The 103,041-nt window shown below is 31.5% G+C and overlaps 5 protein-coding genes across 12 annotated transcripts in view; 3 read left to right on the top strand and 2 right to left on the bottom strand.

Moving 5' to 3' along the window:
* Positions 1-9,804: 9,804 nt before the first annotated feature.
* LOC139517384 (ras-related protein Rab-32B-like) lies at positions 9,805-18,730 on the top strand. The gene is made up of 9 exons (XM_071308368.1): positions 9,805-9,925; positions 11,230-11,262; positions 11,877-11,973; positions 12,182-12,238; positions 12,986-13,018; positions 13,533-13,560; positions 14,382-14,456; positions 16,243-16,351; positions 18,362-18,730. The coding sequence occupies exons 1-9, from the start codon at positions 9,811-9,813 to the stop codon at positions 18,523-18,525; spliced, it is 711 nt and encodes a 236-aa protein (XP_071164469.1). The 5' UTR covers positions 9,805-9,810; the 3' UTR covers positions 18,526-18,730.
* Positions 18,731-20,592: 1,862 nt separating this feature from the next.
* LOC139517366 (uncharacterized) lies at positions 20,593-43,854 on the bottom strand. Of its 2 annotated transcripts, XM_071308333.1 has the most exons (15): positions 43,673-43,854; positions 40,809-40,853; positions 39,996-40,283; positions 39,223-39,348; positions 36,384-36,497; positions 35,545-35,658; positions 34,854-34,970; positions 33,382-33,489; positions 32,064-32,177; positions 29,659-29,775; positions 25,468-25,663; positions 24,355-24,614; positions 23,904-24,055; positions 23,403-23,487; positions 20,593-22,971 (listed from the first exon to the last, which is right to left on the bottom strand). In XM_071308333.1, the coding sequence occupies exons 1-15, from the start codon at positions 43,740-43,742 to the stop codon at positions 22,895-22,897; spliced, it is 1,983 nt and encodes a 660-aa protein (XP_071164434.1). In that variant the 5' UTR covers positions 43,743-43,854; the 3' UTR covers positions 20,593-22,894. The 2 variants fall into 2 exon arrangements, with proteins under 2 accessions (XP_071164434.1, XP_071164435.1); XM_071308334.1 differs by lacking the exon at positions 40,809-40,853 and having other exon boundaries at positions 43,673-43,821.
* Positions 43,855-45,374: 1,520 nt separating this feature from the next.
* On the top strand, positions 45,375-65,480 carry LOC139517370 (suppressor of tumorigenicity 14 protein-like). 5 transcript variants are annotated; one of them, XM_071308342.1, is made up of 11 exons: positions 45,375-45,506; positions 49,867-50,154; positions 51,967-52,074; positions 54,009-54,131; positions 54,732-54,851; positions 55,641-55,769; positions 57,420-57,651; positions 59,666-59,925; positions 61,512-61,657; positions 64,909-64,993; positions 65,386-65,480. In XM_071308342.1, the coding sequence occupies exons 1-11, from the start codon at positions 45,377-45,379 to the stop codon at positions 65,457-65,459; spliced, it is 1,695 nt and encodes a 564-aa protein (XP_071164443.1). In that variant the 5' UTR covers positions 45,375-45,376; the 3' UTR covers positions 65,460-65,480. The 5 variants fall into 5 exon arrangements, with proteins under 5 accessions (XP_071164443.1, XP_071164448.1, XP_071164447.1 ...); XM_071308344.1 differs by lacking the exon at positions 45,375-45,506 and adding an exon at positions 48,105-48,411 and having other exon boundaries at positions 57,423-57,651; XM_071308343.1 differs by lacking the exon at positions 45,375-45,506 and adding an exon at positions 48,248-48,411.
* A 23,075-nt stretch (positions 65,481-88,555) lies between these two features.
* Positions 88,556-90,907, top strand: LOC139517390 (transmembrane protease serine 5-like). Its single transcript, XM_071308374.1, has 4 exons — positions 88,556-88,689; positions 89,450-89,601; positions 90,271-90,355; positions 90,771-90,907. The coding sequence occupies exons 1-4, from the start codon at positions 88,593-88,595 to the stop codon at positions 90,845-90,847; spliced, it is 411 nt and encodes a 136-aa protein (XP_071164475.1). The 5' UTR covers positions 88,556-88,592; the 3' UTR covers positions 90,848-90,907.
* Positions 90,908-93,972: 3,065 nt separating this feature from the next.
* LOC139517365 (suppressor of tumorigenicity 14 protein-like) overlaps positions 93,973-103,041 on the bottom strand; it is a 14,423-nt gene continuing 5,354 nt past the window's right edge. For all 3 annotated transcript variants that reach the window (XM_071308329.1, XM_071308332.1, XM_071308330.1), the window contains 10 exons: positions 102,260-102,370; positions 101,337-101,447; positions 100,830-100,940; positions 99,874-99,984; positions 99,519-99,629; positions 98,982-99,198; positions 97,959-98,218; positions 96,001-96,146; positions 95,094-95,178; positions 93,973-94,166 (listed from right to left, as the gene is read on the bottom strand). In XM_071308329.1, the coding sequence (XP_071164430.1) occupies positions 94,093-94,166; positions 95,094-95,178; positions 96,001-96,146; positions 97,959-98,218; positions 98,982-99,198; positions 99,519-99,629; positions 99,874-99,984; positions 100,830-100,940; positions 101,337-101,447; positions 102,260-102,370 (1,337 nt within the window). In that variant the 3' untranslated portion in view covers positions 93,973-94,092. The remainder of the gene's footprint in view (positions 94,167-95,093; positions 95,179-96,000; positions 96,147-97,958; positions 98,219-98,981; positions 99,199-99,518; positions 99,630-99,873; positions 99,985-100,829; positions 100,941-101,336; positions 101,448-102,259; positions 102,371-103,041) is intronic.

Here is a 103,041-nt window from a genome sequence, read left to right as displayed (position 1 = left end):
TTGTCTGATGCTTGGTCCGTTTCTGTGTGTGTTAGTTACATTGTAGTGTTGTGTCGTTGTTCTCCTCTTATATTTATGCGTTTCCGTCAGCTTTAGTTTGTTACCCCGATTTTGTTTTTTTTCCATGGATTTATGAGTTTGAACAGCGGTATACTACTGTTGCCTTTATTTACCAAATATAACTTATATATATATAAAGTAGCTCTTAATCATAAACTCATCATAGATCCCAAGACTCGAATTTTGTAAGCAAGCCGTGTCATTTGTCTACGAAAAACTCATTAGTGGCGCCCTTTTGAAAAAGTTAAAAGACGAAATAATGTACAAAGTTAACGAAAATTAAGGACCCAAAATTCAAAAAAAAAATAAAAAAATCAAATACAGATAAGTCATGAAAGCCAATCCATAAACATTCGACTGTGTCTTATTTATTTTTATTGCGTGTGTATGACGATCATATTTTGAAATTTAAAACTTGTAATAGTCGGTCTACAATGAACCACATTGAAAGGCAGATCAAGTCCATTAAATAAATTTAAATGAATGAGAAACCGGCTATTAATTTTTTTATGGAAATTGAAACCTAAAATATCTGTGTGGCTCACCTGAGCACATTTATATATCCACGTAGGACATTTCTGGAATAATTGCTGTTAGCTCCATTGACATGAACATCATAGTAATTTTAAGTAAAAAAAATATTTCATGTTCTAGCATCAAAACAAACATAAAATTTCTTGTAAAAACAAATAAATAATGGAACACAGCATTGCCAGTGTGCGCCAGACGCAGTCCGATGAATCTAAAAAAAAAATTATTTTTTTTTCCAACTGTACAGTAATGATTATAATATATGATTATTTGATAATTGTTCAATTTCTAGTTTACATAAGGGAACTATGCAACTTATTTTTGCTAGCCGAAACTTTTGTTAACAATATAAACGTACAATACCTATACTGCTCTCTATATCTGTTTTCTCATGCTGACACCACGGCATTGAGCGTCTGTGACATTGAGAACTTAGAGTTTGCATTATGGCGGGCACAGTATACTGAAAATTGGCATTACAGCGGTTATAATGAATATTGGAACATTAAACACATAAAAATACTCGACATTTTTTCGATTAGACCAGTGATAATTGTCAGGCAACTCGGGGGTGTGCATAAGAAGAGATTTGAAATTTGTTTTATCTTAATTTGTAAAATTTTTTCATAAAGCCGAAGCCATTTCTTGAATTTAAAAAAAAAGAAAGCCCCAACTAACAAGCAACAATAATGTTCTCAATGGCATGGTATAGAGTGAATAAGTGTTTAATGACTGCGCTGAAGAACATGTTATGCCAGACGGTGTCAAAGAAAGTGATCACCACGTGAGGAAATTGTATGGAGAAGGCCTTTTATAATTACATGACTGTATAATGTATTCATATTTTGAAGAACTTGCATTTTAGCACAGGGAACACTGCATTGCTTTCCATACGGTTACGTTTTCATCTGAAAGGATATTATTGTAGCACAAGGAACATCGTATTGCTTTCCATGCGGTTCCGTTTTCATCTGAAAGGATATTATTGTAGCACAAGGAACATCGTATTGCTTTCCATGCGGTTCCGTTTTCATCTGAAAGGATATTATTGTAGCACAAGGAACGTTGTATTGCTTTCCATGCGGTTACGTTTTCATCTGAAAGGATATTATTGTAGCACAAGGAACATTGTATTGCTTTCCATGTGGGTACGTTTTCATCTGAAAGGATATTATTGTAACACAAGGAACATCGTATTGCTTTCCATGCGGTTACGTTTTCATCTGAAAGGATATTATTGTAATATGAAGTGTCAGAAAAATGATTTATTTTTATTGTCCTTTTTTGTAGAACAAACAAATCATAAAACTTAGACACCTGACTCTGTTATATAATTTTGTTTGTAAAATTGAAATACGACCCATGAAGCTTTTATGTTTTGTTTGCCTCTTAACGTTTTTTGTATGCCGATTTAATAGGTACCATAAATAACACTATATACATCATTTCATGTTTATAATCCCTTAAAACAAACAAGTTCCTTAGTTATATAACCAGTCTGGTTCCACTTGGATAGAATAGTTTAAACATATGTATGCATAGTGGATTGGCAAACAAGTTATTGCAACTTACATTAATCCTTGTCCACTTCGCGGGTGCGAGTGCTGCCTTGTAGCGGCATTAGCCTACTCTTTTTGAATTCTACAAAGGCTTTTTTTACGTGCAAGAGATGCGTCTCTCTCTTAACACGGGTAAATAGTGGAGCGGCGGAGAGGACAATTCTAGAAATTTAAATTACCTAAATACCTCATGGGATTTTAATAGCTCATTGGAAAGCTGAAATCCTGTACTTTTTGAAAATATGTGTCGTAAATTTAAAATCTGGTACAATTATACCGAAAATCAAGGTCAAAGGTCATCATTTAAAAAAATCCTTCTTTCATCTAGAGAAACAATACCATTGCTATTTTTCAAAATTAATAAGCTATTCAAATTATATGAGTAGTATTATGTAGAAATGCGTTAGGTTTCATATTTGCACATGACGTCAGAACATTTTATTTAACTTTTTTTTAAGGTAGGCCGTGGTATACAAATTTTAATGCCTAATGAAAAACAGTAACATAATAACCTTGATATTTGACCTCGACAAATAGCATTTCTTGAATACTTTTCAGAGTTAAAAAGTTGTTCATCTGTGTCATCAGCTATGTCGGCTTATACTGCCTGGACATTGTAACAACTATCTACATTTTGACAAAAACATAAATCAGTGCAAGGAAGACCCTGCTCCTTGCAAGCACTTACTGCCTGGCATGTTTTTTCCCCTTACAGGAACAAATTATATATTGTAGAAAGTCTGATGCCATTTGTTCCTCAAAGAAAACTGGCTCTAACTTGTCATTTTGCGCAGTTTTCCAATAAAGGCACATGGGGAGCAATTATTTAGGTTGGCTAGATTTGCCGACAACCAAACTTTGCATTGCCACATTGTACGTAGTACGTGTTGCTTAAATACGGATTCACATGGCGGAAGCTTTATAAGACTTTTATCTTTATTGATAGCAAACTGATGTCTCAGCAAATTTAAATCGTTGAGATATTTCTAAAATTTGTATTTCGAGTCGTATAAAGCAACATCAAGCACTCTAGCAGCAACTACAGCACTATCAACATCATCGTGCGTTAAGACTACAATAATACCGACACGGCTTGTTTTTTTTCTAAAGAGGTTGAATACCGACTCTTAACCGATTCCGAAAAAAATTGGAGTGGAGTCATACCCACCAAAAGCATGAACGACCGGCATAATATATACTACTAAATGGAGTAATTATGTAATTACAATTTAACACCAGGCACTCTGCGAGAGCAGCACATTTTCTCCGAATGTCATGCGAAATATTCATTGATACTGAAGAAAATGTTTAAAAAGACTTTGTCAAGAAGCCAAGTAACAAAACTTATCAAACAGGTTGGCTACATTGCTTCTGATATTTCCAACGATACTTGGTTATTTGCAGGATAATAATCTCCAGATATATAAACAGTTTCCATTTTTTGTCTTAATATTGAGGCTGCTTCATAAAGTACATGCATACCGATTTGTTCGTTGGTTTTGGTGGAGCTACATTTACTTAAGTCGGCTTTTATCTCAAGCATTGATAATTCTGCTAAGATGTGATTCGTTGTCTTAACAGCGTCTCCAATGGAAATATCGCTAGCAAATACAATGCTTGATTTACCTTGTCCTTGTTGAGCAAAAAATTCAATATACCTCTCAAGTTTAGCCTTAAGTTTAGAGAAATTACAGTATGTCTTAAAATTGAGAATCGAAATGGGGAATGTGTCAAAGAGACAACAACCCGACCATAGATAAAACAACAGCAGAAGGTCACTAACAGGTCTTCAATGTAGCGAGACATTCCCGCACCCGGAGGCGTCCTTCAGCTGGCCCCTAAACAAATATATACTAGTTCAGTGATAATGAACGCCATACTAATTTCCGAATTGTACACAAGAAACTAAAATTTAAAAAATACAAGACTAACAAAGGCCAGAGGCTCCTGACTTGGGACAGGCGCAAAAATGCGGCGGGGTTAAACATGTTTATGAGATCTCAACCCTCCTCCTATACCTCTAGCCAATGTAGAAAAGTAAATGCATAACAATACGCACATTTAAAATTCAATTCAAGAGAAGTCCGAGTCTGATGTCAGAAGATGTAACCAAAGAAAATAAACAAAATGACAATAATACATAAATAACAACAGACTACTAGCAGTTAACTGACATGCCAGCTCCAGACTTCAATTAAACTGATTGAAACTTACTTACTTTATCAGGTAAAAAAGACTGATACATTGTCAAAAGTGATGACAAAACAAGAGACTTTTTGTCACGAATATGCTATAATTTAAACTACTGCTAAATGCCAAATCATACGCAGATTGATCAATGGATTTTGGTATATATGCCAAGTATGTGGTCAGACATGCTGCGTGATACACTGCGTTATTGAGCAAATTATCTTGCTCTATTCGATTAATCATTTCATCGTCGCATGCTCTAAAAGCAGCATCTTTAAGATTGACTAAGTTGTATGTAATGTTTTCACCCTTTTATGAGACATTATTTTTGCAAATTATACACTTTGATGTATCGTGATCATTATTTTCAGGCACCAAACAATTAGATAAATCGGAAATAAAATCTGGTGATTCCTTTTCAGCTGAAGAACATGATACTGATTTTAAATTCTGATTGCTTGTATAGCTTTTATAACATGACCTATGGTACCTAAAAACGGGTAATTCACTTGCTGTTTCATTGCAGAATTCATTCAAATAACTGAACAAATCATCACGTCTCTTTGCTGCAGCATTTATCAGACTTTTTCTTTCAGATTCTGTTGTTGTTATTGATATTTCATCAATAACAGAATCGTAGATAATGCATTTGTCAACACAAACTTCCACTTTCCTTTTTTTGGCATCTGGCGGGACCAGTTTTAACGAGATTGTTAAATTGTCCATTTGATTGAATAAAAACAAATCAAACACACATGAAAAACAAACGAACCCTACAATGAAATTCACTTTCCCAGTTAAATTCAACAAAAACGAATAAACAACAATACCAAACAACATAAATTAATCACAAGGCTTCGGAAATTATAAAATGAACAAGAAATATGCTTGAAAATGACTACAAATGACCTTCGCTAAATCGCTGAATTTGGGACTATAACTAGAAACCACAACAATGTCGGTAAATCTGTGACAAATATTCGGACTTGAAATCTGGATAAAAGCAGATATTTAGCCAATACTTATCTTATCAGGAATAAACCAAAAAGTAAATCGGGTGACGGTCGATTGAAGTATTATACGGCGGCTTCACGGTTGTGCCTTTAAAATACACCTATACTGCACGTGCAAATGATGCTAGATGAAAAACGCTGATTTTTAGTGTTATTTTCAACCATTATCAGATGCATTAAGCATTATATCTAGGACTATTTGGAAATGCCCTTACATTGTATAAAGTTTGAGAACAACTGTATTTACCAATTTCATTCACAAATTATTTTTTAAAACGGGTTTGTTGTGAAATTTGACTACCGAATCAGCAGTGGGGTATAATTCGATGCAAGTTAGGTAACGTCAGTAAAGGCTATTTTTAACGTCATTTGTACCACATTGGATATTTGCGACAAATACTTTTCTAAAGCTGAATAATCGATAAACAATTTAAGACCTTAACATTCCATGAGGTATTTAGGTAATTTAAAATCGTTAACTAAGCGACTTTTTCAACATTCATCGCTCCACTAAAACTATGTATCGTCCCTTCATATAAACTATCATCGTTTCTCAAGACCATACTCGCAAATGGTGTCAAGGGAGAGCCCCTGAAATTTTCTCCCTGGAACGGGGATCGAACTAGGAATCTCTGTGTTAGTAGTCCGTTACGCTAACCACTCAACCACGGCTCTCCACTTTGAGGGATTCAGCAGTAATTCACATAGTACATATATTTCAAATTATTTTCGTATAACAATGGATAGAGATAATATTCTTTGATTTCTGTGAGATAAGCAATGCATTCAATAGAGTGTGGTTCTTCGTTTCAAATTATTACTAGCAATGATAGCTAGTTAATTCTGAAATGATTTGATTGATTAATGGTTATTTCGTGTATGTCAGTGTTTATTGATGGAGAAAGCCGGAGTGTCTGGAGAGAACCATCGACCTTTGGTATAGAAAAACTGTCATTCCTCGTCAATTAAGATTGGATTCGAACGCCTTTGCTACGTATGGGTTTCTAAATCACAACCACGGAGAAGACTAGTGATACAGTACATGAACCCCATAGACCACTCACTACCGAGAACACAAGAATCTTATTTATTAGGAAGAACTCAAAGTGTGGTAATGAATTGTACAAGTTCTATACTAGTAAATTCAGTGGTACTCTGCCGTTTTTCAGTCTTTATGAATTGCATTGTTGTGACTACACAAGCCGACATTACGGTATTTGATGATGACACTATTTGTACTCACCACGAACCACTGACCTAGATTAAATATATAATGGATCCCAGAAATGGATTATGATAACAATGCCTAATAACAATTTCTTGGAAATACTTAAGCTTTTCAAATACCCTAAGATGACAACTAAATAAAACAATGGATAGAAATATAAGACAGAGGCTGAATGTTCTCATATCTTCATGTATGGTTGTAGCATAAAGATGTAATTATAAGAATGTAACGCTTCTTTTTAGTAATTGTATATACAGTTGTAAATACAAGAAATGAATTTATGTGCGGTATGCGGCAGGTATTTGAAAGATTGCGCATTAATTTTATAAGGGAGATTTTGTATAAGTTGTATACTATTGCCGTTAACCGGTTTGGCGGTCAGTATAAAAGTAAATTGCACGGGTTTTTAGTTATCGAGGACTGGGTAGTGACCACATACGCGCACGTCATATATATATAGGTAGAAGTTTATTTTCATTTTTTTTTGTTGTATACAAAATATTTGTATTTAAGTTTTATGTAGAACAGTATTTAAATGTGTTGTATTTATTTTGTAGATTATTTTGTTGCAGAACATATTGTCCAAGATTCTGACATCTTGTGTTTTTGATGGGACTTTTATTATTTTAGTTTGATAGACTAAATATGCAGATCAGATACACTTTGTATAAGAAATAAAATTTTAGAGGTGGTCACTGCGCCATTCAGTATCCAAACTTGTGTTTGTTTTATTGACTTTAGAAAGTAAAGGCTAATGTTGAAGTGTAAATAATTGGATGTGCTCAGTTATTTACACATATGTTCAAAATAGATGGAGCATTTTAGCACATAAATACTTTATGTTTGGTTAAACAACGTGCATTAAAACATAAAGCGTTGAACATGCATCAGTGCATAAACGTAATTGGATCAGCTGTGAAAATATTCAATGAACTGAAGAAAAGGTAAACATATATAGAAATCTTATTTAAAAGATTGTAATGTGAAAGGATGTAAGTATCATTCGTAGGCGGCTTTTGAGAGAAGGTTGACTTATTCAACTTACAGAATGTTTGGGGGAAACGCCCTACTATTTTGATATCCTAAGCAGCAAGCCAGAACGACTCACAAATACTAACTCTTTCATGTGATAGATATCTGTAGTCACGTTTTCATTCTGTTGACACTTTCGTCCAGGTATTTTATCAAACATGTAAATATTTCATAAATATGTTATTATAGAAATAAGAAGAAATTAGATAAAATCATAAACCCGTGTTGCAGTACAATATGTACAAAACAAAATTATTGATTCCCACAGTCGTTGATTTCATTCAGGATGCCATGCTACTTTGACTTTTACGACTGCTTATCAAGTGAACAACCATATCTACTGCTTAAACAAAAACAACACTTATGATCATATATAAAATTTTAATAATACTGAGTTTTGGTTCAACCATTGTATTGTATAATATTGTTGTTTTGTATATGAATTATTCTTCGTTATAATCACACACACTTGGGGATAATTGTCTTACCATTAACTTATAATTTACAAGTATATGTGTACAGTTTGTGACAGTGTGCTGAAATTTAATAGAAGTTTAAAGGTTTTTTTTTGGCTTATCCCTGTTGTGCATGCAACTTTAGTGAGTAGGAGTAAAAATTTGATCAACTCAGAGTCAGATTACAAGTCAGATAATGTCATCCGTTGAACTATTTCCCAGAAAACTGATATGTAGAAATTATACTTGGGTCTTTATCATGTTTATGGCGTTCTACGTTAATGCCAATCTTAACAGTTCATCAAGTTATGGTTGCTTGAGGACAGGATCCTGGTATGAGCCTGTTTACTATCAACGTGAAACTCGACTATATCTTCTAGCGTTCTATACTCAGTGTAGTATCGTTTGAATTTATATGGTTTACAAAAGAGTAATTCAAAAATTCAATTGCATTCTCAGCTTGTTTAAAGTACTATTCATTCATCATTCATTTGTATTGACTGTTTATACGAGAAAAGCTATTTAAAACCGCTATGCTTCGCAGGCTATTTATGGTCGAGAGAATATAAGGTCGATCCACGGTGGGTTAAATGATCTTAAATATTAAGAATAGAAAGTGCGAATAAGTTACTGTTTTAAATTTAGCCTGCACAAGGCAAATTTTATGATAACCGTGTAAGCCAACTGTAGCATAAAACGAACACTTGAAAAAATACCAGTGTGGTATAATGTTCAAACCAAATTTATTGTTAACGTCCGAGTATGCCGAAGTAAAAAATATCAAAGAACGGAACTCCAAGGTCCACCGAGTTGCACATATTTTATCTGTCAAGGGACAATTAAAACTAAAAATGTAGACCAGAACGTTTTCAATGCAATGATATTCCATATATAATTATTATTTCTATGGGGAATAATCAGTCTTTTTAATAAAATACTATATGGTTGATCGGATCTGGTTTTCGAACACGCGGCTTGTCTTTTTGTCCAAGACCATGCCGGATTGCTGCAATTAAATAACTAGTATATTAAGTAGAACAAAAAAATAATTTAAACCATTCAGGTTACGGTCCTTATTTGAAGTTTAAGGACAAGGAGAATATATAGCACTAAATGATATTGATGGGTTGAAGCAGAGACATATCTGGTTTAGGTATATATATAAATTTTGATTAAAGACATAACGCCAGGGACAGTCCCTGGTTACGATACTAAACAAAAAAATGTTTCATCGGTGCAAAAAGGTACCGGTTAAAAAAAACATTTACAAAAACCCTCAGCTATACTAATTATTATTTGTACATTTTAGTTTGCATCTTGTACACAACATGTCGGATTTTACGGTAATTTTATTTGAAAAAAAATATCGTCTATATGAAACCTAAACCGCATAATAAACTATAAAAGACCAAAACCAGAAAACTTACGGTTTGTCAGATTTGTGTAAAAAAAAAACCAATCATATCCAATATCGGAACGAAATATGTGTATGCAGCAACTCCATACCCATAACGGCTGTCGCTATATTATGTTCCAACCATAAAGAATAGAATATCAGGACTTTATAAATCTGATATATGAAACAGGTGGGATACGATATGTTTTGTTATATATCTCGCACCTGTCTGATATATGCAGACTGGGAATATGTAATATGCACATTTATCTAGACAGGCGAACCAGTCTATGATATATACATGTACCAGCTAGGCATATATATGGGACAGTTGTGTTTCCGTATTATGACTTTATCAAATCATGTGATTTATTTCGTATCACATGAGGATAAAATGGCGGCGCCCACTGCCGCGAAGGAGCATTTGTACAAAATTCTTGTTATTGGAGAATTTGGTGTTGGTAAACGAATTTTGTTGGAAATCATACAGACTTAATCTAGTATCTATTTTACTGATTCCTTTCGAATTCATAAGTTTAATCTATTGGTCACAGGTTTCATTGTAAATTTTCCTAATATCATGAAATTAAAAAAAACCCCAAACAAACCCAATCAACAGATCAAATGGCAAAGAAACATGGACCCTTGGTTGGTTAGTCAAACTGATGAAAGGCAGTCCTTAATCTTAAGCTGCAGTGTTCTCTACCAGTTGATTTCATAATAGTCTACTATGAACGATGTTGGGGGGGAATGTCTATGTTGGAGGAATGACCGCCTTGAGGACAGGATATATTGGACTTGATACCCCTTGATAGCTTTAACACTTTAAAACTACTAACGATCATAATTTTTCTCCAATAATTTAATATAAATAATAAGTACTCAGAATCTAACTTATGCCACCTGTTAATAACATACTGCTAAGTACATCAGATTTACTGGTAAGAATCAAAAGGTGTACAATGGGAGGTAACTCTCATTCAACTTAATTGAAAAACATCTTGTATAAGATTGTCTCCCCTTGATACTTCACCAGGGTTTTGATAAACATGTGGTTTTAAGCAAGATAACATGTTCCAGACACTTTTCATACTTTATAAGTTATCTTCTTAAGCATGTTTTAAGTATGTTAAGTTTAAAAGATATTTTATAAACATTTTTTATATAATCATGATGATCGTGATTATATGTCTTATATACTTTATAAGGTATCTTACATACTTTATAAGAAATCTTATATACTTTATAAGGAATTTTATATACTTTATAATGTATCTTGTATATTTTATAAGAGTAGTTCATTTAGTTTATAAGATATCTCATATAATTTTTTAAATATCCCTCTAAAGAAAATTATGTGTTGCCAGTAAAACTGCATTTGCAACCATCAAACTGCCGATTGATGTTGGGAACTCTTCAACTACAGTACTGTTTTTCCTTAAATCTATTAAAGAACGAAAAATAACATTAATGCCAATTGTGTGTATGAACATTTAAATGCATAATTAATTTAGATTAAAAAAAATGATTTTGAAAATTCACTGTAAAATATTTATTAATGAGACGTACAGCAACCTCACATGAAGTATATACCATTTTGGAAGGATTTAACAAAGACTACAACAGATCAAAACACCAGTTTGTATTTAAAACTTATCTATTTAAAAGAAAACTGTATTTCATTTATGCAAATTATCAACATAAATTGAGGTTTAACATTTTAAAACTAACTTGGCAAAAGTTTGATATTTATATTTTTTTATAGGGAAGACATCAGTCATCAGAAGATACACTGAAGGTAAACTATATATGATTCTAACATGACTTCCTTCAAACGCTTTGAGTACACTACTGTGGTAAAATATAAATATATGGTATTGGCAGTTCCGAATGTACTCCCACATCATATATTTTTTTATGAATGAGCTACCAAACGTCATAGAACGTTGACGTTTGAATATAAGCATTTTACGGGAAAATACACGCTTCTGAAACCAAAAATCATCACAACAAGGAAACGTAAACAAACGATGCTAAAATGTGTTTGCAAGTCTTTTTTTTTTGTATACATACAAGACATTTAAGTAAACTTATCTTTTAAATTCAACTAAATCTATTTTAATGCGTTATTGTTAATGATTTAAGCATGTCACTAATTCAGTTTAATCTGTTCTTTTATGTCAATAGAATAGTGCATTTATATTTTGGAACGGCAAATATTTGCCTTCACCTAGAGTGCTTCAATCCAAAAGAATTGCTGTTTTTGACCTATTAGAATCGAAATAATTGACCACGATTGTAATACATTGTATCTGATCAACATCAACCAAATATAAAGATATGTTGAAGGTAATCTGTACATGATTGTAATACATTGTATCTCATTAGTATATGCATTTTTTTTATATGTAGGTGTTTTTTCTCCAAATTATAAATTAACAATTGGAGTGGATTTTGCCCTGAAAACAGTGAACTGGGATGACAGCACAAAGATCAACCTTCAGTTATGGTAAGAAAGTATAAAATTTTGTAGAAATGATTTAATGTGCTTTTGTGGTCTAAATGATTAAAAATGTTAAATGTAGAACCATCACAAAGAGCAGTTAGTAGATTGACTACAACTATTGGACAGCTGCATATTAATCTTTTATCAAAAGTATGTTATAATTTTAGTACATGTATTGTGTCATGCTGAAATCTATTTTGTCACTTTTTAGGGACATTGCTGGACATGAAAGATTTGGCCAGATGACAAGAGTTTATTACAAATATGCGTAAGTTTTCAGACTTCACTTACAGATAATATTAAACACACTTGGTTACTTCTTTTTATTTTTTTATTTAACCATAAAGCTATAAAAGGAATGTTGAAATGTATTGGATTTTAGTAGATATTTAAGATATATATCATATAAAAAAGAAGACATAGTATGATTGCCAATTAGACAACTGTCCACAAGAGACCAAATGACACAGACATTAACAACTATAGGTCACCGTACGGCCTTCAACAATGAGCAAAGCCCATACCGCATAGTCAGCTATAAAAGGCCCCGATAAGTTCATTTATAGGTTTCTGAGAGAATGGAATATTTTTGATAGATAACTTAGTTAAGTACAAAAATGTATATACTTTACATTTGATATTATACATGTTATAAATAAAAATGCTGTATTTACTATACTAAAATAGAATTCAATGTCTAGATGAATTTTATTGAAAACTCACCACACTATTCTCTCTTTCTCTCTCTATTTTCTCTCCCTCTCTCCCCAGTGTTCAAGCTGCTTTACTCTCAGCTCATATTTGTATATTTGAAAAAGAAAAATATTGCTTCCTAATTGAAAGATGTATTGATTAGATAATATCTATAGATTTATATATTATATATTGCTATTATTTTTGTGTATATTATGTTGTAAATTGGAAGTTATAGATAATAACAAATTTAAAAAAAAAGTTCATTTATAGGTACAGAATAACTTTATTTAACTCTAAAACATCCTTTATTTTTTTTCAGAATAGCAGCTATTATAGTTTTTGATCTCACAAGGTAAAGTTTATATTCTTATTAAATTACAGTTTAGTGATAACAGATATCAACAAGTCTTTTAGCAGACTATATGCTGTATGGGCTTTGCCCAGTGTTGATATGGTGACCTATAATTGATCATTTCTGTGTCATTTGGTCTCTTGTGGAGGGTTGTCTCATTGGCAATCATACCTAATCTTCTTTTTTGTATTTCCAAAACAATGAATAAATGAGAAAACATAGAAGTTCACGAAGCTCACAGAATGTCTTTGACAGATTTGATTTTAAGATTGTTTGAAAATGAATTTTGATTGAAAAAAAGCAGAGGATGCAGGGTGTGCATTAACAAAACATAAACACAAAAGACTTTCAGAGTGTTGTTTGAAAAAAAACTGTTTAGATTTAACAGATGCAGAATGTATACTATAGGATTATTAGTAGGTGGATGTTTAACCTTTAAGTGTTGTAACTGATCACTTACATTTGACCTTTGACCTAAACATATTATTTATCTCACTTACACTTCTAATTTCAGACCAGCCACATTTGAATCTGTATTGAAGGTAAGCATTTTCTTAGTTTGTGAAATTGATAAACATTAAGAAAACATTAGTGTTGAAAATTATCATTGGAGTATAGTAACCAAAGGAAAATCTAAAGCATACATGTAGTTACCATAGGCAGTGTATATGGGAAATCTCAAATGGCAAAAGTCTTAAAAAAAATCCCCTAATGTAGAAATGTATTCCTTCGTCTTTTAAGCCAAAATAGCGGACAGAGGGGAAAGAAATCAAACATTTAAAAAAAATATTTAAGTCATGAAATTTTAATAAATCTAAATTTGGTCTGCAAATTGTCCAAAAATCATGACAGTTTTGCAGCTAAACTCAAATTAGATTGTCCCTAAATTAATACAGTATATTGTAGAAATCTTATGTAGAAAACACTAGTGGAACTTTTTAATTTGCATTTATTTCACTAAATTGATGCACTACAACAATATTGTTAATAAATTTAAAAAAAAAGTATTTAATATCAGATCAAAGGAGATAACTAAAAGTTATTTAAAAATAATTTCAGAATAATTTTGTCTGAGATGTTAGGTTGCAGTAAAGACTCCACTGCAATTATTGATTATTATATGTTTTTAATTGATTATAAGTTAAAAGACTTAAAATAATATTGTTTCATTTAAGTTATAAGATATTCAAGCAGCCTTTCATCATTTAAATTTAATAGTTGGATATAGAAATAGCAGTTTAAACTAAAAAAAATGTTATAAAAGTCTAAAAACATTACATGTATTTTGAATATAATCTTAATTTATTTATATATAAAGCTTTTACATGATTATTATTTCCCATTTTCCCTACTTTTTTTGCAGTGGCTAAATGATGTTCATTCCAAAGTAATGTTGGCCAATCAGGAACCAGTGCCAGTGGTTTTATTAGCCAATAAAGTATGATTATGTTAAATAGTTACCAATAACCATACTATTAAGTGTCTTTCAATGTTAATCTTTTAGATGCATTTTTTAAATAATAACATTGTTTGATGATGAAGGTTTCATCTATACGGTACCATCATGTACACTGGTATTCAATTTTTTTATTTTTTTGTTAAACATTCATTTAGTTTGACAAGATATTCTGTGACTACCTCAGTTGTCTCATGATAGTGTGCTCTCCAAAGAATGGAGACTTCATCTGTATAATTTCTTATTGGAGTCATCAAATCTGTTTCTAACTTTGTGTTCATCAGGGCTCACACTACTTCAGAATTATAGGGAGAAGTGACTTCTCTTTTTGAAACTGATAGGGAGAAGTGGTGAGATTTGAAAGAGAAGTGCTCATTTGCACGGTGCGATACAATGTTTGGATTTTACAATAGTATAAAGGGCCATATGTAAATAATGTTCTTTTTATATTGTTCAATTCATATCTGAGTAAAACAAATTACAATTAAAGTAACATTTGAAATTAAAAGTTGTTTAAGTTTTACTAAGGTTCTTGTGAGAAACTACCAACTAAATATCTAGCACTAACAAAAAAAAAAATATTTTAAAAAATGTAAAGAAATTATAATATATCAATAACAATTTAATTAAAAATTATATTGTGTATGACATTCAGTGTTTCTCATAAAAAAAATATAAAAGTTATTAAGCTGGGCCAGAATATATTGATATTAGTATAATAGTCTCAGAGTTAAGCAACTTTAATCAATAGTTTGAAACAATCCATAAAAAATATAGGGAATTATATACACCAATCAATTAGATGTTACAAAAAATCTCTTAATGCGTGTGGAATGCGTAATTTTCCCCTTTGGGATCAATATTCTTCTGTCAGCTGTTCCATCCGTGCGTCCGTAGTAATTATTGTAAAAGTACGGATTTCGGTCATAGCTGGTCCGGTTCAGATCCGGAGTTTAGAAATCGGTCAATGGCGGACGAATGCAAGAAAATTTTCAAAAATAAACGATGTTTGACAAATTATTTGGAAAGGAACATGACATTTTTAATGCAATAAATGGATTAAAAATTTACTGGAGGCAACTTTTATCACGTTTAAATGAAGTAACAAACTTATGTTGCCGCTGAATTTGAGTTTGATGTACGTTTTCGAGTAACAAGCACCGGAACTTGCAGAAAAATTTATGCACGAAGTGATAAAAAGTTGTATTTTTATCAAATAACCTGCTACACACTACGAAGACAATGCTTCAACCTCTTTTTTAAAGATAATGAATCGTTTATGTCTGAATTTCTTTAATTATCAATAAAAAAATTGATGTTTCATCAACTTGGTAAAAATTGAAAATGTCCGATGACGGAAGCGACTGAAAGCGACTACCGTCAAGAACAGGGCGACTTGTTTTCGCTTTTGGGGGTCGGGGAAAGCGAAGTGACGGTCGGGAAGGCGACTTCTTCGCCCAAGTCGCCTGGTAGCGTGAGCCCTGAAGTTCATGCCTAAATGCCAATTATAAGTGTGATAACCTAACCTGACTATTTTGAAAAAAAATGGCTTTTCATTTAATGAGTTTTTTTTGTATCTCCTTTTATTTATATCTATAATCGTACAATGGAAACAGCTTTTAATATTTCTATGCAAAAGCTTATTGCTTAAGAGCATTTTCATAATAAAAAACCCAAAATTGTAGTCTAATAAAGGTTGGCCAGGACAAAAAAAAAAGAGAGAAATACATAGGTAGTATGTTTAAAGTTTTGATTGGTTTATTTTCAGTGTGATATGGAGAATGCTACTGTAGATTCCAGAGTACTGTCACAATTCTGTCAAAGTAATAACATTGTAAACTGGTTTGAAACATCAGCAAAAAATAATATTAACATAGGTAAATATAAATAAGAGTTCAAAATAGTAGTATTATAGTTAGCTAGACCTTGGTGTTTAAACAAGTTTGAATAACCATATTTACCTCTGATAAGCTAATTTGAATCAACTGCAAACTTAAAAATCTTATAAGAAATTTAAAGATTTTCTTTCTATCAAATTAAATTCAGCAGCAGCAAAATATTGGACCTCCCTTTTCTTTGATTTCACAGTGGCGCTATTGACAAGTGTGCAAAATTCAAGAAATGTTATTTTTAAAAATAGGTTTCAAATGCACACAAATCTAACCCTTTACCTATTTAGACTTTTTGTTGTATAAATAAAATGCATAAAGAAAAAGCTGCCCAGTACAGTTACCAACAAGATGACTGCTTACTTGACAAAGAAAAGAATAAATGTTTCATAATTTGGGAAGTTGAGTCAACAGTTATCAAAGGTACCAGGATTATTATTTAGTACGCCAGACGCACGTTTTGTCTACATGTGCAAGATACCATATAAAGCTATCTATGGTATGTCCATAAATTTAATTTGACATATAATTGATGGTCTTTGATAAACAAGGCCTGACTCAGCTTTTTTGCTCCTTTAAATTATATCTTTGTTGAAAACTGTCACTACATTATCTGTCTGTCAATCAATCTGTAAATAAAAGTTTCTGAATGATAATAAAATAGATTACTTCTAAATAATGAATTTTTTTTCAGCCCACTATTCATTTCCTTTTTGTTCATATTTATTGTCTTAAGGTGGTACCCAACACATTCACTAAAATTAATTTGGCTCGTTTAATTTTCATAAAATTTTACTTAAGGTGGTACCTAACACTACAGGGAGATAACTCCGTAAAATCAGCTAAACGTTTTAATTACGTTGTGTTGTTAAGGGAATATTAAGCTTCTCAATGATCGAAATAAGTGTTTGTCAAACTGCTATATAACCAGTGTAATTTTTCTGATAAAACAGTTGGTTCAAATTTTTAAGTTGGTTAAATACTTTGTCAAAATTCTAAGAAAATTAAATGACCCAAATTAATTTTAGTTAAAGTGTTGGGTACCACCTTGAACAAAAAATAAAAAAATTTTGAACCAACCGTTTTGTCAGAAAAATTACACTGGTTATATAGCAATTTGACAACCACCAATTTTGATCGTTGAGAAGCTTAATATTCCTTTCACAACACAACGTAATTAAGACTTTTAGCTGACTTTACAGAGTTTTCTCCCTGTAGTGTTAGGTACCACCTTAAACAAAATTTATGTTTGAAATTCAAATCAAATATAGATGAGAAACCTATTTTCTTTGTGATTTGTTTTACAGTATAAAAGAGCTTACTCATGAGGTTTGTTTTTTTGCCAAAAGTAGATTTATATAAAAGTCTGAACTCTATTTACATAGATGCATGTTTGTTATTGAATGTATTTCAAGGAAACTGTTGAATAATCTTCAGTGACTTTAGTTTTTAGAATTATAGCATGATATAAACAGCTTTGTGATTGGCTAACAATTATATCTTATTTTTATACTAGTATTTGATTAACAAAAAATAAAGAAATTAAACAAAACAAAAATTTAATTCATATAGTTTTCTTGTCAACTTTTAAAGTCATCATTACAACAAAGAAATATAAAGTCTTTAGTACGATTTTTAAACCTAAATTGTTTAACATTTGAAAGTATAATAAGATTAGTAATCAACGTATGGGTTATTCGTGTATATAATACGTACATTTCTGTAAATAAATTTTGTGCATGTGCAACGTTCTGGTGGAGGATTTCTTTTCAACATTTTAAATTTGGAATAATTTGTGAATATGTTAACATTTTAAAAACTAGTCCGTTAAGGGAACACATCTAGCACCCAACGCTGGAGGGATCTACATAAAGAAGAAGAATCCTAAATTGGACAAGCTGTTATTTTTGTTATAAGATCTGTACATACAGAAAGCTTACTGTATAAAAAATGATTAGGAGAACTATTGCATCTATTTCTATTTATTTTATTTTTTAGATGATGCTATGAATTTCCTCATTGACTATATCCTAAAGCTTCCAACAGAGAGTCAACAACCAGATGAACATATTAGCTTGTTTAACCAACAAAATCAAAACACCTTTGATGACTCATTCGAAAAGGATAATAAAAAATCAAAGATTAAATCTGATTGCTGTTAAAATGTTTTTGTTGAATATGTGAAACATAGAGGGCTCATTCATTAGACTGTAATGTGATTTATACCAAGGGCTAAGTGCAATGATAGTACATATACTGTGATATTTGATTTATATTTTTATACTTTTATACATTTTTAAATGTTTAATTATAATTTACTATGCATATTGCAAAGCAGCAAAAAAAATAAAACTAATCACAACTGTTTGGTTTGTTTTAATAATTTTCTAAATGATTGGTTATATGAATAATAGGAAAAGTTGGATATGCATCAGCTTCACATATAACAAAAATATATATACAGGGCAACATACAGCCTTTGATAAAGAAGTGTCTGTACAATATATCATAGGTGTAATTTGTTCAGATTCTACAAAATGGTGATTAAGTAAAACAAAACTTTTCAAAAGTAAGTCAATGCCAAATTCTCCAAATAATGAATATATAAGACACCACTGACAATGATATAGACAATGTAACTTTGTGTTGTTTGTTTTATGCCGCCTGAGACCAACGTAGCTGAATGCGAGCCATAAGAATTATTATTATGTTGTCATTGTAAATTATCTGTATAAAGCTTTATATTTCAGTGGGAAGAAGACCCGATAGGTTCATACTTTGTATACAAATACCTTTTTTAGGAAGTTTCGGGTCATATGTTCTTTATACTTGACTTAATTTTTATGGTTCAGCAACTGATTTGAAAAATAAATGCATTGTCAAGTGAATTACTTACCTATTGTGAGTAATAGGATAACTGCATTTGGTATATTGGTAACTTGCTAGGTCCCAATGTCTGTCAGGAACTTGCCATCTATATTTACTGCATGGTTTGATTTTAAGATGTACATGCATGTCTGGTAGGGGATATATTTATGACCGGGACCTCATTTTCATGGTTCATTGGATGTAAAAAAAAAATGTTTTGGTCTTTTTTTTAAATACTATAGTAAATGGTCAACTATAATATTTGGTATATAAAATGACTGTAAGGTGTCCGGTTCATTTGACCATGATATTTAAGGTACATTGGCCAATGTTAAGTTTAAGTGTTTGATCTCATTCTAGGAAATTAAAGCTATGAGCAAGATATTTATATTTTGTAGATGGAATGATTGTATGGTACACATGTCTGTTGGACATCTGACCTTGACTTCATTTTCATGGTCATCAGTCAATGTTAAGTTTCCTAGTTCATTCTTTTTCTCAAATACTGTAAGCAATAGGTCAACTATATATGTTCCATTGAACAATTGTGATGTGTTCATGTCTAACTGGCAGGTTCATCTGAACTTAGCTTCATTATTCATGGATCATTGGTCGATGTTTCCTGGATATGACGAGTAAGAGTTCAACTATAGTTGGTGCATGGAATGATCAAAGGCGTTTTTATTTGTCTAACATTGAATTCATTTTCATGAATCATTGATAATGTTAAGTTTATGTGATACTTGTAGTGAAACCTTTGATTTCAAAGTTACTCTTCAAAATTTTATCAAGTAGGGTCAGTAAAGCAGCTTTGACAATCAGCATGTGCACTCTTTAGTGTTTGCTTGTTTGTTGTAATTCTTTTTTCGGAGGAGTCAGTGTTGGTTTATATCGGTTATTGTATTTTAATTTAGTGATGTCTTAGGGTAAGATAAGAGTCGATTACCAGTCCGCTATTACAAGATGCCTAATCACTTGATATAACTTATCAACATATTTTATATGAGTGACACAACGGTTATCATATGTGGTGTAAGGTCTGCTTACTTTTCCGGAGCACCTTAACCCCCCCCTTCCTTCCTCAATTGGGATTCGAGTTGCTCATTCTTTTATTTGAGTTCTATGAAGTTTTATGTGTACTGCTGTTTGTCCTTTCATCGTTATTTGCCTTGTAATTGTCAGTTTGTTTTCGACTTCTGAGTTTAAATGTTCCTTAGATATCTTTCGCCTCTCTTTTACAATAAACATTTAATATCCAAATCCCAACTTGTTTCCAGAACTTTGTGATTTTGAGCAATTGATCGAAACAAAAAGGGAAACGATTCCTTTTTATCGTACTCAATATATAAAACAAAATATAATAAGATAGTGAAAAAGTTATTTATTGTATTAAAAAATCAACCATACTTCTTTCATATTTGTTTGACCTTATTTGGGAATAACCTATACGATATGATGAAGAAAAAAAACATTGGTCTTCTATCATCAAAAAAGTCATGTCCAGCATTTGTCCATACGGTGGAATAAAACTATGTTTGGTTTTGTAGTTGAACGTCAGGAAAATCCTGCTACCTTTGATATTGTTTGAGTTACTGACCTTATTACGAAAGACCACAAGTATCATTTGAGATTCGACGTTCGATCAGGACCGATTTTTTCAATTTCAATTTCAAAACATGAAATTTTTATGATTTATGTCTTATTTAGATTTTCTTGATTTGAAATGCAATATCAGAATTCGAAATCATTATCTAAGCATTTGGATGAAAGCTATAGACAATGAAATGTCTTGTAACAATTAGATGACTCAGAGTATAGGTCTAAATATAAAAATAAGATACCATTGTCAATGAGACAACTTTCCAACAAAGACTTAATTGCATTGAAGTAACCAGCTGTATGTTCCGTATGGCTTTCAACAATGAGGAAAAACTGTACTGCACAGCAAGCTATAAAAAGCCGTGACATGCATAATGTAAAAAAATTCAACCTAGAAAACTCACGGCCTGATTAATGAAGTAAACAACAGGCAATAATACAAAAGATATACATCAGCAAACGTTAACTATTAAATTACAAGCTTCTGACTTGAAAAAGACATATTGAAGAATGTGTCTGGGTAACATGTTTGCGCAATTTGGAAGAGAGACAAAAGATACTAAAGGGATACTCGTACTTATGAAATCGAAAATAAACTGACAACGCCATGACTAAAAATGAAAAAGACAAACAAACAGACAAATAGCAGTGCAGAAACACAACATATAAAACTAAAGACTGAGCAACACAAACCTAACATTACTGGGATGTTCTCATATGCACATGAAGGGTAAGCAGATCTTGCTCTATATGGAGTAACCATTGTGTTTCTCATCCTAGTACAAACACGATAAAATGTCTCTTTTGAAGGTCACATTCGGGGGAAACAAGATAGGATTGTAGATAGATTTTTTGATTTTTTGTGTTTTAACGCCTATTTTAAGCACCGCATTTAGGCTATTTCGTAGCGGACAGTTTTTATTGGTGGAGGAAGCCGGAGTGCCCGGGGAAAACCACCGACATACGATAGGAAAACTGATAATCCTAATTAATTAAGATTGGGGTTCGAACTCCCAACCTCAGTGTTGACTGGCTAGTGGTTACAGTAGTAACTACTTTGACCACTCGGCCCCTTTTGGCATTATAGATAAGACAATTGGATCGTATCCGTCCTCATCTGTGAAAAACAGATATTTCATAATGGTCAACCAACTCATGATGGCGTCTGTAAAATTAACGAAGGGATGATTTCAATTTCTCCACTTGAACTCTTAGTTTAATAGATTCCTTGTGAGCAGCAACACTCTATCAAGGAAATTAGATAGGAAATGCTAACCCTAAGCTGCTGGAATGTTACTACTTAAAAATGGAAAATGCACGATAGGGAAGAAGAAATTATCTCATTTGTCGTATAAATTTGTTTTAAGCGATTCTCATTGAAACTAGTTACCACGAACAGGACAATAATCACTGTCCCTTGGATTTTCAAGGCTACATTGGATAGAAACAATTGAAATGGCGTTTATGAATTTTGCTCATTGTTGATGGTCATGGCCTATAATTGTATTATTGAAAACATACCACATCTCCATATCACTATAGAGTGTATAACAATAAAAAAAGCAAAACAAAATTTGTCTCCATATTTGTCTAAATTCATGAATATTTTTCCGTCATTATTTGGGCTCTTTATAGCTAGCAGTTCGTGAGCTATGCTCCGTGTTCAAGACCGCACTTTGGCCTATGATGGTTTACTTTTAAACTAAATTATTAATTGAATTGAGAATTGTCTCATTGGTACTGATACCGCATCTTATATCTGTATAATAGATATTCTTAGAGATAAAAGCTATATTAATGATGATATTGAATTTCAAAAATAAAGATGCATACTCGGATATTGAAAAAGAATGAGAATCTTCATATTCCGATCCTATTTGATGGTTGAATTACGAATCTTAAATGATCCTTGAGGGTTTTCACGATAAACAGTATATTCGTCACTTCGTTTTCTCAAAGTTTTTTTTTTTATGAATGCAAGTAAAATTCACCAAACTATGCGAGTTAAAAATATTGCTTCGATGCTAACATCTAACTGTTGGCTTTTTGTACGGAAAACCTTTGTCAATCTAATGCTATGGTACTGGTGATCCATGTGACAAAATTCATCACATTAACAAACACACCAGGCATGTTTTTCTCTGAAATAGAAATCAAAAACAGTGCTTAATTAATCAACATATCTAAACAGTGAAAATGCAATTACATTTACTTTCATCAATGCCTTGTTACGTTGTTTTCCTCTTAAAATTGATTTGTTTCCCTCTGTTTTAGTTTGTAACCCGCATTTTGTTTTCTCTTAATCGATTTATAACTTTTGAACAGCGGTATACTTCTGTTGCCTTTATTTGAACTTAAATGGACACTAGGAATCTTCAAATAATTTTAAAAAAAAAATTATAACAAGTATCGTAAACTCTGCTGAGCTATAACATTGATTATAATTGCTTATATCCACATCATTTGAACATTAGTGAATAGTTGCCTCATTGGCAATGGTTCCACATATATTGTGTATCTCTATATTGTTAATTAGATTATTTTATTACTATTGCTATTAGGCTTTACATACCTGCACAGCCTATACCCCATGAAACAATACCTGAAAGGTACCATTTGTCGGAATATGTGCAGTCAAATGGTCCTCCACTATCACCCTATGAAATTAATATACGCAAAACATAAATATGCAACGATCAAATAAATATTTAAAACAAAAATACCAAACTCCAAGATATTTTCAAATTAGGGAAGTCCATAAAACCTATCGATATCAAATGTTGTCAATAAACTGAACTAGTGAAACAAAAGTGTCATATTCTAGGGCTGGCAGAGATATTTTCAAAGGATAGGCGTGAGTTTAATCTCGTTGGATATCTTACTAAACCTTCCAATTGCATGCCACCTTTTGATATTCTACGTAAATTGTTATTGAAATTGATTCGATTCGCCTATATTTCTTTTCAGTATGTTTTTTTTTCAGTAATACTTTTCTTTGACCATTCAAATAAACTTTCTGGTCAATTAGTAATGATCATTTGAACAGAAGGAAAATTTCTTTAAATCTACCTGCCTGACAAGCGTCATGTCCGCCACCTTGATGACCAGCACAAAACATGTTTTCTGTTATTTGTCCCTTCAAAACTGGATTGATGGTTGTATTACATTTCTTTGTATCCTTAATCGGTAATATAGTCTGTTTCAGTACATTTTCATGGCCAGTACCTGTTAAAATATTGAAATTGACACTATATAGTAGAACAACATTACAGAAATATCATCTTTACACTTATGATAATTAAAATAGGAAAACATGATAATCGAAAACATAGTTCGCATTTTAGTAAGAAAAAAATAACCAGAACAAAAAAATTGGAAACTTTTTTTTATTATCGAATTGCAACGTAATAAGGACTGTATTGATAATTCTGAGGGCAGTATTTCAATTTTGTGAAATAATGGTTCAATTCCCATTAATTTTGCGAAAAATGAGAACTTCTATGCAACTAATGTATACAATGTACCTTGTGTCTCTCCCCAACCTTTGACAAAACATATATCTCCGACTTTTACATCCTTTGTCGGCAGACATATTGGTCGTACATAATTATTATAATGGAATGGCTTGTCAACTTTTACTAAGCTAATGTCCTTGTGAAGAATGTGGTTAGGACTTTTTGCATTGACGATTTTGACAGCTTGTCTTTTTTGTTGTGTTGCTGGTTCTTGTAAAGACTTGTGGGTCTTTCCAGCATAAATTGTCCACTTTGATGCATCATTAACTCTAGAATAATGATAAAAAATACATATCAAAATAATTTTAACCTGTCTATAAAAAATGTTCATCAAAATAAGGAGACGAAGAACACCATGTTTAGGCGACTTTTCTTGAATGATTTCAACTTTTTTATCAATTTTTAGTTGCTGTTAATTTGTAATCATATCTTTTATTGGTTCGTGTTGTTTATTCTTTAGTTTTCTATGTTGTGTCCTGTTTACTATTGTTTTTCTGTTTGTCTTTTTCATTTTTTAGCCATGGCGTTGCCATTTGATTTAGATTTATGAGTTTGACTGTCCCTTTGGTATCTTTCGTCTCTCTTTTATCTAGAATATAAAGAGTAAATGTAATTGATATATCTATATAAGTATTTGAACATGTTTTAACATGTTTAATCCCGCCGTTTAACAAGTCAGGAGCCAGTTATTCAGTGGTGGTCGTTTGTTGATGTGTTACGTATTTGTTTTTCGTTCATTTTTTGTAAATAAATTAGGCCGTTAATTTTCTCGTTTGAATTGTTTTACATTTGTCATTTCGGGGCCTTTTATAGCTGACTATGCGGTATGGGCTTTGCACATTGTTGAAGGTCGTACGGTGACATATAGTTGTCTCACGGCAATCATACCACATCTTCTTTCTTTATATTAAACCTTGTTTCTAATTGTTTTGCATTTCATCATAAAATTCCATGGAGGCTTCAAATAGTCTATTAATAGATATGTATCGATAAACTCTATGTAAATACTGATACCATTACATAAAGTGTAGGTATCCATTGGCACTAACGCGACAGTCTTTGAAATATCACATGATATTCCAATATGTAGTAAAACTGATTCTTATTATTAGATATACATACAATAGAAAACAATGCTTGGCGGTAATAATCCAATTCGGAGCTATAATTGCTCCACCGCATTCATGTTTTTCATTCAGTCGTAGCTGTACTATCCATGGCCAGGTGAAATTTTTCGCACGATATCCACCAACTATTCTCATTCCTAATATAACAGGTTTAAAATATGGTGTTCCACATTCAACTGAATTAGGCCCATCTAAAAAATATTCACAATCCAAAATGACATGAGAACTATTACTGTATGTCATATAATATTCCATGTCAAAGTTTACTTTTACAATTCTTTCCCTAATTTACATGATATGTATAACAAGGATATAACGGAGGCAAATATACAACAATAAAAAAAATCAGACAGCATTATGCGATCATAGTAGATCCACAAAACACTTTATTTAGGCCCTTGCGTTTTGAAATGCCTTTTTTATTTAAAAGATAAACATAGATCCAATATTTACCAGAAACTAAATCTAAAAAGGAATTAAAATTGAAAAGCGGTTCAATATTTCAATTGTAAATGATAATGCCGAAGAAATTCGAAATGTTCTTGCACTCAAAAGAACGATACCAGACAAAAATCTTAAATGAGAAATAGCGTTACCCTTCTATCGATAAGTGTCATGCCAAAAAATGACTTACATGTCCCCGTCTTTCCACCAACAATACGGTAAGGTCCACGTTTAATGGTCGCACATTTTCTTTAAATTTTAAAACTGATATAACTTGAAAAACAAACAGTATTATTTATTTACTCACATGAAACAAACCGGGGTGTGGTATTCAGTACGTAGGAGAAACTGGACGATATTTATCTAAACGCACTCAAGAACATCTGTATCGTTTTAAAAGACCCAATAAATTCAAAAGTATCATTTACCAACACCTTAAGAAGCACAACCATCCTTTTAAATATTTAGCAGTTCAACCTTTAGAAGTAGTAAATAAGCAGCCTGGTGAATCGCATTCAAAGTTTGTACGATCACGGAAAATAATTGAATTAAATTGGATTAAAAAATTACAGACAGTTTACCCTCTCGGTCTAAATGATAATATCATGGGAATTGGTAATATATCTAGAACCAATTCCGTTAACATTTTGGATATAGTTTCTAAAACTGTTCGTAAAAAACGTTCTCACGGTCGTAGAACAAATCGCAATCAAAGAAAATTTCGGGCCAATCATACCAATATTTCGGACCTAATTTCTATTTCAAAAAACAACGGCAGACATTATCTGTTAACAAAACTCTGTTCGTTACCGGTTAATAAGTTAAATAAAATTTTGGAGGATTGCAACACAATTTCATATAGCAGTCTTAAGTATGAAATTGTTCAAATTATTATGGCATATTGTTATTCTAAATTATTTCCCAAAATTGATCGCCCTGGAGATCATAAAAAACATTTTATTAAAATTAAGTATGTCAATAAAGGCTTTGATTTTGTAAATATTGCCGGTATATTTAACGACCATTCTGTTAAAGAACAAATTCCTGGATATTTTGACAATACTGAGCTACCTCTTATTTGTTATACTTACAAGAAATCTACCCGGAAATTTGTGTTTAATTATAGTCAATTGTGTAAAGATGTTAATATCAGTGAAAATACACCTACTTCATGTAATTGCAGTAATTCCGAATATATTTATGGCCCCATTTCCCATGTTATAACAGGAGATCTTAACATCGTTCAAGACCGAGAGTTAAAATCATTCCTCAGTAAAGGACCTAAATATCGTCCCCCGTCAATTATTAATTGGAATGAGTGTCGTAATATCATCCACGACTCACTCCATACTTACTGTATGAAATGGATAAAACGGGAAAAAGCTGACAAAAAATCTTTGGACTCTTTTTTTAATTCAGTAATGAAGATAGTTGATATACGTATTCAACATTTTAAAGAACATTTTACTATAAACAATAACAACAATAAACCTATTTCTCGTATCAAACATAAACTAAAAGAACTAGCCAAGGAATTTGTTTTTGTCCCGGCAGATAAAGGTGCTAATAATATTATTATTGTTTGACGTAAATTTTACATTGAGGTTCTGAAAAAGGAAATCACCAATTCACCAACATTCCAACTGACTCCATTTTCAGAAAACGAAATCTGTAACAAACATAAACTTTTAGGCACCGCTTTACAAGCAGAGCCAAATACAATGAAAGTCCCAACTATGTATTGGCTTCCGAAGTTACACAAAACCCCTTACAAATATAGATTTATTTCGTCTTCAAGCCATTGTTCAACTACTAAATTGTCTATTCTTCTTACCAGCACACTTGGTACAATTAAAAACCTGATAATAAATTGTTCAAATAAGGCCTTCGAAAATAGTGGAATAAATTACTTTTGGAGTGTCAAGAACTCGTTGGAAGTACTTGATAAATTGCATGCTTATATTGGTGATTTTGAATCTGTTCAAAGTTTTGATTTTTCTACCCTGTATACCACATTGCCTCACATTCTCATTAAGAAAAAATTCACACACCTAATTAAATGGGCATTCAAAAAATCAGAATGTGAATATATATGTTCAAACTCTTTTAGGTCATTTTTTAGTAGCAATAAACAAAAAAACTATGGTAATTGGACATGCTTTGATACTATATATGCCCTTGAATTTTTACTAGATAACATTTTTGTTCGCTTTGGGGATTCCGTATATCGTCAGATTATCGGAATTCCAATGTGGACTAACTGTGCACCACTTATTGCGGACCTGTTTTTGTATTGTTATGAGTTACAATTTATGACAAAAATAAGCAAAGACCCATCGAAACAACATCTGATAAACAAATTTAATAATACTTTTAGATATTTGGATGATATTTTGGCTCTCAATAATGACGACTTCAGTATGTATATTAATGAAATTTATCCTGTTGAACTTACTTTAAATAAAGCTAATACTAACAATGACCACTGCCCTTTTCTCGATCTTGATATCTATATCACTAATGGAAAGCTGAATACTAAAATTTATGATAAAAGGGATGATTTTTCATTTCCTATCGTTAATTATCCGTTTTTAGATGGTGACGTTCCCTTGTCACCATCTTACGGTGTTTATATATCTCAACTTGTACGATTCGCTCGTGTATGTAACAATGTTTTAGATTTTAACGAGATAAATTTATGTATTACTGAAAAATTATTACACCAGGGTTTTCGATATCACAAACTAGTCAAAACATTTACTAAATTTTATCATCGGTATAAAGACATCATTCGTAAATATAGCTCAACATGCAGACTTCTAATACGTTCAGGTATTTCACATCCAATTTTTTATGGTAATATTCTTTATAAAGCACAAAGGTGTCAGTATTCACCTCAGAAACTTACAAAACCTTTGAATAGACTTATTAAGAAGGGATATAATTACGATACTGTTGTCAAGTCATTAAAGATTGCATATTTTGGCGTTAATATTGAGTCACTGATAAGGTCTTTGCATCGGAACTAAACACATTTATTCTAAAAACAGTTGTTGGCATGACACGGGTTATGTTCTTCTCATATATGTTATGATGGTATGATACTAAACCCCTAACGGAAAGGATTGTGCCTGATGTTCATATGATGAAATCATAATCTTTCAGTCAGTTTAGTTGAAGTCTGGAGCTGGCATGTCAGTTAACTGCTAGTAGTCTGTTGTTATTTATGTATTATTGTCATTTTGTTTATTTTCTTTGGTTACATCTTCTGACATCAGACTCGGATTTCTCTTGAACTGAATTTTAATGTGCGTATTGTTATGCGTTTACTTTACTACATTGGTTAGAGGTATAGGGGGAGGGTTGAGATCTCACAAACATGTTTATCCCGCCGCATTTTTGCGCCTGTCCCAAGTCAGGAGCCTCTGGCCTTTGTTAGTCTTGTATTATTTTAATTTTAGTTTCTTGTGTACAATTTGGAAATTAGTATGGCGTTCATTATCACTGGACTAGTATATATTTGTTTAGGGGCCAGCTGAAGGACGCCTCCGGGTGCGGGAATTTCTCGCTACATTGAAGACCTGTTGGTGACCCTCTGCTGTTGTTTTTTATTTGGGCGGGTTGTTGTCTCTTTGACACATTCCCCATTTCCATTCTCAATTTCATTTAAATTGCCTCAACTAATAAGACATAATTGTCAGAAAAATATCAAAATTTATATCTTATAGCTGTAACTTATTACCCTTTTTTGCGCATGTTGGTCCACTGTATCCACGCAGACAAACACATTGATAGGCGTTGGCATCATCTTGACATTTGCCGTTATTTAAACAAGGCATAGAGAGACATTCATCTACATCTACAAAACAATCTCAATATTTGCAACAGAAACAGAAGTACATTTTAAGAAAGCGTTTTATAATGTTTATAAATTTTTCTGAATTCCATTTTATTTATTTTATCAAAGACAGAACAGGTGCTTTACATAGTAAAAATAATTAAGTTAGAGTGATGTATTATAAATTGACGTGGGCGCACTAGCCAAAGAAAGTTTAGTCTGAAACGATAATTTGGATCTTAAGAGTTCACAAAAGACTGAACAATTATAAATTAATTATTCATTATCTGGATTTTTTTCAGACTTGTCCACAGCTTTAATCTAACACATTTCAGACAATTTGATTACACTTAATAAAATTTGTTTTAACTATGTTCAGACAATTTGATTACCGATAATAAAATTGGTTTTAACTATGTTCAGACAAATGTATATAAGGTAAACTTTTCCTACGTTATTCATATGCAAAAGACAAGGTACGATAAGGCCTGTTTTTGGCCTCCCTATTTTCTCATTTTTCAAATTCTGTTTTGGAAAGCTAATTATCACGTTAAAATATTCCTTTAGGTTTGAAGTTTGTTTGGCTGAACTTCAAAACCATTAATTTTACAAAATGAGAGAGGTTAGGGGGTTTGAAGGGCACCAAAAACGCCAAAAGAAGGAAAAATAACGATTTTTGGTCATTGTTTCTTAAAATTTAACAGGGTGCGCCTACGTGACCCGGAGAAAATTACGTCGATTTAGACAGCAAAAACAGTGGTGCTAATGGCATTGGAATTAAAAAAATCCTGGGTCACGTTGGCGCAGGCACTTAAAAACTAAAAAAATGTTGTACAAAACACCCGAAATGTGAATAAAAATTACAATATTTGAATAATAACAGAAAGTTCATCCCCCTCACCTCACCCAGTTGCTAAAATTAGTGTTTTTGAAGTTCATCCTAACAAACTCAAGCATTTAGGAATATTTTGACATAATAAGTAGCTTTCAAAAACAGAATTTAAAAAATGAGAAAATGGGGGGTCAAAAACAGGCCTTATCGTACTTTGTCCTTTCCATAAATAAGATTGCTAAAATTTTTTTCTACGCTCTACACTTCTATTCTTCATCATCAATTAAAAATCTAATTTTCTCATCAAACAGTACTTTTTCTACAAGTTCAAATAAGGTCAAATGATATCATCAAAATGCTTTGTGGTCGATTTAAGAAATAATTCCGTCATGCTCTATGCTCATTTTAACATGGGTAGGCATTATATTTGTCGATATTTTACACTGAGCGTTAGCGAGGTGTATAATGTGGTCAAATATAATGCATACCCATGTTAAAATGAGCATAGAGCATGCCATGAAGGAATTATTTTGATTCTAATAGGACAAATACAGTATTTTTATAGGTCGAAGCGTACGAAAATACCGTAAAAATGTTTAGCTGTTTCCTCCCCGAGGAGTCTGTTCATTACATTTCATATTTGATAAGGTTAAAAATACGAGCAGGGTGAATATATGTTGTTCGATATAACATATATTATATGTAAGCTACTTGAATGTATATATTTTATAGGATAACGATGGAAATAACTTTAATATAAACAGTAAATTTGTGCGCATGTGTCAAACATATTTTGTGCTCATTAGAACACGGCTTTGTTTACAAAGCGTAATAAGGACGTCATATTAGAATACATAATTGATGAGTTTAGTGAAATGATATTTCAATAGACAGTCAGTATTCCAATGGATACTAACTTTGCAACCTTATTGGTCGACTTGTTGTTGTACTCACATGAATCAAAATCATATAACTATATTAAAGGGAAAAAGAGGAAAAGTTTGTACAGTTCTTTCATTTCTTTTTCATGTATATAGCTGATGTGCTGTCAACACCGATGATTTATAAGTTTACTGTTATCATTTCTAATTAATAGTTATCAAAGGGACCAAGATTATGAATTAATAAACCAGACGAGCGTTTCGTCTACATAAGATTCATCAGTGAAGCTCAGATCAAAATAGTTATGAAGCCAAACAAGTACTAATTGTGACTGGTGCGAACTCGCAATCGTCCTATTCCAGATTGTTACATTTTGACTAGTATTGGTTCAAACGATAAGTGCTGCATGCATTGAAGTAGATATTTAACCTGTTGATGTACCTGTTAACGTCCAATCGAAGTTTCTTTGATTTACACAATGTCAGTGTTTGTCCTTTAGTTGTATCCTCTTAACAGATTTATTAGAATCGAACTTCGGTAAACTACTTTTGCATTGAATTCATAGTTTAGAATTGCTACTTGTGTGAACACCTACCTATATGACAATTAACACCTGAGTATCCTGGAGTACACCGACAGAGATAACCATCGACCTTGTCTACACATGTTGCTCCATTTTGGCAAGGTGAGGGGGAACATTCGTTTATATCTGAAAAAAAACAAACAAATACTTATTTTTAGTGTTTGACATTTTCTTTAATGACGAAATTTTAAATTTTAAATAAAAATATGTGTCTTATTACGAAAACATAATTAGAATATACCATCCCATACATCAATTCCGTGTTAAATTTCTACAAAGAATCGTTATCAAGATTTAATAGAGAAAAACACAGAAACTACATGATTACCTTCATTACAGTACGAAGAGAAATTAGGATATACTGTATACGAAAAGAAATGAAATTCGCCTTTTCTTTCTTAAAAAAAGTCAAGAACTGCAGTTGTGAATTATATATATATATATATATGAATAATGTGTCCAAAACGTAAATGCGTATATTGCTCTAATTCTGAAAGCATTCAAATCGGTTCTGACGTTACAGTTTGATAAATTCTTATAAACCTTTCGTTGATTTAATTTGTATCGTGTTATTTCCTGTTCAATTCATTCACAAAATGGATCTCAGGAATTCAGATATGTGATTAAGAAGAGAAAGCGAATACAAATGTAAATTATGTAAGCGGTCATGACAAAATTCATGTCTTGCCAAAAATAACCACAAAATGTATTCGAATGAAAAAGGCAAGTTCATGTTTTTTACTGACTGTTTATGACGTCTTTACACGAAGTCCATTGGCTGTTGGATGTGTACGGATTGATAATTAAGTCTTAGATGCATGAATTTTTGATAAGTAGTTAGAGGCTTTAAACTAGCTGTCAGTTAACTGCGAGTACTCTTAGATCTGTACCTTGTGTCTTTTTGTTGTTATTATGTACAAGTACCCGTCCACGTCCACTTGTATGTTTGTCCATCTGATGAATAACGCGTTTTTCAACTGATTTTTATAGTCTTAGGTCAGGAGACTGCAAATCAGTGGTTGTCGTTTGTTTATGTGTTACATATTTGTTTTTTCGTTCAATTTTTGCACATAAAGAAGGACGTTAGTTTTTTCGTTTGAATTATTTTACATCGTCATATCGGGGCCTTTTATAGCTGACTATGCGTTGCTCATTGTTGAAGGCCGTATGGTAACTTATAGTTGTTAATTTCTGTATTATTTTGGTCTCTTGTGTAGAGTTGTCTCATTGACAATCATACCACATATTCTTTTTTTTTTATAAATAAAGAATTAAAGAAGAATTCGTCTGATGACACGAATATCCCGCTTAAGATTTTCTATAACATTACCTGTCTGACAATATTTTCCTTTGTACCCAGGTCGACATGTACATATACATCCATTTGGTATGTCTGTACATTTACCGTTATTCTTGCATGGATTAGAGGCACATGCACCTGGAATAAGAATTGTAAATAGAATACTTATTTCTATATGTGTATATGGTTAGGAACAAGAACAAGGTTACATAAGTACAGCTTACAAAGACTCAAAATTACAAAAATTAAGTCATTGTCTACAACGAAACCTGTTTTGCCGATCAGGAGAAAAATAATACCATTCAACAAGAATACTAATACTTAGGATATATGGCAACTATTTAGGCCAAAACATTTTCTTTCTGATCTTTTTATTTGTCTTTTAAAAAATATAGCTAAAAAAGGCTAAAACAAAAAAACAAAAAAAAAATTGAAATTTTGTTTTAAGTTTTTTTCTCATGTAGGAGGATCCTTATAACGATTCTTATCATTTCAGTATTCATATATTGCCAATTCTGATGTTAATACACTCTCCCTGTTTACTTCTTATGTTCCAAGTAGTTGCATACAACAAAATTGATATAACATTGTTATTTAAGGTCTTAAAGGTTTACTCAATATCTAATACAGTTTAAAGGCTTGTCAGTCGACAGGTTTATCCAACACAATGGATAAAATAATATACCATCAATATGAGTTTAGTTGCAATTCGACTGATAATTTCAAGGAAGAATATTTTTGTGCAAGTAAGCAGACGACAGACAGACAAAGGCCATTTGATGCAGGTGATTTGAAAAAAAAATTATATGGCATGAATAAAAGGATCATTTACTGTTCGGAAAACAGTGAATAATTGACCAACTTTCGGATCAAAATTTAATCAATTTTTAGTCACTTAAAGGTATGGAATAACAATCTACAATAGACACATCAGTGATGCCCTTATCCAAAAGTAAAAAAAGCTAAAAACAATTACAAAGCCTAAGATCCAAAATCCCGAAATGCTTTACAAAATACAAGTAAGATAATCATGAAGGAGAGAAAATCATTAATATTTCGAAAAAGAGGTGAAAGATACAAAAGGCATATTTAAACCCATACGTCGAAAAAAATATATAAATGCTATGACAAGAAACAAAAAACGAAGAAAAGACAAACAGCAGAACACAAAACACAACATAAAAAACCAGAGACTGAGCAACACGAATCCCACCAAAATCCCGGAGTTCCAAAGGTGTAAGCAGATCTAGCTTCACATGTGGCAACCGCTGTGTTGCTATTGTAAATACCAACCATGTGATAAGTCTTATCTGGTAGGTCACATTCGACGAAAATATGATGGGATTGTGGTTACGTCAAATTGGAAAACAAAGGAAATACATTAATGGTTAGACACCTAGCACTGTTTAATAATTATTTATATCTTATATTTCAAAAGCAACTCAGGGACGTTGTTGTTTTACATATGTTAATAACACTTTAAACTCTATACAAGAACTTACGTTTTGTTTGGCATCGATCACCTGTGTAATCAGATTTGCATTTGCACTTGTAACCTAATCCAACTTGCTGGCATACACCATGATTCTTACATGGAGATGATTTGCACGCATTGATTTCTAAAATAAAATTGCTGCTACAATGATAATATGTATTAATCAAACAATTAAATGACATTAATCTCCCATCTATTTTTCATGTGATTTTTTTCTGCTCATCAGTCACCGATATTGACATATTAAATTTTTCTTTCATGTGTAGTGCTAAAATTTTTTTTTTTTGGTTATCCACATATAATAATTTCATATGGCGTTTATTAACGTCAATATTTCTATTCTAACAACTGTTGGGGTTTATTTTCTAAGTGTATGGTTTGCTGCAGTTGATTATAACATCATATCATATCATCTATGCTGTGTCGTTTGCTTATGTTCAATAGATTTTCAGTCTTTTGTGTCTTTTAATCTTGTGTATGGTTAGGTAGGTTTCAAAATTGATGTTTATAGAAGTGAAGTTTAATTATAATCAATTATTATAGTTTCCTTTAAAATCTTGAGTCAAAAATCACCTTAGTAGTTAGAAGGGTAGATTATGGAAATGATGTTTCTATTTTCTAGAAGTTAAAGGATGATTTATTTGTCAACAAAGATGCATATTTTATTAACCATATGTTTTATAAAGCTCGTAATTAACCTGTTTTACAATGAGATCCTGTAAACCCTTGTTTGCAAACACATGTATATCGATTGATCCCATCCACGCAGTTTCCACCATTCTGACAAGGGTTTGATTTGCATTCGTTAATACCTGAAAACAAAATTGTCTATATTTAATAGACAGGCAAAAGATGTCAAAGAAACATTAAAATTCATAAGACGAAAATAAACTGACAACGCCATGGCAAAAAAGAAAATGACAAACAACAGTATACATAACACACATATCAAATCAAAAGACCAAGCAATACGAACCAGATGATTATTTGTAAAATCTTTAAAATGTTTTATCAGTTGTTATAGTTTACATTTTAAATAGATGAACTGGTGACGCCTGTCTCTGTGATATATCTAGAACTTCTTAAATAAAAAAATCAATTCACTCTTTTTTTAACTACAAGGATCTGTGGCAGGACAACTGACAATCCTTTACAATTTGTCAAATCAGACCGAATACACAATAACAGTTATGAACCGAGTAATATTTTGGCAAGCTAAGACTTGAACTATACAAACGTTGTCATTGTTAGACAATCAAAGTTAGTCCAATTTTAAAATTAAAAGCATATCTCCCTCGGTTTTAGTTCGTAATCAAGATTTATTTCTCTCAATCGATTTGTGATTTTTGAACCTCAGTATTCTACTGTTGCCTTTATTTACTACAGACAGGAGTAAGCCCAACCTGATTTCTTACCTCATTTTTAAAACACCTTCTATTGAATTCAATTCAAATTGCACAGTTGATAAGAAAATACACAATTATTCAGATAACCACAAAACACATGTTTCGACAATAAAAAATTAGCAATAACTCACCTACTTCACAGTGACGACCTGTATACCCAGGTTTACATACACATTTATATCTATTTGCCATGTCAACACATCTCCCTTTGTTCTTGCAAGGGTTTGATTTACATTCGTTAGTATCTAAATAAAAAGTAACAAAATGTTAGGTATTTGAATACAATCATATATTTACTTAATATACTAGCAGCGGATGCCATTTTGTACCCTTGTTGAAAAATCCGACAATAAAATAAAGACAATATTCCCCTGCAGTTTTGTATGTTCTTGTAGATCAATTAGATGATAAGGTTATGTATAATTTGTATTCCTATGTGTTGTGAAAAGGGAATTTGATATGAGAACTAATAGGTATGTGTGTATCATAGATATAGGAAGATGTGGTATGAATTAATGCATTTTTAAAAGCTAATGTATATTCTAAGAATTAAGAAATGTTGGAATTATTTTGGAATTGTTATGCTTTAAATGATCAAAATAGGAAGTTCCATATCTGGGGAAAATGGGGAAATTTCCTTGAATCTTTCCATAAAAGCTTAAGTACAACTTTAACATGTGTGTAATCTTCCTGTGCAGTTTTAGACATCTGGGTTGAAAAGTGTATGAGGTGTTGATTACACTCTTTCACCCGATTGCCCGCCAAACATACTTTCGTTTTTTATGCGTTTTTTTATTTGATTTTGCCATGTGATTATGAACTTTCCAAATTGATTTTCCTCTAAGTTCAGTATTTCTGCGATTTTACTTTATACTTTAATTCTAGGGATCATTATCATTGTTTGATAATTAGATAAACTCATAAGTCCATTCGGCCAACGAGGTTCCAACTACATGAATTGAAAACAGAATTCAAACCTTTCAAATCCATCAAAATATAAATAACTATAAATAACAGTAATCTACCTACACAAGTCATCTATCGATCAACGACAGTAGACAATAGCCTATAATATGTTAAGCTATACATCTATACAAGAGTTTGACAAATATGATATGGAATTTATCAAATATCTAACATCACCATCAATATTCTTATAAGTAAAACATCAAGATATAACTTAAGGCAACCTTCGACAAGGAAGTTACGTTAAAGGCATTATTTGACCTTGAGACTTTGTTTTGATACAGATCAAAGAAATTAAAGCTTGTTCAAATCCTTTATATTACCTGTTTGATACACATATAACATAATTATATCTTGTATAAAAAGAATTATAAAATAATTTTCCGATCAGAAGTCACTGCCCTACCTTATGATTTAAGTTAACTAAACACTAAGAGTTTTAAAGTAACTTCGGTGGCGCTATGTTTCCAATTTCACAAAATTTATCTTTTTTTTTCATATTTTTTTCTGCAAAAACCACTAGTTATTATAATATATAAAAGCTTGTGCATTTTCATTTATATGATTGTGATCTAACGATGCAATATGTACACTTTACATTTAGGTTAGTCCCATAAACACCAAAAATAGACCACATTTGATAATAGGTGCTCCGGTAGGATGATCATATAACATTTTAAAGTCTTCAATAAAAGATAATAAGAAGACGTCAAATGATCTCCAATTATAGAGCAGTCTATATTAAATAATTCAAGCGTTGATGCGTTAAGATTACAATAAAGTAATTATTTAAATATGTGGTAATAGTCATGATAGAAGCAGTTTTTGATTCTGCATTTTCATTATAAAATATTCCGTTTAAAAAATATCAAATTTTTAATTTTTAACACTTTTGAGGTGAATGAAACGCTTTTATGGTGCTGCAGCTCTTGTTGTTAAAACAAATCTTATCTGAATGGTATTCTATGGTAAAGGTATTTTTGAAATAGCATTCTTTATTTTGCACAAAAAAAGTTTGATCAGCTCAAGAAGTTTCTCACAATTTCAATTTTCTTTTAAAATGACCAGTTCAGCAAAAAGTGAAATTACTTCTAGTTGTAAAGACTAGACGGCGTCCGTCATCTTTATCAACTTCATTTTAGCGTCAACAGTCTACCGTCAGAGTATTGGTATAAACTGATAAAAGATGTGTATAGTGAAACTAGCTTTTAGACCCTCTTTTTGAAATAAGAAAAACAAGACAAAGTTGACTCGATGCAACATGTGTCCATTTTCAAAAAGGGTTTTGAAAACACAAGGAATGAGCAAAGAATGCGAAGGTTCCAGACGTGTAGAAGAGATAAAACATAAAATATGTCAAAATATACGTCAATACAAGCTAAGGATAAAAAGCTGTCAGATTATACATTTGTTCAAAATGTCTGATCAAATAATGTTTGAAGTGTAATCTATATATCAAGAGTCAGTGAAAATGATGTAGATAGTTTATTTTTTTTTATAGAATTCGACTCTTTAGACTTCGTCCCGGCTTGTGGCTATATGTTTCACAAGTTTTGGTATCTAACATTGAGCGTGGCATTCGTACATGCTCGGATGTTGCCTTTTCTTTTTCTAAATTTGCTTTTTAATTAACCAACCTTTGGTTTTGTTACGATTATAATATTGTATGGTTTCAGGTTGTTAAACTTTTTAATCTGACAGTAAAAGGAGAAAGTTGGGTACTATTTTGCTGTTCAGTTGTAAGTTGATAAATTTATGTGATTGGTCATACATGTAGCGTACACCCTACACGTGAATAAGGTCATTAACGAAGATTTATACCTATGTCTAAATTATAAACCATTATCGGTCTATTCCTTCTAATAAATGCTGATATTACTTAACATTTCATGAATAATGTATATTTCTTACAATGGTGTATTTATACTTATTCTTTATAACCCATTACAAAGCGTAGCGTTTGAAAATAAATACATTGTTATAGATATTTGTTTGTTTACTTACTTATTTCACATTTTTTCCCAGTAAATCCACTTCGACAAATACAGGAAAAAGTGGTACCTGAACTTTTACATACACCTCCATTCTTACAGGGAGACTGTGAACACGCGTTCCGTATGACGGGCTGTCCTAAGGTGAAAAGAATAGATTAGTTTTCGATAATGCATAAATGCACACCCTTATAGTGCTCTTTAACCTAGAATTTATGTTATGGCCTTGACAATAAGGTCATAAAGGTGTCGTATACGAAATGTAATCCGTTTGATGAAATGTTGTAGTCTGCATAACGTCGAAATGGCTTGCATTAAACCAGCTATCTGAATTTTACCTATGACCATAACAAAATAATCAAGCGCAATTTATTTTATGCAATATAGTTTTGTTCTATCTCTTGGTCATCCAAGGCATAGCAAAATGACGTAGAAGTATTTTTGGTTGTAAAGAGTGCCTCTTAATTGTTGTCGATTTTTAATTTTATCTTTCATAAACAATAAGGATTATGAACATTTTACGTCAATCACATTAACATATATACCTTCCAAGTAGTTGCTATTATTTACCATAAAAATAAAGAAAGGTTATCGTCTTGTACAACGAGTTTGTTACATACACTTTATTCACAATACCCTCCATTGCATTGACCTATTTAACTACCATTGTGGCATAAACGGAGGTTACTGTGACTAATAATAAAAGTTTGTTTAAAATATTTAGAAAAAGGGTTAAGAAAAAGGCCATATAAAAAATCAAATATACACAAATTGTTCATTACATACCATTAAGACATTGGTATTTAATTCTCAGATATTTCTCTGTACCAGAACATGGTTTATTAAACACTCGATTTGAAGCATATAATCTGCAAGACTTTTTCTGTTGGCACATGTCTTGAACTTGTCGAAGTACATTAATACGACACATTGTTTGTTTTTTGTTTCGTGGTCTACAAGTCCAAACTTGTGATCTACCATAAACAGCTGATAAAATCTTTAGCGTTTGACCCCAACGACAACTAATTGTGGAACGGCGTTCGTTGCAGACTGTGTTGTGTCGTCTATGGACAACTGAAAAGAAATATGTTGATAAAAATATGTAATCATATATTATTGTTCTTTCTTAAAAACAAACAAACAAAAAAAGTATGTAGATAAAATATTTGCAGTTGAGATAAAAGCGTGGAACTGTCATGTTTTTTTTTTATCTGAAGATGTTATCATCTTGATACCTAACATAACTCACATTAAAAAGAATTACAAGCGCATTGAAGTATTTCCATAATTGCGCTATGCAGACAGCCTTATATTGCCACTCCTAAAAATTGTCATCTAAAATAAAAACACAAAATGATAATTGAAAAACCAAATTTGGAAGTAAGAATATGTGCGTGATAAGTGAATTGGTAGCACTAGTTTCGTTTTGTTCTTTACACCAATAACGTGAGGGTAATGTCGACACAGCTTGCTTTGATTTGAAACGTCAAAATCTTAATTAGCAATTTTAACTTCTAAAAACATATTTCTTGTTATTTTGTGTCAATGCTTATAAAAAAGAATCTACAAAGACACAAACAAATGCAGTAAAAAATTTACCATTATATCTATTATATCTTTTCCATCCGCGACCTCGAAACCATCCTTGAAAATAAAATATTATAAGGTATTAATGGGTTACGTTTTTAAGTAATTTTAGGAAAATTCTAAGTAAAAGCTTTTTTTTTATAGCATTTATGATTAAAAAAAACATAACTTTATTTATGTAATTCAATAATTTGTAGCCTTTGCCTTCAAAAGCTTAATGAAGTACTTAATAAACATAACGTATAATGAATGGTAACAATGGTCGTAAAAAATTGTTCACGTACAACTGAATTGCTCGAGTTTATCTCAGTTTTGATATTATTTTACTTCATTTGTCGAAGAACGGAATATGTAATTTCATGCTTTATATCATAGCGAAGTTTTTACCAAATGAAACTAAACCGTCTATCCAAATTGAAGGGACAAATATTTCTACATGTAAACACTTTTATTGTCTACAAATACATGCACGAGTGAAAGAAGATGGCGGATCAACATCAACGAGACCGCCAACGAATTACACAAATAACCAAAACATCTAACAAAAATGGGCAATATGCAGCCTGTACCAAAACACAATACTATATTGCAAGCTCTAAAAGATTCGAACAGAGTTATCTTAACCAGAAATAATAAGTTATGAAAGATATTTTCAAATGTCAGACATTCCCTTCTTATTTTCAAATAATAATTTCAAAAGGTACATATTGTTCAACAAATTAAAAGACATTTTTATCATATATTTCTTTTTGTTGTTGCACCTATTCTAGACTATCCGATACCTAGTGAATTTGCTTGATAGTAGTTTTATAGTCTATGTAACAGCTAATATGTTGTAAAATGCTTATAAGAAAATTAGGAATATTACGTATCAACCTGTTTTCTTAACCAAAGATTGTTTCAAAGTTTCCTCAATCTGACATATTTAGATTACTTGCGATTTAGAAGAAAAAACTTTCAAACGTCAGAAAAAATCCTTTATTAATTCATCAGAAATAGATTATCTTAATTTATGTGATAAATATTTATTCAAACTCTAAGAACAAATTCACCTACTTCAAACAGGTTTGTTATATTGGAGAAAAATTAGGAAACGTTCACAAGCATGAAATTTAGATCGTTACTATGTTAAGAACAAAACTGTGTCGAAACTTGTTTTATAATATTGCCCTTTATCGAGATGCCGCTTTCGTATCATGCATGCTGCGCCTGGTGTAGCCCTGTATATATCAAGATACTAAAATAAAAGCATAAGAGGTGCTGGCTGCACATGTATCAAGTGTCTGAATATTCAACAACCTAAATTTGAATTTTCTGCACACAAAAACATTTGATTTTGAATGCTATATTTAAGATATCTCGATATTGCTTTCTACGTCTCTCGCTGACCTATTTCGATAAAGTCTCTCGGCAAACATCTGCAACGTGGTTGTGCTCGTTTAAGGCATATTAAATTGTCTGTCCATCCCTTTGTGTTGAATCATGAATTACTTGTTAATCTATATTGAATATTTCATTTTTCAAAATGTTTCAATGTTTGTAAGAATTTCCTCCAGAGAATATTGACTTTTCTTTTTTTATTCGAATGCAACTGATGATTCTTTTGTGGACAAAACATGCGTCTGGTGAAAAAAGTTCTGGTATCTATGATGAGTGTATTGACTTATTTCATCATTTCAGTTCCATCTTATTTCAAAAGTTTTCCGAAGTTTTTGAATCAATCAGCTGTAATTTTATTGTACAAAAGTCACTCCCCGAGAAAATGATATGGTTTCTGTGTAATACTTATATACCCTTAATGAAACATCTCAAAAGAGCCCCATCGACGCATATAGATGTCTCTGTTAAGACAATTCAACAGTTATATTATTTTATTTATTATTTACAGAACATGTGAAGTTTATATCCTGACTGCGTACGAATCTTTATTTACAAAATAAATAAAACTGTTTTATTACAAAAATCTGATATAAACATAACGAAATGACGTAGTTCAGAAATTATCAAGATTCCTATTATTGAGCTAATGATTTGCCTTTTGCTAGTGGATTTTTGTTTGGAATTTTCCTCGGATTTCGAAATATTTTTTTTAACTTTTTATAGTTAAAATCAAGCTATGTATGTAACTTCCTCTTAAACTGTCATCAATAAGAAAAGTTCTGAATCATGATAAAAAAACTGTTCTCCTTTAAATTATTGATTGTAACTGTTTACCATAGAACTAGTCTTCCAGTTCTATCCTAGAACTGATCTTGATTTAAAAACTAACGATAAAGGTATATCTCTTTCTCATTCACACTCTGCTTCAATGTCGACAGTTTTCTGCACTTTACACTTTCGCCATGGTGCTGTCAGTTTGTTTTCGATTTGTGAGTTTAACTGAACCTCTGGTATCTTTCGCTCCTCTTTTACGTCCTTTTTAGTTTATCAGTTCTTCAACGTGTGTATAAGAACTGATATTTTACCTCGAGCATCACTGAACATAATTTAATTATCGAAATGTCCAGTACAGTAAAGTAGAGATAAATTGGTACTGTATATGTATTTTGACTGTTCTACAATAAAACTGATTCAGATACTAGTAGTTCTACCCAATATCTATTACTTTAAGTATATTTCTATGACAGATCGTTCTAAGAGAGGTAAGAAATGATCCAAACTGCATCTAAATGAATTTTTGTAATATCAATTTATCAATTTATCAAGGAAGTGTCCATATAATATTTACGCTTCTGCAATTATTATCCCATGTCGGCAATATACAGTTTATGGTTTCTATATTAAAGTAAAATTCTTAAACAATTCGTATAAGTTTGTATTATGAATACATTTAACTGATAATAATGAAGAAATCGAAGAAATAGACAAAGTCTTACCTTGGGTACCAACTAAAATCAACGAATTAACAAGTATAAAAGAAACTAAAAATTTTGGAAAAATGTCCATTTTGTGTTAATTGTACTTTCATTCCATAGCCCAAAGTAAATAAAGGGAGAAGAAAACAAAAGGATTATGTATTGGAAAATAAGGTAGTTGTTTTTACAGAAAATGTCTTGTTACATTTCTTTACAAGTGTTTGATTAGTTTTCTTTTTGCACATGTTGCACTTCACATATTACTTTTTGGATACCGTAATTTTATTAGAAATGAACTTTTAGCTTATGTTAATATCTTCATTGGTGTGAAAGAATTTGTGTTATCCTGTTAGTAATCTAAAATCTTTAACAAACATATGTTGTAGTGAGTATTAATGAAAGTTTAGAATGACATGCAATGTAGAAATACGGTCGTACATACAGCAGTCACGTTTCAGTAGGAACTCATCATTAAGTAGTTGAGATGCAAATCATATTCGTTCGTTTGTTAAATAGAAACCATGATGAACTCGGAGGTCGATTTTGTTTTAAATATAATCGTGCTAACGCTTATCCATTGTCTCATAGTTGGAATATCGTTCCGATCACTTTCTCAAAATACGGTTCCTTTCTTCTCTATTTGTGAGCCTAATTCTTTACACAGTCACATGATAAGTTTGACAGTAGATGAAACTTTGATAAAAGTTTTGCTAGCTATAAAACCAGGTTCAATCCACTATTTTCTATACAAGAAAGCGTATGTACCAATTTATATGACAATTGTTATTCATTCGTTTGATGTGTTTGAGCTTTTGAATTTTCCATTTGATTAGGACTAATATCTAGAATTGACAATGAGGGTCGATTGAAAACAAAACTTTACAACAAAAGAGATGATTTTAGCTTTCCAATTGTGATTTTTTTCATGGACGTCATCACGAGTTGGTTGACTGTTATAGAATATCCGTTCCACAGATGATATTGGATATGTTCCTCATATCGTAACTACAATCCCCCTTCCCTTTCATGAATGTGATCTACCTAATTAGACTATTTATTAGCTGTGTAATAATATGAGCAACACGACGGATGACACATGTGGAGCAGGATCTGCTTACACTTCCAAAGTACCTTCGATTACCCCCAGTGTTTGGTGGGATTCGTTTTGCGGTTGTACCCCTATTTATGATATTTTTACCCTATTTTGTTGGTTTGTTTTGTTTACCCATCGTTGTCTACATAATGGAATTTGAGGCGACTGTCAAACAAGTGAGAGGTTTAGCTAGCTTTAACACCAGGTTTATTCCACCATTTTCTACATGAAAAAATGTCTTTACCAAGTCAAAAATATGACAGTTGTAATCCATTCGTTTGATGTGTTTGAGCTTTTGGTTTTGCCATTTGATTAGGGACTTTCCGTTTTGAATTTTCTTGGAAGTTCGGTTGTTTGTATTGAAAAAAATATCCATGTTCAAACTCATTTCCAACAAAACATTATGGTACCTAGAAAAAAAAATGTATTTCCGCATTTCAATGTACTCTTCCTATATTTTATATTTGTGCAGTGAAGCTTTAAACATTAACATAGAAACTATCTAATTTTTCATATTAACCATGTTGTCAATATCAATAAATTTTATAATAAGCAAATCGGGATCTTTACCAAGATCTTGCAGCTGCTACTCAGACATTGTAAAACGTCATCAGTGTCTGAGCAGGAGGTTGATGAACCAGGTAATGCCCCAAAAAAAGTCTCGTGTTTTTTCTAAAAAAATGTTCATCGGAAGATACCAAGATCAATATTCCGAATCATGTTTACAAATAATACCGAAGGGTTTTGAAGTATACATTCAAGGTACGTACGTTGTTTATCATCTTAATTACATAGTGTAGTATTCTTTTATTTGTCTAAGTAAATCATTAAGTTTTGCTGTTTTGTTTTTGTAATATCCTTTTGGCGTGCTCGGTACTTTCACATTCCGTCATTATGTAATTGTGTTATTGTTAATTTGTGTATTCTTGTCTTTCATTTTATTTTAACTTTTGCTTATGTGCTATGTTAATATGCCATTTGGTTTTTCTTTGTTGATATATTTGGGTGGTTTTTTTTATAGATTATAACGCAATGTTGACTGATGTACACAGGCACTCATCTTTAATTTGTTTCCTATATATAAAGGTATATAAGAAAAACAATTATGAGCCGAGTGCCTATGCAAATGTACCCATATATTGTTTTGTTCAAATGGTGTCAATATAATATAATTCAATGCGAAAGTTCAGCTATATATAAGATAATGCATGTCCTAGTCAGGAATATGACTGTAAAATCCAATACTATTAATCAGAAAATAAGAAAGAGGACCATTTGCAGAGACGGTCGGGTTTAGATATTACAATTTCAAAACTCGTTTTGTTTTAGGCAAGCACCTCTATTTTTATTTCTGAAACTGTATAAAGATTTTCACTTTCAAAAATCCTAGATAAGTTCGATTGTCGTATATATCTGATATGACGAATCGGTTTGTTTTGAGAAAGACTCATTTTGTTTAAATTTGTTTTGTTACCTCTTCTGACATCGGACTCGGACTTCTCTTGAACTGAATTTTACTGTCCGTATTGCTATACCTTTACTTTTCTACAATGGCTAGAGGTATAGAGGGAGGGTTGAAATCTATAAAAAAAAAACATGTTTAATCCCGCCGCCTTTTGCGCCTGTCCCAAGGCAGGAGCCTCTGGCCTTTGTCAGTCTTGTCTGGTTTTTAATTCTAGTTTCTCGTGTATAATTTGGAGTTTCGTATGACGTCCATTATCACTGAACTAGTATAGATATTTGTTTAGGGGCCAGCTGAAGGACGCCTCTGGGTGCGAGAGTTTCTCGCTGCATTGATGACCTATTGGTGACCTTCTGCTGTTGTCTGTTCTATGGTCGGATTGTTGTCTCTTTGACACATTCTCCATTTCCATTCTCAATTTTATTGTTGACGTTCCAAAATTAATCCTTGTCACATGGATAACACCTTTATTTTGATGAGAATTACCTCTTGTGTCTATGCAGGATTTACCAATCAAAACCTCTAAAGAGTTCGATAACACAGAAACATTTGAATAGGTGACAATTTGTTTTTATGTTAAGGTTAAAATATATCACTATTTATACTTTGTTCCCAATGGAAACTTCTACAAAGGAAAAAAAACAGCTAACAGTTAACTGTAAGCTCTCCATCATTTATTGGGCGGTAAGATCAACATTTCGTGCTTTTACACACAATATTGAATTTAATTATGTGAAATCAAAATAGCTATTTATCCAAGACTAAAAAGGGAGACAAAAGACAAATTCAAAGATTGAAAATAAAACGATAACGCCATGGCTAAAAATAAAAACGACTAACAGACAAGTAATAGTACACAAGACACAACAAAGAAAACTAAAGACTAAGCAACACGAATCCCACCTAAAACTGGGGATGATTTCAGGTACTTCGGAAGAGTAAGCAGATCCTGATCCACATGAAGCACCTATAAATCATTTCTCCCACTTTTAGGTCAAATCTTATTAGTATAAACTATCTAAGGTAGGTCAGGGGTATACAGCAATCTTGAATTGTACAATCACAGTAAATAATCGGTCTAGTTCTTTGCCCTTATCTAATAATGTGGAGACATATTGCAATTTATTGGTTACACTGTTTATTGATATAAAGAAAACTTAGTTATTCATTGCATTATCGAAAAGGTTTTAACAAATAACACACATTTGTGCTTATAGAATTCATTTTTATAATAATCCATTTAAGGGAGATAATTCTTATAGTGCCACCATTTTTTCTTTTTCTTTTCTTAAACTATATTAAAAAACCTATTTTCTCATTTTTTATTTCAAAATTCTGTTACATAGATTTCTTTGTATGCACAAGAAATGTGTTTTTTCATGTACAATCTTAGCAAACTTTGGCCATTTTGAACTCTTACCTTGAAAAATAGCGCGATGGCACATACCTTTTATAATTTTGTTCAAAAAAACAACATGGTAAAATCTTCAATTTGGCAAAGTATAAGAAAATTCTGTATTTTTTTTCTATACCCCTGAACAACCTTAAGCCATCAATCAATCAAACAGTTAGATAAAATGGACATGTTTTTCTGTACGATCATACCGGTGCATGAAAAGTTAACGTGTGCCCGCTGTCATTTCATCTTTGATCATCACACTTTTGACTGCTACCGTTCTTTATGAAGGTAATCCAGAAAGGAAATTAAACAAAAGCAATTCAATATTAAATTAACAAGCAATAATGCCTTTATAAATTTACAATTCAAGATTTAAGTGCATTATATGCATCACATATGAAAAAAAATATATAGATTTTATGAAACCTTTTAATAGTATTATGGTAATATTGTCTTAATAAAAGTGTTCACGGAAATGTCTTATGCAAGCTTAATGTTCACTCATGTTCAATAAAATAGTTAATAATGTGTGTATTAAGGAAAAGAAAATGCATCTTTTGTTAACGGGAAGTAAAAAAAATCATATATACAAGGTGTTAAGTATATATATGATTATTATTAAATTAAATGTACATATTTCCAACAGAATAACGAATATGAATATATTATTCTAAGATATTATTGTAATGTGATATACCTACAGTCTGGTCCTGTTGGATAGTAGATAAGGCGTACCACGGGGATGCATATCTTTATTGTTTTTAGTTTATTCATTGTTTTAACAACTCTTGTGGAAAACATAGAAGGTAAGGTCGAAGATATAAATGTTCCAGAAAAAAAAATGTGAATATTTCAGACAAGCTTATAAACAGAATGAATTCTGTCACTTAATGTTCTCAAGCTCTACCATTCTTTTTTTGTTTGTTTATGAATTGTGAACGAAGATGTTTCTTACAACACATGATACGATTTGTGTTACAGATTATATAACCACCGAAACCTGTGCAAAGTTAATACCAATGATGATGTCAAGATCGAAGTTGTTACTAATAAAACATATCCGGTTTCGATATTGATTGTATGTTAACAGCAACTATATACTATTGTCGTAATACTGTGGATTCAATTATTTTCGTGGGTATCAATTATCGTGGAATACTTAAAACTTGGTTTTTTCGTTGATATTTGATTTCGTGGTTTTGCAAATCCATCCATGAAAAGCCTATCGAAAATTACTTAATCGTTGAGCATTTGGATTCGTGGTACCAACGAAACACACGAAAATTGGTATTCAACTTATAATGAATCCACAGTATTCGAAGTTCATGTCTTCAAGCAAATACTTTATATGCGTTTTGATATGACATACTTGTATATATTGATATCTGAAGAACACTATTCTGTTAATTTCTGGAGATTTTTTCATATCTTGTGTATAGTTGTGTATAAGTTCTTTTTATATGAGAACACCAACATTCAACGTGTGCCTAACATAACCATCTAATAAAAATTACAAAAGTCATATGTAATTTTTTCTTCACAATCGTGATCAAGAAACAAAAACCTATTTTATTAAAATATTGGTTCCCGTTGCAAACCAATATTTAAAACATTTGTTTTGAGTACAATCATTTCATTTAACATGTTCAAAAACAATTTCTTAAAACAATAACACAGTAAGTGTTATTAAATTGCCAACAGTTAGCAAAACTACAAAGAAATGTTTTTGATTTTCCCAAAGATAGCCGAATATGACCTTGTTAGTTTAATATTTTTCTGTTGAGACGAAAAAATCCGAATAAGGTTTGAAAATTAATACGAAATATGTACCATTATCAACCTGATACTTTATTTCGCGTTTATCTCTTTCTAGTCCATTTCAAGATACTCAAGTTAACATATTCACGATGATTTATAATCGCGGTATGTTTCTACTCGTGAAAATAAGTTGGTTTACAGTAATCAAGGAACAAAACATGATTCAGGTCCAAAGAGCCAGACGTGATAAAGACATAATTGTACATACGAAGTATGTGATTTTCAGTTTACAATGAAATTATCGGTACCTGCAAACAAAATACTGACATTTTTTAAGAGTCATTTATTGCACTATGTTGAAAACTAGTCAACAGTGTTTATATTTACATTGGTCCATCCGCTTATGTGGAAGAAGAACATATTCAGGATAAATATAACTCATTCTTTTATATGCAGATATCAATACAATGAAATATCATTATTTATTTTTTTATCTAATAAAGGTAAAAGAGTCGCAATATGTCAAGGAGATAGACAAACAATAAGTTGTAAGAAGAATCGACGTCTTCAAATTATGACTGCAACATACGGACTACGTAGAACCAGGAATAAATGTCGTAATGCCAATGTAGCTGTTTCGTGGTGCGGTAAAACAAATAATGCCAAAACAAAAGTCATCCAATTGTGCCAAAGCAAACAAGACTGCGAACTATTCTCTTCAAACAGAGTATTCAAAGACCCTTGTCCAGGAACGTCTGTTATATTAACGGTAGTATTCAGATGTGTAAGAGGTAAGATTTGGTTATTATTATATTTAATGTTGTTATCTTCATAGGGTTATTGTCTTGACGTTTTGACTGGCCATCCGTGAGAATGTTTTATGTGAGGTGGTTGGAACTAAGATTTTATGAATATCTTAGATCAATTCTTAATTTTGGAATTTCTACTTAAACAAGGCGATTCGGTAGGTCACATTCGTGAAAAGGGGTCGAAATAGTAGTTACGACATAAGTTACATATCCGCTATCATATGCGAAACGGATATTTCATAGCTTTAGAGTCATGTCCTCAAATAAAATGTTATTCACTAGAGAAAAAAATACTTTGACAGAAAAAAAATTCTACTACGTAAGTTTAAAAGTGTAACACGTCTTCCAAGGCAATTTCCAGAACTAAATCTTCTTTACGGAAGCATTTAGCTGTGATTATACACACTATAAGAACGAAAAACTATGTGCTCTATATTTAGATTTGTCACATAAGTTAACATAATTGTGTTTGCTCGCAACTATATGGCAAATGCAAAAACTTGTGAAACTAATGTTCCTAATGTGTGTTTTGCTTAGAGGCAAAATACAAGAAGTTAAAAGACTTTTACATGTCACTAGTTATATTCTTCCGTTTATGTTCCGAAATGCACATTCTACCTACTATTGACCACTATGCTAAAGATTTGAAACTTTTTAACCCTTGGCCCCAGAACTATTGCATTTATATCTGTGTGATATCAATTTTTATGTCTATCATCACTAAGTTAATAATGCCTTCTTTAGTTTTTAACACGAAGGTCGTTGGTAATAGAGCTGATATCACAAAATATTTGACTTAAACTTCATTTATGATAGTCACTTTGTCCGGCACGTATTTTTCTTTTCCTTTCTTCTGTGATTGTTATTTCACATTTTTAACCTTTAAATGGTGCTATTGCATTCATCACTGCTTTCTTAAGATTATCCATTCTTTGTTTTATCATTTGACAAAAATATGAGCTAGTCTAGTTGAAAGATTTAATATAATTGAAATCTTTGTAATTTTGTTCATGGATGCAATATACATGATCTTTACACTGTAATGCTTGTACTAATGAATGACTATCGTCATTTTCAGCATTAAAATAACTAAAGATTTTTTATTCCCCATGAATCTATAACCTAAGTTGTGATTTGCAAACATTTTCGGAAATTTTGGTGCTCTTTAACTTCGTTCCTTATTTGGCTCTTTAGAATATTTCATTCATGCGCCAATGATTAATTTTTGGAAGACAAGTATGACGTTCCGAGTTTTTAGCGTCGTATATATCAACTGAGAGTTGAACTGTATAAGACGAGTTTATTCTCCTTTCTTGACACTTGCTTTTTTTTTTAGAAATATGATTCATCAACAGTTTCTTTTGGATAAATATAATGTTTGAAATTTTTTCAGGAAATTTAATAAGATTGTTTTCACTATTAATAGTATAAAAAAAATGCAAATATTCTGATGAAAAATGATTTACGATGAGTATAAAAAAAATATTTAAGAAAAGATTAAAACTAGCTAACCTCCACAAATAATATTTTTAAGGCTATTAACGAGAGGCGAAAAATATCACAGGAACTCCACTAAAGGCCAAATCAGAACTTTTTGGGCAAATAGAAGGGTACAAAAATAAAAAGATAAAAAACTAAATTTGAAAATATAAACAAATAAGACGTCATTTGTTGCAAGCTCGTCCAAACGATGTTAACTTTTATGGCAGTAAATATCATTTTTATTATAAAACATTATTTTTGTACAATAAACATATGAATAACTATATATCAATGTATACTAATGTCTTGCAGGGTGTAATAAAAAAAAATTCCAGTGCGTCGGTGATCTTAAATGCATACCAAAATCTAAACGCTGTAATGGAAAGAAAGACTGCAAGGATGGTAGCGACGAAGATAATTGTAAGTCTTATTATTCTCTAATAGTACGATGGATATCGTAAGTGAAACTGTTGAACACTTTAAAGTCCCTTATATTTAAAAATCGCAAAAACATTCGATCAGTACTATTTTTCAAAATAGTTTTCTAATGTGAAACATTGATGGAATATGTTAAAGCCTCGGTCACACCTTACCGGATAGCACGAACGGACGCCTAACGGATGAAAATAAAAGTTGTCCGTTGACAAAATTGTTATCCGTTGGGAGTCCGTTGATGTACTGACCGAATAAAACGGACGTGTAACGGATGCATAACGGACACACAACGGATATGCAACGTACGAGAAACGGAAACGTATCGGACAAAACGGATGTCGAACGTACATCCAACGGACGAGTACCGCATAAAACGGACACCTATCGAGAGCGTACCGGATAAAACGGATGAACAAGATATACGGAAAAATCAAAGGCGACAACAATAATACATGTAAATCGCATAAATATTCAAAATGTTTCTGTGTAACTGTTTTTGGTTTGGTCTTCAAAATTACGCCAAAGGGCAGTGTCTGGCCTGAATAAGATATGCTTGATTGTGAAGACGTGCCTATACTCTAAGATCGATTATGAATAATAAGAATTCATGAACCTTAAGAAATCTGACATACTAAAAATTGGCATTTCTGACGTGAAATTTTCAATTGGCATTTATCCGTTTCAGATCCGTTCATCATCCGTTTTATCCGTTATACGTCCGGTATTAGTCCGTTTCTCATCCGTTCAACATCCGTTTTATCCGTTTATTTACTTACGCCATACAAGCCAAGTAGATCCCTCAGGTCGAAAAATAGTATGCTCTTACATCCTCCAAATAACGTTCGAACGAAAATCTACGGTGAGAGGCGTTTTGACAAGGCTGCGCCTACACTCTGGAACAATTTGCCATCGTCTTTACGGAGTGTAAATTCTTTAGATGTTTTTAAAAAGCAACTCAAGACTCATTTATTTCGGACTGCTTTTAAGGATTTCTTGTAGATTTTATATATACTTTTAATTGACTGCATTAGTTTTAGACAGTTTTGTATATATTTAAGGGTACATGCATTTTTCGTTTTTTTTTTGTTTTAAATATAATTTTTTATATGCTTGTTTGCTTCTTTTAAGATAGTGCTTTGTAATTTATGTTTTATGTATTTTTTTGTATTTTATATATTTTTAAATGCGAAGCGCTTAGAGTAATTTTTGTTATTATATAATGCGCTCTATAAATATTGTATTTATGTATTTATTATTTATCGTCCGGTAGAAGTCCGTTGGTGAATTTATCTTCAAGACCTCCAACGGATGTATAACGGACACGTAACGGATTAAAAACGGAAACGAAACGGACGAGTACCGTACAAAACGGACGCCTAACGGACGTTCAACGGACATTTTATCCGTTGGACGTCCGTTCAAAGTTTTGAACATGCTCAAAGTTTTCCACCGGACAGAACGGACGTCGACGGATAAAACGTACGCTTAACGGACATGCAACGGATATGGACGGACGTCTAACGGATGAGAACGGACGTCTAACGGACATGAACGGACGTCTAACGGACATGAACGGATTGAAAAAAGTGTCATGAATGCACCACATTATAACACATATAAGGAATTAAACAGGTACATTGTAAGTCCCATAATTTTTCATATAAATTTAAACCCAAATGTCCCAACTATGTGATATGTTTGTAGCCAGATTAAATCAACAAAATCTGTAAAAAAAACAACATGAGGTACAAAAATTATTTGATTTCAATAGATATTGGCTGTTTGTGGTAAAACTGGCATTTTGTACGCAGAAAGAAATGTTGAAAAATTCATTTACATATAATAAAAAAAGTACGGTATCTATTTAGCTTTGGAGCTATATTATAAAATTAAGTTGCAATTGAAAAAAATTCTTACAGGTACTGCTGTCCAATGTAAATCAAATGAGTTTAAATGCAAAAATGGTGAAAAATGCATTCCGCTTACAAAGAAGTGCGACGGTTATAAAGATTGTTCCGATAACAGTGACGAATTAACCAACTGTAAGTATATAATAATATAATCAAGCATAATTAAAATGATTGAATTGCACAATCTTCACGCTAACACAATATCTGTTGTAATTAAGTCTTTATGCGTGATTTTAGAAATTTGTATATTACCGTATATTATTTTCAAATTCCTGGGGAAAAAAAGAGTTTCAAAGTTTGTATTTGTGTTAATTGTAAGGCGTAATTAATGACTAGTCTTGACTATTTTTTTGCAAAAGTATGAATTATTCGGAATACTAAGAAAAAATAATTCTATTCCCATGCATAGATAACCATAGCCGTATTTGGCACATGTTTTTGCAATTTTGGGTCCTCAATGCTCTTCAACTTCATACTTGTTTCGCTTTCTTACTATTTTTATATTAGCGTCACTGATGAGTCTTATGTAAACGACACGCGCGTCTGGTGAATTAAAATATAAACCTGGTACCTTTGAAAACTATCAATTATTCCAATATTGGCAAGTTTTAAACACAACCAAAGCTTTTTTTGCTTTTGCTATCGATATGGGGAGTTGTCAAATAAAATAAAGTCCTACTGTAAAACAAACTGGTCTATGAAAAGATGTAAATATTATCATATGCTATTCAGGTCCTCTGAGATGTAAATCAAATGAGTTTAAATGCAAGAATGGTGAAAAATGCATTCCGCTTGCAAAGAAGTGTGACGGTTTTAAAGATTGTTCCGATAACAGTGACGAATTAGCTAACTGTTAGTATATTATACTATCAACAAGATTATTGAAATGATTGAATTGCATGATCTTTATTGTTATGGTAATCTAATTTTTGTTATAACTAAGCCTTGATGCGTAATTAAATAAATGTGTGTATTTCCTTATATTGTTGCATTCCTAAAAAAACCATTTCAAAGTTAGTATTTGTGTTGATTGTATAGCATTTTCATAATCTTGTTAAATATTTGAATATGTTTGTCATTGGTATTATTTTTGGTAACTTTGGAATTTTTGATAAAGCATTTGCTTTTTTATCATAAAGATTGTTTGTATAAGACTGTTAAACATTTTGATGACTGATCTGGACTTTAAATAGAAAAGTTCAGGGAGACCAAACATAACTATTTACATTTAGAAATAACTTGTCGAAAGTAAAAGATGATATCAAAGAGATATTAACTGCAGTGTTCTTGTAGTCTTGCATTACCAAAGGAATGTTTACACTTGAACCAGCTATCAGCATAAAATTTAAAAAAAAAACATCGAAGTGAATGGCCTTGGTTTTAGTGCTGCAATGATATTAAGGAACCAGTGGTAGTGTAAACTATAAATTATGAACATTTCAAAATCGCGTGCAGATGAATGTAATATATATGTGAAAGTAAACTTGTTATAAAATCATTCCAATATTGGCTACTTTTAAGGCACAATCAAAGCGTGTGGAGTAATAAAACGTTTATAGCGTCTTTCGTCAAATAAAAGTCCTACTATAAAATAAACTGAAGATAATAAGATGGAAATGATATAATATACTATATATTTAGGTCCTCTGAAATGTACAGCCAATCAGTTTAAATGTAATGATGGTAAGAAATGTATCCCTAACAACAGAAAATGTAATGGCAAAACGGACTGTGCCGATGGAAGTGATGAGGCAAGCGCAATTTGTAAAAGTAAGTTATTATAGAAATCTTGACAACAACAAAAAAGAGTTGTAGTATGAAATTTATAACAATTTTAAATCATTGATAAGTTATGGTTTTTTTTACATCTTTTATGCTTTATTTTTACATCATTATGTAATTGGAGGATACATAAGTCCCATAGACTTTTCCATCCACTCATGTAGTAAATGTTTTCTCAAATATACTTTACTTTATTCTGTAGGGTTGTTGTAAAAAAATTAACTCAAATGCTTAGTGGAATATATAAGTAGTGTACTACATGAAAAAAAAATTATGTCGGTTCCATACCGGATGTATAACAGAAATGTCCATAGAGTAAAACTATTATTTGAATCACATAAACCTTAACAAAGCGAAAACAAGTGTATTTCCTTCATAGATTCAACATCCAAATTTGTTTCCAGTAATCATTAAATAAATTTTTAAAAGATGCTTAAACAACGTCTTTTCAAGATCACTTTTTTATATAAATCTATATAGCTGTAATTATAAATGTCTAAAAACACATGTTAAAAGATCCTTTGGGCAGTGATTCGATTGAAATTTCAATCAAGTTTTTTTCTTCAAATAATGGTTTACGAAGCTTGCTAATGTTTAACATGATGAAGATCTTTTTACAAGAAAAGAGCACTGTGTCCTGTTGTATCATCACATGTTAACCAATGATGGATCTAATTGGTCATATTTATTGATTTATTTGTTTTTTTTAAAGAAGAACAATAATACCGATCTATAAAGCAAATTCAAAACGTTGAAATCCTTAAAACTGATGAATCAAACCCTATCAATCAACACAACTGCCATATTGGTATAGGCATTTTCGCTGGTAAATTATGGGTAAGCCTGGTTTATAGCTAGCTTAAAGTTTTACTTCTATGACAGTTTTTTTTATAGTTCCGTTATATTGACAAAATTAAGTAAATAACCAAAAACAACTAATAATTTCTATGGAATAATTAAGTAAAGGTTGTAAGTAAGTTATGATAACGATATTCCTGACTTACCAGTTTTTCATCAATTACACTTATTTCAATCCGAAACGTCACTCAGGACATTGGCATATCTAATGAAATGGAATATTTAAAACACCAAAGGACGGTGTCAAAGTAACATATGTATACATAAAAAGGAAAAAAACATTTACAATAAGTAAAGAAAATTGTCTTTTTTTATGTAAAATTTTGCTACATTTTGTCATGCAGAACTTGAATAACTAAATCTTGGGATGGACAGCTATTGTTGTTAATATTTGATTATCTCAAGAGCAAATGCTTTTATATAGATTCGGCTGTATATTTAGAGAATTCATGATTATTTTACAAAAACATATGTTTGGATATAAATGTATTAATAGAGATAACAGTATAAACTGTTAACAAACGAGGCAAGGCCAATACCGACAGTACAAGGGCTGTATAGCCAGTCAAGGTCGTTATATACTTTCATTTGTAAAGCCTAAGGCAATGCTCTCTTGACATAATCCTTCATACGTATAAACAAAAATTAGTTTTTGTTGAGTTATTAAATTCTATTTCTTTGGGGGTAAGTAGTAATGACTTATTAGTTGCAATTAATCACATATCTTTAAATTTACATCAGAAATAGAATAATCAATGTGTATGCTTCTTTATATTACAGTAGCAGGAGCATGTGGTGTTCAACAAATTAAACCTAAACTAGAAAGACCAGACTGTCCTAAACTAGAAGCTTTAAGAATAGTCGGAGGATGTGATGTAAGACCTCCTCACTCATGGCCTTGGACGATACAATTGCGTCTTATTGATGACGACACTAAAACGTTCAACCATGAATGTGGGGCTGCTTTACTTTCAGAATCGTTTGCACTTACGGCTTCTCATTGCTTTTTGAGGTAAGTTTTAAAAAACCCAGTTGTTTTGAGATATCTTATCATAGATGAAATGTGCAAGCTGCGTGTTGTCTATAGTAAGATTTAGCATACAGTTGTAATTCTAAAAGATAAAGTATGCGTGAAAATTAAAGTACAAACGAATGGTATTTCTTTATTCTATGATAAATAATTATTATTTGTTTTCATTAATTCCTTTTGAATGTGTAAAATGATACATACGAACTTAGTTTGTCTTTTCTTTTTGCGTCTTAGAAATGGACTGGGACGTAGGGTCCCAATTATCGTCTTTTCATCTCCGTTTCTTATGATTTTTTCATTAATAAGATAGGGTCAGGTAATTAAGAAATGATATAAAAACACAAAGCGTTATTTTATCAGCTTTTTAGAGTGTTTTGCGTTCATTGCAATAGTTATTAAAGGAATATTATTATAAAAACATGAACAGTATAATGTCTTTGAAAACTTTGCTTTGATATTATGTTCGTTTTTCTGTGTGGTGTTTTGTTGATTGTTGGCTGTCTGTTTGACCATGGTGTAATTTTTTTTTAACATGGCGGGTGAGGAAAACATAACACAGGACGTTTACCGTGTCAACGCTACAGGCGGTATATCTATTTGGATATGCAATTTAAGGAATGATGTCTGCTTGCTACTTAAACAATTATCAAAGAGAGTTCAAACGACGAAGACATGAACAATTTAGGTTCATCGGACTGTCTTCAGCAAAGAGTTCAGTGGATTGCCTCAGTTTTACGTCGTAAGCTTGGACATTTTTTCATAATTTATTTACTGGCCTTAGTAATATTAAAATTGATAGATTTTGCGTCTCAAGTTCTATTATTGATTTTCTCTCACCATCAACGCTTAAAATAAACAATAAAAACAGAGATGAGTTAGAGGAGGTACGACCACAAAGGACCTAAACAGGCAGAATGAATAAATCTAAATAAAAAGAAAAATTGCTAAAAACTTTGATGTCTTATAAACACTATTAGTGTATCTGTCAATGAGCATTATGCACCGATTATTTGATAGATGTGTTTGTAGATAAACAAAAACGGGAAAGGGTTACATTTTTAAACATTGCGATATAAGCGGAAGATTTGGATAGCCATAAAATCAGTTTCAAATCATCAAGTTTTCTTAAAAATGTCCTTAACCAAGTCAGAAATATATAAGTCGGTATCAAAAAGTTCGTATCTATGTATGTAGGCGTATGCTTATTGTTGCATTTCCGAGTTTCTTCTGTTCCGGTGTTTTCCTTGTATTGCTGTGTTTATCTCTGTTTTTGTTTGTAACATGGATTTTTTTCTCTCAATCGATCCATGATTTTTAAACAGCGATATTCTACTGGTGCTTTTACATTGTATTTATAATTTCTTATTCAAATATAAAAACTATAAATTAATAATAAAGATCATTTGACATAAACACGTGTTTTTAGGAGCTTTTCCCTGAAAATCAATTCTGTTTAGTTAGAATATGCACAAGCATTACCTATTAATTCGATACCACTTTATACAATGAGACAGAGGGTATGTTTGTGCCGAGAAATGCGGAGTTGCGACTTAAGTTTGCCATTGCAGGTTTTATTGCATCTAACTTTCGTATTATATATGGTTGCAGACTGTTTTGATTCGAGGGCCACTTGTGAGTCTTATGTAGACGAAATGCGCAAGTAGCGTCATAAATATAACTTGTTATATTTTCTCAATGTATCCAGTTTTTCTTGTCATTATCAGGTGCATTTGATTGTTTCTGTGCAGAATATATATATGTTAAAGGTACCTTTCTTAAATTGTCCATTTATTAATTAAGATTTTGTACCTCGGGAAAAAATTAACAAACTTTGGTTTTTTTTTAGTTTTTTTACATAATCGAAATTGTAAAAGGGGAATCTTATTTGTAGGTTATTATTATTGGTAAACCAAATCAACATTCATCTTTAATATATCTTCCAGCAATTTTTATTTGAAAACTGACAACAATTTTATTAAAGCTCGCTTTTTTTCAGTTCAGATAATCCGAAGGATTGGAAAGCTATAGGGGGGCGTCATTTGAAAGACAGAAATGAAGCCAATAATCAGGCTCGTGATGTTATCAAAATAGTGAAGTTTCCAAATAATGGTGACAATATTCTCGACAAAGATGTCGCTATTATCAAATTTGATAAGCCGATGACAATTAACGCGTATGTTACCCCGATTTGTTTACCAGTAAGAGAACCAACAGTAAATGACGAATGTGTTGTAGCTGGATGGGGAGACGTACAAGGTTTGTACTTTCGTCCTTTTACATCTGTAATTCAATCATATATTCATTACAATAGGAAAGTTTGCATGGTCATATCTATATTAAAATGTGTCGATAGAAACAGACTCGTCCAAACTTTCCAGTATGAATTCATTAACGATTGCAATGTGAAAGGGATTTACCCTACATCAATTACGTAATGTAACATATATAAACTACAATATACAAATGTTTGTATTTCCGATTTAGACAAAAGTGTTTATGATAGAAATTTAAAAAAAAATGGGAAAAAAATCAACGCTTCTGTCAAACATTTGAAGGAAAAGAAACGTTACTCACCAACTGCTGGTACATGTTGTTTCTTCAAAACGTTTTAATAGACCACCTTGATCATCCTTGAATCAAGTAGGCTAAAAGTAACGGTCAATGTGGATACGATATATATGCAGCTTCCTTATTAGGTTTTAATAATTGTACGTACTTATTTACTTACTGCCAGGTAATTATAAGACAATGGCATGTAAAGCAGCAACAAAGGTTCTCCTTTTTTGTCTTTTTATTGCCATCTTTTCTACTGTTTCACATGTATTATTCATAGTCTTCAGTTCCCCTTCAACAGTACGTCTCAATATGCTGCGGGTCCTTTTTTCTGATATGTGGTTGAAAGACAAATTTTCTATCTTTTAATAATATCGATTTATTGTGACACGGTGATAGGGGTTCCAGTATTGAAATTAACAGTCTTTTTCTAAAGGGAATATTGAAATAAAAAATATATGACAGAAATCATAGTATGAATGATATATTCAATTAAATTAGAATTATCCCATGGTCAAAATTTATAATTCGTTTTATTTCTATGGCATCAAAGGTTATGTTTTTATTATAAATGGTCGATGGACCGAAATTTGTTGGCTCTATTTGTTATTAAAAATAAACTATTTATCAAACATATCTAAATGTTAACAATCAATGTATCAATACTTTACACAGCAAATTGAAGCTAGTACTGACTTTTGTATTTATTGCAACATTATGTTGAATATGCGTATTTCTCTAGTCCGGTCTGAGCTAGATCATGTCCATAGTTCCATAGTGTATGGTCCGCAAGAAAATCATACAAGCAAATTGTGAATGAAAGATATGTGTCTGATTAATGGTACTGTCTACATTCCACCTATAAAAAATGTGAATTGCCAAAAATAAATGTTTATGATAAAGTGTCTGTTATGAATAAAACAATCCAACTTAAGTACTTCTAAATCGTTGTATAAAATCTTTTGTTTTACGTCTTGGATAGAAATACTTGATCGAGATGTAGATAAAGTCTGTTGCAATAGATGGTTTTTTTTTATATCTTCAACAACTATGTTGACAATATGAACTCATTACTGAAGAATCTACCTAACAAATCTATCGTCATGTGTAAGACTGAACTTATACTTTAACCATTAGTAAATCAAATGTCTTTCTGCTTCGAGTTTCATGAAAGACGGCTTCATAAATGTTTAATGTGTATAATCTGTTATATTCTAGTGGAGGTTGGAATAGTTTAGAAATTTGCTATGTAGTATAAATGTAACCTTTTAGCACATGTTTTTCTTCAGAAACAGGGAATGAAGATAAGTTGAAAAATACTGTAATGCCGATAGTTGATACAAATAAATGTAATGGTACTGAGGACCTAAAGGACCAGATTACACCCTACATGTTTTGTGCCGGATTTCAGCAAGGAAAAAATGACGCGTGTCAGGTATGAAGATAAAGCGCAAATGCGGTTTAGAGCTAATTACAAAAATGAAAAGTGTTCTACCGAGCTTTCACTATCAATTAATTATGTGAAAAACAAAAAAAAAAAGAAAAAAAAAGAAAAAAGATCAAGAACCTATCTTTTAAACTGTTATGTTGGAGCTTTATCGGAAGCAAGACACACGAAAAAAGGAGACGAATTAATTTTGCGAATTCAAATTTCTATAATCGTTGTTTATATGGTTGCAGGTGTTTCTTGAATAAAAACCACTTCTTTCGTTTATTACATGATGTTCTGCTAACTTCGGTTGTGTTTGAAAGCAGCAAAATGTCTGGAACTAAATAAAGTCCTCATTTTTAAATGTTTGCCAAAGGTTATTTTTAGAATTTACCGCCATTTTGGCAATAGTAAACAAAATAAAATAAAAAAAAAACACCGAGATACGTTCAAAACTAATAATTCAATAGAAAAACAGTAAACATAATTGATAATAACGGACAATGACGACAAATGCCTAATGTCATTATTTGCTTGCTGTATGTCATTTTTCTTTTTCCCTTCATATGTCAGTCAGTTGGATTTCACTTTTGATTCTTTGCAATAATATAACACGATATATATTGATTGACAAGAAGATAATTAAATGGATGAAGTTAGCTCTACGAATATTGTTTCCATTAAATATCAGAGGAAGCCGGTGTGCAGGAAATTCAATATATCAATAGCTACATAGTATGCCAGTGAGGCTCGAATCCCCATATCGAATTTACTGAAATATGCATATCGTATTAGGTCACGGAGGGTGGGTTGTGCAATCTTGAAAAATACTCGTGGAATGAAAATTTAGCGGGAGCATGTGCTTATATATGACCAAAGTCTACGAGGCGCTTCAAAGCATATTCTTTCGTATGTTTAAATATATGGTTGTAATTATGTAAATGGCAAAACGTAAATAATGGACTGACGTACGTTTGAAACACAATAAACAACTAAGTGTATTTTTAATGCAATAAATCAATTTATTTATTAGATCATTAAATTTTATTAATATTAAGAACCTACTCCCCTTACAAAAATAGTCTACTTCCATTGATCTATACAAAAACAAATGCCAACAATAAGAATGTGTTAGTTTTTCAATCTTTCGTCATCAATTTTTTCAGACATGTTCAAACCTTTTAGACTTTTCTTCAACACCTTGTTGTTTTTATAAGGGACGTAACACCACTATTTACCGTACATTGAAATAAGCCCTGCCTATAATCCCAATATGAAATATACACGGTATCCGTGTGGTTCCTTTAAACAAATCATCTACCTAAAAATATTTAAGAGGTAAGATAAAGACACATACAAGGATAAACTTATATCCATTTTAGACGAGTTGGTAACTTTTTAGGATTTATTAATTGAAGTGTTGAGTGTAATTGTTGCACGTTTGTCTTTCGAATTGTAAAAAATGAACAGTTAGCCTTCGCTAAATATTGGATGAATTCTGGTTCTTCGCTCATATATGTGATCAAATTTATTGAATATATCGTATAATTCTGCTTTAATTTACAATTTATATTTCAATAGATATATAATACTAAAACACACCCGCTTAATCGCGGGCATATACAGCTTGTGAACTGTTGTAGAATGATTCTTTGTAAAAGATATTATTTATGGATAATTTCACAAAAGGTATCAAAAGCCCTCTCCCTAAAGTCCGATATTTGTTTCCTTTCTGTTAAATTCAATTATTTTCGTGTTTCTGGACTCAGACCACAATTATTCTTTTCCTTTGCTACAAGGCTTCTTTTGGTAAAAGTCAAATTAAATTAAAATTTGCACTGTTCTCAAACATAAAACAAATGTAACTGCTTATATATAGACAATTATTAGTCTAATAAAATATGCTTCTAGAAAATTCAATCGTTGCTTTTTCTTTTGAGAGCCTTATTAACATGCCAATGGTAGGATATGAATCTTGTATAAATGACTAAGACCGACTAAGGCTAATTTGAGGGGTGGTCGGAGGGGTCCTGATCCCGAAATCCCGGGCTTAAAACAATGAAATCCCGAGATGCAGAATTGAAAGAAATTCATATCCCGAAATCGAAAAATATATTCCCGGATCCCGTAAGAATCAATCCCCAAATCCCGAGCTTAAAAACATCAAATCCCGACGCCTCGAAAAAGATCCTGCCTCCCTTTTCTGGGCATTATGTTTCTACTCTGTGCATCCGTGCGTTCGTTCGGTCGGTCGTCCGTCCGTCCACCTCTCCCGCTTCAGGTTAAAGTTTTTGGTCGAGGTCGACTTTCTATACTAACATAGAAAGTCCCTGACAGAATACAGAGAGTCTATATATTAAAGTATTACAATCGTAGTTTACATGTAGATAAACGCGAAAGATAATTGTCCTCTCTAAGGAGGTATAATAGTTGTGGTTCTTGCGATCTAAACACCATGATATGGAACGCGAAAAATAATTGTCCTCTCTAAAGAGGTATAATAGGTAGGATTCTTGCGATCTAAACACCATGATATAAAGAACGCTCTGAATCGCTTATTTATTTTTCATTTTTGTTATCTATCATACGATTGGTTGTACTTGTGCCACATGTTCTACTTATTTTAATAGATATGCATCTGGTATGACCCCTTAAATAGTTAACATTTCAAAGAAAACAGTAGACAAAATACAGAGAGTTTCTTAATATTAAAGTAGTATAATCGTATTTTACATGTAGATAAACGCGAAAAATTATTGTCCTCTATAAGGAGGTATAATAGTTGTGGTTCTTGCGATCTAAACAACATGGTATAGAGAACGCTCTAATTGGCTTATTTATTTTTTATTTTTGTAATCTATCGTATGATTGGTTATATTTGTGTATGTTTCAAACCGGAAGTCTTATCCATGAATAAAATTTAGTCTGATGACGGAATCATATCCGGACTCCTTTTTTTTTCGTTTTTCTCCCAAAATAACTCAATCTGAATAATCATAAGAATGGATGACAAATGCGACTATGCTGCATAATAATGCATGTTACCTATAGGACACATAGGCATGATGATTGATTTATTGTGGAAGGAAGAGAAGCGACACACAAGAATGGATGACAAATGCGACTATGCATGTTACCCATAGGACACAGGAGCATGATGATTGATTTATTGTGGAAAGAAGAGAAGCGACACACAAAATGAGGTCTTCTCGTTTAATAGTATAGATGTGTTTCTAAAAGCACTTGTTTCGTTTTAGGGTGATAGTGGTGGTCCATTGATGTGTAAATATAGAAATTCCTGGTATTTACAGGGACTTGTATCTTGGGGAGTTGATTGCGCACGTAAGACTTAATTCATATGATTCTAATTAGTTATCAAAAGTACCAGGATTATAATTTTATACGCCAGACGCGCGTTTCGTCTACATAAGACTCATCAGTGACGCTCAGATCAAAATAGTTAAAAAGCCAAATCAATACAAAGTTGAAGAGCATCGAGCATCTAAGGTTGACTTTGGTTCAATCTTCTTTTATAGTATTTTTTGAATGCACACATATCGAATTGTTCACTATGTTAAAGTTTTAACAAACTAATTGTATTTATTGCTCCTAGTTTACTAAGTATTCCGATACCAACACGAAGGAAAGGTAATTAGCACTAAATCAAAGCAAACAATGTTATTACTCAATGCATAAACATTATTCATTTCGTAGCTTTTCATTTCAATTTTCAGAACCGATGCTGCCTGGAGTATATGCCAATGTGTTCAAATTTGTGAGCTGGATAAGGAATCAAATGGAACTATAATAAATATGTTATGCTTAAAAACGTGTTGAACATGCCAAGGTTTGCAAACAACCAGACTGTGATTAAAATCCATGTCTATACATTTTACTTAAAAATGATTTTTGCTGTTACTTAATGCGCATGTTCAAGTTTTACTGCAGCATGTATTAAAGTTATATAATACACAATACATACAACCTGATTTGAATGGATCATTCTCAGACGGATCATCATGTTTCCTCCAAGACAAATAATCTTTCAGCTGCCTAATAATAAAACTTTAAAAACTAGCTTCACAAGTTCTGAAGCATTTGTTTGTCAAATATCTTTTTCTTTGCTTTCACCATCGTCAATATGCAATGCAGAAATGCGATAGAAACCTGTTTCAGGAGGATAATTTAAACAAAAGTCTGATAATTTATTCAATCGATTCAAATCAATAACACCTACAGTTTAGAGGTGAAATAGAATGATCATTTCAAAGTAAAAGACCCATTCCGGTATAACACTTCACATAAATATTCGATTTAACGGTATTATACTATTATCAAGAGGGATGGAGTAAAAATGAGTAAAAAGCTATTAGCTGACTTTTCTGTTTCTCTGCAATCAATTTGCATTTGAATTTTTTTTTTCTACAATCATGATTAATAATAAAAATGATCGTCTTCTCCATAGAAAACTGCGCTACCTTCCATTAACAAAAAAATGATCAACCAAAATTTTCAAACTTTAAGGTAAATGTAAAAGGGGAAGTCTATACATCTTTCTCAAACCAAAAGCTCGACTATATTAGCCATCGCAATAACTGGAAACACCTGTTATATTTCTGACCATTACGTCGTTTGTTAATCCTTTTACATCTCCACATTTATTTATTTCTTCGCTTAACATTTGCAGAGTTTGTACTTTTATTGATGCTTCTTTTCATAAAATTGAGAATGGAAATTTGGATCAGGCAAAGAGACAACAACCCAGCCAAAGAGCGAAAAACAGTCGAAAGCAACTAATGGGACATGCAAGTTCCAGACCTCAATTAAACTGATTGACGGATTATGTCTTCATCATATGCATATCAAGTACAATCTCTCCCGTCAGGGGTTTAGTATCATACCATTAAAAAATTATAAGAGAAAAAAGTAAAATCACCGAAAAAAACTGAACTCTGGAGAAATTTCGAAAAAGGAAAGTACATAATCAAAGGACAAAAGCAAAAGCTCAAACGGATAACAACTGTCATATTTCTGACTTGGTACAGGAATTTTTTGATGTAGAAAATGGTGGGTTGAACCTGGTTTTTAATTTTACAAAGAACATTACTGATCATGCCAACAACGGGTTTTAGAATAAATGTGTTAATTTCCGATGCAATTATTAACTTTATTAGGTTACCTATATCGAATCTCGCATTACCGATGGGTCTTTTATAATAATATAAATATTATAAAAAATGTCTTTATTTAAAGAGGGTGACTAAATAAGCAGTCACTTATCTACATTGAGGCCCTCACAAAAAACATACACATTACAGAACATATAACTGAACTTTCATGCGAGATGATTTAACATATGTATAAAAAGTAATATAACAAAAAATAAAGCTCAGAGGAAAATCAAAATAGAACGTCCCTTATCAAATGACAAAATGAAAAGCTAATACTCATCAACTCGAATTGAAAACAGCTTTCATATTCTTGACTTGTTACTCGCATTTTCGTATGAAGAAATTGTGGATTAAACATGTTTAAAAGTGTGAGGTTTAGCTAACCACAAAACCAGGTTCAATCCACCATTTTGTCTTAAAATGTTCTTTAAGTTGTTATCTTATAGTTTGTTTCTCTGTGTGTTGCATTATCGGCTATGATTTGTTCACTGTAGTGTTTCTTTTGTTTCGTTGTTTTCCTCCTATAGTTGATGTGTTTTCCTCGGTTTTAGTTTGTAGCCCGGAATTATTTTTTTTCAATCAATTCATCAATTTCAAACAGTGGTATACTACTGTTTCCTTTATTTATACCTAGCTAAACCTTTTAATTTCATTCTTCCTTTATAAAGTTTCCATCGATGTAGACATGGAACCAATTCTTATACCAAATATACAAGTATATATTTTACAAAGCCCTGTACAATGAATGAATACAAACCCAATAAAAGGGCTTTGTAAAGTGGATGGTCGCAGAACAACGCCGATTCTATGTTTACTGTGAAACAAATATTTTTTAACCTATCAAACAAAACAAAATTTTCACATCTTAAGCTGAATAAACTTAATCAAGAAGTAAAATTTACCAAGAAAATTTCCACTGTTCAGATTGCTAAATTATTACATAGGAATATAAAAGAGCGAAAACAATTTTGGAGCAAAAACCTAATGCTCTATATACCACATATGATAAAAACACCAAGCAGAAATAAATTCTAAACCACTTCCCGTTTAAACGAATGAAATAACATTTATATTGACAACAATGTGTGAACAAAACAATTAGACATGATTGGTATTAATGTCAAATAAAGGCAACAGTTGATAGGGGTACTGCATTTAACATTGTGTAATAATCTTATTCACTATAAAACAAACAAATAATTCAACAAAGAAAAAGAAAAATGCTTTATAGACAAGCACATTAGTCAAAATTATTTTTATCATAACACAATAACACAATCAGGGGATTTATAAGTACCAAACCATGTCAAATAGATATTACCAAAAAAAAAGAACACTATATATAGCACGTTATTAAGATGATAAGCAACGTCAGTCCCTATACTATATACTTGTAATATTTGTGAGATGATACGGAATATCTTTCAACTTCTAGATATCTTTAAATTCTTTTCAAATTGGTGTTGACACTCTTCTGAGAGAAAATAAAAGCAACACAAGTACACCACTGTGCAATAGTCATATGTTGATTAAGGACAAACAAATCCGGGTAACAAACTTAAAACTATAACAGGAAAACAACTAAACAACGCTGACCTTCAACAAAAGCAAACGCTTACAAAAATAGAAAGGGACTGTAGATGACAACTGCTATACTCCAGACTTGGTACAGGACATTTAAGGAAACAATTTTGTGTGTTAAACCTTTCTTTTTAATGTATATTGTGATTGTGTATGCGAAATCAAAATATGCAAATATTGATTGTTTTTTTTTTATTTTACCTCCTATACATTTGTAGGAATATGATTGGTTAAAAGCGTTTGCGTGCAGACCGTGTTAATATAAATATGAAAATAAGATGTGGTATGATTACAAATGAGACAACTCTAGTCTTAATTCAACAAATAAAGATAGTATGTAAGATAAATTCGTTATATTTTGTGCTAGTAACCCATATAAAATTTACTGACCCTGTATATATCGTATTAGGTCCTAAACACACTATATATGTAATAACTAATAATGTCGTTTTCATTTCATTCTGGATTTTATTTATACCTTTTAAGCATCCTCATATCTGTTCTTTTGGATATAATTACGTGTATTGTATTCTACCTTGTAAAGTGTAAGATTTCTGAAAAGATCGACTTGTTTTGCTTCTGCCATAGAGTATATTTTATATATTCAATATCGATTCGAACACCACATGAAGTGTTGGCTATATTGAATATCTCTTGCACGTAATCTACACCCTTGTAGATTGCAAGCTTATCCTGCTAAAATGATGCAATAGCACCAGTAAAGTGGAGAGGGATGAAAATGAGTTGCAATTACTTGTTTCCCAATCCCTTATACATGAATATGTTTAAACTTACAATGTGTAGCAGTTTTGAAGCGAATATTCAAAACAGTTGATAATATAGAATTATATATCTTAAGAATGTAAGCATAAAAAAATGTTGCACACGGAAGAAAAAGCGAATTCTTTATTTTTCGTAACATATTTATACAATACAAATCGCGGATTATATTTAACATAAGTTATAGTTTAAGTAGAAAGAAATCTATGAATTTTTCATACGTACAGATAGAAATTGCAAATAATGGGAACGAATACATTTACAATTCTAACAGTTGTCTATGTTTTATTGTCTGTCACTGATAACACTGAAGGTAAGATAACGATGTAGTTATTGAATTGAATGGATACGACCTTATTGACAGAAATTAATAGGTATATTAAGGTGGTACCTAACACTACAGGGAGATAACTCTGTAAAGTCGGCTAAACGTTTTAATTACGTTGTGTTGTATAGGGAATATTAAGCTTCTTAATGATCAAAATTGGTGTTTGTCAAACTGCTATATAACCAGTGTATTTTTTCTGACAAAACGGTTGGTTCAAAATTTTTGAAATTTTTATATTTTTGTTAAAGGGTCAAAGTAAATACTTTGTCAAAATTTAATTAAAATTAAACGAGCCAAATTAATTTTAGTGAAAGTGTTAGGTACCACCTTAAATTTACTCAAAGAAAAATATCAACTGCGACCAATACTCTACAGGTCTGATAGTATCAAACACATGCATAAGAAGCTGTATATGTTTAAAAGGTAAAGGGGTAAAAGTGACCAACAAACTCAATATTTAGATCGCTTATACATACGGGAAATGTAAAAAAAAAAAAGACAAGTTGCTAACACATACGTCATTTGGTCTTTACTGGATAGTCTCATTGACAATCATTCCATATCTCCAAATTTAAAAACAATACTGACAAGATAAATTACCAAAAAAAATGAAGTATCTCATAGAAGAAGACAAATATTTCGAGAGTCAACGGCTGACATCAGTATCGAGTCTTTAATACAAATAGCAAGTACAAAATGAAAGTTCTTTTTTCTACAAGGTACCCATACCAATTTAAGGTCATTTGAAATTTTAAAGTTCAGTCTCTAATAGACAAAAAATCAAATATTATAACGTATAGAAATATAAAAAATGTTAATAAAAAACACAATCATGTATACCCACACATACACACATTTATACTTTCGATGAAGAATGTCCGACGTGGAGTTGACACATATCTATAAAATAAAAAAACACATTTTAAAATATGAGATGAGTATTTAGCATCGACTGACAAGGATACCTTATGTGCTAGGTATCTATTTACATATATGTAAGTCTGTTTCTTAAAAAATATAAGCAATAGGTTAACTATATTTATTGTTTTGAATTATTTTAAGATGTACATGTATTTCTCATTTTGGTTTATATGACCTTGACCTCCTTTTCTTGGATCATGTTAAGTTAATGTGATAGTTGTAATGAAGCTTTATATTTAGGACCATCAACATAATATCAATGGTTAGTTAAGAAGGCGAGACATTTCAGCGTGTGCACTCTTGTTTATGCCCGTCAGTATACTATTAAATCAGTCTTTTAATAATTGATCATGGAACAGGAAGAAGGAAAACCGTATGTGGCAGAAACAAAGGAACACTCCGATGTATGAAAGAAAACCAAGTTCTAACTATTTCAAAGGCAACATACGGAGGAAGAAACTTATTAACTTGTTATCAGAATGGTAATGTTACAAAACAGTGGTGTGGTCGAACAAATAATGTTCTAGAAAAAGTAAAAACAATGTGTAACAATAAAAGAAAATGTGAAATATTATCACCAAACACAGTATTTCAAGATCCTTGTCCAGGAAGACTGCTTACTTAACAATTCGTTTTAGATGTGTAAAAGGTAAAGTATTAATTCATGCTGCATCATATATCTAAAACAAAGTTAACATAAACGGATAAAGAATTAAAATTTTAAAAAATTTGATTGAAAGTTGTCAATCAGTTTGTCGTAATAATTTCATCATCATTGCGTTGTATTTCAGTCTTCGAATAATTTCATATCTTATAGGTGGTAATTGTTTTCGGCAAACGCAAGTAACAAATCAATTTCAAAATCCACAGTGCTGTTTATAAAAGTTGGTATATGCACTTCTTGGTTCAAATATTCGTTTAATTACAAAATATATTTGCATTTTCGAAGTCATTTGAAACAAGTTTTTCTTAAATTATAATATTATAATTACATTAGATGTATATTTCATTATAATACGTTATTCTGATTTGCTAACTGCAATCTCGCGTTATTTTTTAATCAACTTCATTTCAAAATGAATTGTAACATTTATGTTGACACGTGCTTCTACAATAAAGTGCACAGGTAAATAAAATAAGACTTAATAGTAATCGTGTTTTTATGATCAACCGGAAGTGATCTTGAGTAAACCGGAAGTAGCTATGTTTGCATCTATTTCATTGCAAAGTACCTAGAAACCTTTTTTTAAAAATACATACATAAACCTTGCAATTGTGACCTTCATTTATTTTAACTTAAATGGAAGTACCTAATATCTCCCATATTACAGGCAAAAGTATAAAGAAACCATATTTTTAATCAGTGTAAATAAAGCTATCATATAAGACTGAAAGTGACATTTTTCAATAGGAAGTTGACAATTATCTTCATTATAACAGGCAAACAATATATAGAAACATTTATTCATTGAATCCTACAAAGAAAACCTATGCTTAAACGCCAAAAGTAACTTTGAGTAAACATTAAGTAGCTTCTCGTGAATAATTTATAATTAGTTATCAATAGTACCAGGATTATAATTTTATACGCCAGACGCGCGTTTCGTCTACATAAGACTCATTAGTGACGCTCAGATCAAAATAGTTAAAAAGCCAAAACAAATACAAAGTTGAGGAGCATTGAGGACCCAAAATTCCAAAAAGTTGTGCAAAATACGGCTAAGGTAATCTACTCCTGGGGTAAGAAAATCCTTAGTTTTTCGAAAAATTCAAAGTTTTGTAAACAGAAAATTTATTAAAATGACCATATAATTGATATTCATGTCAACACCGTAGTGCTGACTACTGGGTTGGTGATACCCTCGGGGACGAAACGTCCACCAGCAGTGGCATCGACCCAGTGGTGTAAATAGTTATCTATATAAAATTGATGTGGAAAGACCTTCAATTGTTCATTGTATTTCTTTTGCTGTTATAGAAACAGCACTAGTTCAAAAATTGCGTTGTGGCCTGCAGCAAATCAATCCAAGATCATCAAAACGTTGTACGAGTTTTCAATTCTTTTTCGAATACTGCAATGATGTGCCTCATTCCTGGCCTTGGGTAGTCCAGTTGCGTCTTTCCGATGTCGATACTAAGACGTTCGTACATGAATGCGTAGCTGTTTTGATTTCAAAATCATATGCACTAACAGCTTCACATTGACTTCTATCGTAAGTATTTAGTTAGCAGTATCCATTTGATATGTCAAATGAAGAACATCTTCCCTTGGTCGCAGATAGCGTATGCAGCCATGATATTTCAGTAGTTTGATGTGAGAAGATGTGATACGAGTGCCAATGAGACAACTCTCCATCCAAGTCACAATGTGTAAAAGTAAAACATTATAGGTCAAGGTACGGTCTTCAACATAGTGTTTGGTTTGTTTTATTAATTTTTTAACAGCAAACTGTTTACAAATAGACATAATTTGTTTGGATTTATTACATATTAGTAATTGATAATTGGTGTATATAGGTCGTATTTATGGGTCACATTTAACAATACTACTTCTGTTGTGACAATAACGAACACCAGAAACTAATACAGTTTAATTCATTCTGTGGAATCTCATACAAATTCCAAGCCAATCTGAAATATTTTAAAGTCCTTTCTTCGTTATTAAACTATCTAAGTGTAGTGACTGTGACTGATTGACACTTGATAACGATGATAACAGGTTTTGTTCCTTGAGTCAACCTTTTTTCCATTTCTTCTTATGCTGATATATTGCACCACTTTCCGTCTGTAGATGACTGATCTCTCATAAATCTGTTCAATTCCACCAAATTTTGCGTGCGCCTGTTAATAGAAGACAAGTTTGTAAAAAAATTATAAAAGTACCAAAACTGGATATTTGAAAGCCAAAGATGTTTAAGAACCGGAAGAGTTAAAGAGGTAGGACTCTAAAATTTAGGTCAAATCCACCTACGGTGAACTCTGCTTATTGAAGTTGAAACCTTGATTTTTTTTTATTTCTTAAATAATAAACAGGCAATCAAAGATTTGTTATAGCATGACGTAAAAAGACGAATCAAATAGGACAATAGTGTTGCTTAAAAATTACACCAATCCAGGCCCTTTTGTTTCCCACATGATAAATATCACCAATAAATTACAAGGTCCGGGTCGAATCTGATACCGATCCCAGTAGTATGTGTCCCATGTAGTTTCCGGTTGTAACCTGTTACCATGTTTATATCATGTGAAAAGAAAAAATACAACCAAATAACAAATGACAATTACAAAAAACATATTTTATCAAAGTCACCTTCCAATACAATAATTTTGTCACTCGTCAAAACACTTTCAAATTTATTTTAACACTACCAAAAAAATTATTCTCGTCCGTCTTTGGTTATCAAAATTGACCTCTGGTGTTGCTCTTGTTCTTCCTAACATCATTTTCATCTACAATTAAAAATTAACCCCAATAAAGAAATGCTTCTAACGTTTGATAGACCACGCCACAATACAAGGACCATAAACACCATAAACCTCGTCCTGTGTAAAAGTGCAAATCTAGAACTTACTTCATGAATTACCGGACTACAATAGTTGTTATAATTTTCAAGTTTTTGCGTTGATTTACAAGTTGTTGATTTTTTAAGTCTGATATTATTGCTTGAATATGAATATAATGCAACATTTCGCTTAAGAACTACGATGGATATGGGAATTTAATCAGAGTTAAGGAAACGTTACTGCATGTTATCTGTTAAACAAATCAACCGTTTGTTCGATTCGCACTTTGTTCGTAGTTATTGTTGTATGTAAGAGAGAGGGGTCTTTTTGCAAAAGGAAATCTAGAGACAAAGATATGTTCCGTTTATATGAAAAAAACAACACAAGGGACACCAATACACAAATTAACGAAAATAAAGAGATGACACGACCTTCCAGGAAAATAATCGATAAAAATGATTGATTATCAGATGGTACCGTTTGGGTAAACAATCACATTCTCTTGAAAATTCCGATGAAAACAAATTACAGAATGTAAAATGATTGCACGTTGTTATCTCATCATTTGTTTCTAAAAATTATATATTTGAAATATCTGCGGCCTCAGACCTGTCCAATATTTTACTGAATGGACTGTTATCGGCGGCTTATGTCCTTTACATAAAAAAAATCATTCCGAAGATGAAAGAAATAAAACATTAAACATTGCAGTGCTAGTACCCTTTTTAAGACTGGAAACTTTTTATATATTGGTTTATGTACATCTGTTTTTTTTTCAGCTCCGATAACCCAATGGATTGGAAGGCTATCGGTGGACGTCATTTGAAAGATGTTAAGGAAACCAATAATCAGTACCGAAATATTATCAAAATAATTAAGTTTCCAAATCCTGGAGACAATATTCTCGACAAGGATCTTACTATTGTTAGATTTGATCAGCCTATGAAAATAAACACTTATGTTTCACCAATATGTCTTCCAACAAAAGAACCAGTTGAAGGTGACAAATGTGTTGTGTCTGGATGGGGAGATGACCAAGGTATGTATCGTTTTCTATGGAAAAGGTTTGTATATCCAGACATCTAGTCGCATCATAATTTGAAGTTGTTTATTTGCTCCAATTTTTGTGTTTTGTACCGGTGTGATAAAAAGAGAATACATGAATGCGATACTGTGAAATCTACGACACCTGATAGTATCGTGTGTTTAGTTTTTTTAAGAATAGAAGAACATACTTATAAATAAATATAATTTTTGAAAACAGTCATGGTGTATAGATATCTAAAAAGACAGTTGTCAGACTTAAATGATCAATTTTGACAATAAGTTATGTAAAGGTTTTTGGCATGCTTATCTATCCAAATGTTTTCTTTTTCCTACACTCTATAGTTCTTTCTTGATTATGATGTTCCGTACGTTTTTTATATATTATTTATTTCTCAAGTCATTAGTTTTGAGCGTGTTTCGACTCAAGGATCAGATATGAACGAACTTAATATTTTTATCACGTATAACTTATACGACAGGGATATAGCCATTATAAATTGATTAAAAGTTTAACCAAATTTTATTACAAACATACAGATTTCTTGTTTAGGTAAACTCATCATAGATACCAGGATTGAAATTTTGTATTTGCGCCAGACGCGTGTTTTGTCTGCAAAAGACTGATCAGTGACGGTCGAATAAAAATAAATTAAAAGGGCCAAATGTAGAACGAAGTTGAAGAGCATTGAAAACCAACATTCCTCAAAGTTTTACCTAATACAGCTAAGGTAATCCATTCTTGAGGTTAAACAAATCCTGAGTATTTAAAACAAGTACTGTTTACAGCTGATTTGAAAATATGACCATATCAATACTAGTTCATGTCAACACAGACGTTGTTTAAGATTTCAGAAATTAAATAAATGCAGATGTATTAGCCGCTCTTTAAAAGCTATTTATGAAACAAACCAGTTGTCATTTAAATCTTAATGTTTGATCGATTAAAAAAATTGCAAAGGTATAACCAGGCTTTTTTTTTAATCGCTTCATCGTGTATTTTTGTATGGATATATTTTAGGGTTGGCGGCTTATTTTCTAAAAGAAAAACAATTTTAAACGAGGCTTTCTAAATCGAAACATTATTGGGGTTTTCAGATACAGGACAAAAGGGGTTGAAAGATAATGCAATGCCAATTGTAGATACAGATAAATGTGGTGGCCCTGAGGGTCTGAAGGAAAGAATAACACCTTACATGATGTGTGCTGGTTTTCAGAAGGGACGACATGACGCCTGTCAGGTATTAATCGAAAAGTTTTAGGGTGATACTTAGGGTGGTACGAATAAGGCAAAAAAGTATGTAAGGAAAAGTAAATAATGTACATATCTAATAAAAATACATCTATCAAACCCAACAGCGGCATTTCTAATCACGAAATAAGCATTTCCATGATTGTATTTGCGCCAGACCCACGTTTCGTCTACAAAAGACTCATCAGTGACGTTCGAATATTTTTTTTGTTAAAAGGCCATATAAAATACGAAGTTGAAGAACATTGAGGACCAAAAATTCCTACAAAATTTGCCAAAGCTGACTTAAAGATAAACTGTTAAAATAAGTTGGAAATGCACTGAAATTGTTTTGACTACGTATAATCACCGATAAAGCACATGCGTTCAAGTATTGAAACATCTAATAAACTCGATACAGTAAGACACATTTGATATGAGGGTTATATCGTGGATGCATTTTTAATTTTCCAGGTTAAAAAATTTGAAAACAAAGTTTAAATAAAAATACGAAACTGTTTCGGAAAATACTTCATAATGCCAATTTTATGATAGTGGTTGTTGTTTTCATTGCACTTAAGGTGTAGCGTTAATGCAAGAAGTGGTACAAAAGGTTGTATTAAAAGACATCCAGTGAGTATACTCATGTTCAATAATTAAACTTAATTTTTGAAAAAAGCATCTAGTACGGTTTCTCATTGATATAACATTACTAAACTTCAGCATTTTACTGTTGAACAGATCCTACAAGTGTTATTCAAGTGAAATATGTGAATAAATAACCTTTTTATTGTATGATGTCTCTAAGTCCAATAATTTCATTTAATAGATCGACAGTGGTAGTCCACTAATGTGCAAATTTGGAAATATCTGGTATTTACAAGGATTAGCAACGTTTGGCGTTGATTGCGAAAGTAAGAATAAATTTATGTTTCAAACTAATCATTTTACATTAGCCTGATCAGAAGTGCACAAGTCAGTAGTCTTTTAGAAACTAGAATTAATAAATTTTTTTAAATGTTTTTTTATATTTTCCGTAGTGTTTCAAGCGTCTTGGATTTAATGTAGGCTGCAAATACTACCAAATAATGCTCACTTTTATTGAAAAGTACAAATTACATAATTAATGGCATCAGCAGTATTACGCGTACGCTGTTGTATAGTCATAAATCGGTTAAGCGAAAACAAATCCAGTTAACAAACCAAAGAAAAAGTAAAATCTCAAAAATACTGAACTCCGTGGAAAATTCAAAACGGAAAGTCCCTAATCAAATGGCAAATCGAAAGCTCAAACATATCAAACGAATGAATAACAAATGTTATATTTCTGATTTGGTACAGGCATTTTCTTATGTAGAAAATGGTGGATTGTACCGGGTTTTATAACTAGCTAAACCTCTCAATTGTATGAAAGTCAACATTGTGTTATAAACTTAATCACTTAAAAAACCAACAAATATGTAACAAAAAAACACAAAATGGCATATAGACCAAGCATGTTAGCAAAAATTAAAAACAATAATATACAAATTTACCATAGTACAATAGCACAATGACGTATACGTACAGATCCACGCTATGTGTTTCGAAGTAACACCAAAAGAAATATGGACAAAGCACATTAGCAAAAATGGAAGTCAAGATTACGAGAATATCATAAACAATAATGACAGGAGGTACAAGTACCACAAGTATCTAACTCACAATAAAAACAAACAAATATTCAACAAAGAAACACAAAAAGGCATAAATCAAATTTAACCACCTCATTCATTACTTTTGTATTTTGGAAGTTAAATCCATCTTTGAACGATTGACAGATTTTAAGTATTGGGACCGAATGGTTAGATTAATATTCATTCTAATGTAAAATCGTGCGTTGGACGTCAGAATGTAAACGTCATATATAAGATAACGTTGTCGTTCAAAGTATTAAAAGAAAATAGTCTATCGTTCTTAATGCATATCCTCAGCAGTATGTAAATTAGAAGTTTACCTTTCCTTCTTGTCACTTGTCTATATGCTTATTGTGTATGTCTTCTAAGAAAAGAACCACGTCATTATGTATAAATGAAAAACAAAAGGGCATATAGGCAAAGCATTAGCAAATATGAAAGACCAGAATACATAAAGCAGGACGCTTGCATGCAGAGCCATGTCATATGTATCAATGAAACACAAAAATTCACAAAGACAAAGCAAATATGAAAGATAAAATTGAGAAGGAAATGGGGAATGTGTCAAAGAGACAACAACCCGCCCAAATAAAAAAACAACAGCAGAGGGTCACCAACAGGTCTTCAATGTAGCGAGAAATTCCCGCACCCGGAGGCGTCCTTCAGCTGGCCCCTAAACAAATATATACTAGTCCAGTGATAATGAACGCCATACTAATTTCCAAATTGTACACAAGAAACTAAAATTAAAATAATACAAGACTAACAAAGGCCAGAGGCTCCTGACTTGGGACAGGCGCAAAAATGCGGCGGGGTTAAACATGTTTGTGAGATCTCAACCCTCCCCCTATACCTCAAGACATGCAAACAAAACAATGACGGGTTTCATAAGTACAGAGCCACGTCTAATGGATATAACCAAACACAGACCAAACAGTAAAAGTAATATTAATAAAGACAAATTATACAATAATATAACACACATTTTAAAAGGTTATAAACAATGACAGTACGCAGAATCTATACTTCAAGACCATCATGTATTATTTGTGAAGTTTATACGGAATATTTATTCCGTATCAACGAAAGGGAAAATAAGACGAGATGTTCTTTGACATGCCCCTGGTTCATCAACTTTCGACTCAGTCACTGATAACGTTTTACAAAATATGAGTAGGAGCTGCAGGTCTTGAACACCGAATAAAAATTTTAAAATTAAAATAAATGTAATGCCTCCAATACTGTACATTACTTTTCATTACAAATTGGTAAAATATATAAAATTGAATAATATAGTAAAACATTATAAAAATATAATATTACCAAAAACAAAAGAAAGTATGAGATAAAATTAAAGTATGAGATAAAATTAATTGTAAAACAATTATCAGTTGTTTGTTAATTTGCATTTTCTTGTCAGTGAAAGTATATACAAATCATAAAAAAATAATGGAAAGTTTTCAAATAATTCAATTAGTGAACAAAAATCAGCAAATTAGTCTATTTAAATTTTATGAAATAAGGCACTCAAATGAAACAATTGAATATAATTTGGTGAGTCTATTTCAACGACAGATTAAGGAAGAGTTGATTCTTAATAAAAGAATCCACGGTAAATGAATAGGCTGACGTTACGACAATGGTTTAATTATATGTATTATCTAATAATTACATGAATATTTATCTAATAGTATAAATATTTGTATTTTCAACTATATGGCTTTTGTTGTTATCAAAACTGTGTATAAACGAACAATAATCTGTAACTATATTTGTTTTAAACTAAAAACTATATAATTGAAATAGCTGACAGATTAACTTAAATTTTACAAACATATAGAAAATACAAATAATAAAATGTAATATAAGACAATAGCATATAGGACGAGAAGGTAAACACATTTGAAAACAAACAACATAAAACGTAACCACTGTAGACGAACCACGAGTTATTCAACTATTCTGACAAATAAAGCATAAATAGTAATTACATGTATTTCTATTTGTATCCATCTGATGAGTTAAGCTTTTTTAACTGATTGTTATAGTACGTTTTTATATTGCACGGTAACACCACTGTCCAAGGTTATGTGAGGGTTGGTATCCCGCTCATATGTTAAACCCCGCCACATTATGTATTTACGTGTCTGTCCCAAGTCAGGAGGCTGTCATTTAGAAGTTGTCTTTTGTTGCAGTTACAATTTTTTTTCCCGTTCATTTTTTATACATTTATTAGGCTGTTAGTTTTCTCGTTTGAATTGTTTTACAATTGTCAATTTGGGGCTTTTAATAGCTGACTATGTAGTATGGGCTTTGTCATTGATGAAGGCCGTTGAATTTAAACCGTAAATTTCTGTTATTTGGTCTCATGTAGAAAGTTATTTCGTTAGCAATCATACGATCTCTTCTTCTTTATATTACATATTGGGGTTGTTAATTGACTGTTGATTAATTTAAGAAATTATATCGAAACTACGGTTTCAACTTCCCCGGGACAATGTTGTGATAATTTGGCTACTTTTTTGTTTTTGTCCTATTTATGAAATTAAGAAGATGTGGTATGATTTTAGTATTTTATATCCCATCATTATAGTGATTTCAAATAAACGTGACATCATAAGTGAAGTATTTTCAAAAGTATCGATATTAAACCATCCTATATAAACCCTTGCATAAAATTAACAAATGACTAATTAAAAAATATAGAAACAAGTTGCAGTACACATATAAGCGCTCTTTTACATTCTTGACTAACCGCTGTTTAATACTTTTTTCTCGTTTTAAGAGACATTGTATTATGATTTGTAACCAACAAATATAGAAGAAAAATATCCATTCCAGAACTTATGATTTAAATAGCCGACATGGTTAATTATTTAGGTTATTAAGTGTAGGAAAAAAATAATTTTAATGGTCAAATGAAGGAAAATAAGAAGACAATAAATATAAAAAAAAAATGTTATATCTTATTGTATTTATTTATTTATTTTTCTATTTTTCCAGGACCCCACCTTCCTGGCGTATATGCAAATGTGTTCAAATTTGTCAGTTGGATAACTGATCAAACGACAAAATTATAGATGAGGACTTATTATCTCAAGTGTTTTAGCAAGATTGATAAATTGTGTGTGGTATTGTTACAAATAGGATAACAATTCCAATAATAGTATAATGAATTACATTTAATATGTAGTATTAAAACAGTAGTTTTTGTTCAGATATTGTTCAAATTCAAATCAAGTCTTCTATTAAATGATTGATACAAAATATGTTTCTTTTGGTATTTGTGTATATGCCTTAGTCAAATGTAGTAACACGTGTGAAGAACAGTACTACGTCAAGATGGGAAATATAATTCAATAAAAGTATCATCATGAACATGGTTAACGTAAGACATACAGCAGATATGTTCGAACATGTCTTAAAACTTATTTATATCTTTAAAAAAATAGTTTTACCTTTGAGCTCAATTATATGTTGTAAATATAGTTTATATATACATTACACATTTTTAAACAATATCTTGAAGAATCTATATTAAAATAAGGGGTTAACTTCAATATAAATAGGAAGCAATTCAGATACCAAAATGAAGACCTTCAGTACGCCTATTAGACATTTAAACTTACACGCTCACAAACATGTTTAATCCCGCCGCATATGTATGTGTCTGTCCTAAGTCAGTATCATGTAGTTCGTTGGTTGTTGTTGGTTCTTGTTTGTCATAGTTGTTTTTGGTAAACTGTTTCGTTATAAATTAGGCCGTTAGTTTTCTTAATTGAATTGTTTCATATTTTTCATGTTGGTGCCCTTTATTGCCGACCATACGTATGGGGTTTTCTCATTGTTAAATGCCATATCGTTGCCTACAATTGCTTACATCTACTTCATTACAAGTTTGGTTTAATCAATCAATCTGGAATTTCAGAAATACAAGTGGAACATCTCCGTTGATATGTTAAACACAGGTCTTCCTTAACATAAATAACCAAATAATAAATTTTGGCTTCCGTAAAATTGTTGTCAAGATTGATAGCCCCACTGTGTTATTGATTCATAAAAACCGAAAAGTTCGTGTAAAGTTTAACTATACTCGACCCTCATTACAAATCAATGTCCGAAGTAAATCTAGAAATACGTTTCGGACGCAGCAAATATATTAAGATAATTCTTATTTCTAGCATAAGCTTTCAATAGAAAATAATTCCTACGCTGAATCATCCAATCAGGAGTCCCAGATGACTTTATTCAAGATATAGGCAGATATATGAGACAAAAATAACTGTATCTGGTGTATCCTTTATTTCAGTTTTCAAGATCAACATTGTTGCAAATCTTATGTTCCATTGAAAACGACATTTTGAGACTTAATTCATTTATTTTTGTTAGGTTTTTTTTTTTAGAGAAGTTCGGACTTTTTCGAGTGCGTCAGTTTTTTCCCCCGAGTTACGAAAAACAATGGAGTTTGACCCTAACCTGGGACAGACGTTTCCCAATTATATAAGAAAAAACTGGCATGAAATCTAACACCCCTTCCAAAGTACGCGAAGTTACTGGCAGTAAGTTCAAAGTAAGTTTAAATAATACAAAAATCTAAATTTAACCATTAGACCAAATTATCAACCAGTCCCCACACTATTCAACGGATTTAGTGTAAATAAGTCATTGATAGTAAGAGAAACGTGACCATATGTGCAATGTAAAATTATAGGTATCGATACATTGAAGAACCTAAAAAGTGTACAAAAGTGTATACAATTGGCATGTGAAATTCAGACAATTAAAACAAATCTATTTACATTGTAGAATTGGACACCTGTCTTACTATTGAAAATAACAATTTTGTGTCCGTATTTCTAAAGATACATAGATTCCATATATGCATTTCTTTCGACATTTGCATTAATGTGTGTATAACAATAACTTTTTTTCAGTATTTTGGAATAAAAGTATTGTTAGGCTTATTTTAAACGAAAAATATTATCGAATTAATAATATCTTTTTATATCAATTACTAACATATATTGTGATATATTGTGCTCGCATTTCCTATCATGATTTTCTTGATAGAGGGTTACTGCTCACAAGGAAGCTATTAAACCAAGAGTTCCAAATGGTGAAGTTGAAATCATCCCTTCGTAAATTTTACGGACGCCATCACGAGTTGGTTGACCGTTATGGAATAACCGTTTCACAAATGATATCGGATATGTTCCTTACGTCGTAACTACAATCCCCTTCCCTTTCATGAATGTGACCTACCGAATAAGACTATTTACCGGATTTGTAATCACATAAGCAACACGACGGGTGCCACATGTGGAGCCGGATCTGCTTACCCTTCCGGAGCAACTGAGATCCCCCCTAGTTTTTGGTGGGATTCGTGTTGTTTATTCTTTAGTTTTCTATGTTGTGTCATGTGAACTATTGTTTTTCTGTTTGTCTTTTTCATTTTTAGCCATGGTGTTGTCAGTTTGTTTTAGATTTATGAGTTTGACTGTCCCTTTTGTATCTTTCGTCCCTCTTGTATAACTTTGAATATTCAACTCAACCGTATATATCACGTCTTGTTAGAAAGCAAGTATGTTTCTTTATATTTTTGTTCATGTTCACCCGAAAAAAAGTGGTCCCACTCGAAACAAAATCCCGATCAAATCAATGAAAAAAACACGATTCACGCTATATAGCCAGACACTTTACCTACCGTGCTAGCATTGTTTGTTGATACAAGTGGTTTTAAAAATTGATTTGATTCTGTCTTTTCATTTGAAATATGCCCACAAATTAAAATGCCACGTGTTGGATATGCTTGACACATGTTGGCGGCTTCGGGGCGGAGAATATATATTAATAAATGTATAAAATTTAATTTTTTGGCATCACATAATGTTGTACGCGGAAGAGAAAATCGCATTCTTTAATATTCGTAACAGATTTATACAATTTAAAAGCTGATTATATTTTTACATACATGCTTCAAGCACAATAACCAAAATGAATATTTAATCAAAATATTATATACAAATATAAAACATATGTACAATCTGTTCATACTTTACTTAAACAAATAATGGGAAAGAACATATTTAAACTTTTTGCAGTTGTCTTTGTTTTATTGTCTATTATTGATAAAACTGAAGGTAAGATTACGTTGTAGTATTTGCATTGGTCACTGACGGAAAACGAGAAAGGTAATATAGACAAGTTGCTAACATACTTTTTCGTTTGATGTGTTTGGACTTTTGATTTTGCCTTTTGATTTTGGACTTTCCTTTTTTAATTTTCCTCGGAGTTCAGTGTTTTTGTGTTTTTACTTTATACGTCAGTGGTCTCCACTGGCTAGTTTCTTAATAATCATTCCATACCTTCTTATTTAACGCTAAAATTTTTGAAACTATAATGATAAGATAAATTACAAAACGCGAGTCTTTTATGAGAATAGAATAATAAAAATTATGTTCTTTCCTTCTACAAGGTACTCAAAGATATAAGAAGATGTGGTATGAGTGCCAATTAGACAACTCTCCATCCAAGTCACAATTTGTAAAAGTAAACCGTTAAAGGTCAAAGTCACTGAACATCAGGTTCCAGACTTAGTTCAGGTGTAAATAATGCAGCGGGTTTGATCGTTTAAATAGGTACTAACCTTCATACTTACCTGACACAATAGTATAATATTACAAAATAGAAAGACACACTATAAATTATTAATTGATATGGCTTAAATCAATACCCATTTACGGTCATTTTGAAATTTTGATGTTCAGACTATAGTAGACAAAACAAATGAACGTATGAAAAAAAAACATAAAGAAGAAATCTGCAAGGTATTTCGTCTACTTGGAACCATGCATTATGACTGTCTTACATGTGGCAGTTTGACTTAGTTGGATTTGCATAGCGAGTGATATATACATAAAATGTGGTATAATTACCAATTTATACACCTTGTCACTAGAGATCAAATGACGAAGGTAAGTAGGTCACTATAGGTCACAAAACGGCATTTAAAGTGAGCAAACCTCATATTGTAAAGTTAATTATAAAAGATCCCGATATGATGTTAAGTTAATTAATAGGATTGGTTTTATAACAAAAAGATCATAGAAATTATGTTTGAAAAAAAATCTAAACTTTTTAATACCCAGTGTATTGACAACATATGAAGTTAGTTTTCTCGTTTGAATTGTTTTACATTGTCATTTTGGGGCTTTTACAGATGTCTATGCGGTATGGGCTTTATTCATTGTTGATATATGAAGGCCGTACGGTGACCAATAGTTGATAGTTTCTGTGTCATTGGCAATCATACAACATCTTCTTTTTTATACATACAGCAAAGCTACATGATAACGTTTCAAACAATACTCTGTAGTAAATATTATCATGTTTTTATTTTCTTGTGATTTGTACTCTTGGTTCTTTCAATAGTCTAAAAGACCTAACTATAAATACTATTAAATCACTTATTCAATAATGCTAAATTGAAAAGGAAAAAGAAACACCATATGCAAAAGTAACAAAGGCACACTCCGATGTATGAGAGAAGACCGAGTTCTAAGTATTTCAAAGGCAACATACGGAAGAAGAAACTTATTGACTTGTAATCCAAATGGTAATGTTACAAAAAGATGGTGTGGTCGAACAAATAATGTTCTAGAAAAGATAAAAACAATGTGTAACAGTAAAAGAAAATGTGAAATATGACCATCAAACATAGTATTTCCGGATCCTTGCCCAGGAAAGGCTGCTTACCTAACAGTAAATGTTATATGTGTAAAAGGTAACGTATTACTACATATTGCATCTTAAAACTAATAAGTGAACATTAAAGGGATACAGAATTAGAATAAAACAAAATTTGATTTAAAATTGTTACTCAGCTATTCATAATAATTTCATAGTTTTAAAACATCCGACGAATTACATATTTTGATAGCGATAATTATTTGGGCAAATGCAAGTACCAAATGAATTTTAAAATGAACAGTGCTGCTTTTAAAAGTTTGTATATGCTTTTCTTCATTCAAACATTTGTTAAAAATTGAAAAAACAATCAACACAAATCACTGAGCACGTGAAATATATGTGAGAGGATCAAAATTTATTGGCTTATGTAAAAACCAAAACAACGCTTGTATAATTCACGGAATATAGCGAACTTAGATTAAAACTATTGAACTGTGTATCTATGAATCCCAAATGAAACTAACTCACCAAGTATAGCGATGGTTAGCATTGCGCGATTTTAACTGTACCTTTCCGTTGATTCAATTTGGTACAAGTATTTTTAATCAAAACGCTTTCCCGAGTGTTTCTCTCCTAACAAAACGAGCACTGGTTTTGGTATATGATGGTCATGATCAGTCAACTGAGATCTGTCTAGTGAAACTAGGGAAATCTCAAAAGTCCATTGAAAGGAAAGTCTGGCTTACATTCATAGTCACTACGATGACTGTCAATACGTTTGTGTAATAGACTTTCTAACGCACTTACATACTGTTTATACTGTAGACAATGCAGGTGATAGCTGATGTATCCTTAAAACCAGGTACTTTGTTTTTAGGCACCTGTAAGGCTTGTAGGATTAAACGATGTCGGACTTGCTAAATACTCAAGACTTTTAACAATAACTCAAATGGTACTAAATACACCATATTCTACAATGTTAATTCCAAAATTGCAAATACTGTGTACCTTTAAAAGGGTAAATGTGGTAAAGTGTGTTAGTGAGTCATAATAGCCATTTTACAAAGTATGAAGTTTTTGAAGCGTCCATCTGTTTTACAATACCGAGAAAGAGAAAATATCAAGATGTGACACAGACCTTCTCATAATTGTAATATCCTATATTTCAAAGGTGAAATGAGCAAACGTATTTTTCAAAGACTTATCCAGATTACATTCAGATAACCGCTTTGATTTTAGGCCATAAATAAAGTGTAATTTCAATTGTATTGTCTTTGTCGTTATAGAAACAACACCAGTTCAAACACTGCGTTGTGGTATACAGCAAATTAATCCAAGACCGACAAAACCATGTACGCTTTTAAGATTATTTTATTATTCCTGTAATGCTGTACCTCATTCCTGGCCTTGGGTAGTCCAGTTGCGTCTTTCCGATGTCGACGCTAAGACGTTCATACATGAATGCGTAGCTGTTTTGATTTCAGAATCATATGCACTAACAGCTTCGCATTGTTTCTATCGTAAGTATTTAGTTAGCAGTATCCATTTGTGGTGTCAAATGAAAAACACCTCCCCTTTATAACAGAAACGGTATTCAGCCATGATATTGCAGTAATGTTTTGTCTATTTTACTAATTTTTACAACAGTAAACCAAATTAGTTACAACAAGACAATAATTTACTTCGTGTTATTACATATTAGTAATTGATAATTGGGGTATTTGTAGGTCACATTTAACATAGAAACTGATGGCGTGACTAAAAAGAAAACCGAAAAAAATACAGTTTTATTTAATCTGTGAAATCGCATACAAATTCCAAGCGTACCTGAAATATTCAGTCTATTTCTTTGTACTCATTCTACCTGTTTAAATTCGAATTTTTTTTCTCAGCATATCTTATTAAAGCAACAGTTGGATACCGCTGATCAAAAGTCATAAATCGATTGACAGAAAACAAATCCGGGTTACTTATTAAAACCCAGGAAAACATATCAACTATAAAAGAAAATCATTGACACAACAGTTACACCGAAGTACATTTCGTATATGAAAAGAAAATGGGGATTACTATTTTTAAAGGACTGTTTTATTAAATTAGATATCATCTGTATGATATATTATGTGGAAGTGTGTGGCTGAGAATGTTCGAAAGTCACAAATGTGAACCGAATTAAACGAACCATCAAAAACATATCATGTGTCTACAACACACAAACAGTTGCACGGCCATAACGATCATATTCCAACAGTCATAATTTATCGGACTGTCTGTGGTGTCCATGCAGTGAGTGTGTACTGATTGATACTTGATAACGATAATTACTGGATTTTTGCGAATGCTTTTTTCGTTTTCTTCTTATTTTGATTTATTGCATCATTGATCGAATCATGATAGATTGCTCATAAATCTGAATAATTCGGCCAATTGTGTGTGCGCCTGTCCATTGTTTGGAGCCTGTTATACGGTCGTTGTCGTGTTTCGGTTTCTCTCATATTTGTTTGATTTACTTATATTGTGCTGTTGACAAGACTATGACGAACGTAAACATATTTAACACCGCCTGATTATTTCCAAGTAAAGAACCTGTAAACCAATGATTATTGTAGGTATTTTCCTGCCATGTTTGTTTCCTTAAAAATATGTGTTGTCATTAAAAAAAACATTTGTTTTCTTGTTTGAATGATTTTTTTTGTGTTTTGATTGAATTTGATATCTATACCCTTAACATACTACTAAATATAAACTGATGATACCTTCATTATTAAATGATTCCTTAGATTCTTGTTTAAGGCTAATGGTTTGAAACATAATTGAAACATTTTATTGTTCATGTACAACTGATATTTTCAGCTCAGATAATCCAAAGGATTGGAAAGCTATTGGTGGACGTCATTTGAAAGATGTAAATGAACCCAATAATCAGTACCGAAATATTATCAAAATAGTGAAGTTTCCTAATGATGGTAACAATATTCTTGACAGGGATCTTACTATTATTAAATTTGATCAACCGATGAAAATAAACACTTATGTTTCACCAATATGTCTTCCAACAAAAGAACCAGTTGAAGGTGACAAATGTGTTGTGGCTGGATGGGGATTTGGACGATGTATGTATCGTTGTCCATTGAAACGTTAAATGTTATTTATTTGTCTTAAATATATATAATATAATTGATAACGATTTATTTTTAACATATTAAAGTACGAAAGGTTTGAAAGGATGTATATCTTTTATTTGATTCATTGATTTGAGTGATCAGTTTTGTATCAACGTTAATGAAGGTTTTCCTTTCAAGATACTAAGAGGGTTATTAAATACAAAACTTTCAAAGTCAACTCATTTGCAAAGCATGAAAAGATTATTTTTTATTGACACATCTGAGACCATTGTTGTTTTAAAATTGGTATATAGATATTATGTTAGAAGACCTAAATTATCATTTTTGATAATTAATTATGTATAGGATTTTGGCATTCTTATTGATCCAAATTGTTTCTCATTTCCTACACTCTATATATATATTTTTTTTGATGATGATAGTCTTTCCTTTTTTATGCATTGTTAATTTCGCTAGTCTTTATTTAATGCGTGTTTCCACTAAAACCTCCTGGATGGTAACGAAATTATTTTTTTATCACTTATAGCGAAGACAACATGGATAAAACTATTATAAGTTGATCAAATTTTGTTTTTCTTTTGAATTGATAAAAGGAATGAAACAGTATAACCATACTGTTAATGTTTAATCTTTCGACGTTTATTTTTTATAGTTTTTTATGGTTTGAACCTTTAAATCACTAAATAGCAACAGGGAAAACAGAATACAGCAGTTTTTACCGAATCTTTCTCATTTTATACCTTCTTAGTTTCTTCAGATCCAAGTACAGTTACATTGAAAGATAATGCAAATCCGATAGTAATTACAGATGAATGTGACGGCCGCAAGGTTTTGGAGGGAAGATTTACACCTTACATGTTGTGTGCTGGTTTCCAGACAGGAAAAACGGACTCTTGTTGGGTATTAAACCGAAAAGTATCAAAGGGGGATTTGAATCATTAATGCTTTTATACGAATAATGCAAAAACAATTGTAAAAAGCAAAATAATGTATGCTTATGGTAAATACACACATCTATCAAACACAACAGCATAATTTCCAATTATTACTGTTTCTGAGTACTAGTGCATCATATTTGTTCAATTACTTTTGTGTCTTCAGTTGTTAACCCAAGCTGAAATCAACTGAAATAGTATGGATGACATATACGCACCAATAATACACATGCGTTGTTTTGAATGAAAGTTATGAAACGCGATACAGCAGGACATATTTAACATGGAGGCAAATCAAGGGTTCACATTTAATTTTCTTAGCTAAGAAATCTAAAGACATAGTTCAAAATAGAATAAGAGTTCAGCTTGTTTCCGTGCATTTGTTGGGAAGCCTATATTAATATAAAAAATGTTGTATATTGTGTTAGAGGTGTAGCGTCAATAAATGCAGGGCTACTAATTGATACATTTTAAAGGTTCCAATAGTGAAGCTCAAATGAATATCCTTTCGTGCAATAATCAAACTTTTATATTTGAAAAACGAATTCGATAGTATTATTTTAATGCAATATGTAAATAAATATTATCTTGTTGTACCATGTACCTAAGTGCAAATTAACGTTTCATTTTATAGAAAGATAGTGGTAGTCCATTAATGAGCAAAATTGGGGATGCCTGGTATTTACAAGGATTAGCAACGTTTGGTGTTGATTGCGAAAGTAAGACCAAATCTATGTTTCAAAATATTTTCGAAAATCAAATATGTAATGGATTTACCATTAAACTCATTAGACGTGCACAGGTCAATAGAATGTTAAAAATAAGCATTAATATTTTTAAAATTTTAAGAATTTTATGCTTGAATTTGAAATTGACATAAGATATATTCGCTTACTTGTTCGTCTCATTCATAAGATTAAGAAGATGTGGCATGATTCTGGGTTATATATATAGCCATATGAGCGCCGTTTTTCATACCTCCTTCTCGACTACCGCAGTTTTTTTCCTTTGTTTAAAGGGGGCAACAAAACAAAGTGAAGGAAAATAAATATTTTATGGTGGCATAAAGAAAATTTGTAAGACAAGAAATGTCAAAAACTGTATTCATCGCATACCTTTTTTTCTATTTTTCAGAACCCAGCCTACCAGATGTATATGCCAATGTGTTCAAATTTGTGAGCTGGATAACTGATCAAATGACAAAATTATAGAACACGGAATTGACTATGCCACATCTTGAAGAAAATCTTTTAAACTGGACCTATTATCACAAGTAGAATACTATCATAAATATCATAGATCACTTCTGTATTGTTTTGTTACAAATAAGATATCAATTTCAATAGTGTCAGTGAATAACAGTAGATAAGCTGTTAAACTAATGTTCAACTATTTGAATCAAATTCTCATATTTGATTTGATAACATACTAAAGTGTAACGCATTGGCATTGGCTCGATAATATATATATTCAAGCATGTCGTGTGTAATTTAGTTTATACACAATATAATTAACCAATGGGGTGACCATAAAACACGATATAAACATCCATTTAAATAAATAGATATATAGATAGAATGATACACAGATAACGAACTCATTTAATTGTTTTTCTATGTCTTTGAGATTTCATATTATAGGTTAAAAGTATATTTAGTTCATCGTTTTTACCTGTATAGGAATGCGTTTTGGTAGATCGAATCAGTCAATCAAATAATGTACTATTGTTTTACTTTGATTGTTGACATTCTGTTACTTTTGATAACTGAACACACCTTATCCATGCGTAACCCGTGTGTAGCTTAAGGGTTAAATTGAAGGTCACACGAATAAGAATCGAACGAGGTCGCATTTTTCTCTTGCAAGTGAACAATTTATCAGCGATGTTTCTTAGCTTATTTTAACAAAATTGAACCAAACTGGCTGCTTAAAGCTAGTTACTGTTTCTCTATTCTACTTTCATTAATGATTGAACAAAACGAAATGAATTTTAACTTTTTGTTAGATTTCGAAGCTTATACCTCTTTAATGGGAGATAGTTTTCAAAAGTCAACTCTGTTCAGATAAGATTTCAATTCAAATCTAGGTGTCTATTAATTGACTAATATTACTTACGTTTGTTTTGGTATATGTTGATATGCCGAAGTCATATGCAGTAACACTTGTCAAAATCAGAAATGAAATCAATAAAATTACTATTATGAACATGAAAATGTAAAAGAATAGTTGACATGGAGCTAGTCAAAAAGTATTTACAAAAGTACCAAACTCCAAGCTTAAGGTTAATCCATAAAACCTTACCAAATCAAACGCTCATCTATATCATTCAATTGAAAAATAGAAAACAAATGGAAAATGAATGTCATATGTAGGACTTTTTGAACAAAATATAGGGTTTTAACTATGAGACCTCATACCCTTGAAACGAGATAAGCCTTTTTCCTCCAAAACTGAGCTCGTGACTAAAGAACGCATCTTAACTTCTATTGTGAATATTAGCTCCTATGCAAGTTTTTGTTTGAAATTAATTAATATTACAAGCTTAGAAAACCCGTGGTAATTCTGTCCAGCAATGAGTCGGGAAATTAAGATTATCATTTAACGGGATCACAGAAAATTACGGTCATGACATTAAACATGTGGAGGACAGCAACCGATTGTTTCTTTTTCTTATACAACAAGTTCGCCTTTAAAACCAGGCTTTACCACCTAAATGAGGGACAATACAACTTGAAGAACATACTTACATGGTTCAACAACTAAGGTTATTTTAATATATCAATACATAGTAGTTTCATCATACATAAGATTATTTCTATGCTGTGTACTTTTTCTTCACATGAAGCGCACTCTTATGAATACTCAACAGGTTTTAGCGATACAAAAAATAAACAATTATTCATAACATAAATGCTTCTAGTAGAATAACCAAAATAAATGTCTAATCAAAATGTTATTTGAAGTAAACAAGTAATTACAAAACAATATTTCGTAAGCTTCGTCTGCCGGAATAAAAACATGTGTTTAGTGAAGCAGGAAAAAAGCATTTACAATCTCTTTGATTTTGATTGCATGACCGAACAGCTTTAATCCATTCATATACATTCTCTAGTTTTGATGTATCTATCCTGCCCTTTATCACTATCATGGCATACTTTTTAGCTGCTTATATCAAAACCCTGAATTTCTTCTTACAGTTAATAGGCTTGGCAAGTTGATAAAAGACTTCTCTAAAAAAAATCATTTGTAATGTGGACACTTTCAAATAGAACGCCAAGCGATAAATTGTCAGCGCCAATGAACTGTATGACATCTTGAAACATAATTTTTTTCGCCTAACATATTGATTGGGTTCGTCTTGCTAAAGACTTTATGTGTTTATAAAGTATTTTTTAACTTGTTAAGCCAAACACTGTGTTCCGGTTTTTTTATTTTTTATTTTTTTTTTTGGTAATGGAATTTGATAGTGATGACTACATTATAGTTAATATTTTAAATGTGTATTTATAATAAGATTTTAAACTTAACAACTGTTTAAGAGAGGGTTTACATAAAAATTCTTAAATAGAAAAAAGTGTTGAGTTAATACACACATAATTCCAGGAAAACTGTTTCAAAGCATAAAATGTTTTAAATGATGTTTTCACTAGGTTGATGCTGCTGCTGGCTTACTATCAGACCCCAAAGTTATCATCAACTCAGTATTCTGTTTTTAAATTGTCCGCTTTCAAGTTTGTAAATCATTGAAACAAAACAAAGGTTTAAACTGCGTCATGTAAAAGTTGGCCTTTGATGGATTCAGATATTATTGTGAGGTCCTCTTTTGTCAAATATTTCTCCGACTGTTTCGTTTTTTTATGTACCCTAAGCTTTTAAATACTCTGCTTTGAGCGTTCCTGGTGAAATTATATCATGACCAGCGCTTCCAAAACATCGAATTGTTATAGATGTTTTATAATGTTTTACAGAACTAATGAAATAGATCTTCAAACTTTAAATAGAATGGATAGGTAACAAACGAGTATGATTGACGAAACCGCATTGCAGAATACTTTTTTCTACTCGAACTCATTTTTTAACAATATGTCTAAGGTTGTTTTATATAAACTTATTGAGTGTTGAATTATGACTTGAATTTAAACCGAAAACAGTACATTGCATGTCATCATACAAGCTCCTTAAACTATCGACCTAGGAAAAGTTGGGTTTTCTACATATTAAAATATATTGAAAATTATCAGGAACGAAAACAAACTGTCTTAGCCATAATATTAACGACATCAATAATATTGATCATTGATATATAACGCTTTGAAAGAACACAAACTACTCCAAATGTGTACATAATATAAATAAATATTTAACAAAACAAGTATTTCTTACTAAGCCAATTCAATATTGGTTTGCATGTGTCATTTTAATGCCTTTAAAAAAATGTTTTTTACAAATGTTTTAACTACATTCCTGTAACCACCTTAATCCACTGTAGAACTTTGAACACATCTGCATATACGCCGGGAAGATTTGGTTCTGAAAAAAAACTTCATTATTTATTAACTGTTTTGTATCATCGATAAAATAATATGAGTCAGTTCGATGATTCAACTATTTGCTGAAGGAATAACGCGTGGTTTATGACAGTGATCTTCACGCGTTTATATGTTATAGTTGTCTCGTTGTTCGTCAATATATGTTCACTATTTTGTAGATAGGTTATCTATGTAAATATTCAAACATAATAAATGGGAAGTGTTCAAGGTGTATCCCAAACCTCATATTTTCTGATATTAATGAGTTGATTATATTTAATTGTTGCTTATTCAACTGTATACCATAAGAGATGAACATCAGAGGTACCTTTATTACAAGAAAACGATCATATCAAGTTTTTTTCGCTATTTAAAGAAATTTTCCTTTGATCTTACAAACTAATAACTTCCTTTCTCACAGTAGTGTGATATGAAAGATTATTGCTAGAAACTACGGGCACACGTGCCATTGTCAATGAAATTAACAACGTCATAGGTAGAATAGCAATACATAGATAATCATTGTTCATCTTAACTCGATTGCTTTTCTAACTTTCGCCGTACCGCCTCAAGCGAGAAAATCAATTTAGTTGAGATGACATACGATAATCCATTAGTCACTATAAGAAGAATATAATAAAAAAAATCTGTATTTTTCTGTACAGTATTTTCTGAATTACTTTGTTCGTCGTTTTTATTTTGTCCCAGTGTTGTCTATCATTGTTCAACGATGTATCGTATTGAACCCTTGGTATCTTCTTTCTCTTATCAAAATATGTTCGTCGAGTTTATACATTTCAACATATCTATGTTTATTTATTAAATATTGTTATATATTATCAATATTATTCATAATTTCATAAAGGCACAATTAACTGTTTATAGACAAATAAATTCAAACATTTGAAACAGAATTGTACACACTTACTTGCACAGTCAATGCCCCAAGAAACAATACCCTGAAGTCTGTATTTACCCCCTTCTAGACACATTAATGGACCACCACTGTCTCCCTGAAATATAAAAATCAATTAGAGCATGTAAGCAAACACGTTTCTACATGTCAAGTGATACGTTTCGTCGTATCATTCGAAACACTTCTTCAATTTGGCATATATCACTAAAACAACTTTTAGAATCTTTGCTTTTAAATTATTTCCAACTTTTTAATTGAGGTAGCTTGCAATCTGAGGTTTAAAAAAGGCATTAGTTTTTCCAATTCAAAGTTTTGTAAACAGTTAATTTATAAGTATGATCATATTGATGATCAATGATAATTCAAGTCAACATAGAAGTACTAAGCCATGCATCTCGTTTCTGTGAGCTCTTATTCTCAGTTGGTGTTTTTTTACTAATCGTTAAATCAGCTATTTCATTTTTTTGTATATTCATTGATTTTGGATATGTTATTCTCGAGCATCACTGAGGACATATCAATTGTAGAACTACTCATTTGCAGCATGTGTAGTTCCATTGGTGCCTACTATGCTATTCTAAACAAAATATATAAAATATAATGATTTTTTTCAATTGTGATCAATTTTGATTCGGTTCTATGAGCAGTGTTTATGAATGAACAAGAATGTGTCCATAGAACACGGATGCCCTACTCGCACTATCATTTTCTATATTCAGTAGACCGTGAAATAAGTGTGAAAAATCATATCATAGGGAACATGTGTGCTAAGTTTCAAGTTGATTTGACTTGAACTTCATCAAAAACTACCTTGACCGAAAACTTTAACCTGACGAACGGACGAACAGGCGGACGAACGTAGGCACTGACCAGAAAAACATAACGCCTATAAATGGGGTATAAAAATGTTGTTAGTTACCTGACAGGCATCATTTAGGCCTTCTTTGAAACCTCCACAAAACATATAGTCTGTTATATCTCCTTTCAAGTTTGATGTGTTATTACAGGTGTGGGTGTCTTCTATTGGCATCGGGGTCTGTTTGAGAATGTCAGCATTACCAGTCCCTGTTGAAATTGAAATATGTAATATGGGTTTTTAATTTTTAGCTTTGTATTATAGAGTATTTGATGTAATAACATTATATTTTCCACTTAACTGTTGTAAGATTTATTACTCTCTTGCAGAATTAAATTTGAAGGTCTTCCTGATTACAGTAACGCAAAACATTAGAAGTATTTTGAGGATAATAAAGGACAGTAATTCTTTAAATATTAATAAACGTTTCATCCAGTGTCCTTTCATCACAATATTTATGCGCATCTCAGTACAGCAAATTGTTATAGTCTATCAAGTTTTCGAAATATTTTAAATGTTCATCTCGATTGCACTTGATAGAAATATAAATAGAAAAAATACCTAACTCAGCGGAAAATTCAAAACGGAAAATCTCTAATCAAATTCCGAAATCAAAAACTCAAACGCATCAGACAAAAAAAAATAAAATCACAAAAATACTGAACTTGAAGGAAAATTCAGAACGGAAAGCCCTACTCAAATGGAAAAATCAAAGGCTGAAACAAATCAAACGAATAGATAACAACTGTTATATTCCTGACTTGGTACAGGCATTTTCTTATGTCGAAAATGGTGGATTAAACCGGGTTTTATAGTTAGTTAAACATCTCATATGTATGACAGTCGCATAAAACTACATTATATGAACAACGATGTGTGATTAAAACAACCAGACATAATATGTAAAAATGTAAATAATTGGGGTACAGCAGTCAAAATTGTGTTATAATCTTAATCACAATAAAACAAAGAAACTTGTAACAAAGAAACACAATAATGCATTTAGACAAAGCACATTAGCAAAAATGAAAAACAAAAATACAATAATTTACCACAGCACAAGAACACACTGACAGGAATATAAGAACAGAACCACGTCAAATGTATATCACCAAAAAAACAGACTAAACAGTAAAAGTAATTTTCATGAAGACAAATAAAATATACTACTACACGTTATTAAGATGATAAAGAACGTCAGTACCCAGAATCTTTATTTCAAGACGATCGTGTATTATTTGTGAAGTTGACACGGAATATATATCATCAAGGTCTTGGTACCTTCCGATGAACATTTTTAGATAAAGGACGATTCGTTCTTTGACCTACCCCTGGCTCATCAACTTTTGACATAGACACTGGTATTGATAACAACTGTCATATTCTTGACTTGTAACAGGCGTGTACTTTTTTTCTTTTTGTTAAAAAAAAGGCCTCCAATCGTAACAACTATGTTGTCAATCAAGAGATCAAGCATTTGGACAATGTCAGTTTCAGAGATATTTATTGTTTGAATCAAAGTGATTTTTTTCATGAAGTATGATTTGTCCCTCTCCAAGACAAGATACTTGTATTTACGTTTGCTATTCTTTTTAATGAATCAAGGCGAACCTTAATCTTTTAATTTGTCTTTAAATTTTGAAGAGCTAGAGATAAATGCATACTATTGCACGATTTATGAAGAAATGTCGTTCATCTAATATTGTCGAAAATTTTAATATATAGCAACCATATCTCCTAATGAAAAAACATAAATAAAGGTACAATTTACAGAGTATGGATTATAGGATCAAACGTCTTTTAGAGGAATGTATTGGTTTTTAAACTGGACCAAGTCACTCACAAACATATCATAAAAGTCCTTTGGATTTTTATTCGTTTGTGAGTGAATTTGTTGAGTGTATACATCAATGAATTCCTTTAAAGAGACGTTTAATCCTATAATCCATTTTGGCTAAGTGACTGCAACATCTATCTCGAAATTTGCGAACCACTTCTAGTTAAAATACTGGTGAAATTACCTTGTGTTGAGCCCCATCCAACAACGGCACAATTGTCTCCCTTTCTTGGATGTCGTTCTGGTAAACACACTGGACGGACATATGTATTAAAGACAAATGGAGTATCAACTTCTAGAATTGTAATATCACGATCAAGAATGTTAGTTGTTGGGTTAAATAATGGAGATTTCTTTTTAATCAAACGTATTTGATCACTTCTTTCTGATCTGTCTTTATAATGACTTCCTGCTTTTATTTGCCAATTTCTTATGTCACTTTCACTGAAATATTAACATTGACCTTGTAATGACGTAGTTTGAAAAATATAGTAAAACAAATTAAGATATGGTATGTGTTTTCGACTACGCATTTTTGCCCTTTAGAATATGAAAGGGGAAATTACGAAATTACCCCAACCGTCCACAAAACTATTGATTTAATAGTGTAAACCCATTTAAACTTGAAATCAGTCCTTATCTTTTCTGCAACAATAAAATTAAAAATAAAAAGTATTACATTGCAAATATTTTTATGTTTTTTAGCAATGGTCAATTCGACAAATTTGCATGCATAGAAAGGTATATTTTCAGGTTTAAGCAGTATTGTTTTATGATCGTTTACATGCTCGTCCCTTTCTGCTGCTCTTGATTATAATTCCTGAGATAGCGGTAGTGAATTCTCACTACACTTTTCCTAAGTAAGGAAGTTTTTTTGTTGGTCTAAAGCAGCAATTTAAAAATTCCAATGTGTATCTTGTTCTCACACATCTTTTGCGTTCGCATGTTGTAGCTAGCAGACTTATAAAAACAGAATAGTCTATTTTGTAGAAGCCCAAAATTACAAATTGATGTAAAATGTATACGTGTCGTCTATTGGTATTTTTTATGGTTATTAAACGCATAGATAAAAGTTTGATAAAATAAATTGTAAAACGCTCAGTCATAAAAACAAAATTAAATTAATTTATCCATATCAAAGTAACAATAGCCAACGAAAAAACAACGATTTCTGCCCATACCGATAAATCTTATATATATTTCATACCTCAAAAAGCAGTGGGAAGCAGTTATAACGAATCTCGAATTAAGTATTGCCCCACCACATTCATGAGTGAAGTTGCTATTTTTGTCGTATCTTAAGAGTAATTGTACTGCCCATGGCCAACTATGAGGCTGAGCTCTGCATCCACCAACAATTCTTAGTCGTCGACAATTTGATAATTGTGCAACAACGTTTGGAACACCACACTGCACTTCCGGGCCTAGCAAATATAAGATTTAAAATGACACATATTTTGAAATTAAAAAACCATAATTACTCTACCAAATATTATTCTGTTGGCCATGACCTTTCAAATTTATAATTATATCTTCCATTTTAGCATTAGGGTCATATATTCTAACATTTAGTCGAGATCAGAAAACAGTGCATGACAAACCTCATTTTGTATCTTGTTCTCTTACATCTATTGCTTTTGCATGCTGTAGCAAATCCTGGTATCTATGATGAATTTATTTGATATTTTGTTATTGAATATAGATTAAGATATGAGCAAGTGCTTTACCGAAAAAATATACTTACAGTTCTTCTCATCACTCCCATCCTCACAGTCTTCGTTTTGGTTACACTGCAAGGTGTTTGATATGCATGTCCTACTGGTCTCACATTCAAACTCGTTAGATTTACATCCGCCTAAAAGTTAATCAAATTCAGTAAATAAAAAAAAAAAAATGTTTCAAAGATAGCCATTGATCATGTTCTCAATTTGAACAGGCATATTAACGGCTGGCGCAATCCAACTTTGAGTTGGCAATCCGGTCCTTATATTCTGACAAGTAGAACAACAAAACGTACTGAAAAGGTTTTAATATTTAACACTCAGTAGGGATTTTATTGTCTGAATTGTCATGTACCGTTGATCTCTAGTAAAACTTACAATTTATTTCGTCGCTTCCATCTTTACAATCTTTTTTACCGTTACATTTCTTTGATGAAGGTATGCATAGTGTACTGGTCGTACAACGGAACTCGTCCACCTCACAATTGCCTTCAATTTAGAAAAACGTTATTTAAAAAAATTGCTTTCAAAAAAAATATAATTTAGTTAGTACAGTTTCTTTTAATCTGAAAATATGTCGTTATATCTAAATATTTAAAGTCTGAATTATCATAATCTTACTTATCAAGAAATAAAAATTTAAAAAAAATGAGAAGAGGTATATCACAATTTGTCAGGTTTTTGAACGATTTTGTTTGTTTTTTAGTGATCAAGTTTAAAATACAATTTTGACTGCTCTATCTCTATTTTGACATTTTCACTTTTATGTCTGTTTGTTTTGTTCACACATTGTTATCAATATAATGGAATTTTATGCGACCATAGTAATACAAGTGAGAAGTTAAGCTAGCTATAAAACTTGGTTTAATACACAATTTGCTACATAAGGAAACGCCTGTACAAATTCAAGAATATGACAGTTGTTTCCATTTGTTTGATATTTTTCAGCTTTTGATTTTGCCATTTGATATGGAAATTAGCGATTTGACTTTTACTTGGAGTTTGGTTTTTTTTTTTGTTATTTTACTTTTTGGATATTGTAAAAATAAAGGGAATAGTTAGGGTAAAAAAAATAATTAGACACATGAAACTATAGTACTGCATTGGTTTTTTTTATTTTTATTTACTTTTAGAAAATGGATCCCGCATGCATAATAATTTGCTTCTTTTAGGAATATTGCACTTGTTCTTTTGATTGATAGCGTTTGATTTTGTCAGGTTTTTTCTTTTTTAATTCCTCTTTCTGAATTTTTCTTAGAATTCTAATTTCATATTATGCTTTTTCATATATTATATTTTAGATGAATTTTACACGTGTACTTGTTTTGACTTACAATTTTGTTCATCACTTCCATCCTGGCAGTCTAGTTTACGATTACACTCCAACGTTGCTGGTATGCATTTTCTACTGGTCTTGCATTGAAGCTCATTGGAATCACAACCACCTAAAATCACATAAGTGTTTTTGAAATGCTTTTGAACAGTCGAATACAAGTTCGATTGAAAGATGACTGGATGAATCCTTAACTTCATTATAGCAAATGCCAAATTATAAATAAAAATAAAATTTTATACATTCTATGCTTCCAATACGCTTTTTTTCTTGATTTTCGACCTTCTGATGAACACTCTGTGCCAAATGTCTAAATCTAAATACTGAAACACAAGACTAGCAAACACGAAAACAATAGCTAAATTCATTATAGGCCAAGTTTTCAAGAAGAAGTTGGGGGGTTTCTTTGACAAAAAAATATAGCAACTTTCCCCCCTTTTTTAAAGTTAAATGGTTCCTCCCTTATAACTTGATTTTCAAATAGTCTTGAAAACTGTTATTGACTTACAATTGTTTTCATCACTTCCATCATCACAGTTTTGTTGCTGATTACACTTTAACGTGTCTGATATGCATCTTTTACTTGTTGCACATTGAAACTCATTGGATCTGCAACCACCTAAAACCATCAAAGTATTTCTAATTTGCTTCTGTTATTATGTATATATGCATCGATAAACGTTTTATTATACACAAATACCACGAGATAGTACTTTATGAACAACAAGATATTATAACGAACATCGGTGAATTTACTTTCTTGACATTTTGAGGTAAATTATAACAGAAGGCATCAAATAGCCGTTTTTATAAAAAAAAATCATAATGTTCCTTCATTTAGATCTGGCTTTCCATTGTTTAGAAATATCTTAATACCGAACTACGTTTATCGAAACAACAAGTGTAATATTGATAATTATAGACTCGAAAAAGAATTCATCCAGTCTAGAAAGTGACATTGGATGATCATCGCACTAAATTGTACTGTCGACAGTGTATGACTATTATAGTATTTATTTGTGCGTTTCTCTGTGCTGAGCGATCTAGCGTTTGTTTGTGCAGTATTCCTGTCACGCGGTTATGTCATTTTAGCGATATGTTTAAAAATTGCCATTTAAACGGGAGGTTTGGAAACCAGTTTCAACCCACAATGTTTTCCTAAATTGTTCTGTATCATTCCAGGAAAAATGCAGTTGTTGTCCAATAGTTCGTTTCTATGTTTGTTGGCATTTTTCTTTGTTACTCTTCAGTTTTCTTTTGTTTTGTTGACTTTCTTTTATAGTTGATGTGTTTCCCTCGGTTTTAGTTTGTAACCTGACTTTTTTTCTCTCGATCGATTGTTGACTTTTTATACTTTTATACGGTATACAACTGTTGCCTTTATTTATGACATTTTCAGATTCTTTCGGTAATTGGGTAGATGGAACTTACAATTTATCTCATCACTACCATCTTTACAATCATTTTTACCATTACACTTCTGGGATTCAGGTATGCATATCGTGCTGGTTTTACAACGGAACTCGCCTGTTTGGCATTCACCTTTAAATTAAATGTTTCCTATTTTGATCATCAAACAAATAATTCTTAGAATAAAACTTAACGAAACTCTATAAAGTCTTTTAGAGAAGATTCAAGTCAAACTTTGTGGGAATTTCCTGAAGGTTAGTATGATCCATACTCCCATTCAATATTCAATATTTAATATCCAAATTACAAACTGTAAAAGACCCTAATGGGTAGTCAATGTCGTTAAAAACACCATCCTTATCCTCAATATTAGCGCCACGTGATAATATAGTGATTTGGAAAATCATCAACCACTCAACTTTTTCGATATTAATTACTGATTATAGATCGAGTAACTGTTCTGTAACACTATGTTCTTTCGGAGACAGCTGTATAATGTAAAAATATAAAGTAAATTTTGTGATTATTAAAGTTTGCTTTCCTAAAAAGGTCCTAGGTAAACAACTAGTTAAATTGTTATGTGCAATCGACGGTTTCACTTGAAAATCAGATTTCCGTACGATTTGCTACATTGTCGTTGATCTTCAGATTAAGATGGTGTTCACGAACAATTTATTTGGAATATTTTGTCGAAGGAATGTGTAGGATGTTTCTTTTTGTGGTAATATTTCGATTACTCACTGACCCAATGACATGTTCTTTTTTTTTCTTTTATTCATATTTTTTTGAATGTCTACAGGAAT

Source organism: Mytilus edulis, chromosome 3, assembly GCF_963676685.1.
Source record: "Mytilus edulis chromosome 3, xbMytEdul2.2, whole genome shotgun sequence".
NCBI classification, from domain to species: domain Eukaryota; kingdom Metazoa; phylum Mollusca; class Bivalvia; order Mytilida; family Mytilidae; genus Mytilus; species Mytilus edulis.
The sequence above is the reverse complement of the archived record's forward strand: the minus strand, read 5'-3'. Positions and strand labels throughout refer to the sequence as shown.

Bases quoted from the DNA above. Each gene is read 5' to 3' on its own strand.
- LOC139517366 (XM_071308333.1), bottom strand. From the start codon at position 43,742: ATGGACATTTTTCCAAAATTTTTAGTTTCTTTTATACTTGTTAATTCG. The intron at 40,854-43,672 runs GTAAGACTTTGT...TTTATTTTCAAG, and splicing joins GATTTTAGTTGGTACCCAAG to GATGGTTTCGAGGTCGCGGA. The intron at 35,659-36,383 runs GTGAGTTATTGC...TTTTGTTTTCAG, and splicing joins AGGTCGTCACTGTGAAGTAG to GTATTAACGAATGCAAATCA.
- LOC139517384 (XM_071308368.1), top strand. From the start codon at position 9,811: ATGACTTTATCAAATCATGTGATTTATTTCGTATCACATGAGGATAAA. The intron at 13,019-13,532 runs GTAAAGTTTATA...TTCTAATTTCAG, and splicing joins ATAGTTTTTGATCTCACAAG to ACCAGCCACATTTGAATCTG. The intron at 14,457-16,242 runs GTATGATTATGT...GTTTATTTTCAG, and splicing joins TGGTTTTATTAGCCAATAAA to TGTGATATGGAGAATGCTAC.
- LOC139517370 (XM_071308342.1), top strand. From the start codon at position 45,377: ATGAACCAGGTAATGCCCCAAAAAAAGTCTCGTGTTTTTTCTAAAAAA. The intron at 45,507-49,866 runs GTACGTACGTTG...TATCTAATAAAG, and splicing joins TTTTGAAGTATACATTCAAG to GTAAAAGAGTCGCAATATGT. The intron at 50,155-51,966 runs GTAAGATTTGGT...AATGTCTTGCAG, and splicing joins AGTATTCAGATGTGTAAGAG to GGTGTAATAAAAAAAAATTC.
- LOC139517390 (XM_071308374.1), top strand. From the start codon at position 88,593: ATGAAAATAAACACTTATGTTTCACCAATATGTCTTCCAACAAAAGAA. The intron at 88,690-89,449 runs GTATGTATCGTT...ATACCTTCTTAG, and splicing joins TGGATGGGGATTTGGACGAT to TTTCTTCAGATCCAAGTACA. The intron at 89,602-90,270 runs GTATTAAACCGA...TTCATTTTATAG, and splicing joins GAAAAACGGACTCTTGTTGG to AAAGATAGTGGTAGTCCATT.